Raw genomic sequence first — 144,179 nt, 5'->3', positions numbered from 1 at the left:
TAATTCGCACGCAACAAAATTATTTTTTATCGTTTTTCTCTCGTCAATCCTCCATTTTTTTTAAACCTTCACTCTTTTAAAGTGGTCCATGACACTGATATACGTCACAAAATTAAAATGGAAACCAACAATTCAGTATGCAGATAAAACGTTGTAACTTTATACGCGTCTTGCGGCTCATTAATAGTAGCTATCATAGTTAAAAGGTTAAATTCTTAAACAGATAGATCATGGTCAACCTTTCGTCAATCTACGTTATTCCCGGATTTGATTAAGAAGTCAAATTCTGCGAATAATATGATATTTATATAGTATACAAGAACATTTCAAATCTTATTACCAATCTTATTACTATTATAATTTAAACTAGAATTTTAAGGAATAATTTCATAGTTTTTAATCTTGTAACTTTATTTTGTCTCAAGTATTTTTAAGAGTTTAACTAACAATTAACAAAAGAAACAAATTCCCAAGAATTACGAATACAAATAAATAAAAAAAAAAACAACCGGCTATTGGGAATTGGCGCTGTTATAATTGCGCTATTATTTCATAAATCATGTATTAAAAAATTATAATATTAGACGTTTCGACTAATCTTTTAGCCATCATCAGTATCGAGTTACAAAAAAAAACGATGATATATAATAATAATTTAACGTATATGTAATATAGTCATGAGATGATAGTCTACTACTCTCTCATGTAATCCGTCTACATCAGTTAGACAGCTGGTGCTAGTTGATTGATCTCACTCAAGCAAACACACGATATTAGTCGCATACATGTCAAGTACGATGCACCAAATGTGTGGTGTCATATAAAAAACAAGTTAAAAAATTGTGTTACAATGTTAAAATGAGCAAGGTATAAAACATGTCTGCTCGTTATTATATTCAGGTTTGAACAAAGTTTAAGTTAAAAAGTTTAACTAAATCATTCTATAAAATAAAGAACCTCGAGTCAAATAACAATATATTAAAAACAATTTCATATATTACAAACGTTTCGACTTAAACACACGAGGCCATTTTCAATGCTAATAAATCAATATAATATTCAACAACCTCGTATTTAAATTGAATATAAAAGTGTGTATATAAAATTGTTTTTAATATATATTGTTATTTGGCTCGAGAGGCTCTATATTTTTATATTGATTTAATCTTGTAAGCTGTTTCTTGATATTTTAATTTAAGGCATTCTGTTTCATCAAACTTCAATTGCATCACTAAATGAGTTGAATAAAATAAAAAAAATACTCATTTAATGAATATCGTAAATAATTATTTTTCCATCTCAAAATACGTAATAATCTCGATATTTAAGTCATGTTGCTGATTAACATTTTTACACTTGAAATACCTGCATATATTTAAGTAGATATATATACATATATGTGAATATATGTGTGATTAATTCTAAGGTAGGAAAGTTCTACTATTTATCTCTTGATTTTTTTATGGTTTCTCTAATATTAAATTACAATGATAAGAGTTTGTTCAATTAAAACAGATGCGGCAATATTTTCGCGATAGCGACACGCCTCTATATAATTGATGACAACATAAACACATGAGAATTATTGTTGACAGTTTTCATCTCTTCATAGTTACATTACAGTGATGCATTATTTATACAAATAATTGTGATAATCCTGTTAAATCCCACGTACACTCTATATAACTCATCACGCGGATTACATGCTTTCGTATAAGTAATAAAAAGAATGATACTTTTTCGCAATATTTTCTTACTTTTAATATAACTCTGCCATGTTATTTATGTAAAAGTAATATAGAAGCTTAATGAAACGCGCTTTCCCTCCCATAAAAGTCCAATCTTGTGGAAAACATAAAAACAATTTTTTACCAGGAAGCGTTCTACATGTAAATTTAAAAGTCATGTCTCGAAAAGAACCAACTTTTAGTTCAATTATTTACTGTTAAATAATTATTGTTCTTAAACGCACAAAAAATTTATGCGTATTTATTACGGTACAAATGCAAATAGAAAATTTTACATATTAAGAAAACAATTTTAAAATTATGATTTATAAAAAAGATGCTTTTCTTGAGTATTTCTTTAAGTCTTATAGTTCTCAACTCTTTAAAGTATAAATTATAAACACTCTACTTTTCATAACGTAATCTTTGAGGAGAAAACTGCATGGAACTTTTTAAATAATTTAAAATTAATATTTTACATTGTACTTTTTGCGCCTACATTTTAAATGAGTTTTCGTATTAAACTGCAATACAAAACACATTACCGTACATATTAAATAAAAGTAATTATTTCAACATTTTTATTGAAGGTTTAATTGTAAGGAAATAATTTTAAATCACGTTCTCTAACTACTGCATGCAGACTACAAAAGTTGTTAATTATGCTTCATCATACACTATTTTCTCCCTTGAATTAATTTACGTCAATATCGTAATAATAAAACCAAAAAATATTAAATGCTACAATATAGTCACAGAATAATTACAAAATACAGTATTCTTTAAAAAATATACAAAAACATAAAACTGTTTGACGCTTAAAATTTTAACAATAATTCTTTCGAAAATCTCGTTGACATCGAATTTCAACATAACTTAAAAAGTTCCAGACTTAAAAATGTGTAAATTAATAAGAATATAAGAAAGTTTATTTACCACTAAACATTGGCATCGTGAGTTCTGGATGTAGTTGAGCCAGTTGACGTGAAAGATACATTTGGCTGCGGCAATAAGTAGTCGACAGAAGGACATCCAATGTGCCACCTCTAATCGTACCGCCAGAAGATATTTCACCTGCGGGATTACTTTGTTGACCAGGCCCGGAAGTCACGGTGGCGGCAGAGCTTGCAAGAGGATCATTATGTCCTGCAACAAAAGATCCGTTTAAAATTATCGAATTATATTACTCAATCAATGAAAAAGTTAATTATCTCATTAATTGCTTGAAAATTCTATTATAAAATAAAGACTCACATTTAATTACAAAAAAATTATGCTATATATAATACTTAATAAAAAAAAGTTTATTTATATTTGACATTTGTTCTTAATAATTAATAATTAATATTATATTTAACGTTAAAAAAAAATACAGAAAAAGATATCTTTTTCATTGATAAACTTCTAAATAATTTCCACTAAAGAAGAATGGATTATTCAAAAATTTATAAGAAATGATTTTATAGACAAAGTTAATTAACAAACTGTAAGTAAAATATGTAACAGAAAATAAAATAATAAATACCTATAAAATTCCTTTGTTTAATTATTATTATCATAATGAATAATATTTAATAGCCCAATAATATTTATTATATACATACGTTAAACGCTTTAAAAGTTTAATAATTATTTTCAGTAATAATTAATCAGTATAGAATATATCATAATATTCTACACTTAACATTTATTTATATTGTATATGATTCCCTGGTGTTACAATAATAATCCTGATCATATAAAAATATATTTCATAAATTATATTTACAACGTATATTTGATTTGTAAAAATGTATATATACCTTTTCATTTGTCAAATTAATTAAATTAATTTTTTTCTATAAAAAAAAACTAAATTTCGTCATGCGTTATAATCTGTTTGCATTTATGAAAGTGTACTTCTTTATTAGACATATGCGTCACAAATAGAATTTAATACATAATATGTCAAAGGATGCACAACGAACAAGTAATTCTTCTTTTACAAGAAAAATGCAATTCATATTCTCTGAAGTACAATTCATATTCTTTGAATTGAAAGAATTCAAATATGTTTATAGTGCGGAACAAATTCAATCTTTCCAACCTCATTGAAATTTAAAAGCTGCGGTAATAAATTTATGATAATAATGTATTATGTGATAATTACAATCAGTTTATGATTATCGATTACAATTTACATTAATATGCGTCGTAGTGTAATAAAAACAAATTCACGTGCTATTTTTGTAAATAAAACATATGTATAAAGAATTTTTAATAGAATAAAATATTATATTATATAATATCAAAAAAGTATCTTTTGTATATAAATATTAACGTTGTTCTCGTAATATAGTTTATAAAAACATCATAATATATAAATGTATGAATTGCAAAAATATGAATTTCTCTCTTGCGATATGATAAATTGACGTGTGCTACGAAGAGGCGGGAATTTGTACATCACTTTGATGCGCAGAAGCCGGAATACGGGATGTACTGAGCTTTATCAGGAATGGATGCGTCGGGCACCCGGCAGAAATAGTTGAGACGGCACTCGAATATATTCTCCAAAAGCATTACAGTATGTTGGAAACCAAGTGCATCTAATATCAAATTCAAATTATTCTCATAATTATGTACATTCGTAATTTGTTGCTTCTTATTTAAAATTTTAAAAAAGTGAAACATGTTGCCACTATTAATGTGATTGATACTGAAGTGCTCGATTTACTGAGATCTAATTAATCTACGTTTGTTGACAAATCGCGTTGACATATTAAAATCAAGTATCACACGACTATCTTAAACGAGAAACTCATTAAAGAATTTCAAAGAGAAGCTGACGAAAGGCACGTCGTATCTAACGTCGGCACTGCACATGTTGTGCCAACTAAAAGTGTCGGGAAGACGCATCATATATTTACAAAACGTTTAAAACATTAGTGTGTGAGATGTATATGAATTGAAACATTCAAGTGTTGTAAGACCGCGGTTAAAAGAAGCTCTCGGCAAAGTCACAAAATCGTCTATAGAATCCGGATGGACCAATAAATGACTTGCGTTTGCACGTTTCATAAGTAAAACATGTTGCTCCATTTATTAAAACTCAATAAACGGGTATGTATATTAATTAATATTCAAAAATTATGTTTAGCGAGTTTTTTATAATTTTAAAATTAAGATAAGAAAGAACTAAAAACTACTTATATTTATGAAAAGGTATAAAATATAAAAGAAGAACAGAGAAATACTAATTCCTTTCCTCTCTTAAAAATTTTTACGTCATTTTAATATCGTCGCGTCTCATATATTTTTATATTTTTCTTTTTCTATAATTATTTGGGGATGAGAGAAAGACAGTATATTAACACTTTATAAAGGGATTTGTTTGTATTATAAAAATCGAAAAATGTTATAAAGTTTTGACCATAAGCACAAAATACCTCCATAAATTAACATAAACGTTCTTATATTTAACAAAAAAGTAAATTAAAAAACAATTTTAAAAAATAAAAAATATAGGTATTCCTCGATTTACAACGGGATCTGAGATTTCAATCTAATTGTAAGTCAAATTTTCGATTTACGATCGATTCAACTTACAATTAGATTGAAATCTCGGACTATTGTGGACATAAATAATTACAAGATTATATAAAAAAGTAAATTAATGCCCCCCCCCCCTTTTTATCAACGTAGATTAACTTTAATTTTGATTTAACACTTGTTCTTCATCTTTTTTTAATTCTTAATGCATACTGGTTGTAAATCAGAAAATACGTAAGTCAAAACAGTTGTAAGCAGAGGATACCTATATTTATTTTATTATATTATATTATCTCGTTTGACTTTTATTACCGCCTTTTCCTAGAAAATTTAATTGAGGTTGCTTTATTTTATATTTATGGCCAAGGCTTTACTATATCAAAGTGATATATATCTTATTTTTATCAATTTATATCACTTTTCAACTGCAACGGTTCAATTACTATTTATTAAAAACATCATAGAATTTGATCAAAAATTATATATAAACGAGCAAGAGAAAAATATAAAACTTTTTGATTCGCCAATAGTTTCAAATGTATATATTCTAAAGTATAAATATACAACTCTGTCACATTACTAAAGATAGAAAATATTGTATCAAAAAAATTCTCTCGTAATTATATATATAATTATTTACATTTAGAAAATGACCGCGTTAGATCGTTCACATTATTTAAAAAAAAAAAAGCATTCACCGATATTGCAAACTGTGTCGGATTTTTCGCAACAAGATTTTTTTTATCTTTTTTATACAATAGCGTTGAAAAGATAAGAATTTTTTCTGTGCAGTTATCATCATGTTATAAGATAGTTTCCAAGTTTATATAATAAAGTAAACGTCAATGAGAAAGAATCGTATATCAAAGAAACGTTACTGAATAATTTGTACTCTGTTTCAATAAAACAATAAAATTTTAAGCAATATTATGTAGATATGACGCACTTATTTAACATAATTTGAACCAATATTTGCGCAATAATGATTCGTTAACGTATCTGTTGCGCAAAGGATTTCCTGCGCGCGATAAGCGTCGTTTTCCCGTAATTTTTATTGTTTAGTAAACATAAAGACTTCTCTGCATCTCATGATACGTGATAAGAATGCACCAAATAATCGTACTAAATCAAGCGACAATAAAATAACTCAGAAACGTATGAAAATATTATTCGGCACTTTCCGTTCTCTTATATTGACATTTATTTTAAAACATATAATTCTACTAAAATCTGTTTAAAAGTAGTTAAATTAAAAATACTTAATGTTAATTAAAGAAATAAAGAGTTCTGCAATTTCTTTCAAATATGACAACATGATTAACAAAAAAAATCTGATTTTTCACGTTAAATTGTATCTTCATAGTTACTCGGCTCTCTAAATTTCAAGCAACCGAATTTGAAGTGGTGATTTTGTTTCTAAATTCAATCCTCATGTGTCAATGGTCTAAAATTCTAGAGGCAACGTGTGAGGTTTTGTAATATCCTCTCTCTCTCTCTCTCTCCTCTCTCTCTCTCTCTCTCTCTCTCTCTCTCTTGCTCTTTTTCATCTTCTATATAGAACACACTAATACTTTTCAGGTCATCGTGCATGACGCAAGTTGTTATGTTGTCTACACCCGGCGTGATTGTACCGCTTTTCGCTTTTTTTTTCATTGATGACTTGGCGATTTGATGATTTAAGATCAACATAAAGATGATTACTGAAAGTAATAGTACAATAGTAAACGGATTCTATTGTGAAATCAACAATTTTTTCGAGGATATCCAACGGTATTATACGCCAATTCTCGTGTTCCTGGGTCTGCTGGGTAACTGTATGTCCGTTTTAGTATTCTTTGGTACAAAACTACGTTATTCCTCGTCCAGTATTTATTTGGGAGCGCTAGCAATAAGCGACAGCGGCTTCTTATTGACAGTCTTCGTGTCCTGGCTAAAAATGGTGCACGTGGATCTATTCAATCGGCAGGGCTTCTGTCAGTTTTTTGTCTATCTTGCAACTCTCAGTAGCTTTCTTAGCGTATGGTTCGTGGTAGCCTTCACCGTTGAGCGATATGTAGCAGTCAGATGGCCGCTTCGTCGTCAGTTCTGGTGCACAGTAGCCCGAGCGAAGATGATAGTGATAGGATTTACGACATTTGCGGTTCTCCTGACCAGCCCAGTGGTCGTGTTCTCCAAAATCTCTGAAAACTCGACCAACTGTGGCCATTTCGACAAAGAATGGAAATCTTGGGCAATCCCCTACAATATTACAGATACTGTTGTGACATTCGCCGTGCCCTTAACCATGATAGTAATCTTCAATACATTGATAGCACGCAACATCTACAAACTCGATCATATCCGAAGAACATTGACCATAGAATCCGATGTTTCCAATGAGAGAGCTCATATTCCACGGGACAGAATGCCGCAGACTAAAGTCACGAAAATGCTTCTGCTCGTTTCGAGTGCGTTCTTTTGCCTCAATATGCCTGCGTTCGTCTTCAGATTGATTGCTGTCGTTGGTGTATGTATTGATATTTAATGTTAAAGTCAAATTTACAAAAATTTTGTTCTAAAAGAAAATGGACAATAATTGTTAAATTTTTTCTAAAATTCATAAATTGTTTAATAATGTTCGATGTTTTATATTTGCACTGTACAGTACTTTTGCAAAATTAGATGTTTGCATGATTAAAAGCCTATATACTGTAGTTTATATTATTCCCTATTGTTAATTCGTAATATTATTGATTCGTGGTATTACTGTTTATATATAAATAAATTTTGACCGTTATATATTACAGAGATTATATATTATACTTAATAATTATTATATGTATATGTAAATTCAGGATAATAAAGTTCAAGATAATAATAGATCGGTGATGTGGCTAATTTTGGGACAAAAAATGAGCCAATTATTATTCGATACAAGTTTCGGAATAAACTTCATTCTTTACTGCGCGAGCGGGCAGAATTTTCGCAGAGAGATAGTTTACATGTGTACGAAGCGTTCAAGCGCTAAAAGAAATGGAACTCTCGTGCAGATGACAAATCATGGAAAACAGTGTAATAGACACTTAATTACCCGATTATAATGAGGTAATATAATACGACAAAATATATGTATGCGAATAATATTGCATTGATTAAAAAATTTGTTTATCTCCAATTAAATTAATAAATAAAAAAAAACACAAATTTAATCAATGTGATAAAATTTTCTTTTATAATTTCAGAATTCACGCATAGGTATAGTTCAATAAAACGGTTGCACTTTATTGACAATGCACAAAAAAAAATTTTCAAGAGACGCAAAAATTCCCAGTGGAAGATTTATGATATCAGCATAGCAGTTTAAAATAATCAAGTAAATATGTGTTAGAAGAAGACAATCAGAAAATAATGCATCAATATTATAGTGCAGAGATAAAGACGTGAATTATAAGCTTACCAGCTTCGAGTTCCGTAGCTGGAAGCGGGCCTACGTTTCCGAAGAAGCGTTGATCCAACAGTTGAAGAAGTTGAAGCGCTGCATCGTGGACGGATGCGCGGGGACATCCCGTATTCATTAATGTTACATTGATGACACTCGTGTAATGATCGCAAGGATACTCCCTGAACAAAAGAAAAGCATAAACGTATTGACAATTGTTGTACTGCTTATTAGTTTTGTTATTCTATCGCAATTACATATGCGGTCCTATCGAGAAGTATGTGTCTGATATCTTTTACTCGTTGTATGTACATATAGTATTTTCTCCTACTACTCTCCTAATAAACGTTTTTATATAAAATATTCATTCTATATCTTTTAATTCGTACGTACCTGGCACTGAAAATCGTCGCCAATGCGAGAAAACAGCCATCGGCCACTTGCGGTGCGCCAGTATAACATCGATCAACCACCCAGTCCAAAAGCGTACCAATATCGGGATTTCCTTCGAGCAGTAACACAACGGTTTCGCGTGCAAGCGTATAAATCTGAAACAAGAAATATGATATACAGAGAGAATGTACAAAATAAAATACTTTAATATACTCAATGTATTATGGAATATTAACTACAATTTTGCATGTAATTTTGAATTATAACGTGCTAATAACATGCACGCGTTACAAATGAAATTTTATACAAAACAATTTATAAAGCTTACTTTTTCGTCTTTACTGGCCAGTAGCAAATCTAGCCATTGATATAAAATCGCACCCTCTTCTGAAAGCGACTGCGGATTAAAGCATGATCCACAACAGAGTAAACCACTCATAGCTTGCAAGGCTGAGAGTTGCAATTCCGTGCAAGACTTTTCCTCTTCTTGCAAGGATGACGTGCTCGTAAGCGGCCTACCGTAAACACCAGCCCAGCTAGCAAAGAGCATGAATAAATTTCTTCTTAAATCCCTCTTTAACAAAGTGTAGCATGTCTCCACTAGAAAAATAAGAAAAAAAAGATTAATAAATCTCTTAATAAGGCGTTACTCATATTTCGCAATTATCGAAATTATCCGAATAAAATCGCTTACATGAAAAACTCTTTATCATTTTTCTGATAAAGTTGCAGAAATGTAACTTGATGTCTCGTACAGCGGGTGCTTCCTTGTCGGTCTCATTTTCTAGATAGATGCGCGCACCGTCTATGTACTCGACGAATGTCGGATGTAAAGATTGCGTCTCACGATCTAATACCGCTGAACTGAAAAAAAGATGATATTCGTAAATCCAGTTTGTTCAGTAAGAAAATAAAGAAAAAGGTGCAAATAAATCAACTAACCAGATACCGAATGTTCCGTACTCAGCAATTAATTCCAATACTCTTACTAACTGCAGTCTCAAAGCATCGCGTCTTCTTCGTCGTCTCATATTCTCCTGCTTCCGATCGACAGCTTCCCGAATGTAAGGTACCAGTTCCTCCATCAAGTCTCTATATCAAAGAAATAATCTCTTTACAATTTAATCTATCTTTCGTTATTTCTTTTCAGATGGTAACGTACTTACTTTAGAGCATCGGCGTTTACTTTCCCAATCGCCTGCACCGCGGCATCTCTGACGTCGACGGCTTCGCATCTTAGCAAAGGCACAGTTAGCTTATACAAAGCCGCGGGACTTGCATTTGTGCCCGGTGACTTGTTATCGCCGCGTTCCGCGGATAGACTGTCGGGCGAGGAGCTGTGGAAACGAGACTATTGCATCTCACTATTTTTCGATCACAGGTATGTTACTGAAGCTCGTAAATTAATAACTGTGCGCTTTAGAATATTCGGTCGCAATTTAATCTCCGGAAAAAGAAGCGATCGGGAACGGTCGTCAGGCTAGGTAAGGATGGTATACGCAAGTACGCGCAAAAAAAAAAACTTGTTAGGACTTAGAAAATTCGAGCACGAAGCTGAAATTCAGTGGAAAGAAGGGGATATACTAAACTGTGCTACGTTAAGAGAGTAAGAAGAGATAAAGATTTAATAGTTATAAAAGATACGAAGTGCGAATTACCAACGACCGTTTAAATCCCGGGTGACATCGAAGGAAGCATGGTCGTTTTGTTCGCGATTGTTAATCTCAGGCTCACCTGGTACGCTTGTGTCGGGTGTAGATGCCGGAAATGGACGGAACAGAGAACCGACCCGGCAGGGTCTGCGCCCCGCCGAGATTCTCCAGGCTCTGACTCAACTCCTTACTCATGCACAACACACCAAACTCCACCGTATGCTGACCACTAGAGTATGCAATACAGTGTACCACCAATGCTCCTTGTATCAGACATTATTTACTGCTCAGAGAGCTACTACTCTAATATCCAGAAAGAGATAGAACGATAGAGAGAAGATGTACATGTATGAGACACAGTACGATAGGAGATAGCATGCGAGAGGTAATATGTTGCGGAAAATAAAGCGAAGTATGTATATGCATAGAAGAAAGGACAGAGCAAGTATGGATTCCGCTCCCGAATGCAAAGCGCGAATTTGGTACGAATTGGTGCCAGTCTAGTCGACTGAAGAATTTCCATTGCTAGATGTGCGCAACATCAGATAGAGAATAACGTGTAAATATATAAAATATTAGATATCTTGGTGTTTATATAATATAATGTAAAACATTATAACATTATAATTCTATAACTGTGCTTGTGTAGAATTAACACTTAAAAACAATTTTATAATTATGTAAAATATTTATAATAATCGCTGATGAAATTGATATTTCATGAAATAGATAAAATAAACGTTTCTATGCGAAAAATAGTGGACATTAACAAGCATGACCCAACACCAATCGATACCGTTGATATTATTGATTTTATTTAATGATTCACTTTTCATATAGACGCTTAAAGCTCTAATATATTATTCTGCTAAACATGTGAGCTTTTAATTATTCAACATTTTATCGAAATATTCCATTAAACTAAAAGTATCGTGTGCATACATTCTCTCGATGCAGATATTTAAACGAGGCATTTTACTCATTCAAATAAACTGTTTCAGTTACATCTACAGCGAGCATAGCGATGCACTCGATTGTAAATACTTTATTGAGTGATATATATTAAGCATGAATATTGTATTAAAAGTTAAAACTATCGAAAATATTAAATAATATACAATAGGATGAAATAATATGATATCTCTGAACTGCTGCTATAATATGACTATATAATGTGACTAGCTTACCTAAGACTGAGATCCGGACTGGCGCAACGAACAACTGGATTCGGCACTGGTGGCACGACTCTGTATCCAAAGGTCAGATAATTTTTCCAAATATGCATATAGACATCCCTCTCATTTACTGGTTTTCTCACTGTTGTCGAACTCCGCAATAACGAAGCTCGATTATCATTTACCGGCCTGTATAAAAATACAGAACTTTAATTACTTCAAAACTTTCAATATAACTAATATGCAAACTGGTTACAGAGATTTAATCTTACGTGGGATCCACAACTGAAAACAAAGAGTTTATGCGAGTGAAAACAATGGGCCAAGAATGAGCGACGGCGTTTGGACATAGCGTAAGTACTCTGTCCTTTTCCAGGAAAGCAAATAGACAGCTAGCCCATGGATCGGCTCCATTTAGATTAAGCGAGGAAGAACTCTTAGTACTGTTTTCATCGTGAAAACCTGCAATGTGAAATATAAATAAATATAATATAAACTTACATATAAAAAGTATAAATTTAATATTACCAGCTGTCCAAACACAACTACTTCTATCAGCTATCCATTGTAAATCTACATTAGAAGTAGACGCAGCAGCTGCTTTCTCAGCTGGAGGTAATATAGGATAACATTTTTCCAAGACAGCGGGACAGCAAGCATCAATTACATCAATGACTGGTTGATCATCTTCAGGTCCTCCTAAAAAGATGTATATAAAATGTACATTGTGATGCAACAAACTATACACAATACGTATAAATATAATTACCCAAAGTCTTCAGCAAAAGTTTAATCTCCCGAAGTATATGAACAGCCAATCGTCGAGGATAAAGACGACAATTGCAGAGCATAACTAAAGCAAATCCTTCTACTAGATAGAATATATTCGACACAGGTTCTACTTTCTGTAAACAAGAAATAAAATTTACAATTGCATTCTACGTATTGCAATTTCCAAAATAATAGAAATTAATGCAAACCTGGCCTGCTTCACATTTCTTAATGCTAACATCTACTCGTATATTCACCCGTGTAGTATCTACTACTGATTGCTCCTTAGCTCTTATACTAGGACTCGTCAGGGCATTCTTCCAACTGGTCAACAATTGCAACAACATTCTCAAACCATTATCGATAAGCTGCGGAAACGTATCTTGCACATCCCTTGCTAGGAATTGCGTGAACCCAAGCACGACATCCTGTCGCCAATCGGGAAAATCTAATACTAGAGTCTGTAAGCTTTGATATGCTAATGCACGGAGTTCTTCATCCATGTGTACTGTCAAACGTGCCAGTAAATCGACCAACTCTGCACCGGTCATTCCATCAGGAATCAGTCGTGGAACAGCAGCAACGCAAGTTCGGAAGAGATCTATTCGTGGTTTACGTTCTCCAGTGATCATCTCGTCTGGCTCCTTGTTCATATTTTGGGTACTGGTCATCATGAGAGGTCTGCCATAATGAACGTCTAACGCGCGCAAAATATCCACAAACACTCGACGTACGTGCGGAAAATATGAGGACATTCCTATACTTCGTGCAGTATCCTCTGTTAGCATCTAAAAAACATATTCATAAAAATGTTTCATTCAATAAAACACACATACATTAAGAAATATATACATATAAATATATTATATATACTTTATTTAAGTATGTTTTTTTGACACGCATGGTGTTTCCACTTGGCAAAACACCCATAGTACGTGGCATAGGTGGTTCCCCTTCCTTCTGTTGTAAGCTGTCGGCTACAACGAGAAATGCTCGGAGGCCGATACTCATGCGTTCGGGAGTTAAAATTATCTTTACTGGTCGACCGACAGACAATAAGTCAAATACTATCTCACGCATTGCAAAGTCCAGTCTCTCTTGCGCAATAAATTGAATAATCTTTACAAATATATTCAGCGGAGTGTCCCGCGGCACTACCGCTTTCGATCCCTTGGGAAACAAAGAATTCACTATGCTTTGAAGTCTGCTTTGCGTAGCCGAATTGCTCTCACACTTGATTCGTATCATGTAAACCCAGAGTAAACGATATAAGGCCTCTGTAATATAATAGATACAATAAAAAAGGTACATAATTCGTTTCTCATCAAATTTTCTTTTAAAAAAATATCATGTATATAAAATTTGTACTTTCGTACCTAACGCAACTCGACACATTTTTGGATCGCGATTCTTCAAGTGAGATAGACACATAGCTAAAAAGTAATGCCAGTTTTGTAAAAAAAATGTTTTCTGGCTAACGCAAAGCAAGCAGGTTACTAATGGAAAAAGCGCCAATCTGTGTTTAGACTTTGTACACATATCCAATGTTGTTGAATAGAGCATTTCCACAAAATTTTTCAGACATGGTACATTCACTTCGTTTTTTACAGCCTAGAAAAATACAAATAATGACATTATGTTTAATGGTGCATTAATTATAATTTAAGTCTAAAACACTCACAGCGGCAACAGGGACGAGTATTTCAACAAAAAGACCAGCTAAAGCGTGTTTAACATCTTTATCTTTTACTTCTAAGAAATACTGTGCGCACTCCTGCATAAATTGAAATGATGCCTCAAATTCTTCTATTGGTACCATCTGAAAATTCATGTAACACACATTAGTTAAAAGAAAAAGAATATTTTTAAAAAATTATTTATTTTAAAAAACATAATGCAAATTTAAAATAATACTAAATATTATATTATTTAGATGTGATAATTACTTTAACTCGGAAAAATTTCATTCCCATTAATAAGGAAATAATACTCTGTGTAGTATGAGGACCTGGCTCTTTAGCTCGCAATTCTTTTAATTCTACCATAAAACGTTTTCTCACTGACATAAATCTGGATTGCGCCAAAACTCCTATCACTTCAGCATAGAGATCAGCAATAATGTGAATGTTAGCTGCATTTGGCTCGTTTTGTATGCTAAAAAGATATGTAAATATTAAGTATTGTGTGAGTTGTGTGTTTATTTTTATTGCAATGTAATAGCTCTTACCCTTCTCTGTATTTAAAATGTTTAAAAGCAATATTTTCTATGTATGTTACTAAATCCTCATGTCCGGGATGAAATGGTAATTGACGTAAAACTTCGATCAACATTAAACAAAATATAAATTCGACAGCAAGATCTCTACGCTCTTGCAAGAGATCTGCCTCGCTTCTTTCCACTGTTTCTACACTTCCTGATACTATTGTATACATAATACTGAAATGATACATTCATTATCATAAATGTTTACAAAATAAACCAATTTATTATCTTGTTACCTTTTTCCTTTTTGATCTTCTTTTCCAGGAGCAGGTTTTTTCTGATCACCACCCTGATCAATAAGCTGACGTTCATACCAATTAAAAAGGGCTTTCAATATTGATGGTAAACAATGTTCGGCGACAGAACCAAAAGCCGATAACAGTTGATCAAATTGTGGATCTTCTCCTCTTTGTAAAACTTTCGATAATTGTTTTTCCTGAAAATAATATATTCAAACAAGATTGTCGCAACAATAATTGTTTCAATAATTGCTTACATGTTCCGTCATAACAGCCTCCATCTTTTTTTCAGCTTGTAAAGTGAATTCTGCGAACAGAATGCGCATCACATACTCTCCCGGTCTTAAATCCATATCTCCTATTTGTTGTGGCTTCACTGTCTCTTTTTGAGCACCCCAAGGCAACACCACAGTTATCGCGCTGACTCTACTTGAACTTGATTCTTAAAAGTAATACAAATATAAATATTTATACATGTACACATGTATTTTAATATTATCACTCGAATTTTGCAAACTTACCATTGCCAGACACGGAAGTGCTGGCAGTATAAATACTGACAGCATCACTGCTCTCTCCCTGCGTAGCTCCATGAACTGTAAGAAGCTCTTGCATAGGTTCAAGAACAGTTTGTGATGTTGATTCCACTGCTCCCTCATGTAATAATCCTTCGCTATGTGTTGCCCTTGGTTCTAAGGCTTCTGCACACACAAAAACACAACAAAAACTTGTGATTCCTATCTACTAGAAATATATTTCTATTGAAATTAATAAAACTTGTTCATATAATGTTAAGCTGTTTTGGTATACTGTGATACATAAAAAATATATAAAATGTTCTTAATTTTTACTGTCAATATAAATCTTATTATGCTATTAAACATTTTATCTAATTATATATCTATTTATTAAATAATCTGATAATCTAAAAATCTATGTTTATTGTTGAATAACATGATATAATAAGACATAATAGAAGAGACTGAAAAATGAAGCCTTACTGTCACATATAATAACAGATATCTATAACGAATGCTAACTCAATTATATCAGACTTGGCGTTTAATTTTACATAGTTATACGCTAGCTACACAAGTCATTAATAAATCGACTTACCTGCCTGGGGCTCATTTCCCGTGTTTGGTTGAGTCTCTGCACCTGCAATAGGAATACAAACTCATTAGTATTTATATTTATATAAATAGTATTGTTCCTAAATTTATTACAGCATAAACATTGAATAACCAACCTTCAGTCATGTTGCTGATTTTTGCCTCCTCCTTAGGCAACATTTATCTGGATATCATTATGATGCAATTACGTCTACAACAATTATACCATTTGTCATAAGAGGATTTGAGAAAACATCACAAAGCAGAAATCTACTATTTATCATACAAACAGAACAGAAATAGATTCTGTACTACCATCATTGAATTACCGATATTTTCAACGTAAACAGAATATGCTTTATCTAACGGATAAACGCGTACATGTATGTATATGTAAATATATACGTGTGTGTTCAGTTAATCAAATAAATTGAACGGTGGAGATTCCTAATTAGAGTGATGGTTTGTAGACCGTGTAACGTGACGTTTAAATACGAATGTCCGATTAGAGAGATAACGCGCTGTGCAAAGTACATCCGGGATAATTACGCAGGTCGGTCGTTCAATTAAAATTGCACGGCGATGAAGACACGGAGCCGCGTACCCGGGTCGGTGGCACACATCGGCGAAGCTCAAAGAATGCTCACTGTCACTGTACTGTCAGTCGATCGCTCCGGACGTCTCGTCGACCTCACGTCCACGAAGACGGAAATCCGTCGTGAAAGAAGCGATTCAGCACATCGCTTGGATATTCCGGCTCAATCCTGGCGCGTATCTCCGCGTATCAACTCCACCTCTCGCTCCTCTCGTCCTGTCACAAAGTTTATACGATGTCTTTTTTCTTTTGCTTCTTTTTTTGCTTTAATTCCCTCGTTCGCTGACCGCCTGTCTATTACTGTTCTACCACTAGATAGCGTTGAATCCGCCTCGCAGGTTCTGGCGCTGTCGAATGTACCAACAGAGCTTCTCGCGCCTCGACGATTCGAATAGTCGGGAAACCGAGCCACTCGCTATGAATTAGTTAATTAACACTGACTCTCGGAGCATAAAAACGAAGGACGAGCTTTTCTGTAAAAAATTCTTGACATTAAAATGCACTTGCATTAATATATTGACTCGATGTGTTACTTGGAAGTTCTGCTAAAGCTACTTTTTTCGTTACGCAAATGTCGATCATATGTATTATACCTATAAAATTTATATACATATGATAATTATTCTTCACAGTTACTTGTGAAATTTATTATATTGTAATAAATAAGAGTTTCGAGTATAATATCTAATAAATGATTTAGTAAAGAGAGCGCGCTGCTAAAAATGGTACCAAACGCTGGCACATCACGTTTATTTTTATGCGGATTTATTTTTATAATGAAGATGCACGTGAATAAGACCGAATAACGCTGTTTCCCGCAAAGAGAGAGAATCTTGGGATACGAGCTTCCTATTGTATGTACTTTCTATACACATAAAGGAGTAAATAAATATATCCACACTATATACCACGTGGTCAACCACGGAAGTTTATCGTAGAATCTCTATATACTCCAACATTATATAAAGGATCGTTGCATTTATGTATTATTCTATTTAGACATCGTGCATATATACATTCCAATTATCAGGGACAGCCAAAAAGTCGATCGCAACCTGCAACTGTCCATCTAACGGCAATAGTGAATCAATCTCTACAAATCTGGTCTCACATCTTAAATCCGTCCTAATCGTGAATTCCACGTTTTAATACTGTAGCAAATCAATTGATACAAAATGACGACAAATAACGTTAGTTTATTTGCTAGGATTTGATAGCAAAGGCAAAATCAGCTTGTCATAATATAAAATTGCTAACAATAATTTTTGAGATATTAATTAAGAAAGTTAATTAATTATTATTTAACTCTAATAAATAATTAATTTTAATTTAATTCGTGATCTGTGTAGCTTATGTAACAAAGAAATAGTCATTTTGATCACGTGACTTCAATAAATCACGAAATATCGTACAAGTGTTCATGGATGATTGTTTTAAAAAAGCAACGGTCGCCCCCGATTACATATCGAAGTTCACGATGACGACGATCGTTTTTCTTTTTTTATTTTTTCTCATCTCTCATATTGCGTTACTCAAATGTCGAAACTTTGTGATAGCATGCGATCCGTGCGTCCGATAAAATAAGAAAATATGAGCCACGCGGGAACTTTTCTCAGGTGTCTCAAAAATGTACATCAGGAAATCGCTCAAAGCGGTTACGCAGTCGCAGGTGTCGATTTAACGTCAAGGTCGAAACTGAATCCAATATGTGATATATTCGAGTCCCCGGGTTCGATCTCCGCGACGAGTCTGAGTTGTAGATAACGCCAGCGTATTTCTATTCCAAATAGAACATAGTAGTCATAGTAATAATATACATATTATAAAGGCATCATCATGACCTTATTTGTCACTTATAAAGTTTATTTTTAAATATCAAATGATATGTTATGATTGACATCCTATGATATCATTATGACTTTATCATGACTCTGTGTTCTATATTGTACCTGGGATACGTGACAGTGATACCTACTGTGAGTTTGATACATCAAAATCGTCCTTATCACGCGGCTTTCTTGTCAGTTTTATCCGATTGGAGAAATCTTTTTAATCGCTACTGTAACGGGAAGTATCTCAAGATATTCTTGGGAATTCCTGATTACACGTGAGTGGCATTCCTCCTTTATTCCAAAGATATCGAAAGTATCCAGACTGGCGCTTTATATCTGGAATATTTTCCATAAGCTGTATTAGTGTGACTCCGTTATAGCTTTGATAAAGATATATATATCAAAACAAACACACGTCATTCGTCTAGTCGTCGTATTCTTATGTAATATATCTTAAAGGTGAATTCAAGGCTATTAAATACCCAGACAACGTATGTATGTCTAAAAGATACCTTTTTTAAGGCGTCTTTTCCCCGGCGAAAAAATTTTGCTGAAATTATTCTGCGTTCTCTGGAACACTTTTCAGCGAAATTTTAGCATTTCAGAAAATTTTCAGTTTAAGTTCAGTGATTTTAACTGAAAAATTTATTTTCAGCAAATTTTCAAATAATTTCAGTGATTTTCAGCAACTTCGCTGAAATGTTTCAAAACGTAGAATAATTTGAGCGAATAAATTGAAAATTTCAGCGAAATTTTGTTACCAAGTAGATGTCTTTTAGATATGCCTGTTCAAAAGACATCTTAATTTATAACATCTTTTAGAGTCATGTTGTCTGGGTAATATAATTCAAAACGTACGAGATTAGAATTATATTCTAGATTTGCGTGATTTTTTCTCTTCTTAATTTTTATCTTATTTTCTTGTGCATCTTATTTTTCTGTGTTTCGTGCTAATTCCGTATGAATTTTGCGAACTTAGAATACTGTGGTCGATTGCAAAGTATTTGAAAATAAAAGTTTATAGTGGAGAACAACACATAGTCGTATTCGCCTATTCATTTTCTTCTTCGTTTTCAGACGTGGTGCTCATTCTCCAATGTACCTATAGACACAAATACTTAGTTGTTTGACACTAAACCGAGAGTTCGCGGGATATACGTCAAAGCCACGATTGGATCGGAAGGAACACAAATAACGAATGCAAGATAATGGCAAACAAAGGGGTGAAGCAAGAAAAAACTGCTTTTCATTCAGAACGACTTTATTTTAAACTTTGTCTACAAATTGCTTCCCGTTCACCGAGAGATTCAATTTCCTAAGAAACATAAGTTAAGAAAATGTCAAAAGTTGATGATTTTTTGTTACAAAATTTGATTGTCTATGAATGTTAAGAATCAACATTATTAAGTTCTTCTGATTTTTTGTTAACTGTTTTTGCGTTCCTTGAGTTCTAGGATAGACCACAGAGTCATAATTAAGTCATAAAATGATGTCATAGGACGTCATTATATGATGTCATTTGATACTTGAAAATGAACTTATTATTACGTAAAGTCATGATGATTGATGTTATTATGATTTTTTGTATTCTACTTAAAGTTTAAATATTAATAAGTCGCTTTAAATATTATAATAAGTGACGTTTCTTGATTTCCTCAATAATCTCGAGTTTAAAGATTCGATTTAAAAAATTTGTTATTCGATCATTCACAAGGGCTTTTCAAAGGTTCAATTATGTATTACAATTTGTCCAAGTTACAATAACTTCAAAATGACGTTACAAGAAATTGTTACACTAATTGAAAAGTAGTTTTTAATAAGTAAAATGGTAGTTCTGGAGCTATTTTTATGTCTAATAGCTTCCAAAAAATATCCGTTTTTTGTGGCTAAACTAATACACTTTTAGAATTTAAAGTGAGATAGGTACATATTTAATATTTGGCGAAAGCGAGACAGAGTGCTAGTGCAGTTTAATGTAGAAATAAAAAAAAAAACAACCTTAATATTAAGAGCTTGAGTGAAAATCACAAAAAATGAGCGAATTCTATATTAAAATTATAATTTTACTAGAATTTTTATTATTTAATTTTTATTCTTATTTAACAACACCTAATGAGTCAACTCATTTTTGTATAATTTCCACCAAATGATGTGATCACGATCAAATCCCTGATGCACAGAGGTATTTCTTTTTCCTTATCGCGCGTCTCTCGCGCGCGTCTTCCAAATTCTCCGGCGAGGACAATGTCAAGTATAAATCGAATCGTATCAAGGTGCCGTCGTACGAATCAGATCCAAGCTCGAGTCGAAAGGTCAAAGTAGACGTGCTTGTCGTGATTCCTCAACGCACACACGTGGCCAGATCGATCGCTGTCGTTTGCGCGCGCGCAACGCAATGCAATCTAATCTTCTATACGGTAACCGGTATATCGGCACGAATGTATGCGGACGAACGAGTGTTATAAAGTGTGTTACAAGCGCGTGTGACGAGGGACAGCTGATTTTAGCACGGCTATTCCGCGCGCGCACGCTCGCTCGCGCGCGTGACGCGTGCACGTCTTATGCTCTCTGTCTCGTTTTCTCTTTCTTTCTCTTATAAGTGCGTATAAATACACCCCGTACGTTACTTCATTGAACTTCGCTGGCGCGGATCTCTCCTCCGTAACGAGATGGGCCGTAAGCCAGGGTTACGCAAGCGACGCGCGCCCTCCGTTGACCTCCTTCCTCCTCGGGGGAGAATTGACCTTGCAAATTCTACTGTTGACAAAGAACGCGCGAGACCACCCTGAAGTTGAGTGCCGTACTCGCGACCACCGCCGTGAACACAGCCGATGATTCTTCGGAGGGATTTACGCGCAACTTCGCGCGGTCACGTGCCCCCGATCGTCCGCGATTTATAAATCGACGACGACGATAGAATACAAATTCTCGAGCTTTCGAAAGTTCGTCAATTAATAAATGGCAAACGAATATTAGATCGATCTGTGGTCTATATCTAATATGGCGTCTAAATAAAATTTCAATCGAAACAACGTAATTGTTTCTTTCGTAATTTTACAATGAAACAATCTAATCGATTTTAATATTAGGTCATAAAATATGAAATGCCCGTTTTTTTGTATTATTATATCAATACGATATGCGTTTACGCGGTTAAAAAAATTCAATAGTTATACCACATTTCGGTAAAACAAAATTTTTTTGAAAAAAAATGTCTATTTTGTAATTGTGTTACGACGATTTGTAACAAAGTTACAAGTCATTAAAATAGAAATGCTTCTATTATTTAAGATCCACAATAACTCAGTAACCAAAAACCTTAGAAACAATTTTAAAAAGTGATAGCATAATCTCTTAAATGCCCATTTACTATAAATAGCATAATCTCTTAAATGCCTATCTATTATAAATGACTTTAATCTACTCGCTTTTCATTTTTTTTCAATTCTAAAAATTGGGAAAGAGAGTCTAAAGAGTAAATTAAACTCTCAAAATCACAAATTAAAGTTACTCTACGCCAATAAAAATTGATATATTCATTGATCAAAATTACGCAACGCATTTCGCGTTTCATTTCGTTCGATTATCCAACAAACGTGCCTTATTCTTGTCGAGGAGACAAAACCCGGACGAATCTCTGTCACGAATGAAACAATTGGAGAGGTTCAAAAACTCAATCTTTCTTTTTCCCGCGCGCGGTCGAAATTCCGGACGTACCGTTCCCGCTATTCGTATTCATATTTTCGGACGCGAGATCGCGGAAAGCGATAGGCCGTTCGCGGCAGGATGTGACGTCATCGCGGCGCGAAAAGCGACCATTTTCGAACTCGAAAGACGTTCGAGAGCGCGTACGCGCGCGGAGTGTCGCCAGAGGCCAGGTCAGTTGAGATTGGCCGATCGTCGAGGGTGAAAGGTCGCGCATACCGCGCGGAAGCGCGATTTCGGCTCCAAGTGTCACGAGGATATCCGTGTGGCGGATGGCCGGCGCGGCGGCGACGTGGCGCGGCGACGTAACGTTGCGCTTCGTCCGTATTGCTGCGCGAAGCGGCACACGTGACCTGCGCGGCTATTCTTAGCCGCAGGAGGCAGCAGGAGGCGACGTCGAGCGTACGCTCTGCCTCGGCCATTCGTCGTCCGGCGCGCGTCAGAGACACTTGGAGTCTCTCCTCTCTCTCTCTCTCCTTTACGTTACCCGTGTCTCACCCAACACACACACACGCGCACTCAGTCAACCCATCACGATGTCTGGACTCGCGGATCCCGTGGCTTTCGCCAAGGATTTCATAGCCGGCGGTGTGGCCGCGGCGATCTCGAAGACCACCGTCGCGCCTATCGAGCGTGTAAAATTGTTGCTGCAGGTACAGCACATCTCCAAGCAAATCGCCGAGGATAAGCGTTACAAAGGTAAGTGTGTGTGTGAGTTCGGGTTTTCCTTTCCTCTATCTACTTGTCGCGCTCTTTCCGGATCTCTCGCGGGAAGTCCGTGCGGGAAAGTGCCGGCCGCGTCACGCGCTCTGCCGTTTTCCCGGTTGATCACGGCGAAGATGGGGACCGTTCGATGATTCGTTCGATGGGAAGAGGGCGAAGGCACGGTTACCGTCGACCGCGCGGCGAAAAGCTGCGCGTGCACACGCGGAACATGTGACAGTAGCCAAAAGTAGCTTCGAACGTGCCCATTGTTCCTCGGGGTGCGCGAACGCGGCGGTCGAGCCGCCTTGGCGCGTGCCGCGCGAGCGGAGAGAGATAAGAGGAAGAAAAAGCCATGGCCGTTATGTAATGCATGTCGTCGTCGTCGCCGCGCACCCGCGTGTGGAACGCGAGCGACGCGAAACGCGAGCGCGCGCACACGCGAGTACGACCGACGAATTTCGCATTGCTTTTATGTAACGAAGGTCGGCCCGCCGTTTCGGCCGGACTTACATAACTCTGGCCGCCGCGATCTCGCACGCGGCGGAAAGCTCGCTTGATGCCCCACGGGATCGATATTTCGTACGAAACAGCCGCAGCCGTTCCCCGAGCCAGATGGCAGCGCGTCGGCTTCCTCTCTCTCCGCTCTCTGAGACCCCGATCGATGACGGTGCGGTCCAACATGGCCGCCCTTTCGTCCGACCACGAGACCGAATTCCGCTGCCTTCTACTTCCACGCGTCACGAATTCCCCCGCCGTCCATTCACTATCTCCTCTCTTTCTGATTCATCCACGTTGAGACGCGCGAAGACGCGCGTTGTCGGGTCGAATTCCCGTTCCTTCGACGCCCCGAAAAAGTGTTATTGGCCGGGAATTTAATTTGGGAATTAAACGCATGCATTCGATGGTCGGCAACGGTCGGTCTTGCTTGGTGCCGATCGTCGAGTCACGTTGCTGACGACGGAATGATAACGGAAGATAGCTCGCAGCTTATCGTAATCTTTCAATTGTTACACGATACTTGCCGTGTCAAATTACAAAGATAAAATTAAGACAAGTTTACTAGAGAAGTCGATATGTTTAGATGATAATGTAAAATTGGAGACAATTTTACACTTTGAATGTTCAAAATGCTACTTGATCGTTCGAGAACGTTCTATTTCATTTCAGAACGTTCTTGACGTCTATCGTCGCCTTAGTTTGTTTTAATGTACATTTTTGAAATTTTATAAGTTTGTTCGCATTGTCCGAAATCCCCCAAAATTTTGCACTTAAAATGGGATAAATATTTATGTATTCAGGTATTGAAAAAAGAAATAACGAAGATGCTGAATGCGAAAAGTGCAAGCAACGCGAACAGATCTAAAGTAAAATAGATATATGTTCGATATTTAGCGAAAGAGCAAGAAAGTTTTAGTTTTAGTGCAATTGAGTGCAAGAATAAAAAACAGACGTCTTGTTCTTGGTTTTTTTATCGTTAACAAAAATTTAATCTTTTACGGCAACTGGAGTCTTGAAAGGCAGTGTCAATATTCGGATTGTGAATTTTGGTAGATAAAATTTAAATTTGTAAAAAGTAAAATACAATCTGATTTCTATGATAATAAAAAAAATTCGTTAAGCTTTGATAAGTACATCAGAATTTTGTATTATCCGAAATTATAAAAAATTTGCTTTGTTTCTCGAATTCCCATTACTGACGGAAAAGTTAAAATTTATGTTACTGAAAAGTTAACCGGAAATAATCTTAAAAGTATGACATTTTTAGTGTTTATTATAAGGCAAAATATGTAAAAGTATATATAGTTTTTGCAGTTAAACATTATCTCTTTCTAATTTATTTATTACGTCTGTAATTAATCATGCATATTTTGTTTTGTATATAATTAAATTAAAAATAAACTCACGAAAGTTTATATCCGATTAAATATTTCTTAAAGATAAAAACTGGAACACATCACGAATTATGTAAAGAAACGATGCTACCTATTAACATTTTAGAATGTTATGTATAAAACATTCTCTGAATTTAAATTGTATAGCATTTTGAATATTTAAAGTAGAAAATAATGTAATTTATTAAAATAAGTGATTTCATATAAGATTATTCAAATGACTAAGTATTATAAGAGCGTTGTATACGTGTTTCCGTACGATTTATATACATTGTATATTACTTTTCAGGAATGATCGATTGTTTCGTTCGTATCCCACGTGAACAAGGATTCCTCAGTTACTGGCGTGGTAATTTCGCCAATGTCATTAGATATTTCCCAACACAAGCCTTGAACTTTGCCTTCAAGGATAAATATAAGCAAGTTTTCCTTGGTGGCGTTGATAAGAACACTCAATTTTTCCGTTATTTCCTTGGAAATCTCGCATCTGGTGGTGCTGCTGGAGCAACTTCCCTGTGCTTTGTCTACCCACTCGACTTTGCCAGAACCAGGTAAATTATTTGGAGCATTTTAGTTTATTCACGTGTTAATATAATATAGAAGTTATTTGATTTATCTATACAATAGAAATAAAAATTGTTATCCATGTATTAATAATACAAATTATCGTACAATTAACGAGCAATTAACAATTTTAATTAAATTTAATTTCTGGAGACACGTGTCTCGGCGCTAAGTCATAATATTTAACCTTTATAAACTTTTAATTTAAATCTTTTGTCATAATGAGGAGTAACACATGTTAATTTTGTATTTACTATCATATTGCTATGTATTTTTCGTAGAAATAAGTAATCTTATTCAAATATAATATCCAAAATGTAAAATTATGCTAATTTGTGTTCTTTCTTTATTCCATTAGGTTGGCTGCCGATGTAGGCAAAGCTGGCGGTGGGCGTGAGTTCACAGGTTTAGGTAATTGTTTGGCGAAGATCTTCAAAACGGACGGTCTCGTCGGTCTTTACCGTGGATTCGGCGTATCGGTGCAGGGTATCATCATTTATCGTGCATCTTATTTTGGTTTCTATGACACTGCCCGTGGTATGCTGCCAGACCCCAAAAAGACTCCATTCCTCGTTTCATGGGGTATCGCCCAGGTAAGAAGACGAGTTCATTAAATTTCTAATCCCAAGAACAACAAATCGCGATAACGTCAAAATAATATTAATGGACTTTAATGCCGTTGTACACAAATTAACGTAGAGATGTATATTATATTTAATAAACATATAGAAATGAGTTAAATCGTGAAATCTTCAATACATTTTATTGTGTTATTTGATATAATATACAGTGAATATTTTATCAATTGAAATATCTCACTTTAACATTTAGATTAGAACAGTGTATAACGGTTTTAATGTGCACCGAGTGTGCACTAGCTCTGCCAGTAAAAAACGCTATAAGATGAATCGAAAATGATAGAAAAATGACTTAACGATTATTTTATAGTCATTTTGACATCACTTTGCTGTTATAATGACTTGTTGTTCTGCTTGGGATAAGTTGATATAATTTAATTGAACTGCATTTCATTGACTCATCTGAATCTGTTTTGCAGGTCGTAACCACTGTTGCGGGTATTGTGTCTTATCCCTTCGATACAGTACGTAGGCGTATGATGATGCAGTCCGGCCGTGCCAAGACTGACATTCTTTACAAAAACACTCTTCACTGCTGGTCCACCATTTACAAGTCGGAAGGTGGTAGTGCCTTCTTCAAGGGTGCATTCTCTAATGTTCTCCGTGGTACAGGTGGTGCGCTCGTACTCGTACTATACGATGAAATCAAGAACCTTCTTTAAAGCGCTAATACGATCCTCGTCTCATTAATTTCATCATCGACATCATCATTAATTATTCACACATCATCCGATTTGATAGCGATTCCCATAGACCGACGGACAGAAGAGACGTTGTCGGCTATATTAATAAATAATTCAGGCTGAGAGGACGGTCGACGTAGCAGCTCGTAAAGTAAAGTGCATGAAACTCGGCAAAAATAAATATAAAAAAAAGGAATAGAGAAGAGAATCTGCTTAACTTATTGCCGGATTCAGTATTTTTCCGCAACGATTGACATTACGTATTTTCGTATTCCATTGTAAAAACGTTGACGAGACAAGCACAATCGCGGAAATAACGCGAACACCTGTTACTTGGATAACGTTCCATACACGCCATACTGAGCAAGTAGACCGGTCGGAATATCATAAAGTATTTGAAAGTAATAAATTGCCTAGAGTATCAAGTCAGCGCACGTATAAACCATCGAGAGAGGAGGACGCGCGACGAAATGTCATCACGGCGATGGCGGGGCGCGTAGCCTGGGCCGCCCCCCGCCCTTATTCTCGGCCCGTTGTAGATAATTAATTCATAATTAATTCGTAATTAATTAAACTTATCATTTTAATGGTAATCAGCCAGTCCGTTAATTTTTGATGGACGATAATTTAATTTCGCACTCCAGACGACCATGTAAGAAGAAAAGCATTATTCAGAATGTATGCATCTAATCTGTTCATGTTAGGATGCATGCAGGGAAAGCAGCAAATCAATAAAAACGATATAAAATTTCATATATTCCGAAATTATTTTTATTCCCTGAAAAAACACTTTTTGAAACTAATTTTAGTGTAATGAAAATAATTTTATTAAATAAAATTGTTTAAAAAATTTAATTATAAAATTCTAATATACAGATTGACAAAGACTTAACAATTAAAAATTACATTAAAAATGTTTTTCATATTTAATATCATTTAGTTAATTTTCAATTCATATTTATAGTCATACTGAGATGTTTTTTTGTTAAAAATAAATCTGTAAAAGGCTCGTAAGCAAATTCGGTATATTCTTTATCTTGATTTTAATTAAGTATAACATATATTAATAATAAATAATATACTAACACGTCCATTTATTATGTTGTCCCAAAACATTCATTACTTAATCGAGAGAAGGGTACATTTGTTGATATTTGTTTGCTGATAATTATGAATATTTTAAGATAAAGAAAATATATTACATTTTTTTTACGAAAAACTTTTTGGAATGTTTTATGTAACCAAGTGTACCCTTGACATAATAGATATAAGTCATATGTATATAAATTCGAAAGATACAAATAGACTATATATTCTTAATAGCGTTTCTTACAATGACTTACATAAGAAATACATAAATTGTATTTTTGTACAAAAACTTGACAGCTGACGTTCGTAAACGGAAATGACAGAAAAGTATATGAAACATGAACATTCGACTGGTTTATATACAGGTTCCAAGCAGAGATGTGAATGTTTCTAATACATTATGTATTATAGTATATAGCTGTATCATACAGTTGTCCGATTAGAATCACCAGCTATTATGTCCAAAACTCGACTGATGCCAGGCATATTCAGTAGAGTTCCCAATATAGGTACTCTTCGTAGAAAGTTTATTGCTACTGGTAGAAAACCACTGAAACAAACATATGTAATGAATTATTAGGTCAAGTATGCAATGTTCGTTTTTCATATTATTATTAATACCAAACGTTTACAAATTTTTAAAAAATTTGACATTTAAAGTTATACCATTTGATAAAGCTAAATTTCAGCTTTAAGAATCTGTTTTTTCAATCGCGTTACAAAAATTTTTAACGGAGTTAAGAGTAATTAAAATAAAAAATGCGTCTTTTATTTAATCCACGATACTAGGGAACAAAAAATCTTAAAAATTATTTTATAATAATTTTAAAAGATTTTGTAGGGAAAGTTTTGAGCTTTATGTTACACAAAGTAACAATTTCATTTTATTCTACTCATAGTTTTCTACATATAAAAACTATTAAACTCACTGAAGCTCAAAAAACATAGTGGTCTTTTGAAAATAGATATATTTTATGTTAAACTGTTTTAAGCTTTAAAACTCTTTTTAATTTAAATTTTGTTCATTTTTAATGAAGTTACGGCTACTATTAATTAATATAGTAATACGAAAATCGGACATTTCTTCACAAAACATATGGATTTATTAATCATCAATGGACGTCAGTTATTTGAAATTTCGTAATAAATTTGTTTCGTAGAGACAATGCACTCACTATATCTTCTCACATTTGAATAAGTACATTCTTTTTAACTATACTTCTTACATAATCATTCATCTTCCCTTTTTCACCTTTATGTCAAAAAAAAGTGAAAAGATGAAAAGATGTGGGAAGTTTCGCTAAAAAGGACAGACTAATATTTCTTTTATATCCATTTCTGTCGATATAGATTATAGACTAATTTTAATCTTGATTCAATTTACTCTTCACTTTTTTCTAAGAATTAGAAAAATGATTTTTCTTAGAATTAGAAAAAGATGAACAATTAAAATAAATACGTACCTAAAGAGTAATACAAAGCCATACGTTTCTAAGATCATTCCTACAAGGGGCCAACCCATAAGTACTACAAAAACACCTCCTAGAAAAGACGCACTGGCTTTTATCTTGTGTCTTTGAAAGAAAAAGTTTAACGTTCTCCATGGTCCAATGACACATGCGAGGCCCGATATAAATAAGAGCTGCAAAGAATAATCCAGAAGGTCAATCCGGTGTAAGACATAACATAAATAAATAATCTGGTATAAGACTTAATGTAAGTAAATAATAAAAACACGTGCAGTGATCTTACATTTCCAATAGCAAGTAAACCTTTGTCGAAGAGCAACAGTACGCCGAGGAACAGGAAGGAAATCCCAAATCCCGCCAGTCCCACTCCGATTTCTGGAACACATCCCTTATAGTACAATCGATAGAATATCTCAGATCTCGCCGGCTTATAATACAAAGAATCTCTTTCAATATTGATAAAAGGAATTCTTGCACTCACTTTGCGTGTCCGTGATTTCGAACATTATTTACAATTGCTTTTGTTAGAAAATTGCTCGATACACCTGCCGATTTGATTTGTTCGAGCGTGAACGGGAACTTAACCTATATCCACGTCATTGCTTATGATGCAGCATGAGTCCACTTATACATGGAGCTTCGTCAGCTCTTTCGCGAACGCCCTTTGCACGGGACTAGAGTCATCAAATGGATGTTTCAATTCATATTTATGTATTGTCTTCTAAATTATGTACAATTGTTTGGAAAAGATTTATGAGACCACAGGAAATTGGCACTTGTTAGCACTCAAGCTTCGAAAGGCGTGAGCACTTGAGCAGGCGTGGCGTGGCGTCAAATCTGAATCGAACATCCCGATTACTTCCGATCAGCCCCGACTATTTTTATCAGTATAATAATAATTAATAATTATATACACACGTGGTGTGTGTAAAATGCACGCTTTTGCATCTGTTAACTATATTTAACAATAAATTTAAATATTTAAAATTTAACGGACAAATATGAGAGTAATTCGGCAGATTAATTTGCGTAAGTAATTATATATTTATTCAATCTTTGTGATATCTTACATTTTCGGTTAATTTTTAAACATGTATTCTCCATTTCGCTGAAGATAGTTTGAAAGAGAACCAAAATGTTCGAACACATGCAGTGTAAGATCACGAAGATTGAAATATAATTTAATAATTATTGTATTATTACGCAAATCAATCTGCGGAACTCTCTCACTTGTCCTTTATATTTAAATATTTATGTTTATCGTTTTTTTTTTCTTGGGAGTTCATTGTTTATTATTATTAACTATTTATATAGTAGTACGTGAGACAGGAAGGTTGATATTAAAATACAATAAGTTTGAAACGCATCGACATTACAAAAGCGGAAATTAATTGAGGTAGATTAGAATCCATCTCAGTCTTATGTTTATTCGATTATATTTTATGTGTGCCAAAAGAAATTCCATATCGTATTATATGGCAGAGGAATATTTTAACACTTTAATTGCCAAGCCAATTTCAGCATTGAGAGCTCTGGAAATATAAAGGATATATTATTGTATAATAAATGTTTTGTAATTATAATTTCAAAATAAATAAAACTGTCGCACATCAATAATAATAATAAATGATAAGAAAAGCAATAATAAATAAATAAATAATAATAATAATAAACAATGAAAGCAAGTATAAAGTAGGAAAATAAAATTAAAACTTCTAATTCTAATGAATTGTGTTATTATTTTAATATTTTTTAATTATTTTTTAAGATCTTAATATTGTTTTTTTTGTTTTTAATATTTAAAATTAATTATTTAGTCAAATATAATTCTTAAAACCGTATAAACAAAATCATTATCTACATAATCGAGATCTTTATTGCAGAAATTTATTGCATGTCATCTAGATGTGACATGACAATTTTACAGTAAGTATTAGTTATAATACGCGTAAAATTCTTGAAAATCTCAAATCCAAAGAAAATATTTTTTCTAATGATTGATTTATACATATATTATATTCATACCGGAATTTTCACTATTTTTGATTGAAATAAAATCAATCTCAATTCAATTTAATGCAAATTAAAAAATTTCGTAACTGTGCAAATATATAATATAGGACCTTAGTATGATAGTTGTCTTTTACTTTTAAAATGTCAGTGCGTTCTAAAACTCATCAGAATTAAGAAGTGGTTTGTTTAAAAATGCATCTAAGTATTTTTTACGTACTTGACAAGAATAAAATATTGTATTTGTTTTATATGTAGTAGATTTCAAAAAATTTAATTCTCAATTTAATTGTACATTAATTCTTAATTATACATTTAATTATAAATTATACTATTCTCTCCTAATTTATCCTCATTCTATTATAAAAGGAAAGAATGTCGAAGAGAATTGAATTAGAAGTAGTTATCCTAGGAGGCAGGAAGACTTTTTCCAACGTCGCTAGAAGAAAAACGCTCCACAATGTTGGCATCATTGGCAACAAGTCGAGCTTATTTTAGAACACGAGAACGCAACGCACAACCAAATCGCTGACGCGAACGTTTCGTATAGAACGTATATAGTACGCAAACTGTATCTGACGGTTCCTCGTGGTAATCGTTGCGCCAGGAAGCTCGACCGAGCGGAACGATTTCGGGATATTTATTGTATTTATGTGAGAACGTAGACGAGTGAAGATGGTGTCGGTGATGCAGCCGTACATGGTGAGTTCGATGTCCGATTAGATTCGTACGCGACCTCCGGTAAACGGCTGTTTGATGCCTCAATAGATCTCGTGAAACCCACCGTTGCTCGTAACGCCAAAAATTACATCACGATTTTTTCGTGATCTTGCAGGACATCGAGAGTTCTAGGAGCTACATCGATGAACTATACTCTCCGGACGCGCAGAAATGCCTGGAAGCGATTATGTGAGTTTAAAAAAAATTATTATTAACCTTAAGGCTAATACTCTCTATGACTGAAAAGTTATTTTTTTTTATTGCTACGTTTGTGACTACACTGAAGCTTCTTTTTTTATTTTGTTAAATATCAGACATATATTTATTTCACTTTAAGTACAAAGAATGTACACTAGTTTCGCTAAAAAAAAAAGACTTAAAGTTTTCAACAATATTTTCTCTACTTATATTTATTTTTACCAATGGAAATTAATTTTAATTTCAGTTTATACCTTACCTTTTATCTTTTCTTAGTTCTAAGAATTAAAAAAAAATAAACGGCAAATTAAAGAATTAATTTAGATTGGTGGAGACAGGCTTTATATGTTCCTTTCTATTTTTTCGATTAATAAAAATTGTATTAATGTTTCATGAATCTGGTTTTTCTCAGATGTCTCAAGAATTCAGTGATCGGCAGCAACAGGCAAAAGGGCTCGGTTATAGCTCAAGGTGTGGTGCCTCGCCTCTTGCAATTGCTCGGAGACACGTCCGGTACCATCGGCGATCGTATAAGATTAGAATCAGCTGTAACATTGGGTTCCTTAGCTAAGGGCACGGATCAGCATGTACTGGCGCTTATAGACCTAGGTGTAGTCCCATTGCTTCTACAAGTCTTGCTCTCCTCATCAACCACCGAGATTGTTGTGGACAGCAAGATAAAGGTTCTAGATCTGTTGTATGAGGCCTGTTTGCGATGCCTGCGTACAGTATTCCAGCATACGGCAGCACCAGTCCACTCAATTTATCAAGATCCCGCGTTAGTACCACGGTTGTTGTCTCTAGCAAGTCGGTCGGTCACCTGTCAAGTCTGTGTAGCGACAATTTTAACTACGGCATGTAAGGTAAAGAGAGGTCTGAAACTCTAATAAAAATATAAAATGTGTCTGTGCCACAAGAAGGAACTAATCTACAAATTGCTTGTTAGACGACGGAGGAACAGAACGCTTTGTCCAAAGGCGGTGCGGTAGAAACACTGGCGATGCAACTGGACTCCCCCCTATCTGATGTCCAACTACCAGCTCTAGCCTGCTTAGCGAATATGTGTTACCAGAATCACATGGTGTCTGCTATGGTAGCGTCAGCCAGCACTAGTAACGCTGTCCACGGTAGATTGGTGCCTGTCGCATTAGGTCAATTAATGGGACGTGAGAAGAGTTCATTGATACAGCTCGAAGCAGCGAGATGTATCGCGTATATGCACAGGGCCGGTGCGTTGCCGTCCACTGATCCGCGAGTAGTGTATCGCACGTTACCCTGTCTCGTACGTTTGTGTCATCGAGACCGACCGCCACGCGAGAGAGTTGCCGCGGCCGAGACACTTGCGTACCTGACCGAAGTTGATACAGATCTACAGCGTTTAGCTTCCATTAGTAATCACTTGATACCGACACTGGCGGAATTGCTAAGACCACATCCACAAGTAAGCAAAAATTACATTAAATATATTGAATATCTACAAAGTATGGTAAAATCAATGAAAAATACTTTATTAGGTTGTACTAAGATAGTGATTAAATAAAAGTTGTACGTAATACTTTTTGTTCAGGTTCAAGATGCAACGTTAACGCAAGATATGCGACAAGCTGCGTTCAGAGCATTTGCGTCTCTCGGAGCGAATGACGAAGATATCCGAAAGCGTATCATTGAAACAGAAAGTCTTATGGAACAAGTTGTCTCTGGTCTTCAAGATCCTGGTGGATCCCGTGTTCGTTTAGCCGCGGTTAGATGTTTGCATTCCCTTTCGAGGAGTGTGCAACAACTTCGTACCACATTTCAGGATCATGCAGTGTGGAGACCACTTATGCAGTTGTTACATGGAGCAGACAAGGGGTTGGAGGGTAAAATATGATAAATATTTACAATAAGCATTACAGAGATACGCTACAATAAACACTGAGAAACGTGTATGTTGCATGCATATATATTGCATGTAAGATACAAAAAAATACGTATATTTAGCTTCAAATTAACATCTTAATCAAAAAGAAAAAGATGCAATATCGAAAGAGGGTTATTAATGTACAATGTGAGTTATTCTTTCTTTATTCTATATAAAACAAGAATAGATTTGTAGCTCAATTAAAATACACGCATCAAGAAAAGTTCGCAATCTTTTACGCTTGTGTTGGCCATATTAGTATTTAAGATATTTACAATAAATATCGCAACATAAATTATACATGAACATGAATAAAATGAGGCGACTGTTTTCTCATGCGTGTAGACAGAAATGATAAATACATCCCTATTTTTTCTCTCTGCATTGTAAAATTATTTTTCAAAAAAAAGGAACAAGAATAAAGAGATCAGTGCTTGTAATTAACTGTTATTATTAGTATTCAATCGCCAACTGTATGAGTTACTATTAACATTGTCATTATTGTACTATAGGTAGAGGCGAAGGTGAAGGTGATTTATTAACTGTTGCCTCGAGTACTTTATGTAATTTACTGTTGGAGTTTAGTCCGAGCAAAGAACCAATTCTTGAGTCCGGCGGAGTAGAGTTATTGTGTTCTCTCACTAAACGGCCCGAATCGGCACTCCGACTGAACGGCATTTGGGCTCTAATGAACGTGGCCTTTCAAGCAGAGCAACGTGTTAAGTCGCAAATACTGTCGTGCTTGGGCACAGATCAGATCTTTCGTCTCTTGGCCGATCCTGAGTTAGGCGTCCTGATGAAAACGCTGGGCCTGTTACGAAATTTACTTTCTACTAAAGCTCACATAGATCGTATAATGGGCGAACACGCCACGCATGTTATGCAAGCGGTCATTCTAGTATTGGAAGATCCAGAACATCCGGCGGACGTTAAAGAGCAAGCACTTTGCATTTTAGCAAATGTAGCTGATGGCGATCGAGCTAGAGATCATATCATGGCTAATGACGATGTGCTTAAGAAACTCATGGATTATATGGTTCGTACAGTGTACAGTTATTACAAGTACTTCATTAATTGCGTATTCCTAAACAATTAATTCCTAAACAATTAATAGATAGGATAATAAAAGATTTTGAAAAAACAAGTCGCGCTACTTGTACTTATTTTATCTGCATAGTAAAAAATAACAGCTTTGAATACCATACGTTTCAAATGTATATTAAATCGATTAAGTATTCGCATTTCCTTGAGTCCTATCCATTAATTTAATAATTATGTCTCTTAAATGAGACCACCGATTGTACATCGATATTTTATGTGTACATTTTATTTAGATGCACAGCAACGTGAAACTGCAAGTCGCTGCTATTTTTTGTGTATGCAACCTAGTCTGGAGAGAGGAACCCGGTGCAGCGCAGCGACAAGCGCGTTTGCGAGAGTTAGGAATTTATCGTATCTTGCAACAATTACGTCACACAAAAGATACTCAGCTATTTGAGAAGTACGAAAGATAAGCATTACGTGCTAAATTATTGTCGTTTTTTTTTCGTCGTATCTTTATATAACAGACCTCATATGTAATTTCCGTTTCAGAGTCAAGACTGCCCTATCACAATTCTATGAACCTTGAATTTGGAATGTATCGCCGTTGAAGATTAGGTTATGATTTCAAGTATCTTTTTTATATTTGTGAAATAAATTACGAGTTTAGCATTAACACTGTGATTACCTCGGTTGACAATGTAATCGAAAGTTACAAGCAAGATGGACAAACTGATCTTTCTGAGCCTATGCCTGTAATCTATGTCTCTGTGTAGTATTTATTTAACTTAATAGACAAAAATAATATCGATTGCACGTGATTCGTTTATTTCAAAGGAAACGTTTGATATATATTATTTGCTAAGTATATAACATCGATTCACAAGCAGAGGCTTCAGATATGGATTGTCAGATGCAATAAAAAAATAAAGGGATAAATAAATCATGAAAAGAAATTGAAATAAATGAAAAGCAAATATACTTATATGGTATACTTCCATACCTTTAGATATATCCGTCAGAAATACAAAGAATTTCATAATAATTTATATTGAAGATCTTGTAATATATAATATATATATATATATATATAGGATATATTGAAAGAAAATATAACTAGCGCATAATATGTAATAAATATTACATTTTATATCTTTGGTATTATCTTTCTTTAGCTTATATGAAAAATTATGTAACTGGAACGGTTTTGATTCTTATGACGATTCCATTAAAAATAAATCTGCAGTGTTAAATTTAAAAGTTTACAAACTGGTAATTACTGATACAAACGTGTGAAGTAAAAATACCGTGAGCTATATGTTCACCGTATCACATATTGATAACAATTGATAGAGTTTGATCAGTTTTCCTTATTGTTACAAGTATTGAGTAACAGGGCGATACTATTAAAATGCATCGTGATTTAAGCAGAAGCGTTACTATCACCGGTAAGATTCTCCATTGGATTGTTAGCCAATGGATCCAATTCAGCGAATAAATCCAACCATGAGTTACCTTTCTGCTTTCCAGTCTTATTCTTTTTCTATGAAAAGAATATTTCGATTAATCGTGCGACATATTCGCATTATTACTGCTGAACGCAATTCGAGAATACTTACTTTGTCGTCCGTGTTACTAGCGGTACTCCTCTGTCCCATACCTAGTGCCGCATCTCCCAGGCTCTGTTTCAAAATACTTGGCGGTAGAAAAGTATCATGTGAAATGCCTTCCCAATCATTGCTCGTGCTTTGTTGCTTGTCATTCAGGATTTCGTCGAAAAGCGCTGCGCTTTCGGAAGCCAATAAATTCAAAGATTCCTGTTGTCGAGCCTCCGATGACAAGGGAGACAAATCAGTCAAATTAAAATCAGTATTGCACTCTTCAAACATATCCATTACTGATTTCTGCTCCTCGGTACTTTTGCTAAATAAAGTATTGGTTTTTTCGGTTTTATTAACCGATTGCCCAGTACTGTTGGACTTATCTTTTTCCAGGATAAGATTTCCAAAGAACTCCTCGAGACTTTTGTCTGTGTCATTGGTACTATGCACGATTCCGTTTTTCGAAGAATTTGTACCCGCATTTAAATGTATCAGTGTATCCTTTGGCTCATTTTCTATGTCTAAGAGTTTTTCATCTTTTTTATTTTTCTCCGACGTACTTTCTGAATTTGAGGTAGCCTCTTGAGCCTCCTCAACATCATCGTGATAATCCATGTCGAAAAATGGTAATCTGTAAAAATCAATATCGTGACGAAAATGACATGTGTTTCCTTTCATCTTGTAACTTACTTATCCTTATCTTCTAAATCGTCATCACCACCAGTTTCCTGCGCCAATTTACTGGAGGTTTCAGCCAGTTCTCGCACAACTGTGAAGTCGTAACGTTGATAGCCTTTGAAGCTGTTGGCTATTGTTGAATATGCTTGTGCAGATTTTTTTGTGAAATTTAGGAGCGTGGTTTGATATAAAACTAAGGCATGACTGAACATGTTACACCTTGCCGCTGCTAGCAAATCAACCTTCTGAAGACAGTCAAGGGCTAGATTGTCAAAAACTATTTTGCCCCTAAATTATAACACACATACGATATATAAATTCCTCACAATATTTTATGAATACATAATTAAAGCCCAAATTATAAAAACGAGAATAGAAGAGTTATCGTTTAATTTAAACAATATAATTTAAATAAAAAGACTAATTGAATTTGTGATTATACTTTATATTACATGTATATGTAAAATATATAGAACCTACTGCTTAACACGTGCTTGAACTTTTTTATATTTTTCCAGTTGTTTGGATGTATCTGGATCTAAATCGGGAGAAATATTCTTCATCCATGACAGAGCAGCTCGGTACTCCGTACGGGCCTTTTCCATCGCTTGCACATTTTGCAATGTATCTTCAATAGCTCTTTGTCTAAATGTTTCCACCTCTTGATACAATCGGCCCAAGGGAGTTCTCAACGCAAGCCTCTGCTGACCAGAATAAGACAGAGATTTACCTACAGCTGACATCATCTTGCCGGCACGAGTTTTATCTTGCTTTCCGGCATCTTTCAAGAAACGTCCCATTCCATTTTCTTCCTGGGCTAAATCTAAACAGGTTAAATTATCACGTTATCGCAATTTCTTAATATAGCCTAATTTATCTTAAAGAAGAAAATACATTACATATATTCTATGACAATTAATACAGTTATTTCATATTAGAAATTGTGTTAGAACACGCACTGCATAATCTTTCTTGGTATTTATCGATAACTCTTTGTAAGTAGGAACAGGAATCTTGGATACTGCGGAACAATTCTAGCTTTGCATCCAGCTCAGCATCTGAAGCAACTATACACTCATCCTCCTTCTTCCCTAATTTCTGAGACAGAGCCTGCTTTCTCACCCAGAATTGGTATTGCATTTTTGTGATGGCAGAGTCGTCATGCATAGACTTTTGAACCCAGCAATCAAAGGCATTCCCTGATATGCCTGATGCACCTCTGTTACTGCATGCATGGTATAAAAAAGTTTTGTAAGTTTCTCGTTCAACGTGACAGTGATTAGTATAAGAGTTACATGCAAATCTCACCAACGGTATTCCCACTGTTAATGAAAAATAAGACCAACAATAATACCATTTAAAACAGATGCTTTCTTTTGTTAGATCATTAGTTCTACTGATAATAGATATAAATACATGTGTTTCCTGACTAACAGGAAATTTTGCAAACTTCATAGATAGTTTATCAGCCATACAGAAAGAAAGGAAATAGACTATTCATTAATACAAGAGAGAGAGAGACAGATTTATGAAGCTCACGGAGAAGTTAAATAATCAATTTTGCGCAATATCTATTAATAACACGAAGAGATGCAAACTACCATATTGATTCAGTATAGTTGGATATGAACTTGATAGGACTGGTAACGGCGTGGTCGCCGTGTCCTCTTTTCGAGGTCTCGTCCCGCCTCGTCGACGAGGTCGACGATGGTGGGATTCGGATGAAGTCGAGAAAAAAAAACGAAGGAGATACTTACTAAGCATTCATAACGGAAGACCCGTTGATACGCCACGGTGCGTGCGTGTGTGGGTTAACACGTTAATGTTTACAAGCTCGGAGTGTACTGTGCAGGACTCGAAGCCGCTGTGCGTACTACATCGTTGCTCGACCGCGTAATCACATAGTGCACGCGCGTATCGTTCCACGCGAGATTGCATTCGTAGTGCGCTACGTTAACAATCGGAACGAAAATCGGAGCGCTTTCCTACTTGACAGCTCGGACGTGAAAGCCACGAAGGCTAGTTTTGTCACATATGGCGAACGACTATCAGCCAATAGGCGACGCGATGCTCGTGATTGGTCAGCCGACGTTGCGATAAGAAAGAGGATAAATTGATCGTTATTATCGCCAGCGGCAAATCCGCAGTGAATAATATCTCGTTGAGTTATTAGAACCTTGGGCAGTTCTATGATGATGATTTTATGAAACGGAATAATAAAAAATACATAAATAAATAGGAAATAAAGCTTGTTTTTTTTAAACTTTTCTTTTCATCATCCATTTTTCCTCTTTTTTTTCTTTAAAATGAAAAAGGAAGTATGGAAGGAAGGTGTAAAGTTTAGCTAAAAAATCAGCTAAATCTACTAGTAAATATATTGCTAGATAATTAAGTTATAATTGCTGATTGAGGTAATCGAAATTAGATATAAAATTTGGTACTTATAACGTCGTTTTCTAATTATCCGAGATGAGAGAAATTTTTTAGTAATTTATATTCCTCTGTTGATAAAAAATTGAACGTATTATTAAGTTTGCGGTTATTTTATTTAGATGGCGCTGGAAAATTTTATTACGTTATTATCTCCGTAAGAGCTATTTTTATCATACGCATTCAACAAAGCTTAAATTAGAATCACTTGGAATATTTTACGACGATTTTTAAATAGATTACGTGATGTGTGTTTCACAATTCTAGCCAAATTGTTTTTTTAACCAAATTGAATTTATCAAATGCCCATCGAATAATAGATATATAAAAAAATTTAATAAAAAATTACTTAAAAATGTAAATTTAATTAACTTAATTAATTTAATATATTTTATTTACGTCAATTCAATTTTATTCAAGTTAATTAAATTTACATTTTTAAGTAACTTTTTATTTTTTATTTTTTAAATATTTATTTTAAATAGTATTTAATATCAATCAAATAAGTGTAGCATTATTTATCGTAGCTGCTTAAAATTCTCTTTGTAACGACATGTACAGAATTTAGGCGTCTATTTTTAACGACCTGCAGTATCGTTGCATTGTCGTAAACATTACAAAATGGGAGCCTTTCAGTTATAATATTTCAAGATGAATGTTAATATTACTAAAATAAAAAATCGGAGTAACGAAACCGAACATTCTGGAGAAATAACAAAGTTTTGTTTGAAATGGTCTGACAAATTTCGTATCTTTTCGAGCATTGAAAATATATTCTTGAATGTCCTTGCTCTGTTAAGACTATGGTCACGTATACGCTAAAAAAAAGTGCGAATAATCGCGAATAATCACGAACGATCATATATGATGCAATCAATTAAGTTTGCGTTTCGTTATTCATTGCAAGTATATATACTGAAAAATTACAGTACACGTAACGTAAATTATAAAGATCTATTTGCGTTGCTTAAAATCATTAAAAATGTTACCTAAAATAAGATGAATATAAATCTGATATTAAAGAGACAAAGCGCAGATACTAAAAGTGCAAAAAGTGTAAAAGTTGCAACGCGCAAGCGAATCTTAGATTTTCGAGTACCCGCAGTGAATAGCTGGATGTAGCGCAAGTACATTTTTGCAAAAACAATAAGTTTTTATTTCATCGATGAGCCGCAATATCTCGTCGTGATGAAACGCGATTCGCGGGGAGCTAATTTTAGTCGTGAATCTTTTAATACATGCGACACTGTTCCAGTATTTTCCTACGGTCTCTTTATCTCTCTTCCACTCATACGTCGTGCACGCGTCATCTGTCCTTCTTTCTCCTACATTCGGCGCGCCTGCCAATGGAAACTTCTCGAATGATCTCGAGAACTCGAGAAATCGCGCCGTGATTGGTCATCTGTGGAAGCTTCTCGAAGCGGGCGATTCAGAGTATTAAAAGCGCGGCGCGCGGCTCGCGTCATCAGTTTCGCAACGAACGTGATAGAGTGTATAAGTGCAATAAGTGGCACGAAGTGTCGACTTGCAAATCAAATTATCGACGTCTTAAAGAAGCTATTGTTAGGTGAGTGTTGAAATAGAGTTATTTAATTGTGAGGTAATTGTGCGTCGATTAATTATTGTTTCCCAAAAATTCATCGCGTCGGTATTATAATTTCTACCGAAATTATATAGAAACAGAATACACTTTTTTTTTAATAGTTTTCTCCTACATTATTTTTGTCTCTTATCGGTAAAAGATGTAAATTCAACATTTTGTTACGCAAGAAAGTGAAATTGTGCGACTCGGGTGCAAATAATTGTGGAAAAAAGAAAATTGCCGAATGACGACTTTTAATTGGCCGGTATAAATTTCATACAATTCTTATTTCAAGACCATCTTAAGTAATCTTCGTGATTGGCTTATAACATCTTAAGACTGTACTTAAAACAATCTACTTAAGTATAAGAATCGATTATAAGAATGCCAATTTTTGTCGCGATATTCGAGAAATCCTAACTTCCGCAGAAAACATTATTACGCAGTAATTAAGTTTAAAAAACAAATCGACGTCGGTAGAGCATTTTAAATTCACTTTACCTTCTCATGGCTCATTTTGAAACACGTCGCGCAATACATACATGTTCTCGCAAAAGCATTTTGCTAATCAATATTAAAGAAATTCGAGATGTGTAATATAATATTATAATACAAAACATATAACATTTATTGCGTTATTATTTTCAAGCACAGTTTGATAGATTCGTTTCACTTCGAGCAACTTCGATTGTTCGAGGCTAATCAATATCGTATTCTTTTTTTTTTATTTTTTTTTATTTTATTGCAACGCTCATGCAATACAACATATCACGTTGTCACATTTCAGTGATTACCGTCGAGAAAATTAAAGGGAAGAGAGGCTAACGATGTCGAAAGCACCGGCAGTCGGAATCGACCTGGGCACCACGTACTCGTGCGTGGGTGTCTTCCAACATGGGAAAGTTGAGATCATCGCCAATGACCAGGGTAATCGGACCACGCCAAGCTACGTAGCCTTCACCGACACCGAGAGGCTGATCGGTGATGCGGCGAAGAATCAGGTTGCTATGAACCCCAGCAACACCATTTTCGGTAAGTTTGAGCTTTTTCACTGAGATGTTTTTCACCGCTTTTGCGTCGCAGTAATGCGTTCGAAGGTGACCTGATAAGGCCGTTGGACTTTATCTATTGCGCCGTGTTTCTGTCGATTTTCACTTTTTGGTATTAGTTTAATATTTAATCATGGAATTATTTCAACATTAAATTGAATTATTATTTTTTGCATTATTAATCGCGATTTATTGAATATCTTTGTTATAGATTCCTTAAAACGTAAAATTTTTGTGTTTAAATTTTTGATATGAGCGCAAATTCGATTAATCAAGCGCTTTTAGTTTTCCATTGTATTATTTTAAGATTTACTAGTGGAATTGTTTCAATATTGAGATATTCTTTGTTACTGATTGCAAGAATGATATATTGATGATGGATTTCTTGAAATATGAAATTTTTGTGTTCCAATTTTTGAAAAACTATTGCTATTATATGAGAGGATATTCGATTAATCAATAGCGATTTTAATTTTCTATTGTATTGCTTTAATATTAAACTTGTACAATTGTTTTAAAATTTATTATCCCTCGTCACACTAATTGCAGGGTGATATATTGATTGAATTTCTTCTAGATTCTTTAAAATGTTTAAATTTTTTGAAAGTTGATGCTGAAATATTAGAGAGAACATTCGATTGATTAACAGCTTGCAAACAATTTTTATGTAGTAATATTAATAGTTTACGGTTTCGGGGTAAATTCATGAAACCACAAAAACCTCATCGATTTTCTTTTTAAGACGAAGAATTGTACGTTATTTTTAAATAATTCGACCTTGCGATCGATAGAACACGAAACTTTCCGTGCTCGAGAAGTTAACTTATCTCAATCGTGTTTTACTGCAGCTTTACTTGCAGTGACCTTGTATGACGCGCATGTCCTCTGTGTAGTATTCGTTTGTAACGTACGCAATGTCCCTCCTTCCTCCGACTGCCTATCCTTACAATGTAACCGAGCGTTCTGACGTTCATTGTAGTTTTATGTAATCCTAATTTGTGTGCCAGCTATGAACGTCGTCCAGATTTTACGTTGAATCGTAAATCATAATGAATCACGCGATTTGTCGCTTTCAATGTCAGTGTCTTGTTTAATTCTTTATGCAATGGACGAATATACATGTATCGAACATACAATACAGATAATCCATTATATTTAATTTTATATATATAACATGTAAATAATATTAAATTAAAATATATAATATAAAAAAAATATATATAAAGATATATATGTATTATTCATATATATGTAATGGAGATATATAACGTAAATTTTTTGTATGTACTGTAGTATTTCATGAGTTTTCTTTACACGATTATCTTTGTACGAATTGTATGAAAGTACTGGCAAATATTGAATGTTTCTGCTTATTGGCTTGGCAATAATTCAACATTTCGCAATCATTTCTTTCGTAATCCGACACAATCCGCAGGATCCACTTCTCCACTTCATATCGCATTATGCACTCTAAAAAATAATTTTTGAAGGAATAGACAACTTAAGAATCTCTTATCATTTTTTTTCTAAAGATGCAAAGCGTTTGATAGGCCGTCGTTTCGATGATGCGACGGTGCAGAGTGATATGAAACACTGGCCGTTCACGGTGGTCAACGATGGCAGCAAACCGAAGATCAAAGTGTCCTACAAGGGTGAGATGAAGACTTTCTTCCCCGAGGAGGTGTCCTCGATGGTCTTGACGAAGATGAAGGAGACTGCGGAGGCGTACCTGGGCAAGACTATTACAAATGCCGTCATCACTGTGCCGGCTTATTTCAATGACTCTCAGAGGCAAGCAACAAAGGATGCCGGCGCTATTGCTGGCCTGAACGTTCTCAGAATAATAAACGAGCCCACAGCCGCCGCGATAGCGTATGGTCTCGACAAGAAGGCTGCAGGTGAAAAGAACGTTTTGATCTTCGACTTGGGTGGCGGTACCTTTGACGTGTCGATTCTGACGATCGAGGATGGTATCTTTGAGGTAAAATCCACGGCCGGCGACACGCATCTCGGTGGCGAGGACTTTGACAACCGAATGGTGAACCACTTTGTGCAAGAATTTAAGAGGAAATACAAGAAAGATCTGAGCAGCAACAAGAGAGCTCTGAGACGTCTGAGGACTGCTTGCGAGAGAGCGAAGAGAACATTGAGCTCATCAACGCAGGCGAGCATCGAAATCGATTCATTGTTTGAGGGCATTGACTTCTATACGTCGGTAACTAGAGCCAGATTCGAGGAGCTCTGCGCCGATCTGTTTAGAAGCACTCTTGAACCCGTGGAAAAGGCGCTTAGAGACGCGAAGATGGATAAAGCCCAAGTTCACAGCATCGTTCTAGTCGGTGGCTCCACCAGGATACCAAAAATTCAGAAGCTACTTCAAGATTTCTTTAACGGCAAGGAACTGAATAAATCCATCAATCCGGACGAGGCCGTTGCTTATGGTGCGGCAGTTCAGGCGGCCATTCTGCACGGCGACAAGTCCGAGGAAGTCCAAGATCTACTTCTACTGGACGTGACTCCGTTGTCATTGGGTATTGAAACCGCTGGCGGCGTTATGACTACCTTGATTAAGAGGAACACGACGATACCAACGAAACAGACCCAGACGTTCACCACGTACTCCGACAATCAACCGGGAGTGCTTATACAGGTCTACGAGGGAGAGAGAGCGATGACGAAGGATAATAACATCCTCGGCAAATTTGAGCTGACGGGTATTCCTCCAGCGCCTCGAGGTGTTCCGCAAATCGAAGTCACTTTTGATATCGACGCTAATGGTAAGTTGCGATTTTGCAAAAATTCATAACTTCAAGTCGAAGATATTATTGTTTGATTAACTGTTATAATGTGTAATGTGTTTCAAATAACGTTTTTTATATCTTACATTTCTGTGTATTTCGTCTTACAGGCATATTGAATGTCTCTGCGATCGAGAAATCTACGGGCAAGGAAAATAAGATCACGATTACCAATGACAAGGGTCGCTTGTCGAAAGAAGACATAGAGAGGATGGTCAACGAAGCCGAGAAGTATCGATCGGAGGACGAGCAGCAACGGGAGAGGATTTCCGCCAAGAATGCCCTCGAGTCGTATTGCTTCAACATGAAGAGCACGATGGAAGACGACAAAGTTAAAGATAAAATCGATGCATCTGATAAGGAGAAAGTCCTTTCTAAATGCAACGAAGTCGTCTCCTGGTTGGATGCCAATCAATTGGCGGAGAAGGAAGAGTTTGTCGACAAGCAGAAGGAACTGGAAGCCGTATGCAGTCCCATCGTCACAAAACTATATCAAAGTGGCGGAGTGCCTGGTGGATTCCCTGGTGCTGGCGGAGCAGGAGCCAATCCTGGTGCCGGTGGTGCTGGACCAACTATCGAGGAAGTCGATTAAATGAAATGACGAATGTCTATTCTTTTTTTTTTACTACACTAAATTTCGTATCGTTTAATCTTGTTTTACATTCAACAAACTTTATATAACTTAAGTTCAGGACGCTCGTTTCGATTTACTCTTTATAAAAATGAATTTTTTATTTTCTGAAATTTGACGAGCTGTGTTAATGTGATCGTATTGTATTATATAGTGATAAGTTCGTTAGAATAAATTAATTTATTAATATTTAATATTAATTTTAAAAAAACTATGGTGTTTTTTTAAAATCTCTTACCAATAATGCTCCGCTTAGCATTTTCCATTGAATTGCGCGTCTGAATTTTCAGGTCGATAAAACTGAACGAGGATTATTAGATAAGTGGTAATCACTCCGACAAACTGCAAAATAAATTTCCTTCGTTTAATTGCTATTGAAATTTGAAAGAAGTTTTACATAAATTTAACGAATTAAATTGTGTACTCACATTACTGAGTAGAGCGTTGTTCATCTCGAAGAAATCACAGGCTGTAAACGCTATTCGATGCTGTTGCAGCTGAATCGAAAAATCATTGACTTCGTTTCTGACACAGTCTCGGTCCAGATTTTTACGCAAGATATTTTCCATGACAACGTAGTTCAGATTGTAACTGCTGCTCCGATTAGAATTTTGTTCGCCGTCCGGTCCTTCCGATGGCGGTGGCACTTCTAGACTTGAGTGATTCCTTGCATCGTTCAATTTATCAAGGCTATTCGCAGGCTTGTAATTCAGTACAATCGCGTATATACTTAACCCAATCCTGTCGGATTCTTTACGCGCGAGCGTGCAAATCCAGCACATCAGCCCGAACTGAGCGGCGTACAGAATCCAAAGAATATTATTTATCACCATAAACGCATAATTCTTTTCCACGACGCCCATATAGATCCTAAATAGAGTAGCCACGACCATAGTGAAGCAGTTTGCCGAGCAGAGTAGGAGGTGAAAGCCATGGATATCGTTCACCATGATGACCAGATCACAAATATCTACACAATATAATTTATTTAACAACGTCTCGATGTCAATGTTATTATCGCAATCTCTTCATATTATATAAATTGTATTAAATTACACTTCAAACCGTATCGAGCCATACTATCAAATTGCAATACAAAAGATAATTAAAAAGAGATTTCTGGGCTCGTAAGATAAAAATCAACGGAAAAGCTCTTCGTACTAATCAAATTATACACATTAAATATTATTGAAAAATTCATAAAAATATTTTATTACAAAGTAACAGACGATGTTTCGACTTTTATTAAAGTTGTCTTCAGTGTGTGAAATAGACAAATTGTACGTTACAATAATAAATATCAACGCGCAAACAAACCAATCATACGCATTATGTGAAATTGAAATTCACCAATTCCTGAAGAACCTGCTAAGCTCATCAATCATTTACTTTCATTGACAAAAGATAATATTTGCAAAGACTCACCGGTATGCAATTCTCTGATGCGTCTAATCTTGAGCGCGATCCACGGCGCCCCAAATATCTGGTCCAACTGGTCGATCAGTTCATTTATCGTCTGAAATCGGTGATACAAAATATAGACGATCACATCGAAGACAAAACTGTTGATCAATGACTGGGCTATTGTGTAGTAAAGCAGCAAGTCGGACGCAAAAATGTCTTCGGGACGTATAAAGTAGTAATACAGGGCGTGCACGATCAGGGACAAAGGGCCGCAAGAGAATGTCGTGAGAATAGCTAACGCTTCTACACTTTTTATGGGCCGGTCATTCATGGGGATTTCCCTCCTGATCTTCTGGTCTATCTCCTTTATTCTGTCCATCAACTCCGGCCACTTGTCGTACTGCCTGATCCCATGATAAACGTAGTAATACGCCGATACGTAGCACATCACCTTGTTCATGTAGTACATAATCTTGAATATGTCACTTTTGAAGACACTACCGAAGGTGAAGAAATCTATTGCGCCGTACGCTACGATAACGGAACACACGGCCAGGTGAACGATACGTAGCGTTATTGTGACCGCCTTGGGACAATTTCGCGGACGTGCAACGCCGACACCAAGGAGCCAGGAAGTGTACGATATCGGACGTAAACTGTGCTCTATCGAGGGCGAATTGTCTTCCACTCGCACATGAATTTCCTCCTCCATTTTCGCCTCTTCCTGTGCTAGTATCTTCTTCTTAATTTCCAATATTAAGTAACAGTTTTGCAAAAAGCGAGTACAGCTGCAAATGATTACATTGAAGCTCTTTGCGGTACAAAATATTTTGAAGAAAGAACAATAAAGTTTGCGTGAAAACGAGACACATTATTGATAAGTGTCGTTCTCCCTGGTGTTTCACGTAGAATAGAGAACGATGTATATTACTTTTGCAACATTAATGAAGTTTAGATTGCGTGCCATGAACTGTCCTTCATAAGTGATTTTAGTAAATTAAATGAATCTCCTCGGGCAAAAAGAAAGGGAGAGAGAGGAACGACGTATATTAATAATGCAAGAAGTTTTGTATTATGTCAATCTTGCGTTAATTTTTCGAAGTTCTGCTCTTCTTCAGCAACATTTTAACTTAAGAAGAAATAATTACGCATCTACATGTGTGCTTATATCGAAAAACGAGCTTTATTTGGCCCAACGACTATATTACAATCTTATTATACATAAGTAAACATTTAAAACCGGGATAAAACGATAACATCGACTTTTATAAATCAGGCTGCAAGTCGAGTATTGAGTATCTCGGAGAAATGCGGGCTGTGTTATGTGATATATAAGTTCATATATCGCCTCTTCCACCTCTTTCCTTAATGATAATAGATCGATCGACTGTGACCGAACCTAATAACCAGATGCGATCGTTGTCGAACACAATACGTAAGGGCCTGAGTATAAAGACGACCGTGACTGAGTCGTGAAACGTGAGTCGTAGGTGTAGAACAAACGCACAATGTTTTAGTGTAATTACGTATGCCATATCGGCATATGTATAGTTAGGCCAAAACATTGTGTGTTGACTTACGACTACGACTCACGTTTCACTTGGTTACGGCTATCTTTGTGCTTAGGCCCTCAGATAATCTTACTTCTGTGTCACGTGTGTATACGTGATTTTATGTATAAATATATGTATGCGCCTATGCAGCTTTCACGCTATGCAGCGTTTGAGAACATTTTTCAACGCTTTTTATCTTCTTTTTCATTTATTATTTACTCGGGGAAAGGCAGCGTAAATTATCCGAACACGAGAATGTTGATATACGTTTTGCTATAATAATAGTTTTACATTTCTGTGACGCGCCTCCGATTTTCCGTAAATCTTTAATTACGTGTGATCACGTATATGTATATGTATATGATATATATACTGAGAATACAAGCCATCATAATATCAAAATGATGTGAAAATAACTTTAAAATGATTACTAAACGTCACTTTTCAATTAATAACGATTTCATTTTAACATCATTTTGATGTTGTTGTGATTTCTTGTTGTTCTGCATGGGATAACGTCTCTTAATAATTTTATATTATTATGTTTTACACTTTATACAAGTCTAGTGACCAAAGATTGTATTTGGAAGGCTCGTGATGTTGAAATGTGTTGATTATGTTAACTTACGATTAATGTCAGTAACTGGTAATGCCGGCTGTAGAATATGACGGTATAATATGGAATATGACGCAATGGAGAAGATCTCGCAGTTTTCTCGAATCGTCATTCGAATTTTTAGACATTCAAAAATATTTTAGAAATAAGATTTTCTTATTACTTTGGCCGAAAGTGTCTTATGTATTTTACGGAAGTATGTGAATCCAATTTTAATTCAATTTTCAAATAATAATTAACAAAAGAAAAATTCACACACAATCGAAGTCATTGTTTCGTTTGTACGACGGCACATAAAGTGTAATTTAAATGAAAGAAGATGATAGTGATTTAATTCCAATAATTTTTCTATAATATTTATATGCAATATCTACATATAGATATTTTGCTGCATTCGTCTAAAGATATAATAAAGATAGGTTCAAATCTAGACAGAAAAGCAGAAAGTAGAAAAGCAGTAGCCAATCAGGACTCGTGCTGGTTTCGACTTTCTGCAACTTTCTGCACTGCTTACTACCAGCGCCAATTTTAATTGGCTGCTACTTCTCTGCTTTCTATCGAGGTCTGAACCTATCCTAAACGACATCGCGCTGTGTATATATATTTAACGAATGAACGAGTCATTTTTGAGTCAGTTTTGGTCATGCCTAAAAATAAGTCAACGGAATGTTTGCGTCGAAAGGTAAAAAAAAAGTCTTCGCCTAATATTGCACGCCACTTCAATTAGCAAAGCGAAGTAACTGCAATAGCAACAATGTAGCGTAATTATTGTGGCCTTTACAATTACATTTTGTTAAGTTCGATCTAGGGATTATGTTTGCCTGTCTGGTGTATTATTTTACGAATATTGAAATATATTTAGCCTCGATTTCCACTCGAGATTGTCCCTCCAATAGTTTTCCTATCGTGATTTTACAATGAAAGATTTACGATGTAACGATCTCGTCCGATTGATGTTGAATGGAATAATGCCTTAGGACTTGATATGTAATCACACTCTGATGAACAATTTCACAAGTTCGTTTATGAGTTTGATTTAAAACAAACGATTATGTGACGATTATTTGTAACTGTGATAATTAATGAACAGATATATTGTCATTAAAATGAGAGACTCGAAATTTTTACGTAATAATGCAATTTATCTTGATGAGACTTGAATAATTCTTATTGTACTCTAAACTAAATGAAGTACGATCGTATTCATATATGTGTTATGAGAATTATATAAAAAGGGAACTTCATTTTGTATGCAATTTTTAAATATTAATATTGTCAAGCGAATCAATGCTTTTATCATATGGTTTCTGATATGTAATTATATACGTATTTCGAAATGATTATGCCATTACGAATTAAATTATTTTTTAATTGAAAACAGTCGATTGGATTCTTATTACGAATTATTGATATTCTGATTCGGGCAAAGTTGATCTCTAAATGCAGTCTCTTTGCTGATAATGAGCTTTATAAAATCATATATTTATATAATTAAAAATTTTTGAATACCAAACAAATTTGTTTATTTAGTGAATATATGTGGTTTCTCAAATTCAGTTACTTCAAAGCATTGAAACGCTTCTTGCAAACGTTTATTTTGGAATATCTTGTCATTAATTTCGAATCCTTACACATTGAGCGTACATTTTTTTTCTCCAACTTACACGTAGATGTTAAGCTCTTTCAGTATATTTGCTTGTATCTATTGAGATGTCCAAAAATTCCATTATTCTACCATTCTCTCTCTGATTGTATTAAATTCTGCTTTCTCCAAGCATTCATAAATTCTTATCAGTTCAAGTACCAAGTAAATATGTATGCGACAAGTAAAAGTATGTCGCCATCTTCTAATTCGTTAAGTACACTTGTGCCCACGTACTACACATTCATTCAGAAAATGTTTTGTATCTGCATTAAAACTCCATCCGTATTATAAAGTCAGCAGCAATTTTTAATATCTATTTCAAATACACTGAAAGATACACTGAAAGAAAAGATTGGCTGCTGCAGTAATTTAGATGGTAAAATGTTATACTGTATATTTAACCAATCCTTCTTTCAGTGTATAAAAGCAAAAAAGATAAATTAAAAATTCTGTGATTATGCATTAAATTAGATTAATTTGGATCAAATATATATTAACATGTTATTCTGAATTTGTTTACACAGCACTTCCAAAGGACGTCTTGGGAATGTCCTTAGAATGTAAATATCCAGTGGACATCTTTAGAACATCCTTTCAAGATTTGTGCTGTGGATGAGCTTGGAAATAGTAGTATTTTAAATTAAAGAAGTAAATATATAATTTCTAATTTGCACTTAAATTTTTCAAAATGAATTAAAAATTTAATAGAGAGAGAGAGAGAGAGAGAGAGAGAGAGAGAGAGAGAGAGAATGAGTTATAAAATTACAAATCGCGATTCTTTGTATAATTGCTATAAGAAAGATATTTTTGTAAATGGCATTTTTATGTCATTTGTCATAAGCTGACTTTTTAACGTGGGCAAAATACAGATTTAACTTATTCGCGGTATTTGTGCATTTATCTCTATTGATATAGAGTTTTATATTTTATCGCAAGTGTTTCCACGTCTTTTACGTACGCGTTTCCATCTTGATACCGTTGATTCTTGCAAATACAATAAAAAGGTCGTTAATAAATTGAGAGTCCATTGACTTCGTCATGCGACATCGTTATACTTGACGAAGACTACACTTGAAAAATGTCATCGGAAGCCCGTGGTGCAACTCTCGTGCCGAAAATGGTTGCTGGCGTTGTCATAGGCGCGATCTCGCTGATCTCGTCCGTTTGGGTTGTGTTTACGTTGGAAGTAGTTATCGCCGTTGTTAAAGTCGCCGTCGTCGTCATCATCGTCATAGTCGTCGTTTCAATGGTGTCTGATACGTCATCTGATGTCGTCGGTACCTGCTGTAAATGTAATTTTTTCTTTGTCTAAAAACTCAATGTACGACAATCATAGTTTAATTTTTCAGTCTGCTTTACATTAATTATTAAGTACCTACATTTAATGCAACATACTTTTCAGGTTTCAAAGGATATTTTGTACGTAATGATAAATCCTTTACGGAATTTTAAAGACTCATCTATACACAGAAGTCGTAGATGGTCGTAGGATCTCAAATATTATAGTAGAAAATTGACCAATTTAATATTGAAAGGCAATAATTAATCACTTACTAATTATACTTTATAAGTATAAAATTAAAAATTTGTTGTTTGATGCTTTTTTTTAATTCTTCAAATAAATAATTACCTTCTTTTAATAATAAATTAGCCAGTATTAAATTTCTGTAAGAGATTGTAATAATATATTTTAATAATAATAAACGATTTGTTAGGACCATATAATAGGAACACACAATAAGTAAGAAATAATGCCTATAATATATTTTAAATCAAAAATTTAATGGCAAACAATATAGTGCTGCTATGGTTATCGGAATTTGAGTTTCGTAATAATTTCTCAACGTTAAATTACCACTAATGATGATGATAAACAACGATAGATGTCGAATCGCAATATCGGTCGGAAATGACTTACGTCGTTGTAAAAAACTTCCTTCCCTTCTTCGACCGAAGGCAGCAATTCGTCTGTGGAATGGGGAGTCCTAGGACTAGGCGTCGGTACCACCTGTTGCTGTTGTTGCTGCACATGCTCTCGTTGCTTAGCTAGCCGAAGTTCCTGAAGCGCCTGGCGTTGCTCCTTGTCGTTCCTCTCTTTCTCGAGTCGACGTGCGCTGTAGCTACGGGATGAGGACGTCGAACTATGAATCGACGCTAAGCTAGGACGGCGGGAACCTACGCGAAAAAAGACCACGTCGTAGGGATATCAGTGTATTCTCGAACAGTTCTACTTTCTATGCTATGAGAAATATAATATAATATTGAAAAAGGAAGTAAAAAAGATTCTATATATTATATATAAATATATATATATATACTAGATAATCTCTAATCTGAGCTAAGACTGTAATTTCTAACAATAAGTGCGAAACTGTAATATATATTCTTGCGATACCTTCAACGCGATAAATATTCGATGAAGCGGTGAGAATGGAAACTTACGAAGAAATGCCGTGCTATAAATTGAATAAACGGAAACGTGAATGAGCATACGGGAACGGGAGTAAAAATAACAGTACATTATTAAGAAAATAAACAGTAACAGTAGAGATGCAGCAATAAAAGTAAATTAATTATTAAAAATACGAACGTATATTCTTGATATTTTTTTGAAGAATTTAAATACATGCTAATTATCTTATTTAAAAACGCTAGTCTACAAAATGTGCTGTAATAGTATATTTTACAACATAATCCTTTGTATAATATACCTAATTCTGTGTGTAATATATTCTGTAAAATGATAACTCGTGCATGTTGAAATTAAATTCAAGGAAGTTAAACCGTATTTATACAGCCTTAAACATGCCTAATTGAAAAATAGCATTGGAGTAACTTATGAAATAATAAAAAGAAATTTTATAAAAATACTTTGCATTTTGTATGTATGTGGTATTAGATTTTACTAAAATTTAAAAAAATATGTAAGTTTAATTGTGTGTGATAGTGAACTGAAATAGCTTGTAAGCATGTGACATGTATACCCGTGTGAAGTTGGCCCCCCAATATTAAAAAATCGATTTTTTTCTTCATGCATTCGTTTGCTCATTGTTTGCTCACGAATGCTCAGTTGGAATTTTCGTTTGCTCACTCTTAGTTCAAAAGATTTGTGAGCAAACAAATGCATGAAGAAAAATATCGATTTCGAGGGATGATATATACATATGTTTAAAAAGCAAGTTTTTGAGAAATATATTGCCAAAGCGAGCTACAAATTATACAAAATATTGTATATATTATTTTGGTGTATAGAGACTCAGTTTTCCGGTGAGAAAATATTAAAAATGTCTATCGACTGATTGAATATTTGTTCTTCTATTATTGTTAATTTTATAAAATACTTTTCAGCTTCTCGTGGACTAAATCCACCGTGAAACTGGTCTCTAATTATTGTTGAAGTAATTGTATATTTATGTGTAAATGTGCAGCGAGCTAGCTAGTGCGTAAAGATTTCGTGTCTCTCTACGTCTTACCATAGAAACGAATCACTTGTAAACGAGCAACGAAATCGGCCGCTGCTATCTTGCTATCTCGTAACACACTTGTGATGCATTTTATTCACAATTTCATATTTCTTTTTTTTGTAAATATGGACCTATTGCCTACACGATTTTTTTTTTTAATATTTTATACATATTTACGAAAACTTACTTTATTAATTATTTTATCTACGACGTTGGCAGCCAAGGAATTATTTTAATCTCTGAGTTTTAATAAAAATGTTATATATATTTAAATCGTACTGATATGCAGGGTGTTTCCTCTAACTTGATCATTTACAATATCTCCGTTGTTTAATGAGAAAATACCACAAGAGATTTTATTTGATTCGAAGAGACATATATATTATGATGAGCAAAAAATATTATTTAGAGAAAAATTTTTTACTTATCATATGTGCCTCTTCGAATTTAACAAGATCTCTTGTGGCATTTTTTATCGTATCATCAAAAACAATGGAGATATTTTAAATGATCAAGTTAGAGGAAACATCCTGTATATTATATATTAATACGATTCTTGTTAACTATATTTAGTTGTCCTAACATCAGCGTGTATGTACTAACAACTAAAGGAATGCATGAACAGTAAATTGTGTTACATGTGATGTAAGGACAACTAACTGCAGTTAACAAGGATAATTAACTAATTATATCCAAAACTGTAAATTTGTGGAAATTGTGGAACTATAACATTTTCAACCATTGAGTAAAACTCGTTATGGATGGACGAGATTACCAAGAGCCGGGATTTCGAATGAAACATGGACGTCTAACAATAAAACAACCATCGACAACAGCTAGTTACCATGACTATGTAATAGCAACAGCGACAATGATATGATTCGGCATGAAGCATCGTTGCATTCGTTGCTACTGTCATCATTAATTGTCATCATAAATAACCTTCCTTTCGCAATTACACCACCGTTGTCAGTACAAGAAGCGAGCTGATGAACATAGAGGAAGTGAGAAAGATAAATAGAGAAGGATAGAAAGAGAAAGCGAGAGAGAGAGAGGGGGGGAAAGGGGAGAAGAAAGACAGAATTAGAAAAGACAGAGTTACACACAGCAATGATAGGAACACATAAATCTGTCACTGCCAGATGATTATACTTGTATGAATGAACACAGTGATAATGATACCGATAACAATGTTGCCCGATGAAGGCAGGCATGTTATTCTTTGTGTCATGTCGTTCACATATGAATCGAGTATATATAAACGCAAACTGAATTTTATATCTAATTGATTATCTAATTGGGCTGGAGGAAAAATTTTGTAGTATTTTATTAGCTCAGAATTATATATTGTATATTTAAAAAATTAACGATTGTATCATTCGGGGGGTAGAGCAAAGTTTTAGCTTAAAGAATTTGATTTTTTAGTTGCGGTACGTTTTTAATGGAATTATGAGCAATTAAAATCAAAATGTTCCTTTACTTAACTCACGAATAACTCGGGAACAAAAAATTGTAGGGACATTTTCTAAACACAAATCTGTTTTGGTACATAACAGATCCATAAAGTGAGAAGAAAAATTTCCCCTTGTTCAACTTATAGTTTTCTGTATATGTAAAAATTATCAAAAATTTATATAAACTAAAAAATTATAAAAACCTTTTAAGAGTAGAAATTTCAAGCTTTAAAAGCTTTTCTTCAAATTTAAATTTTGTTCATTTTCGATGAAGATATTTATGTGTATATAGTTTTGAGCTAACAAAAATCGCAGAATTTTTCCTCCATAGATCGATAAGTAAAAGACGTAAACCTCCAAAAAAGGATTACGACAGGATGTGAGGCATCCAAAGAGCAATAGAGAGAGAGAGAGAGAGAGAGAGAGAGAGAGAGAGAGAGAGAGAGAGACACGAGAGAGAGAGAGAGAGAGAGAGACGAGATCGTCTACCAGGGCCGTCAGTCGTTCCCTCGGCTACGTCACTAAGGGTACGTCGATGCTTGTTGCCGTCGTTGGTAGTCTGCAGGTGACACGATATAAGCAAGATAGCGGCGGCCCGTGCCGCACCTGCTTTGGACGCCGGTACCAGGGGTCCGCGGCTACCGCCGCTGCTGGGCCTCCTGGTGAACGCGCAGCTAAGAGGTCCGGCGCTGTCGCTTCGCTGGCTCGATCGCGACGACGGACGTCCGTGTAATGCCAGTGGTATGCCTGTGAAATTTATTTTCGGGGAGTTATTTCCGCATAAAAAGATACGAGCTGTTCGTGTAATGGACGGCGCTTTGGATCATGGCTTTTTTTCACGTTTGTGATGGACGTTTTGTTTGACCTTTTGGACGAGATATCTCGGTGAGCCAATCGTCCGACTTTTTAAACGAGATATTTCTGTTTCTATCTGTTTACTACGTCAGATATACGTTACGTGCACCGATACTGCAATATATTGCTTGGCGCGATTCAATATTTTTCGATATAAAAGAAACGGTTATGTAACCAGAACAAAATTGATACCATTTTTGTTCAAAACAAAAATAAAGTGAGATAAGTGCTCGTTCCATCGCGATGTTTGTTTTATGAGATATTTTGAAATTATTAAAAAGAAAACCATGAGTACGAACAAAAATTTCTCTTTTTATTATATTATTTTTTAGTAGGAGGACATATTTAATTTTTCCTGCTCGAAAAGATGCAAGATTTTACATTTTTTGAATTATCCTTAAAACTTTGTTCTTTTGCTGCATCTTTTAAGTATAGTTTGATGTATGACGTCATAAGTAACGAAGTGAGACGAGAATAGATACTTCTCTCTGGAATATACTATGCATCGTATCGATATATAGATATCTTCTATTGATTTCGCAGAAGCGAAAGTAGGTTCTCCACGAAGGAGAATTATTATTGTCGAATTTCTGTGTATGTTTCATACGAGGATGCAAATGATTTATGAAAATCGTGAGTGATTTGCTCATATTTTGTACGAAATAGCAAATTTCCTTCTGTACAATCATAAATTATGTGTTATTTTTTAATATAAAGATATTGTGAATTTTGAATTTAAGGGAAAGGCTCTATATTCTGAGTTTGCTTATGAACTACAATCTCAGTTTTTTATAGCCAGAATAAATGTTTTTAACTCGGAAGAGAAGATTGAAACACATTACGTAAGATTACGATAGTACACGTTTGTGAAAATGGTCTGTTTGTTATTGTACAAGCACTACGACCACTGTAATATTAGTTATAACATAAATACTCTGAGCTTTAATATTTTTTATTTTAAAAAAGTGAGATATTATAAGGCACATGTTATCAATTTTAACAAACAATTCAATAAAAGTAAGTCCTAGCAATTATTACTTATATTTGCGATTAATTTTTTTGGTAATTGCGATAATTATATAAATTCTCTGACCTACTGAACCTTCCCGTTTATAGAATATCGGAATCAATTAGCCGTTATTTATCCGTGTCACTGAAAATTTGTAGGAACGGATTAATACTTGCGATTAACTTTACAGTCCAGAGCTGACGTGTTTGTCGTGATTGCAATAACTACAAATTTTCTGATCTAGTAGACTTCATAGAATACCGGAATTAATTGGTCGTTATTTACCCGTATCACTGGAAAACAGCATGGGTGGCGCATGATTGGCATTGGCGAAATGCCGCGGCCTTGAATACCTCGCCCTGCTGAATAATTTGAGTACGAAGCATATCATCGCCGTAAAGATGGCTATCCCCGATGCTATGAAGAGTAGGGTAGGAATGTCCGTAGTTATCAGCACCAGATCTATCAGGTCAGATTACGACGAATTAAAGAAGGACACGGCACGATACGGATCGAGAGAGATATCAAAATTATCGCTTCACTCCAATCGCGAAATTTATTTCAATGCTTGCATTAATAGGCCGAATGTATACAACGTTAGACTGATATAAATGTAAACTGATTTATACGCTAAAATAGATAATAAAAATTATTAAGTCGACGGAATTTTTAATTACAAAGATGTCGCAATTGGATTACAAGAGTCTAGAATAGGTGTGATCGATGTGATCGATGTGAGAAATGTCAAAGATAAATAGTATACCCTCCGCGCAGAAAACCTTCTTGTTAGGCCTAGACAGAGCAACCCTGTGATATCCCTCCTCACAATCGCATACTGCATTGTGCTGAACCTGCGTGCACGTCGAATGTTGATCCGCAAAGGTGCATGTCGCACGATAAAAGCACTGCTCTCCGAGCTTTTTGGCTGAAAGTAAGAATCGATAGCTCGAACTTACTTATTGAGGAAACGTATCTTTTATTCAATAGGAATTTAACCAAAGTTCTATCTACTTAAATATCTGATATGGGTTCGACTCTTTCCTCAAACTGTCAACACAAAACTCCGTTTAACTCAAAGTTTTATGTCTTTGTATTGTAGCTTGTAACGTTTCCCATGATGTCTATTGATTTGTCATTTTTTAATCTGACGTTTTTGATATAAAATCAGACAAACGTTTAACTTGCATATCATAGTTTTAGAAATTCATTTATGGTTCTCTCGCGCTTTGCGTTTTGTGTAAAATAAACGAGTGCACAAAGTCTTTTCATGCCGCCGGACTTCATTCAGGCCATCAGGAGCGCGCGAACATTTATTTTCACCGACCGTTACCATGGAAGTTATGATATCGGAACGACCTACTTGTTAGACGTGAGGGTAACTAGTTGCTAGCTTTTACATACGTTTGGCACATCCCTTGGTAGGCCCGAGACGAACGGGGTAGAACTTTTCGCACTCGCAGAGGCCAGTGATTGAATCACAGAACACGTGCTGTAGCTCGGAATTGCACGAGGATACGACATCGCAAGGCGAGCCCAAGTACCGTCCTTTTTCTGCAAAGAGTCACATGAATATTTAAATTTTCACTTTAAATATCATTAAATGTTTTTCGACACACAAAGAACTCTTGATACCCGCGATAAAAAGAATAATTATGAAACCGAAAATTTACATTTGTGTTAGTTTTTCTTGACTGAATACAGTTTGAAATTATTACGGCTTATTTTTTTCTACAATATTGTTTTATATATTTTTAGAGCGTTGCGACATAAAATGTGCTTCGTAGAAAAAAGTGATAAATAAGTTACCTTTATGTGTTTATAACTAATTGAATTGCTTTCTTCAATCTGGAAATATTTTAATATTTCCCTGCTGATGCCCATCAAGATAAAAAGGACTAATACAGTCTGTATAGTTTTCTATTACACTGCAATTCGATAGTTTTATTGCAATAATATGATTAGAATGTGAACAACGTAAATGATTCCAAGTTGCGCGATTTATTAATTCAATTGTTATTGAACTTTAGATATATCTAATTGGTAGCGCGCCAATTTATTTGTTATGAGTTCACTGCCAGACTATTGTAACAGTATCCTTTGTCGATTTTGCAGCAGTGAGCCAGGCTACAATTGCTGACTCTCTTTGGTGCCTTTGACACGCTTCCGAACTGTATTGTGCGTAAATTTCCTAATCGAAATTCCCTAAAACGCAAACTGATATATTCTTCATATGCATTTAAATAAGATAAATAAATTTTCTCATTATTTATAATGGTTATGTTTATTATATAAAAGTTGCTTATACAAATCTTGTCGGTTATTAGTACGTCAATGATATATTTATAAGGTGATGAGATATAATTCGCAAACAATCAGAATATATAATATTTATCAACGAAGTTAACTGCAAACGTTTCGAGTTTGGATTACTATTGTAGTTTGTACTTAACTTTCGCACTAAAGAGAATTCAAATCTAAAGTCAAAACGTTTGCAGTTAACTTCGTTGGTACTCGTATTAGTATTTCGATTGTTTGCGAATTATATCGTCGCTTAATACTACTAATAATCGCGGAGATTCATATGCACAATTTACTTGTATAATATATTTAATTTATTTTTGAAGCTACAAAACTATTTTTATTTTAATTATAGATTAACTACAAAAATAAAGGATTGATTTTTTATTACAAATATTGCAAAGTTTCTTCTTAAGTCTTTTATAATAAATATATATATATATATATTCTTATTTGCAATTTTAAATATATATAGATATCTTTATTTGTGAAGGCTTACAGCGCGCTTTTGCGCGGGCTATGTTATTCGGATCAACACATAAATTGCTTATTTAATGACAACGACAGTCGTGCGTGATAAATGCGCTTCGTGTCATTTAGCGGCGCTATGGACGCGTATGCAAATGCAGAGATTTCAATATTACAGACCTCATTGTCTTGCGGATAATAGCGTCCGTGCAATACAGTTTGTGTGTCGTTTTGCGATGGTCGCGTACTCCTTCAGTTTTACAGTTGAAAATGCACGCGGCCTCGACTGGATTTTCTTTAGCAGGTCGCATTTAAATTCACACTGATTAAAGTTCATTGCACGCGTACGCGTTACTGCTACGTCGCGTGTGTTTTATCAAGCTCTCTCATCAAGCGAAAATTTAGATTCGCGTGATTTACGGAGAGTTTAACGGAAAGTTTTAATAACGTCTGATGGATTAGCACGTGCAGTTATATACACTAAGTATAATTAAGAAATTATGCGTTTCAGCCATTAACATTATCTTAGATTACATTAATCAAATAGGTACAAAGTTCCAAAAAGCATGTCAAATTAAGTGAAAAGATATTTTAATGAGCACACTTATATCGCGCTTGCTAACTTTAATTATTCGCGTGTAATCATTTATATACTTCTCGAGCAGCTTATATCTTTTAATTGGAAATTAACTCTTTATTAACAACATGAAATTTTAATTCTTCCGTGAGCCTTCGAGAAATTGGGATTTTTTATTTGTTCTGGGTTATATAAAAATCTGAAAAATTTTGGTATATTTGTCAAAGCTTTAACATAAGTTTTTATCATCACAGAAGTTGGATTGTATTTTTTATTTTTAAAGATTTTAATTTATATATACCGAAATTCATAATCAAAATATCGATGTTATTTTAAAAAATTCTATGTTGCCGGTGAAGACTTTAGTAAATTTGAAAAAATTGATGCTCTTCTCTCGTTTTGTCATTTATCAACTTTTGTATTACGTACAACTATAACTATTGCGACTAAGTTTTGTCCTTTCCATTAATCCGTTTGCATCTTTTCATTCGATTGCATCTTTCTAGTTGAAAATATAGATGAAAGAGCAACAAAATTGTACGCCGAGAAATGCACTATCCCTTCCCGTGATGAGCTCTACTTTTAAAAAGAATGTAGGCACAACGTGCAGTTCAACTAACACACGCGAGACTAGGGAACGGAGCTTGCAGCATCCATTAAAATCAATACCGGTGGCGTTCCTGGCGCGAAAATCAAGAAGAACATGTTTCCTTTTCAGTTAACTCGACGCGTGCGGCGTTAAGACGAATCGCTGGAGGCACTTTTCATATCCTTTAGATAGAACGTAAGAATAGCGCGTTAGGTGTTTATAATATAAAATCGGAAAGAGATAAGTATAAGAAGATCAAAGCGAGATAAACGAAATAAAAATTGGTCTTTATTGAAATAAAAAAATGTGCATAATACAAATGGCATTTAACAAAAGTATAAATGTTTAAATAAAACATTTCATTAAAACATTAATTAGTATAATTTTTTAAAGTTGAATGGAATATTTTAATAATTATTGTAGTTGATTTAAAATTGTTGCAATTAAAAAAATTTTTTATCATAATTTCGAGTAATTTAAACAATTATTTTTTAAAAGAAAAACCATATTTAATAAGGTTTACTAAAAATGACAGATCGTATTTTTTTTAATCAGCTAGATTAGATAGGTTTCATAACTTTATCTTGAAAATTGTGTTTAAATATTTGACGAATTAATTTAATCACTTTCGAAGATACATACATTAGAAAATGAAGATATACCTATATGCTTTAATGGATGAACATTCCAGAGTTAAGTGTTCGTATAATGTGGAACAGGTGCATACAGAGAGAAGTTTGAGATACACCATCTTCGTCGATCTATTGTCTTGCGTGAAAATAGAGCATTGTTGTGTCTAGGACGAACATGTTTTGATTATAAATTACGTTAAATGAATGTTAATTATTGAATAAACTCAAGCGTAATTATAATAACTTTATCTATTACTCTGCTCGTTTATTTTTATAGCGTATCTTTCTTTGCATTATTTAATTTTCGCCTAATTGTTATTTCATTTTCTCAAACAATTCTTGACTCGTAAAGTAATTCTTTCGCACAATTGGATTAGCATAATTAACTCTTCAGAAACTTAGCATTATTTTGTCATGTTTCCTTAATTTTTATATTTCTTTTCTATATTTATCATATTTCTTGATATTATTTAATTTTTTACTGATAATTATATATAGAAATTAGTTTTTTTAAATTTTAGAAAAGATGATAAATTTATTCATTAAGAAAGTTATATTTCAACAAGTTTAAACGATGTTTGATGTTTAAATTTGATTTTGTTCTCACCTACATCGCCTAGGTAACGAACTAGCATCACAATGCTATTATCGAATCTTATGAATTTTAGCTTCCTTTTTTAAAACGTCCGATTCTGTAATATATCGGTGACTTTTTTCGATTTACAAATTTTAATACTCATACATCACTCATCGGTTTTGATAGAAATTCTGATCGACGCGTTTCGATAGAGATATACTCGAAACAATTTCTACCATGTGTAGCAAATCATGTATAAAAAATTGCCATTATCGAATTTTAATTTAAGTTCAATATCATCGCCGGAATAATTTCCGTCAAACAGTTATTCTCCTGCTATCGATTGCTATATTATTCAGTTGATATGCGCGAATCGCGCTCCTAAAACCTCTCACCCGTAAAATTTGCGAACCAGTCTTCGTCGAGGTCGCCATTGTCGGTGGCTATCTGCTCTTCCTCGTAGACCTCGGCGTCGTCGTCGAGGTAGCTCGACTCGTACACCGCCGCGTCATCATCACCTACCGATTGCTTTTGAGCCGGGCTTATTATTTGCTGCGGCGTGTCGCTGGTGCAGGGTGCAGGTATCAGGAAGACGACGAGGCAGGCTAGCAGGAGCCAGCAGCAGCAGCAGCAGCAGCAGGTCAGTCTCAGGGCGGAGGGAAGCGCGCTCATCGCCCCCGCGGCGCGGATCAACCCCCGAAACCGACCACCGACGGCGCATCGACATCCTTCCCCGTCGCCTGCTCTCCCCTCCCTCCCTCCCGCCCTCCCGACCTCCCCGGCGCACCTTCGCGCCGTCGATGCCCCAGGGAGAAGCGCCTTACGTCGCGTTCGTCGTGCGTTCGTCTACGTGCGTCCGTATCTTCCTACGTGGTGGCGTAATAAACGTTATTACCACTGCGAGTCCGCTGTGCGCTCGCACGAGCGTACGCGAGCGTACCGCTCGATGGCGAAACTTGATAACTACACTGCACGACGAATACCACGAAGTGACACACCGACCGTTTCGGGCACCGCTCGAAACCGCTCCGCCTCGTTCACTGAACGGTCCTCGCGGGGCAAGAGCGACACGGCTGCAGCTGCGCGCGGCCGCTACTCCGACGCGACGGGCGTCGCGGCGCCCCGCTTCGCCGTCGGTCCACATCACGTCGATCGAGAACACGGGGTTAGTCGCCGTGGACCTCTCTCTCCGGAGAGAGTGCAGGGGTGGCGGATGCATGTATGTTCATTAGTTTATCGGTCAGCCGATGCCATTAGTTTTCATCTTTCTCTTCCTTGCGCTAAGAGACTACTGTCTCTCGCATCGTTTAGAGAATTGATGCGCATCGAGAAATCCCTTTACAAATTCATTCGGCGCCACGAGTGAGCGTGTCGGTTTACCGAGTGTTAAGTTACGGCGTGGATCGCCGTAATCGATTCGCATTCGGGAGAAGGGATAAAGGCAACGAGAGACCAGCACGCCTCCAGCCTTTGGTTGGAGTTGAGTCTTATCGCGGAATAAAGTTTCGCTGCATTATCGTTGACGGACATCTACTGGTGGCAAGGCTACAACTAGGGCAGTAATTACAGTCTAAAGGAGGTGACCGATATGTTGCGGCCATATACGCCGAAAATATTTAGAGAATGTTCGTTATTGTCGAGCAGTGTTAAACAGTTTCAATTACGTCATGTCTTGACATTACATTGCCTGTTCACACGAAGCTATTCATGGACCAATGATAATGTTAACGATTCACTGCAATGGAATTTATCCCAGTAAATTATAATAGCGTTCGCGTTAGATGAATTATATTGTGTGAGAAACAGTTTTTCTATAAACAAAAATGTGATATTGTAATGTCGGTATTATAAACAAGCACGAAAATATAAGATAAACAATCTTTATTAAATAATATCATTAATCAAATTACGAAACGCTTCGACTCATACAGAAGTCCTCTTCAGTCATATAATAAATATTAGAAATAACATTAAAAATAAAATATATGGAAATCCGTCTAATAGTCATGTTTTTAGTCAAGTCATTAGTGAAAGAAAATCATCACATAAAGTAATATTCGCATCATGATTCTAACATTATAAAATTTTAAATTGATAAAATATTATAGTAAAAAAGAATAAAATAACTCAGATAGTGTATAGAACTTACGAAAATTTCAGATGCTCTATGTACAATTTTCCTTATTCCAATTAAAATGATAAAAAGTCAATTACAGATGTTCTATGTAAAACAGTTGTCACAAGAATAAAGGAAAATATGTTTTAGTTGTCGAAATGTCAAAACTTATTTGTTATTAAGATGGTAAAAATCAAAACAAACAATCATATGTTTTGTCTAATTTTAGACAAGAGGAGATCCTTCAAAATATTCTGTCTTGTCGGAACATTGCATTCAGTATGATCATACTTTTGACTGGGACAATGTTCAGATAATGGATGTTGAATCTCATTACAATAAAAAACCAATTTCAGAAATGCTTTCTATTAAAAAACAGGAGAATGGTATCAATGCACAAAAAGACATTGAAAAATTAGACAAAACATATGATTGTTTGTTTTGATTTTTACCATCTTAATAACAAACAAGTTTTGACATTTCGACAAAACATATTTTCCTTTATTCTTGTGACAATTGTTTTACATCTGTAATTGACTTTATCATTTTAATTGGAAGAAGGAAAATTGTACATAGAGAGCATCTGAAATTTCCGTAAGTTCTATACACTATCTGAGTTATTTTATTCCTTTTTACTATTTTATCAATTTAAAATTTTATAATGTTAGAATCATAATGCGGATATTACTTTATGTATAATGATTTTCTTTCACTAACGACTTGATTAAAAAACTCTACTTTATTGTTACAATTGTACTATCATCATTATTATGTAACTATTACAATTTATTCTTGACTGTCTCCTTTGGAGTGAGATCTCGTTGCAACAAAATCTCGGTGCCATAAGATTCTCGCACAGAGACATGTACCAACGGTCCTGTTGGAATAAACATTTCAAAATAGTTATCTCATTGTCTAATAAAATATAATACAATAATAATTATAGTTCTTTGTTTTAATATTTATAAAAATGAGGAGAGCATCTTAAAAAGAGATTTGATATCGCGGATGTTGTGAATTTATCACTCGCGTAAAGTGACATTTCTGATAATTTATACGTACAGCTAAAAGTAGTCCGTAATCATTTTAGTTATACTCTTGTTGAAGTTATGTGTGATAAATTTTGGAAAATTGCAACCAATTTCTCCTTTTGGCGTTTGCGATATATAAAATATGCTTTCGCTGTTAGACCTATGGCTACTACTATAATGACAGTCACGAAAGACCAAATTATTTTGGCATCCGTAATTGAAGTATTATAATGAGACGTCATGTAACAAGGCAAATCTGCAATAAATAAATAAATAAAAATAAAAGGATAGTACAATAGAAATAAAGCTAATGGATTAAAATATTTTTTTATAATAGATAAAATTATATATTATATAAAAGAATCATATTTTTAACATTTTATATTATTTTTATCAGTTTATACTTTCCTGTAAACACACAAGCTTCTGTTTAAACTTTTTTTAAGCTAGTTCTATATTTTTAAAATTTTATAAAATAAACTAGAAGTGTTTAATTTGTTTTTTATGGAAAAAATTTTCTGATATTTTGTGAATAATGTTTACTAATTTTTTAGAAGAGTTAATTATTTATGCAATACACACAACTCCGCCTTCATTCGTTGTTATATCGACATTAATATTTATATAATTTGTATAATTAAATGAAAGTTACTTTAAAAGAAATTATATTATATAATAGTTATTTAAAAATAATGTTTTCTCAAATTATTGAAATTCTATCACACTTCTGAAAACAATGTAATAATAACAAAATTTAAAAAGACATTAGCTAAAATTTTTCATAGATAATTAACAAAATGTTTGCCATTACAACTGAAAACGTCATTGTTTTTCTAAGCTGTAAATACCTTTATTAAACAAGCAGCTGATAAAAAACGTATTGCCTTCATATTGCATATAGCAAAGTGTTTCGTTGTCAATAGATTTGTCGCATTCACAATACGGCATGTTCTCGAAGAATCGTATATCGATTTTTGCACTATCATTATGAATTGTGATACTGCAATGATATATGCAAATTACAAAACTCGTCTAGCAAAGTATCGAATAGCTTTTTGTGAGAAACGGGAAACAGGCGAGTCGATAGTATTCACCTGTTGAGATCTTCGTAATCGTCAGGCATCACCATCATGCACATGGTCGGTTGTTCGCAGTCCTGTCCAGTCCATCCGCGGTAACACGCGCATTTATAGGTAATGTCAATATCGTCAATGTGGTCAACGACACAGTCGCCACGTTCGCTACAGTTACGGTGAATACATTCGGGGATGCATTCGGGGCCCAAATGATGGTTCAAGTTCAGTACGAAATCATTACGACAAATGCATTTATTTGGGCCTATGCAGTCGCCGTTCTTGCAGCCCCTTTCGCAAATCGGGTTGCAGATGATCCCGTATTGCAACGCAAAGCCGTCGTGGCATTCGCAACGATTTGGCGCCGTGCATGTCCCGTTGGAACACGCTGGGTAGCAGTAGGGTACGCAATCACCGGCCGTGCCCCTTACGTAACCATCATTGCAGATACAAATGCCGGATTCGTGGCATATCTCGTTAACCCCGCACGAGAACTTGGTGCAGCGAGATCCAAGAAGAGGACGACAAATGCGTTTAAGCGAACTGTTATATAGAGGAGAATGAGGCTCGATCCACAGTGGATAGTGATTCCTGTTGCAAGTGCACACGTTTGGTGCGGTGCACATACCATTGATGCATTCGAAGTCGCAAATTGGTTTACAGGCATTCTAGTTTAGACCAAATAAATTCTTATAAGTTAGTTGCGATTAACGAATTATTCAAAAATATTGTAATAGATTCTTTTAAATTTAACAATTGCTTCGAATCAATAATACATGATGAAATACAATATAATTTTACTGTACAATCTTTACATCGTATTGGATATTATTGATGTCAGTAGCTACTCAAGGATGAAAAAATCGAATATATACTGGCTATTTCAGTCGTGGTAACAAAGCAAATTCTAGCTAAATTTATAAAAGATTTTATTTTAAAAAGGAATCTTCGAACTCTTTGTCTCTCCTTTAAAAGATCTCAAGTAAAACATGATAAACGTTTTTTTAATCTTGTGCGTGGTCTCAAAGTTGGAGTTATATATAGAAACGTATTAATCCTATCAAGTACTTCTTTTAATGATTATAATTTAGAAATTAATTAGAATTTGATAAATATGTTCATTGCGAATAACTACAATTTAATTAAAATAATCTTTTACTGACATTAAAAAAATATTTATAAAGAATTATGATTTCGAAAAAAAATCGCTTTCTCGTGAAGATTGAAACCTTTCTTTAAGCGTGATGAGTTCATTTTAAACATTGTGTCAAGAATTATGGTAATAATAAATAAAATAAAACTTACATCTTATTGTACAGTTATACTTGCCATTGTTATGAAACCTATCCTTGCGAGCTTATCTTTTGAGGAAAATGAATTAATAAATCTGCGATATCCTTTGGAGCACCTGCATACATTGGGCGCTACGCATTCTTCGTGTAGTCCACAAGGCATCGAGCAGTTTGGCTTGCACGTTTGATTCGTTTCGTCAAAAACGTATCCACTATCGCACTTCGGTTTGCATTCGTATGAGAAGTTGATCAGTTCGTAGCCGGAGAGGCATGTGATGCAATAGTTAGGGGCTATGCAATCAAGGCAATTAGTGCAGCCGTTAATGCAGCATATTTTAACGGCCAAAATAATGATCACGCCGTAAAGTAACTCCATGATTTGTAGCTCTTACTATGAGATCGATATTCACTGTGATGTTTAAACTGACCGTTGCGATGTTTCCTTCCTATATATCATCTCGTTTATCTTAATAGGGTTTATGTGTGTATATGCATTAACACATTTCATGTTATTCTTTAAAAGCAGGATGTTATGTACTATCAGAAAGTTATTCAAAGCTTGCATATGTATTCGTAGCGTAAAGCTCGTTTTAAAGTATTGATACCATTCGTGTTGAAGAAAATTCTCTCGAGACAGGATTATTAGAAGCGTAAGCATTTATTTTAGTATAGAAAATATTATTTTTATTCGAAAATAGAGGCAAACGTATAGAAGGTATATATATTCCTCTATTTTATTTGTACATACAGGATATAGGATATTCTAAAAAGAAATTTCTAAAATAAAAAATTAACAAAAATTTAATAGTAATTTATCATATTAACGATTTTATCAGGAGTACATATCTTGTAATTTTACCTTAATTTATAATTGATTAATTAAGTTAATAAAAATAATATTATTATCATTAGTACAAGAAGCTTATATATTAAGATTTTACAAATACTTTTCATATTAAGGGCTATCAGAATTTGATTCAATTAGTCCTTGTGTCGACGTATTGTGCTTGCAAATTATCTGAACACTGCCTGTCAATAAAAATAATAATTTATTAAACTTTTTATTTGCTTTTTGATATTTATATCTCTAATATTTTTTACAAAACTAAATTTAAAAATATATAAATATAGATTTCTAATATATTAGAGTTTGAATAAATCTAACTTTATTTTCTATTAGTGGTAATTGCTTAAGTGCTTTCTAAAAAGATCTTTTCTTTAATCAAATGTTTTGTTATATATTTATCTATCTTTATCTTTTAAACCATTTTACAATTAACGCTGAATTAAATAAACATGCATAATTGAAGAAAAATTTAATACACATTTTATTTCAGATTTTAGATATAATATGTCCAATAAAAATTAATATAATATGAATACCTAGCTCCAATTGACTACTTCGACGTTTTCGCGATACCACGTATATGGTTATTGCTGTTAGAAGTAATATTCCACCTATAATTCCACTTATTACTTTGATCATTTCTCCTTTCTCATATTGACTTAAATTGCTCAGTGGGAGGCATTCTAGTATAAAGAAATGATAAGAGAAATTCTTATCAGTTTATTGAGGAATAATATTTTAGAACTATTATGATTCGTACAAATTTATTAAAAAATTAAAGCATAGTCTTAAAAAAATAATTTATATTACGTAAAAGAATATTAACTGTATTGCGAGTACAAATCTATTCAACGAAACACAAGAAATTCTAAGTTAATATTATTAGTTTTTTAACAAATTTATATGATTAAAAAACTTGTTTTAAACTTTTTAGCTTTTTAAATGTAAAAATGCATTAAATTTTAAATATATTAATTTTTACTTTAAAGTTTAAAATATAAATCTATTTATAACAAACCTTCATTCATTAAGCAACCAATTTCCGCCTCATTCTCTGTATTATTGCCAAACATCTTAAAACACATAGTTTCATTGTTTATTTTATGAATGCACTCGATACAAGCTGGATTATATTTAAGTATATGTTCAATCGTAGTATTCTTTTCTTCTATAATTTTTAATCTGCAAGAAATTAATAATTAACAGATAATTATTTGTGAGCAACTTATTTCAGACATGATCATAAAACCAAATTCTTCTGATAATATAAAAATATCTTAACGTTGCGCTCATTTTTTTTTTTTTGTTAATAACGTAAATAAAATTATTTCGTTACATGATAAAATGCTTAAATATATTATCCATTATAATTTTTATCCGTTCTACGAGAAAAAGATAAATTTATAAGGTACTTTATGTACACTCACTGCTCAGTTCTATTATCTCCATCCTTCAAGATTAAGACACACAATGTTGGGCGATTGCATTGTAATCCAGTCCATCCGTAATAACATTCACAAGTCCCGTATTCCTCAACGCACTCGCCGTGAGTACCGCAGCCATCCTGACACGCGTGCACGCAGGTACCTTCGACTTTCACGAAACCAGCATAACAACGACATTCTCCTGGTGCCATACACTCGCCATTATCGCAATTCTCGCAATGCGGCAGGCATCTACTTCCGGGTCTCGTTCTATTTTCGGGAGCAACCGAAGATCGAGAGCTTTTTACTCCGAATCCGAGATTCGGATTCGCAGGAACGAATCCATCGTTGCATTCGCAAACCTCGGGCGCAACGCATGTGCCGTTGCTGCAAGTCGAGCAGACGGGCTCGCACCCGCCAATTTCCGCGTTTCGATAACCATCGAAACACGTACAGAGATCCGGCGCCGTGCATGTGCCGTTGCCACATTCGACGCCACAAATTGGCTCACATCCAAACGGAACGTTTTTCCCGTCGTAATAAACCATGCGGTAACCATCCTTGCAGACGCAGAGATCGGGCGCCTCGCAAATTCCGTTTGTCTCGCAAGCCGGATGACAGATAGGGTCGCACACTACCTTAGATTTCATCGACGAACGATAGCCCGGATTGCAGCTGCATACATCGGGTTGTACGCAGATACCGTTCTTGCAACTCGGATTGCAAATAGGCTCGCAGAGGCTCGTACGATTGCCTTCGGTAGGTTGGTAGCCCGAGTTGCAGATGCATTTGTTTGGCGCAGTGCAATATCCATTGATACAATCAGTCTCGCAGATCGGCTGGCATTCGTACCAGGAATTGGATAAACGATAGCCCGAATCGCATTTGCAAGCCTCAGGTGCGGCGCAGAAGCCGTTGACGCATCTCTGGCTACATGTAGGTAGGCAGAGATAGTTGTTTATCGGCTGATAGCCGAAAATGCAACTACACGTAAACGGAGCGCTGCAGAATCCATTTATGCATTCCATCAAGCAGATCGGCTCGCAAACCGAACCGCTAAAATGTAGCAAATTCTGAAAACCAATTCGTGTGAATCTAAAGAATAAGCTTATAAAGCTTCTTGCTTTACAGCAGAAGCAACAATAGACTTTAGAAATATTTAGCTTAGATACAGATTTGATATAATTATTATTTAAAGTCGCTAAAATAAATAACTATTTTATTTATAGTCAAGCGATAATTATAGATCTTGGATTACTGTCACGTTTTACATTTAATATCATCTCTCTCTTGCTAGTTTAATACTAACGATTTTTTCGATTTCCGTCTTATTAGCCAGGCGATATCCAGAAAAACAGGAGCAAACATTCGGCGCGGTGCACACGCCGAACGGTTCGCAAGAAGTTTCGCAGTAAGGCTTACAAATGTGCTCTTCTGTCTCGTCGCCACTTAATTGGAATCCTTCGTTGCACATGCATACGCCAGGCGCAGTGCATCGTCCATTGAGGCAAGCCTTTTCACAGACTGGTTCGCAGATATACTTTGAATTCTCCAGCAGCCCGTAGCCCGCGAAGCAGCTACAACTTTCAGGAGCTACGCAAGTCCCCATAACGCAAGCTTCACTGCAAACTGGTTCGCAAACGTTCGAGGTGTTCAATGAGTAACCCTCGTTACAGGTACACACATTGGGAGCAGTGCATTCGCCATATAGACAGTCACGCTCGCACTTAGGCTTGCAGGTAAATAAGTCGGGTATATCAAGCTCGTAACCATCATCGCAAGTGCAGACATTGGGGGCTGTGCACTTGCCATGAACACACTCTCTTTCACAAATAGGCTCGCACATCTAAATACACGAGAAAGTGTAATCTTTATTATATAATATTTTTTGTATACTCTTTTTTTATTTATAAGATGTCCTATAAAGATCCGAACGCTTAAGAGGAGATTCCTGAGATTATTTTGAGACGGAAATTCTAATTATCAATACCAAATATTGAGGTTATAATAATTTTTAAATTTGAATCCCAGGAATCTTCTCTTAAGCATTCTTCGGGTCTTTACTCGACACTTTATATAAAACTTATCTTTGATCTTAATATCTTTCTAATTAATTGTGACAATCATTATTTTTATGACATGCTTAACACTTATTTAATCTTTTAACTTTTATTTCGTGTTCAGATTGATATTATATTAACTAAGTTGAATTTAAATTAAATAAATAATATTAAATCCCATAGGACCCCGTACATGTGAGAACACAACCAATAGATCTTTAACGGTTTATAACTGAGTCTAACTGGTGGCTAATCTTAGGTGCTTGTATACTCCCGTGAATTATTTATATATACCGGAAAGATCCGTGTGAATTTATATACTACGTTTAATCCTTTAAAACTGCGTGTTAAAATGATTTTTCGGTCTTAAAACGCAAACTCTACTAAACTACCGCAATAATATCACGAGTTACATTGATTCGTAATTTAATAATTCGGTGCTCTCTTTACGCACATCTTAGAATGTTCGTAATGTTGAATGACGTATTAAAATCTGTAAATAATTAATTCTTATTGTGAAAATTATTTCGGCCAAGAATTAAACCCGGATCTCTAGCATTTCGTGCGACCGTCTTAGGTGTTTAGACTATCGAGGCCTTAATAATGTTCTTCGCAATAATTGGCATATGTAAAAACAATGTCTATTTCAAGCGGAATTATATAAGCATCTAAAATCCAGCTATAGGCATTATTTAAATTAAATTAATAAATCAAACAAATTGTTTCTATTGTTTACTTACATTAGTTAATTCAACGTCACTGGAAATGTTTTTATATCCATCCAGACAGAGACATTGGTCAGGTTTATAGCAATATGATCCTGTAGGACACGATAAATGGCAAATAGGTTCACAAATGTAACTACTGTTTGTCAGTTTGTATCCAGAATCGCACATGCAAGTGTCAGGTAAGACACATTTGCCATGTATACAAGAGACAGAACATATAGGAGCACAGCCGACGTCAGACTCTGAAGTTTTAGTGTCCACAAAAAAGTACCCAACATTGCAGAGGCACACGTTTGTTTTCGTGCACGTACCATTTCCGCAAGGAGGTCGACAAAATGGTTCACATTTTGAATACAATTTTGAATTTAAAACGTCCCAGTAGTATTTACGTTCAAATCCATCACAACACTCGTATTCTAAGCGCCATGATTTGCGAGACTAAGAATAGAAACAAGATTTTAAATATTATTATAGTAATATTTATTTATATGCGTAAAAGTATGTAGAGTGCTAAACAAAAAAAACGCTGTCTTTGTGGAGAATAATATTATATAAATACACACACAGAATATATTTGATAAAAGATGACTTGATTAGCAGAGTGACACTTATTGAAAATTGAAATAATATCTTTTAAATAAAAATTTAATAATAGTTTTAAAATTTTGATATTAAATATACAAAATATAAGCTGTAAATTTAATTGGAGGTAATATATTATTATATCAGTAATTACTATTTTTACTTTTCTATAATTTAATTCGTTCTTTTTTTAATCATTTATCTAAAAAAATTATATCTTATGTTGCGAAATAATTATTTTATTTTCCGATAAATATAAATATCATTCTGTGCGCCAGACTTATGTATTTAATACGTTTTAAATTTTGATTCTATCATTTTAATGAGAATATTACTTGGAATAGAAATTCTATGGCATAAAAATTCTTACCTCAATTTTATAATTCCATCGAACGCGGGTTTTAAAAAATATACCCCATGTTTTTTCCTTATACGTTTCCAAGTATGGAACTTCAACTGTTTCCATAAAACTGTAAACAGCGCATAATTCTAACATTATTAGCTCACTTACCGATTATACATTGCGATATCATTAAGCATTATTTTTATTCATAGAATATAGCAAATTTTACCTAATAAGTTTACTACAATTTCCCACAGAATTATCACTTGAAGTTATAGTAAGCAATTCCACGTTAGTAATCAATTCATTTTGTAAAACGACAAGAATAAATATTACGTACAAAAGTTTCATAATTGCCGAATATATTTCAACATGTGAAGAGAGATCCAAATGAGGACAATCGATCAGCGTATTGTTAAAATGTGTGGCGAAGTATATTACGTCGCAACTTATACTGAAGCTTCTTCTCCTCTTTGAGCTATGAGAGTAGCCTGCTATCAGAATCCGACAGGATGTTAGCTGTTGTCAGGCAGCTACAATTAAATCCAAGTGAATCTCTGCTTATCAGCAAAGTGAGCTTCTTTAATTTTAATAGTTCTATTTTACATAAATTGCCAACAACTTTTGCAACATTTGGCGCTACAATCATTAATTTATTTGTACGTACAAAAGAGATTACATGCGAATAAACAAAATTAAAATTTTATTAAAGACAAGTTGACGAAAATTCTGAGTAAAATGCTATACTATCGTTTCCAGTTCATAAACCGTGAATCATGTTGGGTACAAAGTACTTCGCATCTCATTGTGGAAATAATAAAGATATATTAGATATATATAAGTACATATATATAGTATATATATAACACTAACAGTTGCGGAATATCTTGTGAATCGTTTTTAAGAAATATGCATTGCGTCGAGCTCTGGAGAGAAACTGCATAATTGTTTTATGGCGTAAACGAATCGATTCCGCGTGTTTAACAGTGCATAAACGGGAACGTACGTTTTCTTGAGCGAAACTTATGTGAAGTTGACGTATTAGGCCAAGGATGCAGTCCGCATTAACCTATTTACAATGCAATAACATTAGTTTAAAATATACTGCACGCGATTACATTTGTAGTTAGTCATAATGTCATTTTTACATATTCTTTTATAAGATTGTAAAATTTATAGAGCGCTTCTATTTTTATACATGACTTTATAATCAATTTTTATGATTTATTGCAATTAACGTATTCATTTGTCATTGGAGTTTTACATATTTAACTCTGTTTATTTACTTCGAGAAGATTATGTTCTCTGATTATACAACGATATTCATAGTTATCGCAATCTTAGAAGCTTTTAAATGTATGAAAATATTTTATTTTATTTTCATATTATTATTTTTTATAAAGTCGCCGTAATTATTAATTTAGATATATCGCGCGAAATAAAAGACACATAAGAATTATGTATAATTCACATTATCAGTTTATTTATACAAATTCAGAGTTAATTTCATAATTATAGTCTGAAATTATTAGTTTTATCAAACCACATTGTTTTTAATATCTAACCATGTTTTGTATGCCAATTTGTTTATTCTGGGACGCATCTCTGCCGACCCTTGACACCTTCCTTCCGGTATCCGGGATTGCATATGCAAAAGTTTGGCAAGGTGCACACACCGTTCGGACATCCACCCGCGCACACCGGTACGCATCTTGAACGCGTACGATCGTAGTCGTCGTACCTGTACCCATGATTGCAGGTGCATTGATCCGGTCCAGTGCAGCGGCCGTTCAAGCACGGGTACTGGCACATGTCCGCGCTCGTACTTACGTATGGAATACACCTTCCGGTATCGGGATCAATGCGGAATCCCGGATCGCAAACGCACGAGTTTGGACCAACGCATCGGCCGTTTGGCCCGCAACCGTATCGGCATTGCGTCGCATTAACCGTGGGTGTCGTCATAGCGATGCATCTGCCAGTGTCGGGGTCGACGGTGAATCCAGGTTCGCAGGTGCACCGATATCCGACGCACACGCTATGCGGACCGCAGCCATATCTGCAATCGCCGATGGGCTGCGATATCGGGGTTGTCGTTACGGGGATGCATCTGCGGGTGTCAGGATCGACGGTGTATCCGTATCCGCACTGTGCTGAACTTGTAGTACTCGGTACGCATCTACCGTTGTGGCGGTCTCGCGTGTATCCAGGTCTGCATCTGCAAAAGTTGGGTGCGACGCATTCGCCGTTGGGACAACCGTTCGGGCAATGCGGAACGCAAGACTCGGTATCGCCGTAAGCGTTGGTGTATCTGTAAAACAATTTACGATATGATTTATACGCTTTATCGATCAGTCAACAAAGAAGAATGTTAAAAAATTTTGAATTGTTAAAGAATTTATTATTAAGGGACAGCATCCGTAAAATGTCCCACTAAGAGACACAAAAGTCAACAAAAATGACTTTATTTTAATTCTCAACGTCAATATGTTTGTAACAAAAAAATCATTGTTTTTATTCGATTGCATAACGTCAAAATAAAGTTATCTTGACTTTCTCTTGACTTAGATACATAAGATCAACTCAATACTCATTCTGCAAAACCAGTAATCTACAAAGTTATTACATTATAACGCGTGACTGCACTTCAAGCGGCAACATTATCTACGTAGATGTGTTACGCGAAAATTACAAAACGACTGATTTATCTGTATGCTAGCGATTTCACGCACGATGTATAATTGCCTTTAAAGTACAATATACATTTGACGAGTTTACAACCGTTGATTTCATATCTGTTATCGCAGACAATCCGCTTTGTAGGAATAGATTATTTACTATACGTAATGTATTACGTGCGTAAATCAGAGTTTAATTATCGCGCGAAATGTCGATGAGAAAGACATTGCGCAGTCGGCGGAGATCGGAGAGATTCAAGATATCGGTATTTGATTACCCTTCGTCGCAGGTGCACACGCCTGGTGCGCTGCACAGGCCGTGCACGCAACCGCCCTCGCACGTCGCCGCGCACTCCTTGCGTTCATTCAGAGCGTATCCCTGCCTGCAGCTGCAGACGCGCGGTGCCACGCACTCGCCTTGCATGCATCCGTCAGGACAGATCGGTTTGCATTGGCCGTCGATCTCGTCGTAGCCCAGTCTGCACATGCACACCTCGGGCGAGAAGCAGTAGGCATTCTCCTGGCATCGATAGGAGCAAACGGGCATGCAAACGCCATCCTCGGAACGCCATCCCGACGGGCAGCTGCATACGTTCGGGGCTGTGCAGCGGCCACCGAAACAACCGCGTTCGCATTGCGGTTCGCATAGGCCGCTCGTCACATTGCGCACGTAACCGTCGCAACAGTCCAAGATAGTGATCCAACCGTCAGGCTGACGAATAGAATTTGTCTTATAATCCCTTTGACGCGGTCAAAGCTATTTAAATTGTTTACGTTCGAGTTTTTTTCAGAGAGAGATTCCTAATCGAAATGCACAGAAAATATCGCATTCTGAAATTTTATCTCTCAAGATATCTTTGTTTATAGAGAATAAATTTAAGAATTTTTTCACAGGTCTTTTATTTTGAAGAAACACGATTACTTACAGGATGGCCACCTTCGTATGGTTGAGGAATAGTATTGTAAAGCGATCCGCTGGCGTTTAAAGCTAAAACATGGCTGTAACTGAAAGGCGTGAATTCTAAATATTATTTTGAAGCAATTTTTGTACGAAAGAGTGCAAGCAGAAAATAATGTTCGCGTCGTCAGAATTACGACGTTCGTCTCGAATTGAAAAAACTGATCACTTACGGCACTCTTTTATGGCAAAGGCCATTTTGCGAAAAGTTACTGCTACTGTAACTTCCGCTTGTAGGATAACGCGGCCGATGCCCACCTTTGACACCGTCAATCGCCCAGGTGCCAACACTGAGGCACGTAAAGACAATCAAGCAAATTAGTAATCTTTGCATGTTGCATGAACGATTGCGAATTTAGTACTGAACTTATTTTCGGTCAGAGAGTGGGCATCTTCGCGATAAGAATGTTGCAAAGGTCATCGGTTTTCATCTTCTCTCGTTAAATTTCTGATTAAACTACGCAACATTCCCTGTTCACGGAAACGGTTATCGACTATGCGTATATCGATATATTAGAGAAACCAAATGGGGTCAAAGCGTTCGTGTGTCCGTTTCTCTTTCCACACTTTTACTCTTATCTAATTACTGATTAGATCATCGCTATTAACTGGGCCATAATTGACTCATTAGGCATGGCGTTAATCGGGTGGATAAAATTGATCATGTGTGCGTAATGCGAAGGGATAAAATAATGTATTGCAATTAAATCTTACAATTAGTTTAACTGTGTTATAAAAAGATACTCTTTGCATGGCATGTGAATTATAAAAATTTTCAAGATTTCTCTTTTATAAGCATTTTCTAATAAGATTAAAGTAGAGCGAAATGAAAGTATTTTTATAAGTTATTTTTAAATTACGCACGCTGAAAATAACCACATAAAATGTAGGAAAATAATATGTGTGGGAAATTAATTAGAGAATATATTTATTCACACATACACTCATTTTATCTAAATGAGATTGTCTGAGAAGAAGATTACAGGGCTTGTGAAATGAATATAAACACTTTAATTGAGAGAAAAATGTTTTTTAAATTGCCAAAATAATGATAAAATTGTTCTGACTTGTGATGCAAGTATTGCATCAAACCATATAATATGTCTTTTGTGTGTGTGCGCAGTTTATTATAATTCTTGCATCGCGCGTTCAATGTTGTTTATGTAATCCGGTTGATATCATTCGGGAATGAATACATAAGCTAATCGGGACGATAATAAGACGGGCACTCAAGAATATGTTAAATGCGATAAATGCATAATATTTATTTATTCAATTACGATAAGCTAATGCTGACTGTAAATAACATTTCCTTGAAACGAATACAAAATTTAAAAAATCAGTGCACAAAACGAAGAGATATATTAAATTATCGCATGACATAGAAACGGAAAATTTCTCTTTCCCTTTATAAAAAAACACCGGAGAATACTATCGAAAATAATGACACAGTTTATTACTTTTCTCAATAATTCCTAGTTTATAAAAATATCACTGCTAATAAAATTATAATAAAATGATTTCTTAAAAGGTACTATAATTCAAAAATAATAGTAAAGAAAAAACTTATGCAATTATACTTACACAATTTATTTAAGTTAATTTATTATAATCATTTAAAATCGTTGACACAAATGAAATAAGTAATACTAAGGTTATATAATATTTTTCTAGGATGCACATATTGTTTACTTTAAATAGGATTTTTCTTTGGTTTAATTTCGGTGTACGAAAGTCATTAAGTGTATTTCCTCTTACGATAACAAATTTTGTTGATTATATTATCGTTTACGTGCATATCATTAATGATATACTTGGAAATTTATATTATCGCAGGATATGTTTAACGCTTGGAAAAACAGTTTTATTTCTTTGCACAGGATGTGATTGCCACAGGACTGATTATTTAATAATTCTATAATATAATATTGTTAAAATATTACAGGCGCTGTTCTGCCAGCAACAACAAACAAATACGAAAAGATCGCTCTTAATATTAACTGGAATAAATAAATAATGAATTTATTTGCACAAACGGTAAATTGTACCGTCAATACCGATGTTACCAGATTTATACCGGGCAGTTTATTTTCGCATCTGTTTATTTGCAAACAGATAGATCCGACCCGTAAGCTGCATATAAACGTTTAATACCATTTGGATAATAACAGTTGATGTGCGCAATTTTCCCCTCGTTACACGGACTCTATTATTCCGCGCTTTTCCACCTAATTGCGCATTCGCTCGCAATATTATAATCGAGTGCATTTGCCCCCAGTTTGACGTCATCCTGTCGACACTGCAAAATAGTTTATTCAAAAGGAGCTGCATGCTCCGCTAATTAAATTCTACTGTCGGTCACTGACAGTACGGTGCTTGAACGACTTGTTTCTCCACCTTGTGCCATTCAATTGCAGTCACGTTCAGCCTTGCGTATTTATCGGCGTTCTGCGTAAGGTCAGAAACCAGTTTTCGCGCATTTTTCGACCGACTTTTCATCGATCATTGACAGATCGCCTAAAAAACACTTCAAGGTCTTTTTATTATGACGCATTATTGAACTATATAACTAGAGATACGGATATAGACTGGATTATGAACGCAGTAAGTGGAAGTGCATTTCTCCATCACAGATTCTTGCGCTCCGATGGAGTGGTCTGCATGGGTATTTCGTCGTACAAGTGCTCCGTGTTGTGGTCCAAATTTGCCTGCAGACGTATCAGAGTTGCTGATGGCCGGTCGTAATGGCTGTCTTGTAACAGATCTGAGAGATTCGCAATTAAAGATCTTAAAAATCGTATCGGTAAAAAAGTGTTTACGATATATAGTCGAAGTAACAATCGCAGTATTTTGAATTTCAACTGTTAATTAACACAGACTGAAACTGTCTGTGTAACATACTCGTTTATTATAAATTGTTTTTACTGCTGCTAGCCGTTATTTGTAGACCTTTTTACTTAACTTGGAGATTAATTTTCTTTATATATTTATTTATTAGTGCATGTGCGTCTTTATTGAAAGAGCGGAAACTTACCACGAAGATTACCAGAAATTCGCAGACCGATTGTAGCGGCGCCGTTAGCATAAGTATTCAGCGATTCAATGCCATCGACCGTCAGTATCGTTTCCGGTTCTGCATTAATAGCGAATATCGGATTCGCACCAATCGGGGGTGCTGAAATCATAACGGTATCGATGAATATAATATATAATTGTCTTGTGCTGATTGCAGATCAATGATTAGTAGAAAGGCCTCAACATCACACGATCTCGGCGAGATAAGTTTTTCGCTGGCTATGACGGTCAAGACTATTCTTAAAACGATTACGTGGCCAGACCCATCGGGGTCAAGGACGCATGGATTTCACTGGCAATCTAAGAGAGAATGTTACTGTCAGGTGAACATATAACTCACGAGGCAGAGTGGCGTTCACCATCGACATCCTTCCGTTGTTCACGTTCTCGTGTTCTGGGCTTTTGGTCTTCTCGTCATCGTAGACAGCAAGACGAATGGTCTCGAATAGTTTGGAGCGCATGTGAAGGACCATAACCACCGCGAGCGAGGTAAGACCGAGGGAGACAATTGCGGCTACGACGATTAGAGCGATGTCCAACGAGACCGGCGTTGGTGTCTGAATATCGTCTGTCGTAACGATATAGAAATGTTTTGTTAGAGATCGAATAATCGAGCATTGCAGTACAAAAACAAGACAAAGGTTTTTACATGCATTTTTGAAGTGTCCCGAGACAGTAGGTACCTTTGTGAATAGTTTTTACGTAATCGACATTTGGTACGCTGATGCTTTTGTCGCTTTGGACATGTCTGAGAAGAGCATCCGTCACGAACTTTTGCATATCCTTTTCAGCATCCCTTCTACGTTCGGGAACGGAGACTAAAACGATCACAGGACGAGCAGTGGTAGAAGGATTTTTCATTTGCATTTCATTTGCCGAGACTTCTACCCCCTGAGGAGGGGCTATGATTGAAGCTGTTACTGGACTCGTCGTTTTCGGAATGTAATTGATGTCATTCCATCTGTTATTGATACCTGCGGTTGGATCTAAATATTGCAAACATTATTATATTTAATAATTATAATTATGCTTAACTAATGTAATCTATTACTGTTGCGAAAAAAACAAAAATGTCATATATCGTCGTTGTACAGATTCAGAGTGCTGAGCCAAACTTCTTCGAGCTTCTTCAAAAGAATTGATGATCGACTTCTGTGAAGAAGCTCAGCTATCAAAGCTCGAGCTTAAACTTTATGTTTAATGATCTGATTTATCTTAACATGTGATGGATTATATTTATACTTTTCATAATAACATACGAAAACGTACGAAAAACTTGCTTTCCCTAACACTAATTTTAATCGGCAACTTTTGTTTGAATTCGTTTTTTTGAGACGTTTCCATTAATGTTTCAAAGGATGGAGATCCATTTCTTTATTTCCTGGCAAACAGTTGCGCAACTCTAAAGTCTACAAGTTTTCTTCGATTGAACGTATTATTTTACCTTCCGTCTGGCGTTCAGTGGTCTCGCGTGGCACAGAGACAATCTCTGTATGCTCCGTATTACTAATTCCTGATGTTTGCGGTAGACGGTCGGTAGTAGAGCTCTGCAAATAAGCGGGCGACGTTTGCTCGACCGAAGAGACATCGTCGTCAGTGCAGCTTCCGGTTACGGCATCGCAGCCATTATCCCAGTTTTGACATGTGCATTCGTTTGCACAATCCGGGCCCCATTGGCCGATTGCGCAATACTCCTCGCATCTGCAAAAGGAAGTACCCAATTTTTATAGTATCACTTGATTTAATGTGTGCTCCAACGAATACAATCTCGAGCTACTTATTGTTATTCGGTAAACATGGTATTTTTGAGCTACCGTGATCATTGATATTTTTTAACACTTACCGAGGTCCTTGTCGTCCTGGAGAACATTGACAAATGCCGTATACAGAATCGCAGGTACTACTCTCCCCGCAATCGCACATTTCTGTACATTCAAGACCCCAAAATCCCAATGGGCACGCTATAAAATAAAATTAATTAGTGCATTATATAATTGTATGAACGTGTTTTTGGAACATTTATTATGAGTAAAAAAATTACACGTGTTTGAGTAGGTATGGCCTTCGTAATTGTTCAAAAGGTATTGTTTTACGTAAAATCTCTATATGACATTATTGCATTTTCGTCATAATAATTAGTTGTTTAACAAAGTGCCCCGATCTCTCTTATATTATGTGAGAGAATAAAAAAAGTTTGTATTTTAATCTGCAATGTGTCAACGTATTTCATGGATAGTTGACAGATAAGAAAAGGCAATTTCCATATAAAAGAGGGCTATTAAACGTTTCGTAAATACATGCAAGTAAAATTATTAAGTTTGCAAAAGTTGTAGATCGTATCTTCGAAATGTTTAAGGCGAACGTTTGTCATACAACGCGAATGTCTCTTATAAAGCATCGACGTCGCGATTGCGTTATGCGAACGTCGGACGCGTTGTATCTGATCGACTGTACGCCGCCCACGACCTTCTCGAACGTTCACGGGAAAGTAGTGGCTTCGTAACTTCCGGGCTTCCGCAACTTTCGAAGCGTTCCCCGATCGTATTGGCGCAACAGTTGCGTGCAACCCGCGGATTCTGCTTGTTTGACAACCTATGTCTTATCATTAACTTTATAAACGCGATTTTAGAAAAAAAAAAAAAACTGCAAAGGAGAGAGAAAAAATGAAATTTTGGGGGATTTAATTGTGTCAAATGCTATAAAAGCTTCTCATTAATGTTAATAGGTCCGAATATTAAGGGATGAGAAAATTTATAATTAAAACTTTTGATAATGAGAAAGCAATTATCGTTCCTTTATAGTATTTCAAAAGTGATATAATTCTAAAAATATAAAGATTTTTAGGAAAATCTATTTTTAAACTTAACAGAAAATTATTGACTAATTAAACAATTAAGTAAAAAAACAAAAAAGAATATACATTTATAATGTATATTTATAATGTATATTCTTTTATTTTTAATTTAATTTATAATTAAATGTCATTTTTGTTAGTTTCGTTTCATAACTCTTAAAAATTTTTGAGATGTGGTTCTGATATCCTATAAAATTATAACAAATCAGGAATAATTGATCAAAAGTGACATAATGAAATATCATCAATAGTTTATAAATACTCTGATCAACTAAAATGACTAAATTCAAAATAAAATAATTTCTTCTTCAAACTTTGATCATTAAAACTGTTTTAACTTTATAAATGTTGTTTGTAGAATTTTCTTTTTATTTATAAAAAAAAACATGAGTCAAAAAATATGTTACTGTCTTGTAGAAAAAGTATATTATAAAACTTTAAGAACACAAGTGCTATTTGGCGAATGGACTATGAAGTTAAGTTAGTTTACATTTACTGATTGATAGAGTAATTTTTACCTAACTTACTTATAATAATAATTAAAAAATAACATTTCTTTAGTTGTATTATTTTTTAAACAAGGAAACGATATTTTTTTTACGTGTCCTATAGTCAAAGACTGTCAAAACTTAACCCAAAGAATTATTAATAATTTTTATTAAGTCGTTATTTTACAACACCATGATTATGCCACGGTGGCTTTGCAGAAGTACGTGTGTGGGTTAACATCAGTTTTAACGAGATGCGTTGTATAAATTACATGAGAAATCCCACTCATTATTATGATTCGCGTGGAAGTACTATCTACTGGAAACAGTCATTTCACACGCGCGTTCTTGCGATCGTGGAAGGTCGGTCCGTTTCATGGAGCGTAAAATTTCTCATTGCGTTTTGCTGCTATTTCGTTTCAGATCTGTTCGCTCTCAATTTTGTTTCACAATCACCGCGCGACGCACCATTTATTTTCTTAATTTTAGATCTTATTCTTCGGGCTGAGATCATTGCAAAATTAGTAGAATTATACGGTTCAATTAATTATTTAACAGACCTTCAAGTTTTTCAAAGTATTAATTCAGTCAATTTTGCATGTATATTCATCGCTATTTATTGCCTTGGTTTAAATATACTCCTTTTAAATGTCATAGCGATTTATCAACGCCTAATTGGCACTGCAAACATTATTCAATCAAGTTTAATAAATAAAAGATGTTGCAAGTCGTCAGCTGAAGAATTCATTTCAATGATCTTCTTTAAAATGCTTTCGTTGTTTCTTTAAGATAGTATCTCTTTGGGGCACACTCTGATATATTCGTGTTGACAGTAATATTATAGATACAACTGTCATCGTCTTAAATAGTCACAATTGTCGTTCAATACAAATTTATTTGCTATATTATAGCAAGTTGTGCTATATTACGTTGAAATGACGGTATGTTAATTCTTAACTTAATGAAGGCAGTAAATTGAAAAAATATCATTAAGTTTCACCAACGTAAGGAAAAAAAAATTTTAGTTTCTTATTCTTTAGAATATAATTTTTCTGGAATGCGTTATTCAGAAACTAAAAATAATTATGATAATTAATGTATATTAAATTCACTAAAAAGCATAAAAATCTTAAGGAGCATCTTAATTACGTAAAAATTTCAAAATTATAATTGTTAATTACCAATGGTAACTACGTATTAGAAATGTATTAGCACATCGATTAGATATTTAATGAAGAGAAAAGAGAGAAACGTTGCCTAATGACTGTTGATTTCATTTCAAACTCACCACGAGCACAGTCATCTCCATAATATCCAGGATTGCAACGGCATTCGTTCGGTGCGACGCACACACCTACCACACATTTTTCGCAAAATGGTGAACAGCTCGCATCCATTTCCGCATCGCCGTGAATCATTTTGTATCCTTCGCAGCATTCCTTCAGAATCCTCGATTTTTTCTCCGTCTGCAAAACATATTATGAGATACATTTATATTTTAATTGATCTATTATGTACATTAAAGTGTCTGTCATGTCAAAAGAACACTTTTCATTTCAACAGTTTCTCAACAGGAGAACGATTTGAATAATCGCTAATAATTCCTTCACGTTGATACATAATAATTAAATGATTCTACGGTCTGACATCAACATTGTTAATAAGATTAATCGAGTGTGGACGTTAGAAAGAGAGGCTATATTGTTCTGGTGTTTTTTTCTTCGTTTTGAAAACGATTTCACCGACAACTTCAGCTAAGACGAAGAATTCTTGAGATAAGACGTTATATCACTCTTTAAGGCACGAGATTTCGATCATCGGCGAGAGTAAAAGTGAGAACGGCTGGAATGTGCAGAGAGGGCACGCGATGCGAAGGGGGACGATAGTGAGAAACAAGATGAGGAACACACGCGTGCATAACGAGTTCCTATCTCGTAACATTGAATTGACCGACTAAACACGTCCAAGCGACATGTAAAAATACCGCAATTATGATAGAAAACAAAAAACGAAGTAAGAACCTTGAAAAAATAACAGCTTATTTAATTTTAATTTTTTCTTATAAGAAATAAACTTACTTGTTGCTTTTTTATTTGTTATACGCATATCGTTTGAGTTAATACATAATACATACATTTCGCCTTCAAGAGAGATTGCAGAAATTTTTTATTTTAACAAATTTCTCTATTAACGTTTGATTATTATTTTCTAAATGTTATTATATGGTTTTTGGGAGAAATATTGGCCTTCATTGATTATTAAATATCGAAGACTAAAACAATAACAAATTTTTTATAAAAAAGACACGTGCGCATAAAAATTGCAGTGTCCGCTGCAATCAAATATTGAATCAGGAATATAGCTTTTCCTCTTTCATGCGAGCGTTATTACATTTTATCTCTATTCATTGCTTCTGCGATCGTATTACGTGATTTTCATTTTACATATTGCGTGGAGCAATGTGCCATATACGTTCGATATTCCTCTTTTGCTTGATTACGGAACGAAATCCGACTCGGGTAGTGCACCTTTAATGAGCATTATGTAAATTTTATACCTTCAATTTTTCAACCAGACATTTTGACATGCTTTTAGAAAGATAACGACATTTTTTATTCTTACCATCATAAACAAAATATCTGATATAAACTGAATTATATGCAAACTGAGTCATATTTAAACGCTCTCTTTTGCTTTCACTGTGAAGGTTTTTCTATTTTGATATATGTATATATATTATATATATAAAATGTGTCATATGGGAGGAATCATTGTCGCTTTTTAATTCATTTTTCAAGATTTTTCTTAATATTGAAGATAATCTTTTATGCAAAATTATATAAAATACATTTTAGTTCATATAATAAATCATTAATTACAATAGATAATTAAAAAATGTCAATTTAATTAATTTAATTAATAATTAAACAATTTAATTAATTCTTAGAACAGTTAAAAAATATAAACTTTTTTAAATTGTTTTAGTCCAGTTTAAAGCGTAACAGTCTACAGATTTAATTTAAAAAATTAAAACTATTTTTAAAAAGAATTAACATTTAAACCGTTTCCCATTAAATCATATAATATTGACTCACGCGGAAGTAAGTTTTTTTTATTTATATATCATAATCTAATATTTAGTGTTGAACAGTAATTTCTATATACGAAAAACCTCGACTGTAAAGCCATTAAGTTAATTGATGAACATGTTCCGTGTCTCGTCATAAATCATTTGGAGTTGTAGATCTTTATGGCGAGAGCTACCAGATGCATTGGAAACTGACATCAAAGTTTTTTGTTCTTACTAAACGCCGTAACTGACATGATTAATTCCCATAGCAACCTTTTACTTGCGTAAGGAGACTCTCTTTCACAAAGAGGAGAGATAAGTTATTGATTACAATATTGCGTTCAATTATAACTATAGTGGGCCATGTTATACCGTATATGCATTTTGATCGACATTATCGATTTCAGAAATCTTGTGATGCTCGATAGCGTCATCTCGATAGCATCCACATGACCCTGTTGTCTTATCATAGAACATGTAGATTTATAATTGCAATAGATCATTATCCGCGAATGCGTATGATGGAATTGCGTAATAATTTCCAAGTAATCCTAAAGTAATAGTTTCGTAAGAATGAATTAAATCGATTATATTATAATTGTATTAAATATAAGCATCTAATTAAATTGTGAATGTCATGTATAATATAATTTAGCTGTAGATGCAACTGAATAATTTACATAATTTATTGACAATGTTTATTCTGCAAATATATATATTTGAAACGTCCCAGATTAAAACAGTGTAAAATGTTTTTTTAAAGTTTAACTTAATAATACGATATCCTGATTTTTATAGCACAGAAAAATCTTACTCTCTTTTTTCTTTCTCATTTAATGCTTATAAAAACACGTTATTACTCAAAAGTTTTGCAATCCAGACGTTTTCTAGTAGAAAACGCTAAGTGACCTCGACTTGTTCAACGGTAATTTTTGCTCATTATACAATATTATCCTGCTCGCATTTTTTGTTCAACGTTTCCTTTTTTTTCAATTCGGACGTTGGTTGACATTGCTATTATAAATGTCAATTACGTCATACGTATCGATGTATCTTGTTATTGAACGTTATTAACAACAACTTTTTAACTTGATCGCATACAAACAATCCTTTAGTTACATTACGTTTAATACGTTTCTTTGAGAAATTAACGACTTCGCTTCTCGCGCACCGCGGCCACTTTATTCGCCCATAATTCTCCGCGATAATTAACGGTATATTACAGTTTAGCTTCATTCCCTTCCAATAACTCCAATCTACTCCAAACAAAGCGGCTTCTCTTGTTTTTCAATGACGGGAAAAAGTAGAAAAAAAAAAAAGATTTCTCGCGTTCACCGACGTTATGGCCCATTTTCAAACGCAAGATAGCGTTACAGTTTTGCATTACAAGAGGCCTGTTCTTTTTAGGTGGATTGCTTACACCGTTCATTTATTTCTCCTATTTTCTCCACGTGAAGAGAAAAAGAAGGAAAGCTAAACTGTGAAGATGTTCAGCTGAAAAGAACAAATCTAACATTTGTATGTTCATCAGTTTCCAAGAATACGTCTGGCAAATTAGCGAGGGAAACGATTACCTTCGCATAACGGCACCTTCGCTGGAATTCGCGCCGCTGCGCCGCGCGCCGTTGAGTCACTTTTACGTGAGCATTGCATTATCAACTGCACAGTTTCTTACGCAGCCGATGCGAGTACGTGCAAAACATGATGATGTTTCGTATGCTAACAAGCTGAACCTTCGATCGCGCGCGCGCGGCGAGGTGAATTCGTAAGGCATGTATACGATCCGACGAGTAGATTCGTGGCTTCGATAAACGCCGGATTGGCGAAGCTTCGATGAAAGCTGTAATTGTTTTGCATCATAGCACTACCTCGTACGCCACCATCGTATATACAGATCGTATCGCGATAATACGATAGTTGCCTCGCAAAGCTCTAAGTAGGTCGATAGTGAATATAACACGCAGGTGATTCTATTAATGATAGATCTCGAGCAATTAACGCGAATCGTTAATGAAAGTTACACATAGGAACTGCAACATATTGATTATTTGCTTGTTATGCGGATAAACTGTTAGGAATTCTTTGAATGGAAATGAAAGAATATGTTTATTTACTCTTAATTCTAATTAATCGGTTTTGTACAAAATCTTGTATTTTAAATTTAATTATGTTACATAATGAACTTTGTGCAATATAATAAAAAATTCTATAATAATATAAAAGGGATAACATTTTTTTACATAAAGAAATCGGCGATTTTACCAATTTTACCGTATTATATAATTATTTTCAATAATTATTATCATAATAAATAAATTAATTATTTCATTTTTTAATTCAGCTTAGATTTTAACGAAACTGGATTTGCTAAATGCAAATTAAGTGTGTGGCAATTGTCTATATACGAAGATCGTTAAAAACAACATTTTATTTTAACAAAGATAAGTATCTCCTCTACCAAGAGAAAAAAGACTTTCGAAACAATAATTATAGTAGCGTACGTGACGCATAATGTCGATATAATGGCGAAATATCCTTTTTTTCTTCACTTTTTTTCTAGGCTGCATCAAGTAAGTTCATTGTCCATATAATAAACCGTGCAAAATGCCTCATGTATGTGTACATGCAAGTATGCCTATTGCCTATGCACCTTACTTATGTGATTACATTGCGGGCGTTCTCGTCCCAAACATAGGTATACGCCTCGCCGGTATTTGATACGCTAAAGTTTCCATTTTAGGCTGATCGTTCCCTGTCGACTTTGATATAATGCACACCGGTGCGGCATACCGATTACGAAACGCGCTAGCGCGAACGAGATCATTTCACTTCCGGCCAATTCCTCGATTCGCGAGTAGCGCGGCAAACACAAATTTTCAAAGCCAGCCGAGATTCCGAAGAGCCGTGTTCTAATTGGCGGACGAGCGATTTGTCCGACCTCGTGAAATCCTGTGAGAAAGTGCGAGTTTCTCCCGTATAACGTCACCAATTTTGACACCTTGAGTTAAACGGTTGTAAGTAAAAAAGGATCATTATTAGAAACTTCAACTGTTACTTATTTAATTATAATTCAATTAGTACTAATTACATTATAATTAAATAAGCAATAATTGAAGTTTCTAATTATGATCCTATTTTGGATTCGATTCAGCGATGCGTTGAACTACCACATTATTATATACAAAGATCTTTGTGTTTAAATAATCCTGATGACGACTCATAGATTATACATGAAAACTTTAATCTCTGGATTTATGTTAGTCATTCTGATTTCTTGCAATCTTTTTCTGAAAAAATGGAGGTTTTAGCCTTTGACATTCTTCTCTCGAATATCTTGTTACAGACGAACAAAAATAACGACACATTATACTTCCCTTTTTTCTATGATTACAAACAGGACAATTAATGCAAGATATAATATGTTTGGATATAAAAAATGAATTCCACCGAGATTACATTCTCATACAATCTTATCTCGATCTTAGCGTTAGAATTGTTACGCACGAGACTCGAGATCCGTCTGGTCGATGACACGTAGTATTTTTTACACATCAATTACATCTGTCGTTCGTTGGGACTTTGTTTACATGACGCACGTCATGTCTCATTGCCGTTAAACGACGGCAATTCACTTTCGTACGGTTGTTATCGGGCTGCTCCGGCGCCTGTAAATTGCCGCGAGATTTCACACTGACTTTATTACATTCGCGTCTCGGTAACCCGTGCTTTAATTGAAGCAATATCGAGACCTGACGTCTCGTTAAATTACAAACAATGAACATACCTGAATACCTTGAATATCTGTTTGCGTTGCAATTGCATGCAGGACTTAGACACTATCGATATTTATCGCGTGCGCGTAATTTCTGACCGTAATATTATACTGTTTATGCACCGCACTGTTACACGATGATGTTCTTCAGAATTATCTCACAAGAAATGTCTTTACCTGCCCGCGCATCTTCAGAGAAATTGTCTTGTTACCTGCGACGCGTCAATAAGTTAAACGCTCGCTGTTAAATCGTCGACTTCCGGCATTTCCCTTCTCGAGGGTACCGCACAAAGATACGGTACAAAGTTGTGTGAAGTCTTTTTCAGCTAATGGCCCGCTTCTGGATTGTTTCGTAATCCCGAGACAGGACAGGTTCCTCCTTCTTTCGGCGCGATTCGTCAATTCCGCATTTCACGGGGCGTAATTGCAGCTACTGCGTCCCCCTCCTGTCATCCCCGACGCTCAAGCGTGTCCACATTTTCTTTTTATTTATTTACTTAATCAGACGGTCGCTTAATACGGACTTTCCCTGTAATTAGCTCATATCGGCGGCAGAGGCGAGGGAAAGAAGAGAAAGAGGCGGAGAACAAGGACGTGGAGTAGCAAGAAAGAAGGAGAGCAAGAGGCAAAAGCGGAAGAACAGACGGGTTCTTTTATTGCGTCGCGTATGTGGAACTATTTACCGCACGGATACCCGCCAGAGGTGTTTCGCCGATCGTTTTCCATTCACGTTGCCTGGGAAACGACATTTTTCCATAACGAGGCGTGGAAATGGGGGTTTATGTAACTTCTTCCGCGACGCAATTTTGCTGACGTTAGAATAAATTATGGTTCTATTGTCTTGCGATTGCACCTCTTTCCTTTTTTGGACAACTTCAGTTTCGATCATGAAAATTCCACTTTGCTGCCGCTGTATTGGGATAACGATCATTTTTCCTCTGGGGCGGAAGTGTGAAAAGTAAACATTCTCTTATGTACACTATGAAACGCAAGAGCATGCGATTCGGAGCTCTGAACGATATGAAACGAGATGGCCCCTATTTCATTCCAAACAATGAAATTCAAGATTTTAGTGGTTACTACTATTTCACAATCATGTTATTCATAGTGCGGAAAGGATTTTTCGAGGGGTTCGCTATTACGAGGTTTCAGGGTACATACGATGATCGCTGTTCTGATACAACAATAACAAAGTAGAATTTTTATGATTGAAACTGAAATTGCTTAAAAAAAAAAGAAAAAAAAATTAGATCAAGTCAGATTATATAATACATACAATCGCCAATTGTTCGATGGAACGGTATTTTCTTACCTATTATGTGCCAAAGCCTTTCACAACATTTTACGCAAAATCTTTTATGTTGTGTACAAGATTAACATATTTTCCTATTCCTTTGAGAAGTTTGAGAGAATCCTCCCCCAATATAAATTAGGATTGGCTGATGAATAGACAATGAAATTGCTTACGTAGATACTTGCGTCGGAAAAAGTCTCTCGATGCAAATGTCTGTCTATCGTTAACGAATTCTCTAATTATTGTTTTTTCCCAATCTTTTCGTAGAGCTATTCAGGATGTACTGCCAAATTAATCGAGAAAGAAAGGAAAAGATCCTGTACTAATTATATGGAAAATTGAGTTTCCGGTGAAGAGTGAATTAGTTTTTGCATAATATAGTGATAGAATTAAATTGTATATTAATACGATTTTTAGAAAAGGAACAAATATTCAAGGAATTAATTAAAAATTTTGATGTTTCTGAATTTAATTTGTGAAAAAAAACTATGCAAAGTATAAATTATTTTTTATATATCAATGTAAAATAATTAATATTAATGATCAATTATTGTGTGTTTTCTCGTCAAATACTAAGGCTGATTGTGAGCCGTAAAAGGAAAGAAAAACATCAGAACTTACCTTCACACGATATCGTTGTCGTAGTTCGGTCCGCGTCTTGGGACATCTCGGGGGAATTTGTAAGCACCAGGTGAATGAGTTGACTACAACTGGCTCAGTGTAAGTTTCGTACGACGTAACTGTGTAACTGTAACGTACGGTTGATTAACTACCCACTAGTCCCGCGATTCCCTTATCGGGCTTACAGCGATATGCGCGAGGTGTGAGCATAATAATGATTTATGTACATAGGTATTACGTATACCGATTGCATTGTCAAGGCTTCTAGGTGAAGGTCTTTTAAAAAGGTATCGAACTGCTCGAAAATGGAATTGCCACTTTGAGCTAATTTTTAACAGTTTATAGTTTGTGTTGATTTTAGAATAGAATTTTATTTGTATTTCCATATGTATATATTGTATTTTATTACAATTTCTTACATATGCGTGTATTGTCCAAATTTTTTACGTATAAAATTATAAATAAAATTCTATTTTTTAATTTTGACACCAATTGAAGATCGTATATAATGAACTTTATCTAACAATTGCATATTTATTTGTGTTTTGGTACTAACTTCTCTATTCTTGAGCAAATGTGATCTCCGGTCAATGAGTTAGCGATGGACACTGTTTCAAATGTCGCAATTAGGAGAAAGATCCACAAAATCTCCGAAAGACTCATTTCAGTAAAATTGCGAGATCTAAAAGAGTCCCTCGATTAGTTTTCCTACATACAGTCAGTGTAACATGAATATTAAGGAGCGGCAATGTACTTACCGCGAAAAAAACAGAGGTATCTTGGAGCCTCAAACACGATTTCTTCAGAAAAATCCACATCGAAGAAATTCCGGTGGTTGTTGGCGTTGTTCAAGTAAAAGTGATCCTCTCATCTTTTTATATGGTATATCCATCAGACGAAAAAAAATTATTATCAAATAAAAAGTGTATCTCGTGTTTCAATAATTTAAACAAAATTTAGACTCGTGATAAATGAATTTCAGTGACTAAATGTGTTATAATATAATATAATTTGAATAATTATAAATAGTAATAATTTGATGAAGGAAAATTCGATTAAGTCTTCACTCGTACTATTATGACACTGTTCTGACATTCGTACAGGATGTGGTCGGAAATACTTGTCGCAATGCGTGCATGATAGTAACGTCCCCTCCGAAAAGGTATTTAGGAGGAAGTATTAACTGACCCTAATCATAGCACGGTACAAGTGCGACATTGAATATTGAATATGCGTCAAATATAAATGTCAAAGTGTCGCGAGAACAATGCAGAATATTGTACAATAGAATAAAATGCTATACAGCCAAAGTCAATATTTGCGCGAGAAAAGATACCTATTTTGCGTAACAAACGTCGTGATAATTTTGCGATAATTCTGCGTACTGATTCTGCGTATTGAATTATTCCGGGGGTTTGATCTGATCAAGCCACGCCAGAATACCTCATTGTTTATTAATTTGACGTACTTATAACTGAAGGCGTACAAATAATTCCGTAACGTCATTTAATATTCAACTGTAATTCTAGGAATGTCTTTATAGTTGCTATTTTTGTATTAAACGATGAATTGCGAAAACGATGCGAAAGAAATAAGAATTTCGCGGTTGATTAGAAAAGCAGCCACGCGCGCGGCACGTTAATCCGATTAACTAATACTGATGATGTCAACGAAGGTCGCACCAAAATTTCACATGTACCACACATAGCATAATGTTTTTCTATCCGTTAGTTTCATATGGAGTTGACAAGAAATTGAGATATATGTTCATTCAAACGCGTCGACCAGCTGTTCTATTCGTGTGAGAATTCTGTTTCTTATTTGTAATTTATTGTTACGACAGCCTAGAGAGTATTTCGAAAGAAATTTTTCGAAATACGCAGTTTCTAATGTCGTTATATATCTTTATATGTCGTTACACGTCGTGAAAGTTGATAGTTAATTAAAACATACAAATGCAATGCGCAATTTAATTATTACTCATAATCCACAAAAAGCTAATCAAATAGCGTTTTATCGAATTTTTTTGAAATTTATATTTTTAATTAATTATTTATTTATATATCTTTGGTAAAAGATGATCTCATTTCGAATGGCTCGATATGTATAATTGCGATAAACATAAAAGAGCAATAAATTTCTTGTAGTTCAATAAATTCTGAGAGTTAACAGGTTGCGCGATACTTTCAATGTTTTATAGCTTTGTATTTTATGATGTATATATGTATTTGTATATCGAGATTACTAAAGTAAGATTCCGCAATAAATTTATGACGTAGTTGTCACGAAAAAGAACTTAAACCAGTGCAACTAAATTATAAATTTCAAAGATATTTGTTTTTTAATACTAATTCAGAAGTCGTCAACTTTTTCATTTATGCAAAAATCGCTTCAAACATCCTGTTTTGCGAATAATTAGAAGACGAATATAGAACTTCTTGCGTATTGTATCGCATCACCGTGTAGACGTTGCGAATCAAAACTTTGATACTATGATATGCGAAGGCGTACCGTATCCTATCGTTGAATCGATACGTAATTGATACAATACGCGAATACGCAACAAGTCCGTATCCGCCTTAAAATTTACCTAAAGCAGTGTAGAAGAAACTCGGACGGTAAATGTTGCGATTACACAATTTGCAATTATCGAAACGCCTATGCCGAGAACGCGCCGAGTCTTGTGTAGGACTGCAAAATTAGTAATGAAAATGTAGATGCAAATTATCCTCGTTGTTGATGCTACCTCAGTTTACACTATGCGTTTCACCGAGTTCTCTTACAAGCGATTATGTAATGATAAAATTACCATTGTGTCAATTAAAGTGAAAGAACAATTTTTTTTCGCGACAGTTTATGACGAAAGGAGAGAAGAAAATAAAATAACGTGTCCACTGCAATTATCCGATCGCAAAAGAAAGAAGGATATGCGTCACATTATCGCGTGCAATTTAAATGCATTCGTCATGCGGGTTAATATCATTACTTGTGGAAAGAATCGCCTTCTCTCTGATCAAACGACTTCTAATTATTATATACATATATATAATTACAGCAATAATAAAATATAATAATAATACTAAGGATGATTTTTTCGACATAATTACAAAATTTTCCTGCAACAGTTTTCTTTTACGTTCCAAAATTTATGTAATTAAAATTTTGACAATATTCATTATATGTAAATGTTAATTCACATTGTATTTTAGTATTATAATTCATGTACTTTACTAATTCACGAGTAACATGAGAAAATCATTCTATCTATTCTGTCTATCTCTTACTGTCTATATTTTAGTGTGAGTTTTACTCACTGCAACGTACACCTTCAATATAATCCACGTGACTTCTGTATCACTTCCACGCTAAATCTTGATTCACACCACGTTTCTCACAAGTCTCGTTGAAGACACGCGCGTTCGAAATGAAATTAAAATTAATTTCTTATTACACGTGAAGCTGCTGCCTCGCGCAAAGTGGCGTCGTGTCGAAATAAGCGAAACGCGGGACCATGTCGCTGCTCTTTATCTCGCGAGAGCGTGAGTATCATCTCGCAGATGTGCACAATCCTACGGCGTCTTTTTTCTGATCTCAGGACCGATCTCTCGCGAGGGCCGAGCCCTCGCTCCGGGAAATGTCACTGTCGCTTTCACAGAGCGATTCGCAACTGCGGCTCGTAACGAGCAATTGGCGTCGCCGGTACTCGGAATGCACTTGTGGCACAATGAACTCCGACCCTCCGACAACTCCGACGAACACGACGACTACGATGACGATCATGCCGCGGAGGGGTTCGGGGGCGAGGGGGCGCATCCAAAGGGACGGTTGTACAGTGCCCACGTTCACGAAGTAGAAGAGAGACCGACGCCACCATGCTGGTACTTCGGTTTGCAAAGCGACGCGGATATCCTGCGGAGACATTGACATTGCGATCAGCGAAGTGCCATTGCGAGTTACCAGCAACGAAGAGTGACAAACAATGGCGAACACGAGTTATTATTTATAGAGAATTAAATTAGTCGCGAAAAAAATTTTGCGCTGGCGGAAAGACGGTGCATGCGAAATCGAGAAGCGGTGAAACGAATGAGTGACGTGCTCTCGTAAAAGTAAGCTGTTGTTGAAACAGAGATCGGTTTTCCTCGAGTCGTATATTAACAGAAAAAAATCGCTTTCGATCCGATGTGACATTTTTTTTTCGATCATGCTCGATCGCGTGACTGAAATGGTAGATCGGTTAGGCGACAAGCGCAAAATATGAGAACACTATTTCATAATGTAATTTAATATATAAACTGGGCTTAACTTACGTTTACGTTACTCATTTGTTTGTACTATTATATTACATCGTGTATCCGTTTGCATCATTAGTAAATTAAGAAGAATCATGAATACGATTCTCTACATCCTGTAGTTCTAACAGTTTATTTTCACTCGTAGTGTCTAATGTGTCGGATGTAGATGCGGCTCTCACGTTAGCAAAGAATTGGAATAGATAGGCGAAAGCCGGAGTTTAGAATTGTCTGTAGGAACAGTAGAGATCGCGCGGGCAGACTCGTGTAATGAGATGATTGGGCGGGCAATTCACCGCGTTCCCTCTTGTTCGCAGCACGCAATAGATCGGACTACAGCTGGATCGTCATCCGAAGCATCGACCGCTTAATCCCATAAAGCTGCAACAACATCCTACTAAATAGAGTAATTAGTAATTACAAAGAAACGCCCCTTGCCGCCTGTGTATTTCATTGAAATTAGTCATTGTTGAAATAAGATTAGAGAGAAAGAGAGAGAGAGAGAGAATTGTGTAATTTAAAACAACCATATTTACAAGTATGATATAGCAATACGCTTTGAGACATTAGAGATTCTATTAAAAAGAAGTTATGATATAAATGAGCGTCCATTATAAAGTTTTCAAGTAACATTTAGACAGAACGCGATAAACAAATATTATTAAATAATATTTTGTTATCTACAAATGGAATACGTTTACTGCAGCTTTTTTTATTAATTTTTCTGCATTTTCATGGTAGGTTCTATTTAAAAAATTAATAAATTGTTGAATTGTTTTTACAGTTCTTAACGATGAGTCTTTAAGCGACGTTAAAAAAAAATAATAAATTAAGTAATTTTCTATTTACAAGAATTATATATTAAAAAATTGATCGTTTTACATCTACAGATAAATACGTTACGTTGAATTAAATAACAGCTTTTCCTTCTTATAAGTTTTCCTGCAATTATCCTGCATTTTCAAATGTCAGTTCGCATACGCCACTCTGGATGACGCAGGTCCTACGTGTGCACTCTATCGTGCAATTGCAGTTAGCTAAACAAACATTTCGCAATTGCAAGACGCAATAGCCGCGTGCGAGTAGATTCTGTATCTAAGCTGCGTGTTGTTTATCTGCACGATGTATTTCGGCGGAACCAACGCGCATCCAACGCGCAAAAAAAAATGTGAAGAAGCACACATGCAAATAAAAATTAAAACTATTTGTTAATTTCGAAGCAAAGGAAAACAGTTCCAGAAATACGACTTCATATTCTTTACATGTGTCTATAAGAAAAAAATGACTTGACAGTAGCAGCTTTTTAATAGCTGGATCAAACTTAGCTGTATATAAGAGCTACCATCTTAGTGTCATCTAACCTTTGGCTGTTAGATAAAAAACATTTACTGTGGCATGAAACTTTATTTGCTGAAATTAAAAGTATTATTAATATAAGCAGCTAAAAGAATACTAAATGTATTCAAATTCCACACACACAACACACACAACACACACACACACACACACACACACACACACACACACATGTACATATATTATCGTATGTTTCTATTAGTAAAAATTCGTTGTTACGGTTCATAAGTGCAAATAGCTAATAAATTTAGCTTGGGCATCAATAGCATTAGCTGTTCCCATTTTGAAATGCACAATTTAGCTATCGCGGCTATATATTAGCTCCTGTTGCCAATCCCTCTTTTCGCGACTTAAATATTAATGTAATAAACTTAAATTTACAGTTAATATAATGTGCATACGTTTTATTTCTAATTTATCGGTTTAATTTAAGGTTGACAATATAAATTCTACAGGAATTATTTCTCCATTAAATTGAGTCACTTGACAAAAATTCGCGAGTTAATATACAACACCGTTAATTATATTACATGCCTTATAAGAACGAACGACTCATGGAACAAATATTTTTTATCAAATGATTGCATTCACTCGTAACCCGATCGTAATCGTTAAATCGTTTCTTCTTTAAGTAATATAGAAATGATGCACTTCCTCATCGGCCAAAGCTTTTTACGTAATACACGCTTTTACTTGCTTGTTTTATATAGCAGAAGCAATTATCTATTTTTTTTTTATAAGTTTAATTAAATTGCATTTCCAGCTTGGCTTGTTCGTCGAGACATTTAGCAAGTATTCTCATTATTTCCGGCAACGGGAACGACACCAATGTATAAATACATGTCGCGATGTCGCGATGCGCCAGGTGTTTCCCCAAGCGATCATTTTTCGTGTAAAATTGATCAGGGATTTTATTCCCGCTCGTTTATTATGGTATAATTGAGCTAATTAACACGAATGCTTTAATGACTGTAGAGCCAACTGGATGTCGCACCGATGCGACGGCATGCTGATTAATTCATTTCATAATTTTGTGTGAAATCATGTACTCTTGCTCAATATAGATATAATACACGGAGAATCTAGGCGTCTACGTTTGAAATATTTCAGTTTTATAAAATCGTGTTGAAGCGACAACAACGTGGGTTATTAACGTCTATTTGTATTTAAAGTCGATTGTAATTACAAAAATTAATACTATATCACAGATCCTACAAATAAATCTGAATTCTAATTAATTTTTTATTTCACTTTTAGAGAGAACGGAGATCTATTTGTATTTAAGATCTTACTACTTTTCCTTGAGTAAAATTTGTTATAATTCATTTCTTTTTTTGTAATTCTTGCATCAAAATATGACATTATTTTCAACTATTATTGTACTATATAGTGACTTTTTTGTCCTATAGAGTTTGATTAAATTAAACTAAACAAAATGCTGCAGAAAATTGTAGAAGCGTTTTTAACGTTTTTTACATCAGTAATTTTTTAAATTATACTAAAATGAGATCAGGAATAATTACTTGTATCGATCGGAATTTATTTTATTGCTTTATTATCGAAATAAGAGATTGTCAAATCCCTTTTCGCGATATCATAATTAAGTGCGGCAATTTAGTATCGAGGCAATCGAGGAAAGAAAACGGGGTCGAGAATTACGGACTCGCCCGTGGCATTTAGATCGATTTAAACTTCTCTTCGTCCTTGCATCTAAAGTGGATAAACACGCCGCCGTCGCAAGGAACGGCCATCATAAATAACATCAATTTATTTTTTCGTTGAGTTTTCGTCCTTTAAGGTACGTCTTAAACTTTTCGCACCAATTTTACGCTGATCGTACACCAACGACGATACGACGACTGTCGCAACCAATGGTTGCTCAAGGATAATTGCATTGGGAAAATCTCGTAATCGTTGACGACGCTCGCAGATACATTCGGAGAAATGGATACCGATAATTGATTTTACGGATAATACATGATGGCGAGATATGGGATTATTATTCGGGGAGAGAAAAGGAAACAAAAAGAGAGGGAGAGAGAGAGAGAGAGAGAAAAGAAGAGAAAAGGAGAGAGACTTGGACACCAGCATCGTCGGATTTATGCAATTCTGTATCCGCATCGGGAACCGCCTCTGTGAGATTTCGATTGCGAATCAATCGAAGGTAAAATGGCGTGGAACAACAGAAAATTGCATAACGGTTACGTTAAAATGTCGCGTTGTTTAATGCGCCCGGTTGTGTGATCGGGTGAAACGTTTCAAACCATGCGTCGTGCGTTGCGAGATTTGGAAACAGGAAATAGAAAGCGACCGAGTTGCGGAAATTTTTGCGTGCTCATCGAGCATTCTAATACCGGAGAACAGTATCGGGGAGTAATGGAGAACGGTGAAACAGTTCAGAGAACGGGAAATCGACGTCTCCTGCGGCGCAGTGACGAGCCATCGAATTTCGTTGTAGATAATAAATCAGAACGATCGAATATCATGTTAACGATGGAACTCAAATGTTCTGTGTAAAATCAAAGTGCCAGGTATAGATGGATGAAGATGGATAATTCTATCTCTAGCATCTGTGAATTATTAATTGATTTTACTAATTATTACTTTACAGAGATTATAATACAGACCATGATTTGAGAATATAATAAGTTAGAATATAACGAGAATATAAATACTATTGCTCACATATAATAGCGGCAGATTGATAGAATATTCAAATGTTTGCTTCAAAACTAACGTGAGGAATATAAAACAATTATTTAAAAATATCTGCATTTCTAATATTTTATATATGAAACTGAATTTTTTAATTAAAGATCACAAACTTTTTCTCTTCTATTGACTGGTATTATCTCCGGACTTAGAGATGCGGCCAGAAATAACTTAAATAATAGACTAATAGCTATTTAATGTTACTTTCTATAATTTGAATTTTTTGAATTGATCAAAGAGTAGCCATGTTAATACAAATTCTCGGGAATCGTATATTCTTATATATAATATAAACAAGAATAAAAAATAAATTTATTATTAATTAAAACAGAGAAATAAAGATTATTTTACACAACATGGATGCGCATAAAAAAGACGTTAAGAGATAATAGAGGATTTGTTTGAAAATAAGTGGTAAAATAAATATTGGACGAACGTATATACGAAAGAGATTTGGCATGGAAATCCTTATGAAACAGTATCTTACACAGTTCTGTTATAAATCTTAAGCGAGAGTAAAATATTACATTTCTCGAGAAAGCGTTTCTGAGCGCGTACTTGAAACGCGCAATCCGAAGCTTCCGTTTTGTAATTCGAATATACTTTCTTTTCTCTCGTTTACCTTTTTTTTTTAATGAAAACAAGAAGTCGACATTTCTTTGTAACAAGGTTATTTAAGTCAACAGACAAAAACTGTATCTAGTAGAGAGAGAGAGAGAGAGAGAGAGAGAGAGAGAGAGAGAGAGAGAGAGAGAGAACTCGCAAAACGGCAAATGATAATGTAACTTGCGTTACGTTATTTACTTTATTTGGCTCTGGACTTCTTGTTACGCTTATTTCAACATGCTTGTTATGAAATTTATCTTACCAAATTTTATTGTTTTCAAAACAAGAAATTTTTTTCTGTAATTAATTAAGAAACATATGTAAAAGTATATTATATCTCTCTACATTCTTTTAAAAAGATTATTAAAATAAATTTGCAAAAAAAAATAATTTTTAGATAACAGGAATCTACTTTTAAAATCTTACAACTTTAATTGAGTAAGATTTATTATAATTTATTGTTGTATTATATTCTTTGCCTCAAAATGTGATATCGTTTTAGTGCCACTACAGTGGCTTTCTTGTACTGTAAACGTTAATTAATAGGCATTATAAAATTAATAAATAAAATCCTACGTGAAAGGAAAAACAAAGATTGAACAATGGTCCATGCTTTCTGCATCAGTCAGCATGATTCGTTGTACTATATAAATCGTCGACCTAATCGCGCGAGACAGTGACATTGGTGCCGCTCTATGTCTCGCGTTGCATAAGCATTGGGCATTGTTTCACTGAAACACTAATCATAATTATACCCTCATTACCAGCCAAGTAATGCCAGATATTATTCTGGGATATCGTTGACCCCAAGTTTATTTCGCAGACGTAATAGTCTTTACGATCACCGTAACTATCCCGATGTAGTTGTTTCTCAAAAGCGCACCTTTCAAAAGGCAGAAAACCGTCATTATCTCTCTCACTATTTGTCCCGCCGTAATACAAATATTTTTTCTCTCAGTAGAACCAGCCAAACAAAGATAATCGCAATAATAAAATAATCTTATTTGTTCACCATTTGATTTTTACATGTAACATGATCGCAACAAAATATATTTGCAGATTTATTACGAATTATGTGCTGTCTAAATTATGTTAAAATAATATTATATAGAATGTAGAAACGAATCTCATAAAATAATACGTAACTAATAAAATTGTGATATCTATTATTCTCTATTAAAAAAAAATCGCAAGCAGATTAAAGAAAAATATTTCGAAGTAAGTCTTGCGTTTCGTATAATTTTTGTTATGCGTAGAAAGACAGTTAAACGAATCGCCAATTCTCCGAAAGAAAGTTTTACTGCAAAGCCAATTTAGCTTATATTTTTGCCGAATTAATTACTTACATTTTATATGCTAATTAATTTGAAATGTTAACACTCACATTAGAGAGTTAGATATTGCTAGTGTCGCTTAATATAAATTTATCGTTTAATTTCTTGATCACTTTCACCTATAGTTTCGAAACGACTGACGATGCGTCGCGTGCCCATAAGTACACGCGATCAATTCCCTTCGGTCCATCTCATGTCATCTATAATGTATCTTGCAAACCTATTTCATGAGTAATCTTTTATATACGCTCGATACGCATAACCGATTCTTTCGGCATTCAAATATTACTCAACTCGTGAATAACGAAACGTTGATTTCTTTTCTTCGCGATCTACAAAACATGCACCTGTGTCAATGCCGGCGTGCTCGGCAGACGGAGGCGAAGGGCGTCGATCTGCTTTCGATCACTTTCACGCACAATTTCGAAACGGGTGATTTCGTCGGATCGCGGCTCCTTTTTTCAGCAGGTCTCAATTAAACCGATTACATCCGATTCCGGTCGTCCGGCGAAATTGCGCACCTCTTTCTCTCTCCTCTTCTCTCCTTTCCTCTCTCGCAGATTTCGGTCGCGGATGTAGCTGGTGGTCGCGTCGTGGCTAAATCCACCGGCTAAAACCGCGCTCGCGCGCGCAACCGACGCGGTGAAAGTGGACGAGAGTGACGTCCAAGTCAGTCAGCTCTTATTGTGCGCCTCGCAGACGTTTCGCGGAAAGGCACAAGACTTCCCGTTCTTCCGATTATGCAACTGGTCGAACCAGTTTTGGGGCAGATCGCCAAACCATCGTCTCATGGGCGTCGACCAACCAAAACGTCCGATTCATCCATCTCTGACTGGTTTCCATGGAGCGATTTATGATTGGTCTTCAGAAGACTCTCATCAATGTTATCCGTCAATATTGCTTAATCTTAGCATTATTAACGGGAGAGAAACTATTTCATCAATGTCTTCTTTCATCAATGTCTTCTTTCATCAAATTTATTCTTCACCTGTTAACGCTTCATCGCTTCCCGTTATAAAAAAAATAAAATTAAGAGAAAAATGAAAATAATATAATTAATCCATAATGTCTTCGTTGGGCAACGTATTTATCATTAGTAATAGAATTTAGGGAGCTTTTCAATAAAATTTATGATGTCGAAAAGTATGATTCGTGCAGTTGGTAGAAAATTACTATTTGTTACTATTATTAAAATTAATATCTTTTTACAAAAGCAGTATTATAGTTATACCTTATTTAATATCCAATCAAGTTTTTTAAACGAAAAGAAAGCAATGAAATTAAAAGTCCATACACTTCTTGGTAAAGTGGCGCCTATGTCTGGAAGAGAGTAATGAGGGATTATGTATTCCTGACAATCAACTTGATTTCTTATTTTCAGATTAATACTGACGGATATGAGCCAAATGGAATATGAATTACTGTTTCGAACGTAACAAGGTAACGTCTGATGTGTGAAGTAATATCTTGCTCACACATTAAGTAAGAATTTTCAAATGATTTCAGGATAGAAACTTAGAATAAGACGACGCTTAATTGTCGGGGCAATCTGTGATTCTATAATGGAATAGATCAATTGGAAACAGAGTCAGGTACCATGGATTCTTTGATCTTTTTACGACTCTCCGTCAATTTCCGTGTTTGAAGTTATCTCGGAATGAATTAAAATCGCGTATCCGCGTCGCTTCGGTTAATAGAATCTCCTCCGCGACAGGAAATGGACTGGCTCGTGGCGAAAATTATTTCTCAACGATTACGCAAGAAAGGAATAATTGCACACTACGTCGTTAATTCGACAAGTTGGATCGGATCTCGAAAATGCGGGAAATCAATCTGCGCCACGTCAGAAGATATGAGCCTCGCACGGCGGCTGGTTGAAATCAAATATTCCACTTTCGTCGTCGTCAGAGGGTATTGATGGTATGCGTTCGCCGTGTGAAATGATAAAGATCAAAATATTTCCGGTCGCGCGCACGATGAAATGCATGCATGTTGCGCGTTCGATGATGATGCAAGCGTTTCTTTTTGCCCGACGAGGTCGATTTCCGCGGTCTTCTGGTTACGCAAGACGGGCGGACCAGTTTTCTGGACAGGGACCACCTTTGTGCAATTACGTGCGGTACGTTTCAGTGGCATGCCTTTGCAAACAATAACGGCATCTCTTTCACGTGAAAGCTGACGTCCTACGCGTCGGCGCGCGCTGTAAAAATCAGACGAGAGAGCGACCGTAAAACAAAAGAGTTTAATAAGGACTCCTATTGTTGAGCGATTTACTATCTGGGATTAATATTTAAGCCTTTAATTTTAGGTTTCCAATTTTCGAACAAGTAAATACTGATTTTGTAAAAATATCTATTTATTAAATTACAAATATCATGTATATCATTAAAAATAACCGGCTAAAATTCCACACACATACCAAAGTTTATTTTTAAGATTTTTATATTATAATTAATTAATAATTTATATATTTAATTATAAAATTTTTAGCATCCAAGCATGTTATTTTTTGTAATTTAAAAGAATACAGTTAATTAGCGAATTGATGTGTAATTAATTAATACACACGCTAGTTATATCAAAATCGTTTCAGAAATCGTTATTTGCATTCACGCTAATATCGAAACGAATGAAATGCGAGGGTAGTTAAGAAGAATATCCGATCTAATGGCGATAATAAAAGATATAATAAAGTAGCGAGGGATAAGACAGTCTGATTGAGTTTACCGTAATTTGACAACAAAAGTGCGATTTCACCTGGTACGATTTCGCCGACTTTCAATTACGCAAGATAAGGGAGCAGTTTGATGTGGCTTTTGTCGTCGGACAGCTTTTGTGCATACGCCAATCGAAGGGAATCCCCTTTCTTTACCCAACATGAAATATGCTTCTTCTGCTTCTCCATATGTTAACGTAAAAAAGTAAACGTATCATTTAACGAGCTGTTTTTGTGTGATAATTGTGAGCCGAAATGAAATAATTTGGAAACTATATATCAATTAAAATATCAATTATATTATAATATTTAAATGAATAACGTTTATTTCAAATACTCAGACTCTTATATGCCCTTTATATGTATATGTTCGTTGGAAAATAATTTGGTCCACTTGAGCGATGAAAAAATAATCTCGTAAGGGAGAGATATTTGACTGTGCATTAATTTTGTAATCTTGTTAAAAGAACCGGAGGGTGTATATATACAGAACCAGATGTTTAGAGAATGAAACTGTTAGTAAGGATGGCATAACAAGTGTCTCGGTGAAAATCGCGGAGATATTTTTTTACAACAATAGGTATAATTTTATTTGATCGATCAACAGTGAAGTTGATAGTTACAGGGCGTGAATCATGAACCGTTCAAGTGTATGAAATGATTTATGCATTTACACCCACGCACAACACATACGACGTTTGCAGGCACGCTTTATATATTCTTAATACTACGTATATAATATTATAGCATGACATACCATGTAATATAACATATAGCATAAACGTATAATATTAATAGTATTACAATTATACACAGATCTACGTAATAACAAGTTTATAAATTGACAGCGCGACCTTTTTACATCGCGTGAAGCATGCAGCTTGACGCTTGACAAGAGTGTACTTTAGTATATTTGTATTATTTGGCAGTATTATTTTGCCGTCAATCAGCTCGGTTGGCTACATTCAAATTAATAATTTAACTATTACCGTTATTCAAGGTTTATCCGCAGTGATCTTACAGGAATATGGTTTGGTATATTTTGGCAAATTAACGGTGTTTCCTTTAATTTATTATCATCTGCAGTGCTCGATGACGAATCGGCTACTCGTTGCGTTCAGTAAAGTGTTGATACAATCCAAAGAGCCATCATGATTCCCGTAGCGATCCAAGACGCGGAGATGGATGTGCCGCTGTTGTAGAAGCCGCTACCGTAAACCTGCAGGCCCGCGGTCTCTATGCTCCTCTTGCAAAAGTCTCCGTCTATGTAACAAAATAAGATATTAAATTGCAAAATTGCGTCAGCTTTTTCAGATCATTAAGAATGGCGATCGATAAACGCAGAGACGCTTTAATAAGAATCTAAATACGAGTCGTGTTTAAGCAGAGTGTCAAGTTTTGGCAAAACCACACGAGAGATCTCTTTAATAAGAGATTCTTAATTACTATCTTTCTCTTCCTATTTATTTATTTTCTTTTCTTTTTTCTCATCTTTTTCATTTTTTCTTAGGTGTTGCTAAGACACGAGGACCCCAATTAAAATTGTCTGTCTCATGTCCAGACTCTTACTAGATCAGATTCTTGGTTGATCAAACTTGCTGCTCAGAAGAGAACAACGAAACCATCTATGGAAATAGAAGCCGAGACATTTTCTTCGATTGTCTAAAGTGAGCGTGCCATGGAGATCGCGCGATCGACACCGGCGAGGAGGAGCGAAAGGGAGGAAACGGGCCGCTCTAAAATCCCGTAATCGAGATCGACAGGAGCAGAAAAGAGAGTCACGCGGTAAATAAAGGTAACCAACGATCGAAAGGTCGATCTACCTTTCCCTTCGCAGCATTTGTTCCTTCGTGCAGATATTTTTTCGACAAATTCGTCAATACTGCTTTTTCCTTATTTAATCGCGTGTCGTCGTTCCGCTCGATTTATTCGTGTATTAACGGGGTTTGCGCAGAGAGCTATCTTATGGTCTCGCTAGACAGCGATTTCTTGCACGTGTACGGTACGGTTTAATCACTTGTGGCCATGTCGATGGATGAAGGTGGCACGGGGAATGGAAACGCTAAATAGTAACACGTATCTCATTATCTCGGCACCGAGCACAATGCACTGATATTACTTCATTCAATCGTATGACGTATTAACGCGGTTTTTTTTTTTTACTGATGGACCACGATCGCGCGCGTTTGAGAAATTACTCGATCGCTTTTACGATTAAGTATTACCGGAAAAATTTAATAGCATCAATCTTCTGTGAAATACGATAAGATAATTGGTAGCTCACGGCACGGAGTGTATAAACAGCTAGTATACCGATTCCCTTAAAGATGAAGTGATCTATCTTTCAATTATTTGCAGCTATGATCTTGCACTCAGTGCACGTGTAAATCATAGCCTGTACTTTTACTTATAAATATATATGCATAACAAAGCAACAGAGATGTATCGAACAATACGTGATAAAACTGTTCTTTTCAATGCCTGCATAACGGTATTTAACTCGGGAATGATCATTTGAAGTATTTTTATATCTCAGCAGCGAAAAAATGTGCATTGTTGTAACATATTGTATAGATATATTGTTTAACATTTTTTTTTTTTATCAACTATTCATTATTACAAAGTTCATCGAAAATTTGCGATAAAAAGCGTTATTTTAATTAAAACCTTTACTTCGAAAACTATTTTAGAAATACTCATTATAGCCTATTTAACGTATTTATACTTCGTTTAATATTTGTTTATTAGAGAGAGAGAGAGAAAGGAATATAGTTTCTACTTAAATCTATATCCACACATAAAATGTTCTCATATACTAATAAAGCGGAAAATTAATAATACACAATTAATAATACACAATACGTTATTATTAATAATGATCTCAATTAAGGCATAAAAATGTTCCAAGATCGTTTAAGTATAAAAAAATTATGTCATTATTCCCAGGTTAAAACCGCTTAAGGAATTATTATCGTTCAACGGATCGAAAGTCTTGCTCTTTGTATTTCCTGTTACATTACAGGCGCGTTACACGTGGACCATAATCGGAGAAGTTGCCGGGCAAAACGAGAACGAAAGATCGACCGAAAGTGAAATTATATGACTGGCGTTCCATGATTTCGTTTTACTGCGTTGTTACGTATAGTATATGAGCGCCGCGTACATCTGCTCCTTTAGAATCATCGCTGAGAAGGAAGCCCCTCCTGCTGCTTGGCGTACTGAATGACCGTTTTGCTAGAGCAAATACAGATTTATGCACCATTTCGCCGGCGCGTTTTGTCGGCTGTTTTGGTTGAAAATATTGACAAGTCGTGCGCATATGTATATGAATGTACGCACGTTACGCAACGACGGACTGCACGCGTCCGCCGGCGCTCAAATTCAGGTTAAGCTAACGATACTAACGTTGTGCCTGCATAACCGTTGCAATCAAGTAAAACGAACTTCTGCAATGCAAATTGGTTGTTTAAAGCGACTCTCTAACATTACGCTGTGTCTTTTCACTTTCCGCGGCTGGACATGACGAATATTCCTACCATGACTAATCCGTCTTCCTATTTCGTGATTTGCATGTTCCTTATGACACACAAGATACCGTATAGCAGCCGAGAAAAAAATCAAAACAGTTTCCACAGCCGGAGGCGTACTCTTTTAACGTATCTTAATTTAAAGATCTACTCTCTTTCGGGGAAATGCGTTTTTACGTCAGAATCACTTCCTGCTGGAACGAAATCTCGTGTAACTGGATCGGCCGTTCTGCCTGGCGGGAGATCTCATTACGTAATATTGCGTAGTCGAATGATTTCTCGATCACGCGTGGCCTGGTCCCGATTGACCGAACGTGAACGCGATGTTCGCTCTCACGCGAGAAGAGACGGAGTTTGCGCGCGCGCGTCTAATGCCAGCGTGCACGTGCACGTGCAATTTTTCCTTCTCGCAAATTCGCGAATGGATGGACGTATGGATGGATGGATCCATCGGGGAACTCTTACGGCACGCGATGGAAACGAGCCTGTCTCACGATTCTTCCATCGCGCTCTCTTCCTCTCTCTTTCTTCTCTTCTTTCAATCTGTCGCTATTTATCCTTTCCTAACTCTCTTCTCCTGACGGCCTTTTCCCTATTTCACACTCTGCTTTCGCAATTTTCCAGTCCCACGAGACCAGAACATTACAATCGACCTCTTCTCCCAGTGGCGAACTCTGCCGCCTCTGCGTTTTATTGCGGAAATAGTGCGAACGTTTGTTGTCGTTTCGAAAAAAAAAAAGGAACTCCGCGGTGATTCATTCAGAAAAGACGATTTTGCTAAGGCATCTAGAAATTTAGGTAGACAGATTTGAAAATTATTTTGTTGGACCGTCAACATAATTATTTAGGAAATTTAAACAATGATAAACAATGTTACAAAAAAATGTGACATTTACTGAATTTATATGTAAAAAAATATTTGTTTGAATAATTCTAATTAAATACTTGTATAAATGTAAACGTATATTTATTAGATATACAAAAACCATTAACTTGATTTAACTATCGTTTCCTTATTAAATAAATATTTATTTATTGTAAGTAAAAGAGTTCAGTTACAATTAATATTATTTAAAAAAATATGTATCAAGAGATTCAATAAATTTTCTTTATATTCTACGCTGAGGAAAAATATCTTAATTTTAAAGAAATTTTCATTGACCCAAGAAATAATTTTTTTTTAATACGAAGAAAGAAATATGTTTTTCAGATTTGTATTTAGCTAAATTTTTTAATACTTCAATAGAATTGTATTTCCTTTTATGCAAGAAAGATTTCCAGTTCAAATAATTCGCGCTGCTCACGTTCGCGCGAGATCTTCCGTCAACACGATCGTTGTACATTTCTTCTTTTATTTCCAAGACAGTTGAATTCTTCGCAATTAATTCGTGGAATATTGTTCCTCATTATCAGCCCCGCTACCATTTTACCGAAGTCCTGTTCCGTTTTTTCCATTCGTTCCCTGAGATGTCGACACTTCTTGATTTATTATGCACATGTAATGGTTTTACTTCATTTAAGAGAATTCATAACACATTCCGCTCGAAGTGCTTCGCTATGCTTTCGAAACGCATCGGCATAATTTATGGGATGAGCGCGCGGCACGATGTGTATATCCGAGTTCTTACCCGTGTAACCGTTTTTATATAACGCGCGCGCGACCGATGATTGGCGTTAAGAATTTGGCAAGATGCATGGTCTTCGTTAGGTGCAGGCCGTTAATCTCAATAATTTCGCCGTACACACGCCGGATCGTAATTCACAAGTCGAATGTCGTCATACAATGAACATTTGTAACGCTCGCCAGTAAAGTAGCACGTGGGAATTGCAACCTTCAATCTGTTACAGTAGGAAATTGCATAATTTTGTAGCGAGTTACGTCGAAAGGCACCGCATCGTACTACGGCGGTTCCACGACGTCACATGAATCGATCTTTGTATCCGGCGTTGTAACAATTATCTTTAATTAAGGATAAATGTAACGTAGGACATCGACGTTAAAACACGGGAAGTGTCGCAATAGTCGAAAAGAAGAATACTTTGTAAATAGTGTACATTTAATTACAGTAACGGATTATTTAAACTCGAGCAAAAATCTTTCAACATTCGTACGACAATCTGTACAACTGTTATATGAAATCAAAATTGTAGATAAAAGAACTTTGAATCCTTCTCTATCAATTTTGGTAAAGCGAGGGTTCACGTAAGAAGCTTTAGAACTTGGATGTAGTTTTCCTAGCTGTAGTTGATTAGCTGATAATTGAATGAGCTATCTGTCTCTCCCTCGCCGGTTCCCTTTTTGTCTCTTACCGTATGACCAGCCGACTACTTCGCCCGTCCTCAAATTCTCGGTCCTCAACCAGTCCTCTAATGGCCGGAAGTACTCCCTAAGAGCGGATCCGTCTAATCTGAACTCGCCGGTGGCTTCTCCCAGCGTATCCCGCCACGGGATGGACGAGCCCCTCTCCATTAATCTCCTGCGAATAAAAACAATATGTTAATTTGCGGTATCACTCCATTAGTAATTTTTTTTACAATGGACTACTGTCATCAATTACTGTCTGATCTAATCTCGTTCTAAGGAAAAAAATATCCTATTATACAAAATAACAGATTCTGCTATTATTTTTAAGATTAACATAATTTTCACATTGTTAAGTATTCCGCTTCAACAAATTTAGAAAGCAGATCATACTTTTCTGGAGAAAAAAAATGAAAACGTACGATTTTTCGTAATCTGCAAAAAATAACGTCCGTGAAAGTGACCGAAGCAGCTCTTTAAAAAGTTATAAAGATTAAAATTGTCGGTACACTGAACCAAAACTGTACGTAAATACAATAAAATATTCCTTCAATTAATGAAAATTGGTCCAATGAATTCTTAGGTTATAAAACTGTTACTAGAATTTATTGCAAGATTATATAAATGAATTTAGTTATTGTATCAATGAATAATTGGACATTAATTAACGTAAATAACATTATTAAGTTGAACATTGATTAATGATCATTCATTGGACCAAAATTTTTCTCAGTGTAAACTTTATCGGATTGTTTTAATAGAAGTAATTTTAATATAATTTTTTAAACGAGAGTAAAATTATTATTATAAAAATGCAGAGTATACTTTTTGCTTTATTCAATGGAAATTATTGTTTGCGAGATCGTTAAACAGACGGAATGCACGGACTGTACTGTCGAGAAAAAGAAATTAAGCGTTGTATGAAATGATTACATAAGGGATAATCTCGACTATTTCAGCAGGTGGATATTATCCAGTAACGCGTGTACAGTATGGTGCTACGAGGTATTTATGGTTCGACATTCTCTCATCGCCGGACGTGCTTTTCGCACGGAAACGCAGATACGAGGCCGTAGGAAAGAAAGAGTAACACAGAGGTGGTGAACCAACGACACATGACACATAATAAGAGGCGTAATAATGCACGATTTTATTCAGCTGTATAGCTTTGCTAAGATAAAAAACTAGCTGTCCGTACATTAAGGCTGCAGATTTGCTAAAAATCAGTGAAGTTTTTAGTTGTTTTAATTTTAGTTTGGCTTGTTTGTGACTCTATCCCTCGGGCTCTATCTAATTTATATTCTCGACTCCGACATGCCGCAGTCCATTTCTTCGACATTTCCAACGCGATTTTAATCTGCACGAGCGATACATTTCGTATTATGGCAGCGTGGAATGCCGTCGCGAAATTTATTGCGGTGCACCGGCGTTTGGAATTCCATGAAAAATTTATGTCAACATCGACGTTGTTACCTTTGACAAGTACAATTTAATTGACACACCGTCACATTTTTGGTCCGTATACCTCGTGTGTCTTTTAGACACTTTATTTTCAACACTGACCTATTTCTCCGATAATACCTTTCGCTGTCATCTCTTCACTCTATACTCTGAAACGTAAAAATATAACTTTCGGAAATAGAGACACATAAAAATATTTTAAGATCGATTCAGTTTCTTCCTTGAAATTTCGTTTATCCTTGTAGACAATACACGGTGAACAACGCTTCTTTAGATAATACGAACTCAATTATAAAATCGCGCGTTTTAATTTCGGATAGACATAGGTCACGATTTGAAAGCGACATCGCAGACTTTCGAGAATAAAAAAAATCCAGACACCTCTTATCCTCGTCTACTTCTCATGTCGTGAGATAAAAACATAATCCCCCGGAGCAGTAAAAGGACACAAACATCCATTTCGACATCCTCGTCCCGCCGTGCTTCTAAAATTAATTGATACGCAAATTTAATCGCAGAAGCGAGACAATATGTCTCAACGGCCGAGATGATTGATCGCAAATGAATTCATTCTGAGGCCATCGACATCGTCGATCGAACGATCGTCCTCTGAGCTTCTAACACTGATCTAAGATTAAACGTCTGTAAAGGCGATGCTCCGCGCTCCCTGAGAACTAGTGCACGGTGCCAACAGAGGTGACTGTTTAGACGCGCGGCGATTACGCAACGGTGGCGGTATCCCGCGCTGATCGGCCTCTCAAATCAATCGCTAGATCAACGGCGAACTCTCGCAACTTTTCCTTTATGCATAATCGCGGCGTATCACGGCGCAACGTTCACTAAGTGGAGGGCTCTTGACCGAACTTGTTTAAAATACGTTCCGCGGATACATAAAACATTCGTCGCATACATTTTTTTTTCTGGCGAACGATGCCGATTTAATACTTCCGACGTGTATTTTTTTTATTCTACTTGCTGTATATTTACAACGATAAACTGTCGCATATCTTTACATTCATTCAGTTTTGTAAAGTTAGAAATAATCGAGATGCTACTGTATACGAAAAGAATGATTTTACTCAAGTAGTTGAATTCATATATATCTAAAAATAACTTTGTTAACTGATCTTTAGAGTGTCAAAATTATGTGGCATTGCTCATCATGTTTAATTTTCTACGTAATTATTTTTATGGTTCAACAAAATTATTTTCAAATCTATATCTCAATTTTGAATACATATTTTAGCACGATTGTTCCTTTCGTGCACATAATTGACAAATAAATGGATATAGGAAAACATTCAGAGATATTTATGTACCTTTGGTTAATTATATAGGTAATTAATATGTTGATTACCCTTCAGTCTCGAGAGCTTTGTTTGTACCTACAATACACGTTCGTGTGTGAAACCAGGTCATGCGAGAGAGTCAATCTTGACAATATTATTATTATACATATCGTTTCAGGGCCGAATGCACGCATCCAATTACATTACGGCTCTATCGAGCAACTGCGGTGATTTCCTGCTATCAGAAAGTGCGACCGACGGATACCGTCGTCGATCGCAATCAGAGCACTGGCGTTACGAGAAAGATAGCTTTTCGCTGACATCGATTCCACCTTCAATCCATTTTCAGTTACTCGCATGGAATAAGAAATGTTCGTGAATCCACCACGCCTCTCGTGAAAAACGATTCGATTGATAAAAACATCTTAATATATCAGGAAAAGCCTGATATTTCTCTCTCTCTCTCTCTCTCTCTCTCACTTCTTTAGCCTTCGACTGTAATTTATATCGATCACATAATTTCCGGTGTTCGGCACGTAGGCGAAATCGGTACTTTCCTGACGACGAGCAATGCATTTCGCAATAGCGAGATGCTGCAAAGAGGCGAGCGTTTTGCCGATGAGGTGTATCAACGAACAGGTGCATAAACCCATCGCGAAAGTATAATAAAGAATAGCAAGCGTCTGACAGAAATATTTAATTCAAGAATACTTAATTCGACGTAGGTGAAATTTTTATACAATTCACAGTCGCTACTAATTACCTCTTAATAACGTACTTGCGACTAATTTTGCTTAATGAGACTTTTAACGTCTCATTAGAATAATTAGAATTTTTTTAAGAATCGCAATTGGAGCTAGCATTTTTAAAAGGTGTAGTCTTTCATAATAAAAATAGAGAGAAAGGAAGATTGAGTGTGAAAAAAAATACAATATTTAAAACAAACAATTTTCTTAGTTTTTTTAGGAGAATTTTTTATCATAAAGAAAGAAATTTTAATTTCTTTCTTTATGATAAAATATTAGAGATGGAAGATTTAACAAGTGAACGACACAGAAACAAATTTCAAATTTTCTGGAGAAATAAGAGATGAAATAATGGTGAAAGTGTCCCTGAAGGATTCACAATAATGCTAAATTATCGTAAATGGACGGATGTGTAACAGCGAGTTAAAACGGATATGATTGCACTCTCATTGTCGGTCATTTAAATCGTGTTTTGGTTTCTGCGATCGTGGGCAGGGGCGATTTTATGCATTCAGAAGGCTCCGAGGGAACAGTTACGCGGCAGTTACTCTCAATTGCATTCAAGGCGTAAATGTTGTACAGTATACCACAAAACCTTTTTGCCGTTTCTTGATCGCGGGACAGTACTTTCAAACGATTCCTTTCCGATTCTCCGTGCGATCGTCCGTGGCGTCCAAGGACGAAGTATCAATTTGCATTTGCGTTTAAATCACCGCGCGTCGGTGTGTTAGCGAATGCATAAGTCAACCGTGATGTCGCATACCTTTTTTGCAATTCAGAAGATTAAAACGTGATCGAGTAATATTAATGAATACGATGAATACAGTAATATCAACGAATATGATATAAATATAAAATGTAAATAAATAGCACGAAATTTTTTGAATAATTCCGAGCTTTAATCTAAACCTTGACCACAAAATGTCACACCATTTAAAGTTGCTAATTAAAAACCTGTGAAATAAGAAGATACCAGTCGAGTTTTCGTTAAAAGAGATGTAAATTCCCGGCATCTAATACATATGTATACACATATAGAGATCGGGTTAATAATAAAATAGAATAATTTTTACGACATTTTTAAGCACGCAGACGAAGAATTGTGTGTCAATATACGTTTAAAAATTATAAATTATATGACAAATATAGACTATCGAAAAATCAGCATTTTGTTGGAAAAATTATTCATAAAGGGATTCGCAAAACTGCATCCCTTTCCAATTCCACAGCTGTTTGAATGTATCGTGCGCTCGAGTCAGCAAACGTGGCATATCTGGGTCGATTTGTTTGCGGATTTTTATATTAAAATATCGTACAAAATCGACGATTTTTCATCCGCGGGCGATTTCCTCGCACAGTGAATCTCGCATACAGTAAAAACGGAAGTGTAACACGTAACGCGCTCTCCTAAGTATCGAGTCTTTCGCCGCACCACGAGACTCTCTCGCGTTCCTTTACGCGACACACGTACGCTATTTTTGTATTCTTCTTCTTTTTAATGCGTGCACCGTGCTTTCGCAATCGATATCGCGTCATAGTCGTGCCGTAAAGCGAGAGTTTGAAATCGTCCTTCGATTACAGGAAGTCAGCACGATCTTGATCGATGGAATCTCGATTTTCGCATACGGTGAAAACTTCTAGGTGAATTTTCGTTTGGACACCGGTAATTCGCAATATGCTACACGATGGATTTGCGTATGCAGATAAAACGACTTGCTGAAATATTTAAAAATTCAGTTATACTGTTTAGTCAACTACTTTAGTTGAACTAAAGTAATTTCATATTTATTTCGTTCGATGAAGAATATGTCTAACATAAGTCAAACGTATTATATTTAATTTAAATATATACGCATTCTTCAACAAAGGAAATAAAGATAACTAAATTAATTTAATCAATAATTAATAAAGAATTAATTTAGTCTAGTGAATATTTTTACTTGTGTATTACATACAAATCTGAAAATAATTTCGTTGTTTTATATAAATAATTACGTATAGAAAATTTAGGCATAATGCGAGCAATATTCCAATAAATTTTGATATTTTAGTAGCAAAATTAAGCGTCTTATATAAATAATTTCTAGATACTTCAACAGAACCGTTCTTTCGATCGCAAGCTAAACAACGAGCGGACATTCTAACAACAAAAAAGTCGAAGATACATTCTAATAATATATGTAAATGTAATTTAATTCGTTATATCGCTACACATTTATTAACTTATCATAGACGAATCGTTATAGGAATTTCCCCATTTCTTCATACATTTATGCAATAATTGCTTGCAACAATTAATCGTAATTTTGGCCAAATCTAATTTCGATCTATAAATCTTTCGCTCGAATTTTACATATAATTTAATATTGCATTACTGCCCGTACACGTTGCAGCCAAATTTTATATTCTATCGAGATTAGTTTAGCTTCTGCGAATAACTGCTTTATTGCAGGATGCCTCGGCAACTTGGCCGGCCGCCAAAAGATTTCGATCTACCAACTCGGCCACCTTCAAATGCGGAACAATCCTTATCGAGTTTCCGCTTGCCAAGAGGATCATGCAACTTTCCACATCTATAAAACTTTGCCCGCGTTACGCTTGGAAATGTGCACGATAGAGTCCGCCGGACTCGGCTCACGAATACATACCGTAAAAGAGACGGGGGGAACGTTTCTAACATAAATTATCGCCGTTAGAATAAAACTGTTGCCGCCCGATGCTTTTTGTCACTTTATGTAACTCTTTAACGCGAATGCGATTTCGTAACTGCGAAGGAACCCGGGTGTTTCAGCTAAGTGCGTACGTTATCTCGCTCCTTTCCCGCCTTTGGTGGGATTTCGCGCTTCTTGCGATTCTTTTTGCGTGGCACCGGTTTTATATATTATCTTACCTTTCTACACGCGCCGGAATTTAATCGCTCGAGATATTTTGCAAGTCAACAAAGGTCGATCGAATTTTTGGAATAATTATAAATTCTAATGAAACGAACATCCCTATAAAAGCTAATCGATCCTGACTGGTTGGTATTTTCGTAACGTATGAAAATTGCGTCCTCATATATTTACTACATCGTTCTTTTAACGAATATGGAAATCGTATTACACGTTTCATGCCATACAACTATTACTGCAAGAACTTTTACTCACGTAACTAGCGACGATTATATAAATATCAATGTGTAATATCAATGTACGTATTGATTATAAACGCCCGTGTTTTTGTAGTTTTGCCTAGTTCTATACACCAGTTCGATTACGTGTGCCCGCCGCTCTAAACGCGAACTAATTGTAAGAGCCACGTCTCGCTTTCCGTAAATGACTATCAATTAGTCTCGTAATTATTAACGAGTTACTCTCGCCTTGATTAAATAAAATTGTATAGAAACGACGCGCGTACTGTAATAAAATGTCGAGAGAGGACAAACGTCTGGCTGGCGGACCGGAGAAATTGCAGACAACCGGACGAAGATTTCCCTCTCGTTGACCCAGATAACGTCCGCCAGTTCGTCCGCCGAGAAGGCGATCGAGATCCGATCGTGAAGCGATCGGTGATATAATGCTCAGCCACGCGCGAGACGCACTCAATGAAATTCAATGTGGACCAATCGCGTGGATAACGACGAGGATTGTTTGGCTCGAGCAAGTGCAAACGAGAGCTCTCCGCTAATAAAGGCGCCGCGTGTCAAAATCCGCGTGTCTTGCACGCTAGAACGATACGATCTTAACAATAAGCGTCATTACCGTGGGCGCACGCATCTTGCAACACCCGTTCGGGGATCACGATCGCGCTCGCGTGCATAATGTGCGCCCCGTAATCAACGACGCAAAACCGCAATCCCTGGCGCCGAACAACACTTGCGCGAAAACATAGAAATGCTACTTTGGCGCTAAAAACGACCGCTTAGCATCATCTTCCTCGAGGCAGCCAGCTGTATTATTGCGCATTATATCACTGTGTGTACAGTGCCCGTATTTAATTTTGCAATTTTTATTCAACGGCTCGCAAGCGTGTTTTTGTTGCTCCCAAACTACGCAAGACACAATACATGCAGTTTCTCTAGACAAAGATTTATTAACAAATAAACTAAAACGACTTAAAAACGATCGAAATCAGAAATTCTTTCGTCGCATTATATTATAATATATCTAGAAGGAAAAACATTTTAAGTCGTAAGAAGAAATAATAAAATATATATAATGTGTTACATGAAAAGAGTGTCATAAATAATCGTTTAAAATGTTTGAAAATATACTCGAGTCCTAACCAATTTAGAATTAGTTGATGAGTAGTGACCATTTTCTTTCGATAATTGCTATAATAATTAGTGTCTATATAGGCGAGTGATCATTTGGAAGATATACAAGAACAAACATCGTGAAGACACGTAATTATGAATGTTGAAATCGTCTTAGAGATTTCATGCTCGATATTCCAAATATAGCTACATAAGAAGCAACGGGGACGTGATTGTGAAATCAAATAAATACGAAATTCAACTAACCATTTCAAGTGGCGATATAAAACTAAATTGTCGGACTAGAGGCGACCAATCTAAATTAAACTACCTGCTTTCGAAATTTAATATTTAAAAAGGTATATAATTTATGATTTTTAATAGAATTATGTCATACACATATGTATATGCGGACAGTATATATAACCGGGTCATCAAATCGCGTATTCAAACTGTTTTAAATAATTAATAATTCAGCAAAGTGACTAATAAAAATTACGATATCACATTGCTTAACACGGGCAAGTCGTATAATATAAAGGAATTAATATTCCATCCGTTTTTAAATTAGTCGCGACGAATGGCAAAATACCAGCCGACGATCGTCTCTTCTCGTTTTCTTTTCAGGAAGTCTATCAGTTTCTACATTGATCTTGTGTATATTTTTTAAGCGCATTCTGCGTTAAAAAAAATCCTAACCTTGAATCTTAAAGAAGATTTGGGGACAAAATGTCAAGACCCGGAATGAGACATTGATCGCGTTTGTGGTCCCACCTTGCTGTGAGATTCTAAGAATTCTTGACATTTTGGGATGGCAATCCGGCTCCACCTGTATGGTCACCGAATTAGGTTGAATCAAAAACAACGTCTCGTTTTTAAAATTGGATATATTTAACAAGTTTTAAGATGAGCAATAAACGTAGCTGTCTTCAGAAGTATCTTTTAAGGTTTATTCGACGATATTTTTAACGCGATGCCGTAGTTAAATGGTCTCAAAATGATGAAGTCAAGAATTGATCATTAATTATGTCTAACATTAAATTTTACAAAATTAATTAAATCAAGTTAAGATGTAGTCGTATTTATGCTATGTAGAGTCATCAGTTTTAAATATCATCCTTGACATGCTGTGATTTCGTAAAAAAATATCGCAAAAAACATTTTAAGAACTGTTCCGTATTGAGAAAAAAAGTAATGCACGATGGAATCAATAATAGATAATGATGAAGTTATAGTATCATTGAGCGGTTTCCTTCATTCTGTTCCTTTCTCTCAATTTTTTGTAATATTCTCCGTGATCTATATTTTTTTATTTAACTTAGATTACACGGCAGTTTTTCTCTCAATTTCAATGTTTATTTAGATAATCTTTAGTCGTCTACAGAGAAATGCGCGAACATTTAAATGAAATGTATGACGTTTCTCAAACATCCTTCTCTCATATATGTGTCACGTAAATAAAAAATATGTTGATATCTTTTCTTTTCAATTACAGTACACGTAATTAACATCCGTTGGCGTTAAACGAGTTGTCGATTACGTATCCACTTATGTATTATTTTTACGAGGTTTTAGTATATCATTTAACTAGTAAAACGGTACTTGTGGTTTTTCTACTTGCTTTGTGCACCCGCGTCGCCTGCCGGACGTCAAAATAAGAGAACTCGAACCAGCGACGCAGCTTTTTCAATTGTAAAAAAAGACCACGATATATGCAAGCGCGACGTGAGAAACGTTCGCTCTTTCGGGCGTTCGCGAGCGAACTCGGCGAAGCCGATCGCGATCGATCATCGATCTCGTCGCGTTCGTTTTCGTGTCGTAAAGAAACACGTCGTTGCGAAAGCAACGTACTCGGAGTACATGCTGATTAAACGCCAATTATTAAAAGACGCGGGCTTTTATTACGCCTACACGTCCGCTTTTCGTACACGGCAAACTTGCGCAAGACGTGGCGTAAAAAAAAACGACGCAGAGAGATGATTGTCGGCTTCGTCCGGTTTTATAGGTACACGATAATTTATCGAATTTTTTTTTGAATCTCACCCCAAGATCCTGCCGGCCTCGGGCTTTCTGTAAAAGTCACATCTGTGCAGCGGCCTCCTCGGATTGTCGACTCCGTACCTTTGACCCGCAGCCTGGCACAGCGCGCGATACAACTGGAATTGCAGGACCCCAGCTACGAAATTCCTATAAAATATGGGAGAGAGCTAATTAATTCATATCATGTCTTTTGCACATGTTTCGACATATTTAATAAAATGTTGACTCATTATATATTCGTGCAGAAAAAAATATTATAACATATCTCGATAGCACTTATTTTGATGACGCGAAAATTTGACGGTCATTCATTACACTAACAAATATCTTTTTCTATCGCGCGATTATTTAATTTTATAACTGAAACTGGACTTTATAATACAAATATATTTAACGATCATATTACTGTGCCTCGAAAATTATGTTAACAGAATGCGCGCGAAAAAGGATAGAAATGAAGCTCGACGTTTTGATGAAATTCACGCAAGTTTGATAACATCTATATAAAATTTATAAGATCATTTATAATATCATTTTAATATCTGTAAATTATTATTCTAATATATTATATTTAGATATATTTTTGTTTTTTTTATAAAGAAAGAGAAATTATATCGAGCGATTCGATTGCTTATTCATGACTAGTCCAGATTCAAATCGAAACGGTTCTAAAAATAGAAGATGCGCTGGTCACGTCCAAACTGTCAATTTTCGTGCACCTTGAAGCAGTCGCTTTCAAGGTCAGTGTCAATAAGGTCGGCGGGGTTACGGAGAATCTCCGGTTTCTATGGACCTAGTAACATGACGGTAAAGATAGTACTCTCGCCTTCATCGAGCGTGTAGACCCGCATTGCTGTCAGGTAAGTGACTATAGAGAAAGAGAGAGAGAGAAAGAGAGCGCTCGGCAATAAACCGGTAAGCATGCCGCCGTTTCACCGAGAGACTCTTCATCGGCAACGACCTTTACGTAATACCGTCCAGGCGATCCGCCCGGGGGACCGCGCGGCTCGGAATTACGGTCGTTATTCCGACACTTCCACTTTCCATGGTTCTCTCGCTCGCTGACCGGGTCTCCCGTCGTTTGAAAATAACGCAAGAAAGTGTCGTAACCCTCGTAACGTCTATACACGTATACATATGTATATGTATATTGCAGTGCGTGCGTGAAGTCATCGACGAAATTAATGAGATCCGATTTCCCAGGCTAAACACTTTTCAAGAAGGAACGCGCAGCTCGTGATCACCCACGCAGGCTGCTCCGGATTCACTTTCGTATATACGTTGGGAAATAAAATTTTGCGCAGCATTGGTTTTATAATCGATTTTACAACCGGCGTAAATAGCCGCGCGTCTATTAATTATGATACTTTTGATTACAGCGATTATTAATTGCGCATTAATTTGCTCTTTCGGTGCAGACGCGAAGTTGCGAGAGACGGTTTTTGCAAAAGCCAGTATTCAGACGCAGTCGGATAATCCGATCAGGCACTGGAATATAAAATTCGACATAAATTTTGTGGCATTATGAAACTCCCGGCGGGAAGACTACCACCTGATTTCGCAGTTACCGCGGCTGTTTTTACTAGCAAATTTTATCGATTAACCTTTCTTGTCTACCCACACTTTACGGGTGGGCGAGCGCATCCAAGAAGCAACGCGGGAGAGTCAAAACGAGGCGTCGTATCGGTATTCAAGGGGAAAGAATTGTCCCGCAATAAAAAGCTATTAAATTGGGTTACACGGTTAAATGAAATCGAGACCTTCGCTTTAAATGACAAGCGTCGTCGGACGACGCTTCGTGTATTTAGATGCAGTTTTTTTTTAGCCAGAAAGCGGTAGCCTTATGGCGAGTTTATTAAAATCAGAGATACTCAGCGCTTCGTAATATAATTAAGTAGCAGAAGAGGACAAGAGAATGAATATGATAAAATCAAACAGAAAGTATTTTGTCCCGTAATTAATACGTTATGCTTTGATTAATTTTTCTGTAGAATAAACACATTTCAAATTGAAAGCTTTACTCGTCGATTCCCTTTTTCTGATTTCAATTCTACTACCTTATCTAATTTCCAGTAAATCATTTGTTTCTGTGTCACATTACGAAATCACTTTCGAGAGCTTTTGCCTCCAGCCTGACCCGTCATTGTTACATGATGAGTTAAAGCGCGCGAAATTGTATCTCTCGGCGGAAAAAGGGATCTCTTTTCCTCTTCCTTCATTCCGATTGCGGAGCATGTCGCTTTCGCCCGTGAAAAAAACAACTTGTAACCCCCCCGTGAAGTTTCCGCGAGTAACTTTGCGCGGTATTATTTGCTGGGTGGAGTTGATATAATACCACACGACGTTGTCGCGTAAGGTAATCACGTCCCATGGATAATGCGCCGGCAAACATCGACATACTTGGTCGCATGCAATGCGGAGGAGGAGGAAAACGGAACTTACCAGTCGACCAGCCCGAGCAAGATCGTGACGTGGGACCGCGTGTCCCACGAAAGGGAGCAATGGGTGTACCCACGAGATCGGCGGGAGATAAATTCTAGCGAGGTGCTGTCTGCATGCATCTGTATATATATATATATATATATATGTACGCTATTACGTGGCACCGTTACGAGGCGTTGAGCACCGCGTGCGCCGGGCGAGGTGAGGACGAAAACGGAACAGTAATAGCGAAAGGGAGAGGATGACGTTGATCCGCGAGCGATTCGCGTGACCGTTGCAGTTGATCGCCACGAAAAATGACGTATTGAATGGCACGTAGCTGAATCGTATAACGTTACGTTGCGTCAGTGCGATCGCTGTACGACAGGTTTACCGGGAAAGATATGAAAACGAAAGGAAATTCTGTGTAATTCGAGAAACTGCTCTAAGCTTTTAATCATTCGTCGAGTTAAATGTTCTCGTTTTTACTCTTGTTTTATTCAGGCTGAAATTAACTACGATTAATATTATAAATAATGGTTGCGTTCGGCAGAGAAAGTAGATTGCAACTGTTGTAAAATTCTTTAATATAATTCGTCTTGCCTTCAATCTTTTATCAGAACTAAATGTATAGGACGATCACATTAAAAAAAGTGTACAATTGTTGTACAAAGCTGCCGAAAATTTCTCTGATAAATGCAATTAATAACTGATAACATCTAACGAATCTTGATTATCTGAAGAATCACGTCCGTCGCATAAATCTGGGAATCTTGTCTGAATCAATAAAGCAGGAGTAACGTTTCTACAACTCCGCCAAAATATTCTAAGCTGCTTGGAAAAGGCAAAGTGGAAAGCGGGAAATTTACAACGTCGAAGACACACAGAGAAGACTACACGTAACGTTGGAACGTGAATTATGCATTTTTGCAGGAGAACATGGAATTGCAGAGAAAAGATAGCAAATTAGTGTAATTTACTGACAGAGAAACCAGGTTGACATATGTCAATGTCCTATACTAGTAGTACCTGGTATATAAGTAGCTTGAAATTTATCGCAGACAAATTAATGATATTAAAAAGAGTTTTGAAAAAAGAAAAAAAATATGTTAATAAAACTTATAGAATATATAATTCTCCCATGTTCAATCAGACAACGGACCGTTGCATAGTTCACAGTAATAAAATATCAGGTTGCAAAACGTGCAATCGAGGATTGCGCATTTCGATGATTGCGATTTAATCCCCCGGAAGGGTTTTGCCGATTTCCGTTCCAGTCGCGAGATATTTCTACTTCAAGTAACTACGACACGCAGTAAAAGTTTCGAACTCGATTCGAGCCCATTTTAACCGCATTTCGAAACGGGAGAATCCCAGGATACGTCGTTAGATTGCGTCAGATGAGCACCAAAATCGACAAAACTGGTTTGTCAACGAAATTTTATTTAACTCGTATTGACGTATAAATCTCTTGCGCGAAACACGGATGCCAACGGTATGGTGACAGTCGACGAGAATTCGCTGGATCGATGCGTGTCGCGTTTCTATTCGATATATCCGTATAGGCTGACAGATTTACCGGCAAACGGATTGTAACCCGTTAAGAATAGACTCTCGGGTAAACGTTACGTGAAAAGAGGCGAGTTTTAACGTACTGGATTAATCTGAGCTTTCGCCCGAACTGAGAAAACACGCGGACACGATCGATGTCACGTCGGCAGCTTCCGATACCAAGGGGAGTCTACGACGGTAACGATCGGTATGTCCATCGTTCCTCAGAGAAAGTAACATATAAAACCAACGCGTAGCAAAGGTACCGACGAAGATATGCGACGAAAGAAAAAAAAAAAAGAAGTCAGGCATCGCAAACATGAGCACTCAACGAAGGAGGAAGAGAACGAAACCCGTTCGTTGAAGAAGGAGAAGAGTGTTTCTTCGCGGCTTGTAAGGGAGGGGGAGTGGGGCGTCTGTCCCAAAGGGGAGTGGTGGTCGCTCGGGACGGTGGGACCGTCGTCGCCGTAGCTGAACAAAGAGGTGTAACGTGGGGGTATACGACTTGGGGCCTCGGACCCGATGGGCCTCCGGGTGGCGAAGGCGAAAGTGTGCCGCGTATATAAGACCAGGAATCAACGGCAATCAGCATCCAGTTCACTCCTGGACGCACCCGGAACATCGCGAGAGCAAAAATGAGAATCCTGGTACGTCCGTATAGTCGACTTCGCTCGTCGATATTTTTCGTCCTGGTGTCGCGTCAGGAAGTTCGTCCGAGAAGCCTCATGCACCGAAGAGGCTCGGGTAGATAACGCTACCTGCGAGAAGTGAACGATGGAGATCTTGGGATTAATCGGGGTGTGAATCGCTCGAGGGAGATCAAACGCGCGTCTTCGTCGCGGTAGATACGGAAAATCATTACTGGATTTCGGGAACAAGTTACTCGAGAAGTGTTTTCTTTTTTTTTTTTAAATAAACATTTCACATTTTATTAATGTTAGCTACACGATTTTAAAAGTTCACTTTGCAAAGTGAACGAATCGTTTTCGTATTTAGTATATTTTATCGCAACATTTTGATTCTATTTATTTTTCAACTTTTGTTTTGTTATTTTTAAAATTTTGAAAGAGTATAATACATCGTGCGGTGATGTATTTGTGTATTTAATCCTATGGACCGGAAAAGACTTTTATTGAAACGCGAAATGATAGATGGTTATTTGTTTTAAACTAGAATATTATTAAAAATATATCTTCGCGTATGTATGTATAATAAAATTAATTGAATTTTTTCGTTGATATCGGAGATACGCTTGTGCATTATTGCATACGTTATTAATAGAAAGGTTCAACCTCGTGGATGCAATACTTTCAATCAGTTCTTCGATGTGCGTCATTCAGTTAGAGATTGCATCGATCGACCAATCTTGAATGCGTTGATCGTAACACTGGCATTATATTACATTGCAAAATGTATGTCATTACATAAGAACAAATGACATTGCCTACTTTTTCAGGTTTACGTGGCAGTTGCTGCCGTCGTGGTTGCGACAGTATTGTCGGAGGAAACCGCGAAAGTCGAGAAATCGGTGAAGTCCGAGAAGAAACAAGAGAAGCGTGGTCTTCTAGGTCTTGGTTATGGTTACGGTTATGACGGCGGATACGATATTGGATCTGGGGGCCACATCGGCCTTGACGTAGGCGGTGGATATGGCGGATACGGAGGCGATTTTGGCGGTGGATATATCGACGGTGGTCACCATGAGCACCACATAAAGACCGTGACCCTTGTAAAGAACGTCGCCGTGCCTTATCCTGTAGAGAAGCACGTGCCTTATCCAGTTGAGAAGCCCGTACCGGTCCCCGTCAAAGTGCCCGTACCACAACCGTATCCAGTTGAGAAGCATGTGCCTTATCCGGTCAAGGTCCTCGTGAAGGTGCCCGTACATGTGCCCCAGCCGTACCCAGTGGAGAAGAAGGTTCCCTACCCGGTGCACGTACCAGTCGACCGTCCCGTCCCGGTCAAGGTCTACGTACCACAGCCTTATCCAGTTGAGAAGCACATACATGTACCGGTAAAAGTACCAGTACCGCAGCCGTACCCCGTCGAGAAGCCAGTTCCAGTACCGGTGAAGATCCCAGTTCACATACCCCAACCCTACCCAGTTGAGAAGCTCGTACCGTATCCCGTCAAAGTCCCAGTTGATCGTCCCATCCATGTGCCCGTTCCCAAGCCCTACCCCGTACACATTGAGAAACACGTGCCTTACCCAGTCGAGAAGCCGGTTCCCTACCCCGTGAAGGTTCCAGTTGACAGGCCGTACCCCGTGCACATCGAGAAGCCCGTGCCCGTCCACGTTAAAGTACCAGTACCACAGCCGTACCCGGTCGAGAAGCCAGTACCTTACCCGGTCGAGAGACCCGTGCCAGTAGCAATCAAGGTTCCAGTCGACAGGCCGTACCCCGTTCACGTCGAGAAGCCTGTGCCTTACCCTGTGGAGAAGCCTGTACCATACCCAGTCAAAGTACCGGTGGCTGTACCCGTCCATCATGAGCATCACGGACATGGCGGCTATTACAGTGGTGGATACGGTGGTGGATACGGTGGTGGATACGGTGGTGGATACGAGGGTGGTGATTTAGGCTACGGTCACCATTAAATATCGTTACCTCCCGGCTGGTTTTCCATTGTCGTCGTGCAAGAAGTTTCATCGCGACGATGACGGATAGCCGTGAGGACCTTGTCTTAGGTTACGAAGGTTACCGATCCGAAACGTTGCCGTGCAGTGCAGCGATATCTGCCACTTTGTACCTGGATCGGACTCGAGGACGATCTCTGGTAGACGAACGCGTACCGGACCATCGTATCTTCGAATCCGATCGCAACGAGGACGCGGCACGGCGACGTGTGCCAGTTAGGAAGAACGAATGACCAGTAGGGATGTACTCGTCTTTAGCGATCTTCGCTCGAGAGCAACTCGCTTGTCTTACTTTTGTACCGATATTAGCAAAGTATATGTATTTTTTTACGGAAACGAAATAAATATTAATGTAAAGTAATTGCACTTTATGTATCTATTTACTTTCCCTAGATTGTATAATTTTCTTTTTTCTAAAAAAATTATCTGAGAAATAAAGAAAATACAGATTCATAAAAAAATAATATTAAAAATTCGCGTAATTTTATTACATTTTTTCAATTTACAAATTATTTGTTAAACTGAAAATTGTAAACGACATAAATAAATAAAATAAATAAGATTTAATACTTTTTTTGTAATTTTTTTATATAAATACATTACATATTGTATTAATATTATATACGCAATATATAGATATATATTACTAACGAATGTATAAGGTATAAAAAAGAAAAATATTTATCAAGGAGAAATATCAAGACTGATAGCTTTTCTTAAAACATCTTGGACTTTTGCTCTTTTCTACTCGTTATTGATAAATGTCATTGCATTCTATCGACAGCACGAAATTAAATGATAAGTTGTCGACCCAATTTCCGGAGGCAACGAGTTTCCGCCAAATCGATAACCTTGAATCGTAATCCATTCTGCACTTCCAACCTCATCATATAATTCTTCAAGAATAATCGCATATATCGCAGGGTATTTAAGAATAAATTCGATATAATTAATATTTAATTAAATTCATTACTTCGATCTTCATTATCCTATATTTCCCGAATTTCCTGAGGGAAACATGAAAGTTTGTCGTGAGTGAGTTCTCGAGGGAGTGCTCCACTTTTCCCTCCAGAGAAGTTACCAACTCAATCCGGAAAATGAAATCATTCTAATGAAACTAGAAATAAGCATTCCTCCTTGAAAGTGTTCAAAATGAAAACTTATATTGTATCGTGCGCGCGGATATAATTATATTCACATACACTGTAAAAAATAAAATGTTATAAGTTTAACATTCTTGCATATCCTAGAAAATTTTAACTTAAAGACTCAACGTCTTTAAGTTAAAATTGATATTTTATTTTTTACAGTGTATCTTCCGTAATTTTAATTATCATATCGATACCGCGATCCTTTGGGTTAAATTTCCTTGTACAATTTAAAAAATATTGCTAAATGTAAATTGATAATTTTCAAATGGAAATATCAACGATTTAATAGAATTACATCATTGCTTTTCTGTACACATATTCTTGTAAAGAAGGATAAAACTGCGATTCATTGCGTGAATTTTTAATCTAGATATACAACTCCGACAAAGAGTCTTCTGAGACTTATATAAAATGCGAAGAAAGAAAAAGATAATAAAAGATGCTTTGTTTTACTTCGTTGTATCAATTTACAATGAATTACTGTGGCGCATCGAAGGCATATCGGAACGAAGATTCTCGAAAGGGGGCACGGAGCGATCGATCTTTGATTACTCCTCGTTATTCCGGCCTTCGTTACCCAATCCTAAAGTTTCATTGCGGCAGAGGCTCCCCTGGCGCCATTGCGGTACCGTTGTCGAGGTGAAGCCAATGCATCCGCGACTAATTTCTGCACGACCCACTTCGGTCGGAGCGCGCGCACGTTGGCTTTGCCACTTGACTCACGACTTGAAGTAACGACTTACATGCTCGTCTCCGCGGCGAGCACGGGAACGATTATGCAATCGCGCTATTAGTGCACGCGACGTCGAGGCTGAAAGTAAGAGTCTCTCCCCTTCGCTATCGGCTCGTCGCAGAGACCGAGAAAGATCGCGCGCTGCCGCGAAGTCTACTTCCCCTTTCGTCCGTTTTCCAGGTCCACCGGCGTCCTTTCGCTTCCTCTATCTTTCCCGCCGCACCTCTTCGCCTTGACTCGCGAAACCGTTCCATCTAGGACAATTACGCGGAGAGCGAACGACATCACTGCGCGCCCTTCATTAAAAAATATTGCGCTCCGTAAAGTCTTAAGATCACGAACGCCGTAGCGTAATGTGAGAACGCTTGCTTGAATGTCAGAGTTTTAACGGGTTTTAAATTATATTCATCGTTTAAGGCTTTCTTCTTTTCACACACACGTGCCATGAGAATTAAAGAGCTCTTCTTCATTTCAATAAATATTTAACTTGACATTTAATCATGATGATCGTTGGTATAATAAAAGAAGACAGATCAGATTTCGTATATAATTATCCTTATATTTATAAATATTCCATAAAGGACAACATTTAATTTATATACATATAAAATTATATTACCCAAACTAATAATTTAAATTTTGCCATCATTATATTCTTCGTAGTTAATAATTCTGTTACGAAATTTTCTATCACCTAATTGAGTTAGAGTGAGAGGATTTCAAGCCAGTTATTTGACATTTATATATGATATTCGTTTCATCTTTGAAACGAACTGCCCACGCAGTGTTAATATCGCAATCAGAGCAAAGTAATTTTAATGATATCCTGACTTTTTTAGAAGATGAATAAAATTTAAATGTAAAATATTAATTTACTTAAATGATACGTTTTAATTGCAACCAATTAAATTATTGTATTATTTCCCGGTATTTTTTGACATAAATATTTAATATTTTTATATGAGTTATTAGTCATTAATGTTCCAAAATTAAATTGAAAAAAGTTGAATGTTTGATAACATTAAACGAGTATCTTCACTCTTCAAAGAGATTCTCGAAGGGAACGGTGTTTCTCTGAACTGCTTTGCACAACGGTAACCGATAAAGCAGCTAGTCGCTTTTACATTTGCTGATACAATATAAAGATGTTTAACATATTTTCTAACTTAAATTATTTTTTTTTATCAAATTACACAATGTGGAAGAGTTTATTTCACTCTCTCCAAACAGCTTACACAAAATCTAATTTTTTAAAACAAAAAAACTTATTACTACTAAATTTGTTAGACATAAAGTAAATTATTCGAAAATTGTTTTTGTAAAGAAATTTTGTTTAATTATTGTAATTTGACAGAAAAATAAGCTTAGTTTCTTCATCAAAATCCGATCTTATCTTTTATTTTGTATCACTATCATATACGGATATCTTAATTTATAACTCGATCACGATTATCTAGAATGTATATCGTGAGAAATAATATCGACTGCAGCTACTGCAGACAATGTTTAAGAGGCAATTCGTATTCAAGATTAATGTGCTTTAAATTACATTGTGAGAACATGATCCACGATAAGCGAAAGTAATGACGCGAACGTATCATGATCCACTTCGTACTCTAGTTGATCGACATTTGTATAGGGGTGTTTTATTGTAATTGCTAATAATGAACGACAATTGTAATTTCAGCCTAGGATATAAATCGGCATTATCATAAGTTGCGATTGGTACAGTTCGAAACGAAATAATATAGTCTTTATTCTTCTATAAATCGTATAAGATAAGATGTATATATCGATTATTAATAATAGCAATTTGATGCGGATACAAGTTTTTGTGACATAATAATAATATGCAATTAGTAATAATTATCGCGTTTTAGAATTAAGCAGAAACATAAAAGTGAAAAAATTAAATTAATGAATATAATTAAAACATTTTTCCTTTGTTGTTTTTCCTCTGCTATTTTACTGCCTTATTTGCGCTAGAAAGTATACGTATTTAATAACGCAACGATCTTGAGAGTGAAGGCAAAATCTGTATATTAAAGTTCTTAAGAAAGTTTACGAGCGTAGGAATATGTAGTTCCGTCGTTATTAAGAAAACATTAATTGCGAAGGTAGATTTACGCGCAAAGCTTATTTGCTTTAATCCGCAAATATCGCATTTAGTATAAGTTACGAATCATTGATTTACGAATCGTCTTCTCTTTTCTAGTAAATAGCTAGTAAATAAGTTGCTGATGTTAGTGGCGAACGTTTTCAGGCGTAAATCGAAAGAACTGAGAGTTTAAACGCGGCATGTAAAACAGCCATAATTGAAAAGTACATTGAAATATAAATTATTACCGTATGATTAGTCTCGCAAGACTGATTTCTCAACTAGACGGCCATTACACGTGTGAAACTGAAAAATTATTATTATTATTATTATTATAGTGATTGCTATGTCGACACGTGATTTAAAAAAGCGTATCCTACGTCCTCTCTAATGAATTTATTCTTATTACGTTCGTATTTGCGCGCAGTAATGCGCTTCTTCCTTCATTTTATCTCTTGACGAATCTTGTGTATTTATGTCATAATCTAGATATCCGGAAGCGTGAAGCGCTGCACCTTCAAAGCGCTCCGTTCGCACTTCCGCCCTCGACTTTTCTCATCCTCGGGACGAATACAATAAAATGCACCCGCGAAGGTGCTTATTTCAAAGAATCTTAATGACATCGTGCGAAAAAGCGTCGAACTGCAACTCTGCGTTAAAATGTTAATTAGATTTGAAAGTATCGCGCCGCGTTTCTCTCTCGGTTTGTGCAGCTTCGACAAAAGACCAGTCCGATTGACCAAAACTCTCTCTCCGTTTTTGCATCAATCCACTATGAAAAATTCGCAAAATGATGTTCGCGAAATCGCGGGTAATGACGTGTGGACTGCACGACTAATTATCGCGATAATGCACTTGCTTTCGAGCGTCAAATTTGACACGCGAGCGCGTTGAAAGGCAATAATGAAAATCGAATCGCATGCCCACTGTGAAATCCATACAAAACGATGTGTGCACAATGTGAAACAATGAGAGCATCATTTTCTCCTTACGACGGAATAGCCGAGTTACTCATATCTGTACGATTGCATTAAAATGCGATCTCATTGTAGCATTATTTTACCGCACTGATATCCTTTCTTTATCTCCTTTACGAATAAAAATCTATATATAACTACATAATTTTACGTAGCTATATAATTGATGGGTTCTTCTTACGCGATATTATCGTTTCAGATAACGAATTTATATGGAGAGATACCACATAACTTTAAGCTGTCCAATAATTCAGTAACAAACGAGTTCATACGCATTAAAGAAAATGCAATGGTTTATATAATTTTATTAATATCGATATTAGATAATTCTCTTGCTCTTAAGTAAAGGTAAACGCAGTTTGTACTTGTATAATTAAAACGTTTATGTAATTCAAAATTAATCAGCGTACGTTCACCATAATTGCGAAATTCACTACGTTCTCTTAATTTATGTGCTTGTCACGAAGACTATTAAGTAATCATGATTTTTGGGGAAGTGCTGATAAATCGTGTTTAGCGATCACAAGTTTTTAATGGAACAGGTTGTCCGGCCTCTCTGCGCAAGTTTTCATAATCACGTCAACACGAAAAGGTCTTTGACACTTTTCACTTTCTGCGTATGACGGCTTATCTTAGCGAAGCGGCGATGCGTAGCTGGGAAGTTTACTTCGTCGGATTTATGGTCATATTTACGTTTTCATGTGAACAGTTATGTTTCCGGCAGTAAAGACGTCGTCACGCGTCCGAACAAGTAACATGAAGCTCGATAATGATAAGGATCATAGCTATGAAGTGTAATTTATGTAATTGGTACATTAAAGATTTATCGCTACAGATTTCTAAAAAATCGTTTTTATTGAATTTAGTATTTTTATTAGATTAAAAAGTATAATTTTTAATAATCATATTTTCTAATTTTATCATTAAATTTCGTTCTTCTTCTTTTATTCATGTTTTTAAATAATAAATGTATAACTTTTTTTATTTCGTCTACATAATAAATGCGACAATGATTCAAGATCACGACCAAGAACCAGTCTGGGAAAAAGTCGACATTCCACGAAAGAATTAAGTGAACGGTTTTTATCGTCGAAACAATGTCATTCCCCTTACGGATAAACATATTAAAGCCAGCATATGACGGTGCTTTTCTAGATAATTCTTATTGCAAAAAATTTTCACTTTCGTCGTGCGAATATAATGAAACGCGAAAGTGATCCATCCCCTCTTGAAGAAGGCATCGCGTGCACAGCCTCTAGATCAGTAACACGCCTCTGGTAGCAACATATATAAGATGGTAAAAGTATACTTCTGATCTATTTACTGTTAACTCGAGCAACGTACTAGAAGAAAGAAGAAATTTCTGAAAAGAAGATCGTTTTATCACTTCGTTCAAGATGAGACATAGGGTATGCCTTTCTATGCTGTTAGGACATTCAGTGCTGTGTCGAGTGTTCAGAATTAAACAGTGTTATATATCGTATAAATTTTCTTCTTAAATGGTGTGATCATATCAAATATAATATTTATGTGAAAGTTTCGTTAAGGTGCAACAAAGTGCATAATATAAAACAACTTTTTATATTATAAATACGTTTTAAGTTTTCTTTTTTTTCACAATTTTGTGATATTATTTTTATATAGGGTACATTTATGTATTGAAAATTGTAATAACCGAATTAATTATTTACAGATTTTAATATATCATTCAACATTATTAAGGTCAATTTAAGATGCGCAAGAAGCATAAAAAAATTGTTAGTCAATTTAATTCGTGATATTACTACGATAATTTAGTAGAGTTGCGTGTCAAGTCTGAAAATTCGGCGCACAATTAAAAATCTACATACGTAGTAAATAAATTTACACGCTATTATATATAGAAGTACTCGAGATCTAGTTTGACCGTTACAGCATGTTCTCATCGGTTTTCATTGGTTTAAATTCTCAAAAAGACCCTATAAGATTTGTGATATAAAAAAATAGATTTTATTTATTTTATGTTTAAATGCGAAAGAAATTTATGAAATCGTCTGGGTTTTACTGTTTTCAGGGACACGCGAGGTTTTTATTACCATTCTTTATGGCCACTGCAATGAGTTTTCCGATTCACAATTATGATAGACGCATATATAAATATGATCACTTTCCCACATCACGATATATTCGTCAAATTATACCTTTTCACATAACGCAAAATAGAGCCAATTATATCGCAGAAGAAAATATTCACAACGCAAATATATTCAGAACTGAACAACAGGAGTCTAAAGACAGTCAATGTAAGTATTCTCACATATTTAATAAAGTTTGCAATGTAAAAGATAACACGTTTGTGTGTTTATCAATATTATAAAAAATCTATTTTATATAGGATTTATTAGACTAAACTAAACCTAACTCGAGAAATAATCGTTCAGTTTCAGGATCTAACGTACATTTTAAACGTGAGCTTGAAGATGGATACGAAAAACACTTCGGCGCCGAATTGGATAGCGGAGGGGAAACTGGACAAAGCATACACGATTATCAAGTATCAGAAAACGATGATAAAATTGTTACGATCGTAAAGAAGATCGCGGTACCGTACCCTGTAGAAAAGACTATCCGATATCCTGTGATTAAAAAAATACTGTACCCAATTAAAGTCCCGATTCCGCAGCCCTACGCGATCGAAAAGAAAATACCGTATCCTGTAAAGGTCTTTGTCAAAGTTCCTATTAAAATTCCACGGCCGGTACCGGTTGTGAAGGAGATTCCGTATCCGGTTAAAGTACCGGTAGATCGTCCTGTTCCGGTCAAGGTGTTTGTCCCAAAACCATATCCCATCGAGAGAAAAATACATTATGAAGTCAAGATCCCAGTACCGAACCCGTTTCCTGTAGAACGACAAGTACCGGTGCCGGTGAAGATACCGATACGTATACCTCAGCCCTATCCGGTCGAAAAAATCATTCATTATCCTGTAAAGATTACAGTAGACAAACCGATACCGGTTCCGGTACCAAAACCATATCCGGTAGCAATCGCGAAGCCAGTTCCGTATCCCGTTGAGAAGCCGGTGCCGGTTCCGGTTAGAGTGAAGGTGGAACGACCAGTACCAGTTCCGGTAGATCAACTAGTGCCGGTCAAGGTTAATGTTCCAGTACCGGAACCGTACTTGGTCGAAAAAAAGGTACCGTATTTCGTAGAGAAATTCGTACCTATACCAGTAAAGATACCGATAGAGAGGCCTGTGCCGATTCATGTAAGCAAGCCAGTTGAGTATCACTTCGAAAAACCCGTTCCTTATCCGGTTAATATACCGGTCGCGGTGCCAATAGAAGAAGGTGCCGAACACCGATAGATGCAATAGATGTAGTCATTCATAGAAATGAATTATTCTTGGACATAAAAGACAATGTAGCTGCCAGAGGCTGCGAACTTTGATCATGGCATTTCTTAGTTTGAATAATAATCAAAAAAAATATAAGATTCAGAGGCATTAAGTTCAGCCTTTTAATATAAAAAGGAGGCTAAGAACTTAACATAATAAAGTAAAGAAGCATTTGTGCTTCTTATTTATTTACATTGTATGAAATTTTATGCCATCTTTGCAATATATGTATTTATATTGTTATTGTACTCGGCATATTTTGACGGAATTATAGTCTTTATCATTTTGTTGCTGTGAATTATTATAACATTGTAAAAATAAACAATTGTTTTTAATAGAAAAATTGCTCCAACCTAATCCTATATATTTCGATTTAAAAATTAATATTTTTTCGTTAAAGTAATTAATCTTAATTCTTGTTTTTATAATAACTGTCAATTAACAGCTTCAGTGAGAGAACGATTAAAATAAAAGGAAAATATAAATAAATTTTATTTTCTTATTATATATATCATATCTTAAAATTGGCGTGTCACGCTTTTTTGAAGCCTCTATTCGTTGAGGCAGTTAAAGTAATCCGAAAATAGTGAATTTTGGTAATAAGGAATTTTGGGGACGCTCTTTTAAAAACACGGTAAAAATTATGATAATTAAAAAAGACTTATCCAATATGGCGGACGGAAAAGATGCGAAAATCTTAAAGGTTTTCCGATTTCGGCGAAATTTGGATTAAGGGGGCTTACGCGGACGCTGATTTCGAATCCGTGATCAAAATTAGGAAAATCCAAATGGCTGATCCAAAACGGCGGACGAAAGTGTTGCGAAATACATAAAAATTTAAAAATTTCAGCGAAATTAGGTAAATGGGGGTTACTGCGAACGCTGATTTTGATTCCGTGTTCCAAATTTTTAAATTCAATATGGCAGACGAAAATGTTGCGGAAATCAATAAGATTTTCCAAATATGACGAATTTAATAAGACGCAAAGAAATGTAATTATAATTTAAAGCTTAATCGACTATGCTTTGGTGTAAATTTTGTAAGAGAAAATTATATGGTCGTTCAAAAAAAAAAGAATCTTGCGCGTAGCGCTCTGTGAAGTTGGCACCCCTAAATGCGAATATTGGTAATATCATTATTGCATTCGTTTGTCCACTATTTGTCCACGTTTGTCCACCCGTTATTTTCTTTGGTCCACCCTCCAAAAAAAAGTTATGCATAAAAAAAAATTGTAACACCCCCAAGTGATTATTTTACATTATTACGAAAAATATAATAAAAATAGGGTGGACAAATGAAAATAATGGGTGGACAATCACATGCGCGTTGTGGACAAACGATACCCGTGTACATAATTATGAAAAATTATCACTTGGAGATGTTACAATTTTTTTTTGTGTATAACCTTTTTTTGCGGGGTGGACCAAAGAAAATAACGGGTGGACAAACGTGGACAAACAGTGGACAAACGAATGCAATAATGATTTTACCAATATTCGCTTTAAGGTGCCAACTTCACAAAGCAGCTCTGTAAAGTTGGAATCTGTAAATGCGAATATTGGTAATATCATTATTACATTCGTTTGTCCACTGTTTGTCCACGTTTGTCCACCCGTTATTTTCATTTGTCCACCCTCCAAAAAAAAGTTATACACAAAAAAAGATTGTAACATCCCCCAAGTGATTATTTTTCGAGTTCGTATCGATTGCTTGAGAATTCATTTTACTAAATTAATGATTTTTTCGAAAAAATATGAATGAAAAATATAAAAAAAAACGAAGAACAACTGAATAATATTAAAAGAAGACGAAAATCATCATCTTCATGACTATTTCAAGAAGCGGGGAAAAATAAAAAAATAAAAAAAATACGAAAATCAATAATTTAAAATGAAGACAGTTAATTAAAACTAACGGAAAAAAAGGAAAAAACAAATAATAATCTTATAAATTAGACAAATCCGGAAAAAAATTTTAAGGATGTATAAATGCTTAAATTTTTTAAAAAATTAAGTAAAGAAAGAACCTACGTTGTAATTTTAGGGGGATTAACAAACCAGTTTGGTCTTTTCCAGATTTGTTTGTGTATCTCCAATAATTCTGAATCGCGCGCGTAGCGCACGCAGGAAAAGTCTAGTATATATAAATTGTATGTCAATTTTTAATTTGTGATATTATTGTATTATCCTAGTTTTAAGTTAAGATTACATTTTAAAATCGATAATTATTTTGATTCGTATTAATTAACAGACCTGGATATATTGATTCACACTAAAATATTTTAAATACTAAGATCTAGATTGATAAAGGATGTTTCGTTACTTAATTATGATTCATATGCAATTTAATGTCATAATATCATTTATAGTGGTTAATTAAAAGATTTGTCATATGTTACGAATGCTTATACGCAATCAATTGCTTTTTATAGTATTACAGAAATTCCTTAGTTACAATCATGGTCAATATCACTGGTTAGCTGTTGTATTTTACACTGTTCAATTACAGATCATTCCAGCCATAGTTGAAGCGAAAGTGAACTCGACTGACATTGAATGACAGAAAGAAGTTTTAGTAGTTGAATATATTGTAAAAAGTTAATTGTAACTCTCTTTTAATCACATTGTACCATTTTAGTTGATGAAATTATCTTCTTTTAGTTGATCAAATTATCTTCTTTTACTCATTAATCGTTCCAGTGAGGCTGTGAATTGACAGTAATCATAGAAACAAGAATCAGGATTAACTACGTTAAATCCTACGAAAGGGGATATTAAGTTTTAAATCAAAACTCGGGATTAGATCGGAACATTTTTTTTATTAAAGATAATTGTTTATTTTTACAATGTTACAACAATTTGATAAAATTAAATTAATTTTAATTACTTCTTTTAATTCAATTAAATTCATTTTAAGTAATCAATACCGTAATTTAAATAAAATATATATAAAATGTACAATTGCTAATCGCGGGAATTAATTAATCATAAAACTAAAAAGTGTTGCAAGATTAAAAAAAATGATTAACATGCTTCTTTCAATCATCGATTATTAAACTACAAGCAATAAAAGTCAGGCTGTATTTCAAGACAAATTTTATCTGATTGTGTTGCCTCCATTAAATCATGATTGCAAATATGACATAACAAATACCAAATTTCAAGATTTAATTACTGTATCACATTTCAAGATTGGTTTCAGCTAAGAGTTCTTCGGTAGAAACGCTACTGTAGATATAGTATAAGTATATACATAATTTTTGCGTAGGTTTATGATGCGAATTGAATGTAATTTTGACCTTATTTCAATGATAATAATAGACACAATGTGTTATTTATTTATTAGAGAAACGGTATCATTGTCTGTTATTATAAAAATCAAATTATTTTCGCTGCTTTGAACACAGGATCTAAAATAATCTTCCGCAACTTTCACTCTGACGATCACGATTTAATATTGACAAGTACATTACAGATGGAGAAAGACATATCCAAATCTGTATCATGTATCCTAAACTCTTCGCAGAACACTTCCAGGTGCGGAATAGAGCAGCAGTTAATGTACTTGCACGCGAGGCAATTACGGTTATACGTTGCTCTTATATCACTTTATGCTTTTCTTTACGGCGAGTGCAAACTTTACGAAATAAATGATTATAGTTCGCGTAATAAGTATTCAAAGCGGCGTATGTTACGATTTCACTTGGGCTCTTCCGTGTTGTAAAGATACTGTTCAGTTTAATTTACGTACATTTGATTGATTTGATGCATTATTATTATTATTGAAAATAAGACGAACATTTAAGCATGTTCTTTTATATAGTCATAATACCAGCGCAAGAAAAAGTTAAACGAATAGAATAAATAGCATGTTGGAACTGTTGCCGGATGACGAAGGAAATTTTTCCTTTTTTCTCCGTTCATATATATCTCCGGGAAATATCAGAAGAAAGTTTCGAGAAGCGCGTATAAATATAAGAGTTAAGTGGTTAAGTTAATATAACTGCCACCAAAGCGGGAAAGTGCAACTTCGAGAACGCAAGATGTGTGGAGAGCACTTTTACACTGATTCGGTTTCGGTTTCACTGGTACTAATCCTGGGAAATTCGTTTGAGTTACTTAATTTGTTGTAAAAGAAAGTATCGATCGTATCGTACGAATCATGCGATACGCGTAAATGCACATTGTTTGTAATAGGAATGACACGATTGCATTTATAATTGATTCAATACAATATACACTATCTATCAAATTATATTTCCTTACAAATAATATAGCGATATATTGTTAAGTATATATAATAAATGTATAAATTAATATACAATATTTATTCGAATTTTAGAATTGTATTTGTAAGATTTATTTCTTAGTGCTCTTTTCTCCCTACTTGGAATTTATTCTACAGGACTTAAATCTATTAAAAATTACTGATATTTGATGTATCGAATAAGAAATTAAAGAAAAATATCGTGAGTCGTTAAATTGATAATCAATGTAATTTGTAATGTGTGTTATTTCCAACTTTTCAATTTATAATTGCATTTCACAAATTTTACAAATCTAATCGGTTTATAGAGAATTAAAAAATGTATTTATAAATTTGATAAATATATACTTTGACCAAAAATATAGAATTCTTTCTCTTATTTGATTTACTTTTATTGGTTTTCACTTATAATTGTTACGGAAATTCATACAACAAAGGATGAAAAAAACGGTAGAAGATAACTGCTTATTGAAAAATGTAACCGAATATTCTTAGAAGGAAATAACAAGAATCATTTCGTTTTACGATTCAACATAGAAAGTGTCTATTCGCTTTCATTGGCTACTCATAAATAGCATCACTAATCCAGTATTCTTTGCGTATAGATTAATGAACTAGAACGCAACAGGTATCGTGTGTAAGTGGCAACGTATTTCCGTCATGAGTCAAATATAACCTACTTCATAGAATTTTAAAATTCTTATTTTTTTTTAATCTAATCCAAATATTCTCATTTCTATATTAAATTTTATTTTAAATCTATATTTTTTAATCTAATTCATATTCTTGTTTCTATATTAAATTTTTCTAAAGCATGCCGTGTATAAAAATTTGATATTAAAATACAAACTATTATAAACATTTTTTTAAATAATAAATCAATGACAAAAACTGTTATTGCAAACTAGATACTAAAACCATATTTTACATTGTAAAAAAGTGACAGTAATTATAATATTACTAGAGATAAATTATAAGTAAAAATATTATAAGTAAAAAATCTTGAAGCTATTCCGTACATAACAGTTGAACATACAAAATCTTTTTCGTGGAAACTTTGCATTTTTCTTGAGAAGATCATGATTTAAATTGCTTGTGTGTTTTGCGTACTGTCTCGCGGCTTTAAAACAAGTAGCATGGTTCTTAATGAATGAATGGCATTCGTCGCTACGCGGCGCCGCAAAACAATGATGATCATTTAAGCGTAGATAATTGTCACGGATAAAGTATTGCAAGGCTATAAAGGTCTAGCTGGTTGAACCGGCGAAAGTCGTCCATGGTGTATAAATAATAGTAGGATACCTTTCCGTTTAGATTCAGTATAAGTTGGTCTATCGTCTTGATCGCAAAGAAATCGTGATGGGACACCAGGTATTTTTATTTTTATTTGTTTAATATTATATTAATTCTTCTTTTACAAAAAAAATTTCATAAAAAATATTTCTTTTATAAGTTAACAAATGTGTTTGTATAAATTTTAGAATTATCTGTAATTGGAGAGCTAAAGCTAAGTACTTAAATTTGATATAAAGGACTTTGAAATTCTTTTATTAATTATTATTAAGTTGAAAATATTCGCATTATATTAAACATATTACAAAATATTTTTTAAATATTTTTACTAATAGTAAATTTCTTTAAATAGTGGGAGTGTCTAATAGCATTTCTTTGTCTCGGGATTGCTCTTACATCGTCAGCTAGTCGTAGAGAGGAGCTTGAGAAGGCTGCTGAGCTTGCAGTAGAAAAAGCAGCCGAAAGAGCAGCCGAGAGGGCAGTGGAAAAGGCACTTGATGGTGGAAATACCACGACGGAATCCAAACTTGTTCGTGAGTCTTATACCAACATTAGAAAAGATCCGCCCAAGGAGAAGAAAGAAGACGATGATTACAGCGATAGCGGCGGATACGAGGCGGTGGACGATGAAGAAGAGCCAGAAGAAGACACGGATGATTGGAGCAGATATTCAAGAGATCCAACATTTGCGTCTCGACGCACGAAAGATAGAGATTTTCATGCGTGGTCCAGTAAGATCGATATCAAAGATTCGACGGACATCTGGAGAAGATTTCCGAGAAGCGAATGGTCTCACGAGGATACAAGTTGGAATAAACAAAATGAAAAGACTGTCATAACCGTGGAAAAGAAAGTGCCGGTACCTGTGACGATTGAGAAGAAAATTCCGTATTCGGTCTATAAACATGTTCCTTATGAGATCAAAGTGCCCGTACCGCAGCCTTATATGGTGGAGAAGAGGGTGCCTTACCCGGTCAAGGTCTACGTGAATGTTCCGGTTGAAGTTCCAGAGCCTTATCAAGTCGAGAAACAAGTTCCTTACAAAGTGAAGGTCGACAATCCTGTGCCGTACAAAGTCGAGGTACCAATACCGCAGCCTTTTACGATTGAGAAAAGGATTCCAGTCGAGGTTGAGGTACCGATACCGCAGCCATATACTGTTGACAAACCGATACCGTATGAGGTCAAAGTACCGATCGAAATACCTACTCCGTATGAGATTGAGAGAAAGGTACCGGTACCGTTAAAGGTTGCCGTCAATCGGCCGTATCCGGTACCAGTGCCTAAACCATATCCGGTGGAGGTCACCAGACCATATCCGGTAGAAGTGCCCAAACCGTACCCAGTAAGAATCAAAGTACCTGTGGAAAAACCGTATTTTGTGCCGATCAAGAGGCCAGTTCCGGTACCTGTCAAAGTGCCGGATCCTCAACCGTATACCGTAGAGAAACCTGTACCGGTAGAAATAGTGAAACCTTATTTTATCTCGATTAAAGTACCCGTGGACAAGCCTTACGAGGTGTA

At 35.4% G+C, this 144,179-nt stretch overlaps 14 protein-coding genes and 1 pseudogene across 16 annotated transcripts in view; 7 read left to right on the top strand and 8 right to left on the bottom strand.

Moving 5' to 3' along the window:
• Window positions 1-17,321, bottom strand: part of fry (microtubule binding protein furry) — a 31,809-nt gene extending 14,488 nt beyond the window's left edge. The window contains exons 1-24 of the mRNA XM_018537116.1: window positions 16,929-17,321; window positions 16,419-16,492; window positions 16,286-16,327; window positions 15,691-15,870; window positions 15,427-15,611; window positions 15,167-15,366; window positions 14,895-15,104; window positions 14,614-14,821; window positions 14,349-14,486; window positions 14,044-14,278; window positions 13,541-13,944; window positions 12,877-13,455; window positions 12,666-12,801; window positions 12,425-12,595; window positions 12,169-12,358; window positions 11,909-12,085; window positions 10,804-10,950; window positions 10,236-10,406; window positions 10,012-10,161; window positions 9,764-9,933; window positions 9,398-9,669; window positions 9,070-9,224; window positions 8,695-8,858; window positions 2,664-2,873 (exon numbers count right to left, since the gene is read on the bottom strand). Coding sequence (XP_018392618.1) covers window positions 2,664-2,873; window positions 8,695-8,858; window positions 9,070-9,224; window positions 9,398-9,669; window positions 9,764-9,933; window positions 10,012-10,161; window positions 10,236-10,406; window positions 10,804-10,950; window positions 11,909-12,085; window positions 12,169-12,358; window positions 12,425-12,595; window positions 12,666-12,801; window positions 12,877-13,455; window positions 13,541-13,944; window positions 14,044-14,278; window positions 14,349-14,486; window positions 14,614-14,821; window positions 14,895-15,104; window positions 15,167-15,366; window positions 15,427-15,611; window positions 15,691-15,870; window positions 16,286-16,327; window positions 16,419-16,461 — 4,537 coding nt within the window. The 5' untranslated portion in view covers window positions 16,462-16,492; window positions 16,929-17,321. The remainder of the gene's footprint in view (window positions 1-2,663; window positions 2,874-8,694; window positions 8,859-9,069; window positions 9,225-9,397; window positions 9,670-9,763; window positions 9,934-10,011; window positions 10,162-10,235; window positions 10,407-10,803; window positions 10,951-11,908; window positions 12,086-12,168; window positions 12,359-12,424; window positions 12,596-12,665; window positions 12,802-12,876; window positions 13,456-13,540; window positions 13,945-14,043; window positions 14,279-14,348; window positions 14,487-14,613; window positions 14,822-14,894; window positions 15,105-15,166; window positions 15,367-15,426; window positions 15,612-15,690; window positions 15,871-16,285; window positions 16,328-16,418; window positions 16,493-16,928) is intronic.
• Window positions 6,952-8,639, top strand: LOC108771752 (thyrotropin-releasing hormone receptor-like; annotated as a pseudogene).
• Window positions 17,322-22,822: 5,501 nt separating the features above from the next.
• On the top strand, window positions 22,823-27,650 carry Ant (ADP/ATP translocase). Its single transcript, XM_018537133.1, has 4 exons — window positions 22,823-23,112; window positions 25,300-25,561; window positions 25,933-26,167; window positions 26,632-27,650. The coding sequence occupies exons 1-4, from the start codon at window positions 22,950-22,952 to the stop codon at window positions 26,872-26,874; spliced, it is 903 nt and encodes a 300-aa protein (XP_018392635.1). The 5' UTR covers window positions 22,823-22,949; the 3' UTR covers window positions 26,875-27,650.
• A 757-nt stretch (window positions 27,651-28,407) lies between these two features.
• On the bottom strand, window positions 28,408-30,222 carry LOC108771724 (vesicle transport protein GOT1B). The gene is made up of 4 exons (XM_018537085.1): window positions 29,935-30,222; window positions 29,737-29,828; window positions 29,448-29,626; window positions 28,408-28,534 (listed from the first exon to the last, which is right to left on the bottom strand). Exons 1-4 carry the CDS (start codon window positions 29,957-29,959, stop codon window positions 28,408-28,410), a joined length of 423 nt encoding a protein of 140 aa, XP_018392587.1. The 5' UTR covers window positions 29,960-30,222.
• A 1,786-nt stretch (window positions 30,223-32,008) lies between these two features.
• LOC108771677 (armadillo repeat-containing protein 8) lies at window positions 32,009-36,334 on the top strand. Its single transcript, XM_018537023.1, has 8 exons — window positions 32,009-32,165; window positions 32,299-32,372; window positions 32,794-33,244; window positions 33,328-33,822; window positions 33,949-34,240; window positions 34,794-35,317; window positions 35,616-35,782; window positions 35,875-36,334. Exons 1-8 carry the CDS (start codon window positions 32,139-32,141, stop codon window positions 35,909-35,911), a joined length of 2,067 nt encoding a protein of 688 aa, XP_018392525.1. The 5' UTR covers window positions 32,009-32,138; the 3' UTR covers window positions 35,912-36,334.
• A 198-nt stretch (window positions 36,335-36,532) lies between these two features.
• ICA69 (islet cell autoantigen 1-like protein) lies at window positions 36,533-39,790 on the bottom strand. 3 transcript variants are annotated; one of them, XM_018537048.1, is made up of 7 exons: window positions 39,359-39,376; window positions 38,910-38,923; window positions 38,561-38,826; window positions 38,082-38,424; window positions 37,614-37,889; window positions 36,942-37,554; window positions 36,533-36,865 (listed from the first exon to the last, which is right to left on the bottom strand). In XM_018537048.1, the coding sequence occupies exons 3-7, from the start codon at window positions 38,766-38,768 to the stop codon at window positions 36,746-36,748; spliced, it is 1,560 nt and encodes a 519-aa protein (XP_018392550.1). In that variant the 5' UTR covers window positions 38,769-38,826; window positions 38,910-38,923; window positions 39,359-39,376; the 3' UTR covers window positions 36,533-36,745. The 3 variants fall into 3 exon arrangements, with proteins under 3 accessions (XP_018392550.1, XP_018392548.1, XP_018392549.1); XM_018537046.1 differs by having other exon boundaries at window positions 38,561-38,923; window positions 39,359-39,790; XM_018537047.1 differs by lacking the exons at window positions 38,561-38,826; window positions 38,910-38,923 and having other exon boundaries at window positions 39,359-39,768.
• Window positions 39,791-41,437: 1,647 nt separating this feature from the next.
• LOC108771746 (Heat shock protein 70 cognate 1) lies at window positions 41,438-46,154 on the top strand. Its single transcript, XM_018537108.1, has 4 exons — window positions 41,438-41,598; window positions 42,401-42,645; window positions 44,195-45,439; window positions 45,571-46,154. The coding sequence occupies exons 2-4, from the start codon at window positions 42,441-42,443 to the stop codon at window positions 46,050-46,052; spliced, it is 1,932 nt and encodes a 643-aa protein (XP_018392610.1). The 5' UTR covers window positions 41,438-41,598; window positions 42,401-42,440; the 3' UTR covers window positions 46,053-46,154.
• Window positions 46,155-46,343: 189 nt separating this feature from the next.
• Window positions 46,344-48,207, bottom strand: LOC108771657 (uncharacterized). The gene is made up of 3 exons (XM_018536998.1): window positions 47,517-48,207; window positions 46,520-47,061; window positions 46,344-46,433 (listed from the first exon to the last, which is right to left on the bottom strand). Exons 1-3 carry the CDS (start codon window positions 48,205-48,207, stop codon window positions 46,344-46,346), a joined length of 1,323 nt encoding a protein of 440 aa, XP_018392500.1.
• A 3,877-nt stretch (window positions 48,208-52,084) lies between these two features.
• On the bottom strand, window positions 52,085-63,904 carry LOC108771656 (uncharacterized). The gene is made up of 7 exons (XM_018536997.1): window positions 63,628-63,904; window positions 59,493-59,642; window positions 58,855-59,016; window positions 58,377-58,553; window positions 56,717-56,974; window positions 53,228-53,484; window positions 52,085-52,593 (listed from the first exon to the last, which is right to left on the bottom strand). Exons 1-7 carry the CDS (start codon window positions 63,902-63,904, stop codon window positions 52,375-52,377), a joined length of 1,500 nt encoding a protein of 499 aa, XP_018392499.1. The 3' UTR covers window positions 52,085-52,374.
• A 2,223-nt stretch (window positions 63,905-66,127) lies between these two features.
• Window positions 66,128-78,707, bottom strand: LOC108771655 (fibrillin-1). The gene is made up of 15 exons (XM_018536996.1): window positions 78,538-78,707; window positions 78,333-78,411; window positions 77,685-78,118; window positions 76,328-77,039; window positions 74,958-75,247; window positions 74,756-74,855; window positions 73,816-74,241; window positions 72,325-72,861; window positions 71,019-72,088; window positions 70,610-70,773; window positions 70,128-70,274; window positions 68,869-69,035; window positions 67,474-68,120; window positions 67,228-67,379; window positions 66,128-66,225 (listed from the first exon to the last, which is right to left on the bottom strand). The coding sequence occupies exons 1-15, from the start codon at window positions 78,696-78,698 to the stop codon at window positions 66,128-66,130; spliced, it is 5,184 nt and encodes a 1,727-aa protein (XP_018392498.1). The 5' UTR covers window positions 78,699-78,707.
• Window positions 78,708-80,078: 1,371 nt separating this feature from the next.
• On the bottom strand, window positions 80,079-94,352 carry LOC108771694 (uncharacterized). The gene is made up of 10 exons (XM_018537051.1): window positions 94,297-94,352; window positions 94,095-94,220; window positions 93,539-93,665; window positions 86,070-86,247; window positions 83,283-83,400; window positions 82,884-83,140; window positions 82,123-82,425; window positions 81,780-82,007; window positions 81,399-81,539; window positions 80,079-81,128 (listed from the first exon to the last, which is right to left on the bottom strand). Exons 2-10 carry the CDS (start codon window positions 94,199-94,201, stop codon window positions 80,992-80,994), a joined length of 1,596 nt encoding a protein of 531 aa, XP_018392553.1. The 5' UTR covers window positions 94,202-94,220; window positions 94,297-94,352; the 3' UTR covers window positions 80,079-80,991.
• A 13,052-nt stretch (window positions 94,353-107,404) lies between these two features.
• Ance-3 (angiotensin-converting enzyme Ance-3) overlaps window positions 107,405-144,179 on the bottom strand; it is a 55,643-nt gene continuing 18,868 nt past the window's right edge. The window contains exons 11-13 of the mRNA XM_018537117.1: window positions 122,154-122,297; window positions 112,389-112,555; window positions 107,405-107,814 (exon numbers count right to left, since the gene is read on the bottom strand). Of these exons, the coding sequence (XP_018392619.1) occupies window positions 107,669-107,814; window positions 112,389-112,555; window positions 122,154-122,297 (457 nt within the window). The 3' untranslated portion in view covers window positions 107,405-107,668. The remainder of the gene's footprint in view (window positions 107,815-112,388; window positions 112,556-122,153; window positions 122,298-144,179) is intronic.
• LOC108771757 (proline-rich protein 4) lies at window positions 126,729-129,121 on the top strand. The gene is made up of 2 exons (XM_018537119.1): window positions 126,729-126,769; window positions 127,579-129,121. Exons 1-2 carry the CDS (start codon window positions 126,758-126,760, stop codon window positions 128,719-128,721), a joined length of 1,155 nt encoding a protein of 384 aa, XP_018392621.1. The 5' UTR covers window positions 126,729-126,757; the 3' UTR covers window positions 128,722-129,121.
• LOC108771629 (proline-rich protein 4-like) lies at window positions 128,781-137,065 on the top strand. The gene is made up of 3 exons (XM_018536969.1): window positions 128,781-128,975; window positions 135,773-136,001; window positions 136,140-137,065. The coding sequence occupies exons 1-3, from the start codon at window positions 128,781-128,783 to the stop codon at window positions 137,063-137,065; spliced, it is 1,350 nt and encodes a 449-aa protein (XP_018392471.1).
• Window positions 142,722-144,179, top strand: part of LOC108771628 (BCL-6 corepressor-like protein 1) — a 1,642-nt gene continuing 184 nt past the window's right edge. Inside the window, exons 1-2 of the mRNA XM_018536968.1 lie at window positions 142,722-142,733; window positions 143,008-144,179. The exon at window positions 143,008-144,179 is cut by the window's right edge and continues 184 nt beyond it. Coding sequence (XP_018392470.1) covers window positions 142,722-142,733; window positions 143,008-144,179 — 1,184 coding nt within the window. The remainder of the gene's footprint in view (window positions 142,734-143,007) is intronic.

Source organism: Cyphomyrmex costatus, unplaced genomic scaffold (genome assembly GCF_001594065.2).
Source record: "Cyphomyrmex costatus isolate MS0001 unplaced genomic scaffold, Ccosl1.0 scaffold164, whole genome shotgun sequence".
In the NCBI taxonomy this organism is placed as follows: Eukaryota; Metazoa; Arthropoda; class Insecta; order Hymenoptera; family Formicidae; genus Cyphomyrmex; species Cyphomyrmex costatus.
Note: the sequence above shows the minus strand (reverse complement) of the source record. Positions and strands in the feature narration are given on the sequence as shown.

Excerpts from the sequence above, each read along its gene's own strand:
- LOC108771677 (XM_018537023.1), top strand. The coding sequence starts at position 32,139 with ATGGTGTCGGTGATGCAGCCGTACATG. Across the intron at positions 34,241-34,793 it reads AGCAGACAAGGGGTTGGAGG|GTAGAGGCGAAGGTGAAGGT; the intron begins GTAAAATATGAT and ends ATTGTACTATAG. Across the intron at positions 35,783-35,874 it reads GATACTCAGCTATTTGAGAA|AGTCAAGACTGCCCTATCAC; the intron begins GTACGAAAGATA and ends TTTCCGTTTCAG.
- LOC108771656 (XM_018536997.1), bottom strand. The coding sequence starts at position 63,904 with ATGAGCGCGCTTCCCTCCGCCCTGAGACTGACCTGCTGCTGCTGCTGC. Across the intron at positions 59,017-59,492 it reads TACCAAGGGATGTGCCAAAC|CCAAAAAGCTCGGAGAGCAG; the intron begins GTATGTAAAAGC and ends TCTTACTTTCAG. Across the intron at positions 53,485-56,716 it reads GGGAACGACTGACGGCCCTG|GTTCCCGCCGTCCTAGCTTA; the intron begins GTAGACGATCTC and ends TTTTTCGCGTAG.
- LOC108771629 (XM_018536969.1), top strand. The coding sequence starts at position 128,781 with ATGACGGATAGCCGTGAGGACCTTGTCTTAGGTTACGAAGGTTACCGA. Across the intron at positions 128,976-135,772 it reads CGGCACGGCGACGTGTGCCA|GGACACGCGAGGTTTTTATT; the intron begins GTTAGGAAGAAC and ends TACTGTTTTCAG. Across the intron at positions 136,002-136,139 it reads GGAGTCTAAAGACAGTCAAT|TTTCAGGATCTAACGTACAT; the intron begins GTAAGTATTCTC and ends ATAATCGTTCAG.
- ICA69 (XM_018537046.1), bottom strand. Across the intron at positions 38,425-38,560 it reads ATACCAAGAAAGATTATGCA|ATTTAGCCCAGGAAGAAAAT; the intron begins GTGCGTGTTCTA and ends TAACCTGTTTAG. Across the intron at positions 37,555-37,613 it reads GATTTAGAAGATAAGGATAA|ATTACCATTTTTCGACATGG; the intron begins GTAAGTTACAAG and ends TGATTTTTACAG.
- Ant (XM_018537133.1), top strand. The coding sequence starts at position 22,950 with ATGTCTGGACTCGCGGATCCCGTGGCTTTCGCCAAGGATTTCATAGCC. Across the intron at positions 23,113-25,299 it reads CGAGGATAAGCGTTACAAAG|GAATGATCGATTGTTTCGTT; the intron begins GTAAGTGTGTGT and ends ATTACTTTTCAG. Across the intron at positions 25,562-25,932 it reads CTCGACTTTGCCAGAACCAG|GTTGGCTGCCGATGTAGGCA; the intron begins GTAAATTATTTG and ends TTATTCCATTAG.
- LOC108771655 (XM_018536996.1), bottom strand. The coding sequence starts at position 78,698 with ATGCAAAGATTACTAATTTGCTTGATTGTCTTTACGTGCCTCAGTGTT. Across the intron at positions 69,036-70,127 it reads AAGTAGTCAATTGGAGCTAG|CCCCTAACTATTGCATCACA; the intron begins GTATTCATATTA and ends TTGATTGCATAG. Across the intron at positions 68,121-68,868 it reads AAGAATGCGTAGCGCCCAAT|AATGCCTGTAAACCAATTTG; the intron begins GTATGCAGGTGC and ends GGTCTAAACTAG.
- LOC108771746 (XM_018537108.1), top strand. The coding sequence starts at position 42,441 with ATGTCGAAAGCACCGGCAGTCGGAATCGACCTGGGCACCACGTACTCG. Across the intron at positions 42,646-44,194 it reads CCCCAGCAACACCATTTTCG|ATGCAAAGCGTTTGATAGGC; the intron begins GTAAGTTTGAGC and ends TTTTTTCTAAAG. Across the intron at positions 45,440-45,570 it reads TTTTGATATCGACGCTAATG|GCATATTGAATGTCTCTGCG; the intron begins GTAAGTTGCGAT and ends TTCGTCTTACAG.
- LOC108771694 (XM_018537051.1), bottom strand. The coding sequence starts at position 94,201 with ATGAGTCTTTCGGAGATTTTGTGGATCTTTCTCCTAATTGCGACATTT. Across the intron at positions 93,666-94,094 it reads ATTTGCTCAAGAATAGAGAA|TTACACAGTTACGTCGTACG; the intron begins GTTAGTACCAAA and ends CGTACGTTACAG. Across the intron at positions 81,540-81,779 it reads GGTGAACGCCACTCTGCCTC|CACCCCCGATTGGTGCGAAT; the intron begins GTGAGTTATATG and ends TTATGATTTCAG.
- LOC108771657 (XM_018536998.1), bottom strand. The coding sequence starts at position 48,207 with ATGGAGGAGGAAATTCATGTGCGAGTGGAAGACAATTCGCCCTCGATA. Across the intron at positions 47,062-47,516 it reads CATCAGAGAATTGCATACCG|ATATTTGTGATCTGGTCATC; the intron begins GTGAGTCTTTGC and ends TATATTGTGTAG. Across the intron at positions 46,434-46,519 it reads ACAACGCTCTACTCAGTAAT|TTTGTCGGAGTGATTACCAC; the intron begins GTGAGTACACAA and ends TTTATTTTGCAG.
- LOC108771724 (XM_018537085.1), bottom strand. The coding sequence starts at position 29,959 with ATGTTCGAAATCACGGACACGCAAA. Across the intron at positions 29,829-29,934 it reads CGAAATCACGGACACGCAAA|AAATCGGAGTGGGACTGGCG; the intron begins GTGAGTGCAAGA and ends GATGTGTTCCAG. Across the intron at positions 29,627-29,736 it reads GTTTACTTGCTATTGGAAAT|CTCTTATTTATATCGGGCCT; the intron begins GTAAGATCACTG and ends TATTCTTTGCAG.